Genomic DNA, 144,179 nt, shown 5'->3' with positions numbered 1-144,179 from the left:
AGGACCTTTCCAGGGTCCCCTGCTCCTCACTTCCCAATCCTGCTTTGGAAATGCTAAGTTTGGAATGAACCAGCTTTCTCAGGCCTTTCTCCTCACTTGAATGATGTAGCTAGGCACTAAGTATGTTAGCCACTTGGTACCCAATGCATCTTCAACATGAGACATGCATGCCTGCAGACACTAGCTAACCTACATGCTAGAAGGAAACTGGGTTATATGACCATATACATCAGGCTGAGAAACCATAGCTGAGTCTTTCTGTATAGGCTGATTGCACTGCTGAAATCCTAGCAAGGGTGACATCTCCTCTGAGCCTTTTGGGACACCTTGTCTTTGTTGAGGATGTCTTGATGGATTGATGGTGGTGACCAGTTGCAGCCTTGGAACACTTTGGATCTCAGACTCAAGGGCAGCCAGGCACAGGCATGGTCTGTATGGGTGTCCAAGAACTTTGCTGGAACCTGAACTGGTCCAAGGTCCTGGGATGCAGAGCATGGAGACAGGCCTAGTGGAAGGGCTCTCCCTGCATCTGTGATCCTTCCCCGGCTCTTCACGCTGGATTATTGCATGGTCATAGATCTGCTGAGTGCTTTGGTTCAGAATTTAACACTGATGGTTTTCAGAACTGGGTAAAAACAGGGGCTCATGGCAATTCAGCCACTGTCACCAGATACGTAATCTTGGTCTGTATCAATTATTATTGCCTTCCCCTTGCTTTTTATTTTACTAGATTTTACTATGTACTTGGAGCAAAGGCTTCATGTGACTGTGTGATTGTAAACATTGCAATATGCTCTCATCTAAACTCAGGAAATCTTACTTAAGTCAGAATACTGTTAGAGGTTACCTTTATGGCCTCATTTCCACATTTGTTCCCGTCTTTCCCATATATCTTGGCCGGGGGCGGGGGTATTCTTCTGTCTGTGACATTCTTCAAAATTATACAGCACTAGGTTCTAGACCCTTAGTTCAGAATATGTGAAAATATGATCCAGGGAAAGAGAAAGAGTGATTGTTCCTGGGTGTGTACTAGGAACTACATACACCCTCAAAACCAAATCAGATCTTCTCTTGACAGAGAGGGAAGCCAAGGCTTGTAATAATATGGTGGCTTTGCTGTCTAGAGGGTGGAAGAGCTGGCATCAGGACCTAGTTCCAGCTGCTCTGCATCAGACCGTCCCTGTATTCATTCCTTCGTTAGCCATGCTTGCTCATTGCATTCACACACATTATGAGCAAGGTCGAGGTGAGGGTCTCCTGACAGCAGACCTGAGTGAGCTCAGTGCTGAGAAGCTGGTCGGGCACAGGTTCTCTTGGTCTATGCACAGTGCATGGGAGCATAAGCAGGTGTGGTCACCTGTGCCCAGACTTGCTCTTGCATTGAAGATGCAGGCATTCTTTGCAGGTAGCCAAAATGGTTGTCAGCAGAGGCAACTGAGGTGACTCAGCGACTCAACCAGGTCCTGAGATGCAGTGGAGGCCCAGCCCTCAGCCTTCTCCACTGGCACAGCATTAACATACCTTCCTACACGCTTACTTCTCTCAGAAGCCTTGTGCTGGTGCTACCCAAGGAGTCACCAGCATCTCCTTTTGCCTGCACACAGCCACCTCTGTACTGGGTGTTGGCTAGAGTGCTGGTCTACTTCTTCATGGTTCTCTCTGATTCTGACTTGGCCCTGGGGCCCTCAGTGGAATTCTCACAAAACTCCCATTTAGACTAGCTTTATCATGAGGTCATGTGCATTTCACATATGCACACACACAGATCCAGGTATCTACATGCAGAATCCAGGCTAGTTTTATTACTTGGGATGTGGCATAGCAAGTGCCTCCAATCTTCTTTTAAAGTGTGAGGTTGCCTTGATCTCTCTCTTTTGCACAATCAGCTGCATGCTTGTCACAAGGCCAGGTGTGCTATGGTGGGGACGTGAGCTGAAGGATTGGCTCACAGTTGCACACCCAGAGGGTTTATTGACCTCCGCCTCCAGGCAGAAGTGAAACACACCCACCAGCCTGCTGAGGGAGCATAGCTTTTACCATCACAGCTGCACCAGTGGTTACACTAGAGTGTCCATCGCTGGCCTCAGGATGCTGTTTTGAAAGAACAAAGCCAGGCTTCAGACATCCTCTGGTTTCCCCACTGAGTCGGCAGCCTCATGGCAGACTGAATAATTCACAAGCCGAATTTAATATGGTAGCTGCTGGGCATCACTTAAAAAATAGATGAGATGTTGCTTAGATCTCCCCCATCCCTCCATTTGGAAGCATTTGCTTTCTCATACCAATTTTTTAAAATTAAGAAGTAATTTTCTGTATTCATCATATTAGGACTAGCAGCCTAGCCTTCTCTAGGTTGGGTCTCCTGGTAGACAGGATGTTTACTCCTCTCTCTGGCTGGGACTTTGGTTTAGTGTATATAATGGGGGAGGAGAGTCTTGTAATTATTCACAGGTCCTGAGGGGACTTCCCAAAGGAGGTGTCTGATACCAGCCAAGCTGCTGCATTCTGTGAGGGTGCTAGCCTGGGAGTCCCTTCTGGCCTGGGTAAGATGGATCAGTGGGTTAAGGTGTTTGCTGCCAAATTACTCTAGCAAAAACAATTCAGTCCTTGAGACAATTTAGTTTCACAAGCCCATGGTGGGTCTGCCCCCATGTGCATGCACACACTTAATAAATGAAGTGCAAACCAAAATAATCTTTGCAAAGGCTCCTACAAACACTGACCTCCCATGCTCTTTGCTTATTTTTATTTCTGTATGGCTCTCCAGGATGTAAACTCTGTGTGAACACTGGCACAGGTGAATCACACCTCTAGGGTTTGCGTGGTGCTTCCATTTGGCTGAGAATTTGTTGGGGGCTTGCCTCGGGAGTTTCCTGCCTTTTAGCCTAACTCTCGGGAAAAGACAGATCCTCACAGATGGCCTTAGATTGTTCCTGGAGGGGAAGTTTGAAACTGCCCAAGCAGCATTCTCTAATAACCAGGCATAGTCATTTTAAATATAAGTAGAAAAATGGATTCTATGGCCAAATGTCTTTTTTTTTTTTTTTTTTTTTTTTTGGTGTGTATCATTTTGGGGTTTTGGTGCTGGGATGGAGCCCATGACTGCACAAAGCTCTCCCCAGCCCATGGTGATTGTTTTGCATCATGCATTCTACTACCTCCCTGCAGGGGTCATGGGGATCAGCTCCTGATGCCTGCAGTTCAAATGCTGTGCTGGGAGATTATGACTGTTAACTTGACACAACCTACAATCACGCTGGAAGAGAGTTTTAATGGGAAATATCTCTTTATTATCCATTGGTGTAGGAAGACTCAGCCCACTGTGGGTGACACTGTTCCCTAGGCAGGGTGTCCTGAGAAGTATGAGAGGAGGAAGCCAGCTGAGGGCAAGCAAGGATCCATGTGTTTTCCTCTCTCTGTTGGGACCATGGATGCACCCTACTGCTTTAAGTTCCTGCCTCGACTTCCCTGCAATAACAGACCACACCTGGAGTGGTGAGCCAATGAAACCCTTCTTCCCTGAGCTGCTTTTAGTCAGGGTGTCTATCATAGTAACAGAAATGAAGCTAAAACAGATGCTCAGGGCATTACCCACACGAGGTCTCAGACCCTTCTCACCCCACCACGCTCCTGGATGTCATCGCCAGTGCTACCCCTCTGTCCCGAACAGAGGTGAGTCCAGAGAGCTGTGATACACTTCTTACATTCTGCTTCGGGAAATATCATGGGGGGAGGTGGGAGCGGACTCATTTCACCTGGCCACGTAAGACAAGAAATACCCTCCATGACTGGAAGCCACTCCTCTGAAACTGAGGACAAAGATCTGTGGCCAAATCTGATTTTCTAAAGGATAAAAATGTAAATGTCTGTGTCATTGAATGGTGTTTGAAATTGTCATTTGCCTGTACATACAGGCTGACACTGTGTGTTTGGGAGCAGATGTATCTATTTATGATTTGTTATAATGATATTTATCTTTAATAAAAGTTAAATTATAAGCAACATAATGCATGTGGGTGGTTCTAACTTACAGTTCCTCTGAAGTTATCCATATCTGTATGGTCTAAATTTGGCTATCTTTTTTGTTTCATTGATGTTTGTGTCTGGAATTTTTTAATTTGGCTTTGATTTGTATGCTTAAGTAAGTATTGCTGAACAGTCTGGTTTATGTTTGAAATATAGGAGGACTCCTTGTTTCAATCAGATTTTGGAGGCAAAGTCACAGAACTCTACAGTTTGAAAGGTTTTCAGGGGCAGCGAGCCTTGGGTAGGCGGTGTGGCGTTCTTGGTAATTATAAATCCAGACAGTAGGCAATCATCCTTTGGAATTCTTTTCTCTCTGGAGTACTTTTCTTAAGCCTAAGGAATTAACCTTATGAGTTTACTGGCTGTGCCTTTGGCCTCTTTGATCATTATTTGTTTTTAGGTGCAGCTTGGATCCTCGATCTCTCATGTGTCACTTAAATGGAAATAAAGTGGATGAACCAGAAGTGTCTCCTTTTGACTCTACCATGATTGCCACTAATCTTATGTGCAACCCTAAAAATCTCTGCACCCATGCTCCATACTACTCATCTCCTCTGCCAGCCTCAGAAACCAAGTTGTAAGCAGCAGGGAAGGCCACAGGGCTGTGCACACAAGTGCACAGATGTCCGGAGATGGGCAGCTTCCGATGGCTCTACTCATTCTCATCCCCACCAGCAACCTTGCCTCTCCATGAAAATGTGGAGACTGTCAGTGGTCCCGTTGAAGCCTGGCCCATTATATCTAGACTCTTTTTTGGCTAACTCTCACATCTTAATTATCCCATTTCTATTCAATCTGTGTATCACTACGTGACTGTGGCTTACTGGGATGAGTCTAACCTATGTCCGTCACAGAGAGGAGAACCATGGCATCTGCCACACTCCCTTCTACGCAGCATCCTGTTCTGTCTACTCTGCCTCCCTAATTTTCTGCCCTATCAAAAAGCCAAGGCAGTTTATTTATTTAACCAATGAAATCAGCACAAAACAGAAGACCCTCCTACATCATTTCCCCTTTTTCTGTTTAAACAAAAAGGAAGGCTTTAACTTTAACATAGCAAAATTTCATATAACAAAACAGTTATCAAACAAGAATTATAGTTACAATATTTATATCTATTTTATCTTTTATCATAACAATGGAAAACTATAACTATCTATCCACTCTTTAATTCCATCAAAGACTCCAGAAGGATATAATATTACCTAAGTAAACAAGAAGTAAACAACTTCCAAAACTCTAGAAAATGACAGAGACATCCCATTGTCTGGACAGTCACCCAAAGCTTTTTTGTACCGTTGGGGCATCCATCTTTAGCCTACAGGCCCATAGTGTCCAGCAGACTTTTTCATGAAGCAGAAAATTTCAAAGACAGTTCAGTCACTTTCTGCTGTGTCCTGCAGAATGTCTCGCAGACTCTTTCATGAATCAGGAACCCCGAAAGATCATCTTACCTTTAGGCAAGTTCAGCAGTCCTCTCTCTGCAGGTTCTTCATGTCCACTTTATGCAACAGTCCAGGCAAGAGCAGTTTCTTGCCCAAATGGCTATCAAACTCCATAAGGAGCCTCTTCAATGCCCATCCTCCTCTTGAAGTAGCTGGTGCTGCCAGGAGCAGACATGTCTCATTGTCATGAAAAGCCCTACATTATTAAAACATTAAATTCCAAATTCTGTAGTGTTTGAAAGAAATGAAGAATGCCTATCTAACTGAAATATATCTCTATATATCTAGAAAATCTAACTAACATGACTACAAGCTTGACAATTATAGATGATTATCTATTAACACATATTTCTTAATTACACATTACATGTTTAAATGAGCTACACTAACACAATATCTTAATCAAGAACAAAAATATACATATAAAAAATTGACCTAAAACTTGTATCAATAAACCAAGATCCATACAATGCAAATCTCTATGGCATATCCCTCTTTAAATGTAAACAAACATTTATAAACAATATTTTGGAATTTGGGCATAGTTCTTTCCAAACTGCTTCCTACTTTTAGTTGGGTAAAGTAATTTTGGGGGGTGTTCATGATGACATTTTGGGTAGGGTCTTGGTCCATCAAACCACATTAGTCTGGAAGAAATCCACAGGTCCTCATCTTCTGTGGAAACAAAATAAGAACCTCTTTTCTAAAACAACTTATTCTTTGACCCAAGTTCTGAAGTCAAGATACCTTTATGTTTATTTAACTAAGCAGTTCATAGAATGAAATGTCTCTTGGTATTTAGCTCCTTCACAGTCAAAAACTTCAAAAATAACACAATAATATACATAATCCAGAATCTTTGTGTATATTCATTCTTTATGTGGCTTATTTTTCTTTATTCTATTACTTTTTTTAAAAGTTTAATACATGATCAACAAGACAAAATGGCAGCCTACAGAATGGGAAAAAATTTTCACCAACCCCACTTCAGACAGAAGGCTGATCTTCAAAATATACAATGAACTCAAGAAAATGGTCATCAAAAGAACAAATAATCCAACAAAAAATGAGGTACAGACCTAAACAGAGAAATCTCAACAAAGGAATTTAAAATGGCTGAAAGATACTTAAGGAAATGCTCAACATACTTAGCCATCAGAGAAATGCAAATCAAAATAACTCTGAGATTTCCACCTGTAAGACTGGCCAATATAAAAAACATTGATGTCAACTAATGCTGGAGAGGTTGTGGGGTAAAGGGAACACTCCTGCATTGCTGGTGGGAGTACAGGCTGGTATAGTCCCTTTGGATATCAGTATAATGATTTCTCAGAAAATTAGGAAACAACCTTCCTTAAGACCCAGCAATATCACTTTTGGGTATATATCCAAAGGATGGTCGATCATGCCACAAGAACATGTACTCAGCTTTATTTATAGCAACATTATTTGTCATAGCCAGAACCTGGAAACAACCTAAATGCCCCTCCACCAAAGAATGGATAAGGAAAACATGATACATTTACACAATTGAGTACTACACAGCAGAAAAAAATGACATCTTGAAATTTACAGTCAAATGGATGGATCTAGAAAACATCATATTGAATGAGGTAACCCAGACCCAGAAAGGCAATTATATATGTTCACTCATAAGTGGTTTTTAAACATAAAGAAAAGCAGCCTAGAAATCACAATCCTAGAGAACCTAGATAAGAATGAGGACCCTAAGAGAGACATACATGGATCTAATTTACATGGGAAGTAGAAAAAGGTAGTATCTCATGAGTAAATTGGGAGCATGGGGAAATGGGAGAGGGTTGAAAGGGAGGGAATAGTTTGGGAGGCGAGTAGAAAAATGTAGATAGATCTCAATAAAATCAATAAAAAAGAAAGAAAAAACAAGAAGTTCACTGAAAATAGGAAGAGACAAATAGGGAAGAGAAAGGAGAGGGGAGAGAGACAATGAAAGAGAGAGTTCCCACAGGAACCATAAGCACAGAGAACACACTTCCATCCGATGGATTCACTTGTGGGGTGAGAGCTTATTTTTCAACCCTCCAACAAATTAAGAAAGAAGTCCTGGGTCTTCCTTTGGCTGAAGACCACCACATTCTGAGACACACATTATAATCCGTTGAGGATTTCATTGCTAAATAAAAAGGAGACCGATTGTTCTCAGCATCTAGGGGATTCTTGGCAGCTTGGCATTCACAAAACATCTCTTTCGTGTGCTCCTGGGAGCGTTGCCATGACGTTCAAGCCAGGTTCCTCCAAGGAGTCACATGGGGATGCAGAGACACAGGTGTGGGTGCTCTAAGATCCAGAGCCATCCCACATGGTGTGGAGGCCCAAAAATGTGAGCCTATTTCTACATTTACCAAAGGTCAGAGAGTTGGAACTTACCTCTATTCCTTCAAGGTTATTGTGTTTCTACCTCAAATGAAGGTTCTACCTAGATTTAGATCAGAGAGTTCTGCTCTCTCAAGATTATTGTCAACAGGTGTGGCTAATAGTCAGGCCTTGTATTTCAGGAATAGAGAAGTAGATATGTTTCTACCTCCAACAAAAGTCTAAGGATTCAACTAAGGTCCAAGATCCTTAAAGGAGATAACATTGGGTTCCACCCAGGGAGTGTTTTGCCTACAGAATTTTATGGTCTAGGATGCATTTTGACTTGTTTTATTCTAGCAACAGAATGTTTAAGTATGGATGTAGTCCATGACCTTCAATTGGTATGTTCATTTTCTTGTATCATGTTAAAGCAGTTTTTGTCTTACTCCTACCTTTTGGGGCCTGCAGTAATTTAACAATTGGAAATTAAACACAGGTGAGTTCAGTATTCACTGGAACTCCCTCGCAATACAGAAAAAAGAAGCTTTTTTTTTTAAAGAGAGAGAGATATTTTTAACGAGTCATTTCTCTTTTTACTGGTTAGAATTAAGTCATGTGTCTACACAAAGGTAGCTAAGATTAGCATATGACCTCTTTGTCCAAAAAGAAGTAATAGATAAATTCTGTACGCTATGGGTTTTTTGTTGGTTTTTTTTTTGTTTTTGTTTTTGTTTTTCGAGACAAGTTTTCTCTGTAGCTTTGAAATCAATCCTGGAACTAACACTTGTAAACCAAGTTGGCTTTGAACTCATAAAGATCTGCCTGACTCTGCCTCCTGAGTTCTGGGATTAAAGGCATGCAGTACCACTGATTGACTTGGTACATTATATTTTATATTGTATTATTCACAAGAGATCTTGGAGATAAATCAAAAAGAAAGGCTATGGCTTAAGAGGGATGTATTGGTGTGTTGAGTTGACAAAGGGTTAATTGTGCCGCTGAGTTTTTTGTCAACCTGGCACAAGTTAGGTCATCTAGGAAGAGGGACCTGGGGAATTAACTCCATCAGATTTGCTTGTGGGAAAATCGTTGGGACCTTTTCTTTATTAATAATTGACATGGGAGGGTTCAGCTCACTGTGGGCAGGGCCAACCCTGGAAAGATCTGGAGAGTGGGTGTGGAGGACGTGTTTAAGACCAAGAATTAGGGCTGGCAACGTGGCCCAGGGATAAGGGTGCTTGTTACATAAGCCTGACCCTTGAGTTTGATTCCTGGGACCCTACAATGTTAGGAGGGGAAGTGAGTAATGATGTGTGATTCCCTTCTGTATGCTATGATTACCACTGACTAATAAAAAAACTGCTTTGGATCTATAGCAGGGCAGAACATAACGAGGCAGAGAAAACTAAACTGAATGCTGGAAGAAGGAAGGTGGAGTCAGGGAGAGGCCATGTAGCCCCGCCAGAGATAGATGCTGGATGAAACTTTAGCCAGTAAGCCACAGCAATGTGGTGATACGCAGATTAATAGAAATTGGTTAAATTAATATGTAAAGGTTAGCTAATAAGAAGCTAGAGCTAATGGACCAAGCAGTGATTTAAATAATACAGTTCTGTATGATTATTTTGGGTCTGAGCTGCCAGGCTCAGAGTGGCCTTAATGCAACAAGTTGGTTGCCCACATTGCCAACTAAACTCCACTTAAAACCTGAGAAAGTTTGGGAAGGAATTCTAGACACAAGAAAAAAAAAAAAACAAAAAGAAAACAGAGTTAAGCAAGTCTTAACACCACAGCTAAGAGAGTTTTTCCTGATTCAGCTGTAGCAGAAAAAAAAAAAAGGCCGCAGTTTTGAAATGCCGGCTTTCTGGGCCATGCTGACAGTGTGAACTCTGACTCTTTCTGAAGATTCAGCTATGGGGCATTTAAAGGTGTTTGTGAACTGAGTACTACAGCTTGCTTAATGGCTTGACATAGAACCGCTGCATACTTGGAACTGGGGCAGTGTGCACGGCTCAGAGGCAGTGAACATACATCTTCCACCATGTTGGACTGGGCAGAGTAAGCAGACAAGGCCGTAACTGCTCTAACAATGCTGCAGTTTAAGTATTTAAGAAGTGCTTAGCATTTTAATAAGCAGCCCTGGTGAGAGAGAATTTCAGATACACAATAAGATAAATAAATTCAGATGAAAAAGACCTCTAAATCAGACACAGTGTGTTTTTAAAAAATGTCCTCTGACTACCAAACGTGTGCTGTGGCACACCTGTCCTCACACTCTCATACGTCAAACACACACAACGAGAATAAATAAAACACTAAAACCCCAGAAAATATGAGTTAATACTCTTAGAGACAGAAGAAGCTACACAAAGCGAATAATAATTTTAAAAAAAGCAGAACTCAGAAAGAGAACCTAGAAATCAAGAAAATGGCAAAAGAAAAAGAAACTTCATGATTTGTTTCTATAAGCCAGAGAGACAAACTGATCAGGGGAACCACCTGCTGCTCTCTCCAAGCATAGTTATCTGAACTTTGTCACCTACTTGGTTTATCTAGGGGCAAGGGTTTCTAGGAGATATCCTTAGTCCTCTAGTCCTCTTGTGTTGCTATAACAGAATACCCGAGGCTGAGCCATTTTTAAAGAACAGATATGTGTTTCTCATAGTTGTAAATGCTGAGGAGCCCAAGAGCAAGGACCTGTCAGGCTTCTGGTCAACCAGTGACCTGAGCCTCATCAACCTGGTGCTAACCTTGCTCTCTGAATGTGAGCTGGTGGGCTACATGAGGTAACAGTTGGGTCTGGGGCTATCTCTGACTGCATCTTCTAGTGTTTTTCCTAGCATGTTCTGGAATGTTCCTTGTTCTCTGGGCTTAGTTGTGGCCTCTGCTGACTCAGGTCCACTCTGAGCCATTCTGTCAGGCTGTGCATTGATTCTCTGCCACCGGATACTACTCTGCTGCGGTGGGGAGGTTGTGAGTGTAATGGGAGTCGATTTCTGTTGACTGTAACTGGAAACCCTAATTAGTGTGTACAGAAAGCCTACAACAAATATCAGACCTCATGGGGAAAGGTCAGAATCCCACCTTTAAAAGGGGTCACTGACCTCGACTACTGAGGAACCCAAGCAAGGCCTGAGCCACTGTCCTTTGCACCCTGTATCTCTAAAGTGACAACTGTCATGTTGGGATTCTGCTCAGCAGCAAACCATAGATAGAGCCACTATTCAGGGAGGGGAATCACTCAAGAGCCAGGAGCATAGGTATGAACCCACAGAGAAAGTAGCTTAGATCAGTGAGATAACTGTGTGTACCAGTGTGTGTGTTAGCTGGACCCACAGGACACATTGGTGGCCAGAGTTCCCCTTTGCACCTACCAAGACACCTTAGCTAATGTAAGTGGTTGTCATCAAACAGAGGATTGATAGGGGAAGGAATGAGTTTCAATTTGGTAGGGGCAGATGTGTGGAAGCTAAGATAGATGGTAGCTAAAGCTGGAAGAAGCAGAGGGAGGAACGGTGGCATTAATGGTTCCAGATTTACTTTGTCTCATAACTCTGTCTGTCATATATATTTTTAAAATTTTAGTATAATTCTATTATATCTCCCTTCTTTCTCCTCTCTGCTTGTTTTTAAAATTACAGCTTCTTTTTCTTCAGTTGTGTGTGTATGTATATACATACATACATATTATTCCTAAAAACAAAAAATAAAACCAGCTCAGTCCACATAATATGACTTGTATTTTTAAATTTTCAGGGCTGACAATTTTGTATTGGATAGTCAATTGGTGCTCTCTTCCTTGTAGAAGATTATCTCTCCAGCTCTTAATATACTTTAGTTGCTGGTGGTTCTTTGCTTGTGGTTGAGGACTTTATTGTGGGCTTTATTGCATACAATGTTAGGTGTTAGATTGTCCTAGATATCACAGGTTTTGTTTGAGCATCTTAAAAATATGGCCCAAAGTGTTTATAGACACTGTGTTTGTACCTTCAGAAATGAGTTTGTTTGATTTGAGAAGAAAGAAAGAAAGAAAGAAAGAAAGAAAGAAAGAAAGACAAGCAAACAAAAAAAAAAAAAAAAAAAAAACAGGAAAAGCAACCAAACTACTTCCCACCCTGAAGCTAATCATGGAAACAGCTGTTGCCACAGCCTTCTGGAGTAGACAGACAAGACAGCCGTTCCTGCTTTGTGTGGGTGATTTCTCACAGAATGCCTTGTCTACTAACCAGAAGGCAAGTGCTGGCTGATACACAAGCAATGAGGGGGTTAAGGCCAGCTGAGCTTGCCTTGTCAGAGGTCACGGTTTGACACGGTGTCTTATTCCCAAGCTTAAATGAACCTGCCCGGCCTCCTGCAGCTGAGAGCTGAGATGTTTTTCATAACACACTTCTCTTTTCTGGGGAGAGACAAACCCAAGGTGGGTGAAGAGGTCCTCTCCCACCTTGTAGGAGCAGAGGAGACAGAACTAGTGGATCCGAGGTGATCAGCATTCACCAGGCTGAGGAGCCATGTGGTCCAGCTGCAAGGGGGAGTCAGGGCCGTGGTGGAGGTGCCATTTCATTGCAGCTATGGAGCTCTATGTGGGGCTGAGGCAGTGGGTTTAACAATGGGAGAGAAGAAGGAAGTGGGGAGAAGCTGGGGCGGGAACCTACTGTCTGGTCTATGGTTGTGCTGCCTCTGGTGGCCATGGCAACCTGCAGGGAGTCAAATGTCCTGTTTGTTCTTCCAATTTTGTGCAAATTTCGGATTTGCCACCTCTTCTTTGGAATCATACAGAGAAAGAAATTATAGGAAAAATGGATCTTATTTGATCAACTTGGTGTAATGGAAACCACTCTAGGTGTTCTTCTACGAAGGCTGTGTAGGGCATTAGCAACAGTCAGCAAAAGTCTTACACACACTTGTCATCCTTTCAGCTAAAGACCCCAGTGTGGTGTCCCACAAACCAATCAGTTCATGCAAAACGTCTGTTAATGGGAACCCTGCTTACCTTAGCAAAATATTGGAAACAAAGCTTATATTCAAGGAAAAATATGCAATAAATAATGGAAATTGTGCACTGGTCCAGGAATAACATGCATGACCGTGGAGTACAAGACATGTGTAGACCAGGATGTACTGCTCAGCAGAAGCCTGCTGTGCATGGACCAAGCAGAGGGCAGGCAGAGAGTTCAAGTCTCAGCTTCACCCAAAGCCCTTGGGTCTGAATTTGACTTTGTAGTGAATGAATAGGTTTCATGGTCACATACGAAAATTAACTTTAAAAGGTATTTCCATGAAAATAAATCCATATCTATCACCATGTACAATTCTCCTGCACCAGGAGACGAGACGCAGGGTCTGTTGGTCATCTGGATGCTTTGTCCAGAATTGGACATGTGGGAGACTAGGTTCAATGCGTGGCACATTCTCTCTTTAAAACATTCTCTCACTTTCATCTAGGCTACAAAGCCTAGACACCACAAATGATCCTTCAGCAGTGTAGACCTTCCTGCCCCTTCCATGGTCACTCAAACCAAAGGAACTAGAGTTCTCTGGAGAGGCGCCTCATTTCGGATATGAGACCAGACATAGAGCACGAGAACAGATAGCAGGCCGACTGGAACTGTGGCAAAAGGACTCAGGCCAACAGCAAGGAGCTGCTCTGGAGATGGGGAAGTCTCAAATGGGACCACCAGCACCTACTGAAGACCTTCAGGCTGTGTTAGTACCTAGCAGAAACCAGATGGCATGGATTGAAACCTCTGAAGCTAGAAGCCCCAAATAAATCCCTTTTCCCCTTGATGTTGGAGCCCATAGGGACACTTTTGCATCTGCAGTTTAGAAAGGATGCAGCATGAATAGATTATCAATAGCCTAGCATATAGCTAATGGCTTCTTTATTGTCATTGACTTCAATGTCCAGGTGGTAACTGGAGTAACAGGGTTAATGTAGGCAACCGCTAACTAGACCTAGATATCTGGAGAACAGGGAAGAGTACAAGGAAGGAGAGAGAGAGAGAAGCAGAGTCTCAGAATGGGGCTGCTACCACCTGGGCAGAGGGACAAGACTGAGCCCCAGAAGGACTGACTGCCCTTGTTCCAGTCCTGTCAGTCTGGATGTATGGAGTTAGGATGCCAAGGCAGTGTTTTCCTGTGGTGGTAACCTGCTTTCTCAGGTGTCTGTTATGGCTGCGGTGGCATAGGACAGCAGCAGGAAGTCTGTGAGTCAGCTCTGCCTTAAGCTGCCTTGCTTGGTGCTTTGTGACAGTGAAGAGAAGTATGGAGCCCATGGTCGATGAGCTCCCAGAAGCCCTTGCGCTGTGGACAACAAAGCCATTTCTACTTCTGTAATGAGGGTCAGAGTCTGTTTTAAGGTTTCCAAGTTTATTGGCATAATGGGGAATGATGCCCACCTCCTCTGAGCCCATGGAGCCTTTTGCAAACTGCAGGGAAAAGAGAAACCGGGCTCAGGAGACTGATTGAAATGTGGGCATGGGTCCTCACAAGAAGTATCTTTACGGCATGACACACTCAGGGTAGTGCAAGCTGTCTGCTTTACAGTCTTGGCTCTGGAGTTCCCCAGGAAATTCTCCTAATAACCCTCCCCATCTGCCTAGGACCCCTGGCTGCCAGTTCCTAGGTGGTTCTGTATTACGTAATAACAACAGATGGCATCACAAGAGCTGGGGAGGTGACTCAGTCAGAAAAGTGCCTGTTGTGCAAGCATGAGGACATGCGTGTGAACCCAGCATCTCCATAACACAGCTGGCTTTGGTGGCATGAGCTTGGAATCCCAGCCCTGGGGAAGCAGAGGCAGGAGGATACCTAAGGCTTGCTGGCTGGCCAGTCTGGCTGAATCAATGATTGACAGGTTCAAAAATAAGGTGAAGAGTGATGGAGTTATACACCTGGCATCGTCCTCTGACTTCTGCATGTGTGTGCATATATGTGCACAGGTGTCAGCATGCATACATATTCATGTATGAACACACAAACACAAGTAAATAGCATCACCTAACTCCTGTGTAGCTGACATCTCCCAGCCTTCTTCACATCAGGATTAAGATCATGTGATCAGTTATAGCCAAATAGGCCATATCCCAATATGTCTTCTGGGCACAACACACAGAATATGTGAGCTCCCCAAGTTTTTTCTTCATATCCTTGGTGGTGATTTCTGAGACCCTTGCTGATACGTTACAGCTTCAGTTGGACATGGCTTGGTCTCAGAGGACTATGGAATGCTGCCCACTGAGAGAGCAAAAGCCACCAGTCCCTGCACATGAGAACCTGTGCAGTTCCTGTGTAACGTCCTGACAGTCAGAGAAGAGTGTGTGTGCTTCCAGCCTGGCGTTTCCTCCCTTAGAGCTATTAAATACAAATACCACGACTTAAACACGAATGTCTTCAAAGATGAGCATGAATGAAAGTGGATCTACACCTGTAGCTCTGGAGAATTGTAAAGATGGGGATGACATTTGCCTCAGGGAAACTGGAGTCCTTCCTCTAGTGAGGGTAATGACAGGTGGGTCCCCTCTGTGGTGATTACCTTCTGATACTGCCACTCCAGAGCTATCTTTACAGTAGTAAGTCACTCGGTTTACAACCTTCAGGTTAATACCTTTGAAAACAAGTTAAATGATAAGGAAGATTTCTCCAGGCAATAAGGCAGTATACAGGCAATACAGGGTGAGTTTCGGTCAGAGACACAGCTCTCTCTTCAGATGATATACCATAATACATGTGCGTACTATCAATGATTAACGTTAATCATTGTTAAATATTGTGCCCTTTGTACCTCATGGTGTCTCAGATGAGGCATAAGGTTAGGATCCCTATGTTCTCAGGTAATGGGTATGATTTCCTATGAGTCCTTCCTTTCTTCCCTCAGATTTTTCTCCCTGGTGGCTGTTGACCAGCTATAAGCAGTGCCATGACAGCGTGTGCCACTGACTGACTGCCCAAAGATCCCTGCATTCCTGTGGATACCCTTCAATTAGTCCAGGAGCAAATCCTTCTGGCCTGTGACCCAAGGCAGAGGCAACTGAGAGCCAGTGGAGCCTCTTCTTTCTTTTTCTCTGCTGAGGTGACATTGGGGGCCATGAGTCCCCAACTGTGGCATGGTCTACTTTCTGTCAGACTTACCATTAGTGAAAACGAGTCCAACTGTGTCAGGCTACTGTGGTACCAGGCCTTCATTTCCCTGTACTCAGAAAATGTCCCAGCTTTGTCATAACATTACTTATTATCCAGGGATTATAACTGCATCCTAAGGAGGCATCTGCCGAGGTTTCCGGAAATGATTAGCACTGAAATTGGGTTGCAAAACACCCTTGAAGACTTTGAGTATGAAATGTTTAGATGCCCACAGGTGGGGTTGTGGATTTTTAGGCTTATATCCATTTTCTTATAGGAATAATGTTTAAAGATTATTAGCAAATATTACCCATACACAGATTCAATGCCTCTGGGCCATAAGACCCACAGGGAATGTCCACAGTAGCCTTTCCCTCTCTTTCCTGCTGCTGCTGGGGTTCTGCCTGCGGCTGCTGGAATTTACGACATTCACACTAATGTCCCCAACAAGGAATTTGCTCCGAGATGTGTGCTGTCATGAGATCTTACCATGGTGGGGTTGGTCAGCTTCTTCATACTTTTCTGTGGTGGGGAAATGTGGCTCACGCTGGATGCATTACATGTTATAGCATGTTAAGGCATAGCTTTTGATGGTGCTCATCTTCTCTAAGAAGGAGTAGGCTCTAAGATGAGGACAGTGACAGTGTAGGCAGTAGGGACATGGAAGAATCATGTTTATGGATGATTGATGTTAGGTATCATGAACTATTCATGTACCTTAACCGAGAGAGAGAGAGAGAGAGAGAGAGAGAGAGAGAGAGAGAGAGAGAGAGAGAGAGAGAGAGAGAGAGAGAGCATTTTAGGTTTGTGAACCTTGTGTGGGCTGTGGTGTTGGTGCGGTGTCTCTGGGAAATACATTTTCAGCATCATTACAGTCTTACTGGGATATTCTGTCCGTGACTGAAATGTCATTTCATTACGTTGGGGCATTTCTGATAAAGACATCTTGATTACTAGCCCAGCATCTTAGCCATTCTCTCCTGGCATTCTTCTTACACAGTCGGAGGTTTAGCTACTGTATTTGTTATTTTTGCATCTGGTGAAAAGTCCCAGAGTGAACAACTCAAGGGAGGAAAGACCAATTTTAGTTGGTTTCTTTCTTTTACTAGTGCTAAAGAGTATTCTGTTGTCTAGATTATTTTATTCATCTATTAGAGGATATACCATTCATCCCAGTTTTTACAAAATGTAGGGTTGTTATAAACTCATATGCATTTGTGTTGTATGAGGTTAAATCCTTTGTGTCAATGCTGAAGAGCACAGCTGACTGCTGGACTGTAAGGGAAGGTACATCAGCTCTGAGAATGGTCTGTAGATTGCCTTCCAAAGTGGCCATGCTGTTTGCCTTCCCACCAGCTACAGAGGAACAGTTGTGTTGCCAATGAGTCTCCAGCACTCGATGTTGGTGTTCCAGATATGCCGTTCTAAAAGGTGGATTGACTATTCCTGAACTGTTATTTGTTGGATTTTATTTCTATTGACTAAATTAATGTGTGCTAAAATATCCTCAAACTGACTTCTGCAGCATGCTTTTTGATCTATGTTTGCACATAAAAAAGTGAAATATTCAGGAAACGTGAAGAGTATGTAGTTTGTAGAATAGTTATGAGGAAACTCGGGATGTACATCTGACAATCAGTGCCTTGTCTTGTTTTGAAGTTGTATGGGCTGGACTGAGCTTCCAAGCAGAACAGCTGGTTTGTCTGGTTTTCTTTTTAGCTTAATAGCCACAGAGAACATGGAGATAGTTTATTTTTCTCTGGCTCTACCAAAATGAGACCTCCCCATTGCTGATAGAGCAGCTCTTTGTGCCTCTGTGCACTGAACTCTCCTTGCTGTGTCTCCGGTGACTTGTTTCTTTAAAAATTACTGATTTTTTCATGCATTATGTTTTGATCAGATTATTTTCTTCCTTCCAACTCTTCCCAATTCCTCCCTACCTCTCTTGCTACCCATTTTATCTTTTCTCTCTTTACACACACACACACACACACACACACACACACACACACACACACACACACCAAATAAGAAAACAAACAAGCAAGAATCCCAGTAAGACCAAACAAGCAACCACAAACACCACGGGATCTGTTTTGTGTTGACCAGCTTCTTCTTTGTATGGGGCCTGCCCTGTAGTGAGCTAATATCCCCAGTGACAGTCTGATGGAGGACTCTCATTGGTTAATAAAGAAATTGCCTTGGCTTTTTGATAGGGCAGGATTTAGATAGGTGGAGCAGACAGAACAGAATGCTGGGAAGAAGGGAAGTGAGTCAGAGGTGATAAAGCTCCGGCCCAAGATGGATGTACGCTAGAATCTTCCCGGTAAGGCACCACTTCGTGGTGCTACACAGATTATTAGAAATGGGTTAAGGAAGATGTGAGAATTAGATAATAAGAGGCTGAAACTAATGGGCTATGCAGTGTTTAAATGAATACAGTTTGTGAGTTGTTATTTCGGGTGTAAATCTAGCCATGTGGGATCCAGGCAGGATGAAAAGCAGGCCTGCCCGCAGCTCCTTCTGCAACAGTCCACTAAAGAAAACAGGTTTCCCCTTTCTCAGCAGCTATCAGTGGCAAATACCTTCCTAGTTAGGAGTGGGACTTTATGTTTACTTCTCCTTTGGGTGCTGCCATTTTGCCTGGTTTGAACTTGCCCGGGTCTTGTGTGTACAGTCGCAGTCTCTTGAGTTTATTAGCATGAGTACTAATGCATCTGGAAGACACTGGTGCCTTAGTCAACTCCTTTGTTTGCACTTGTATTCCTAGTACAGGGATGCTGGGAGAAGCACACTTTCAATGCCAACATAAGGCTTCAGCTTGGTTTCTAGCTGAGTTACACTAATTCAGGTCCAAATAAGAAGCTGAGAGGTCTCCCTACTGAATAACCCCTCTTCACCTGGTATTACCAGCAATTCAGGGTCTGCCAGTGTGGCAGATGGATAGTAGTACCCGTGAGACTGTGGGGCTGAAACAGGGCTGAGGTTATAATGGACTGAGAATTGGATCTTTGGATGTGGTGACAACTTTGTACATAGACTGTATATGAATTATTAGGAGAATGGGCTACAGTAGATTGAACACAAGCTCCCCAAAGATACCCATAGCCACCCACAGCAGCCACAGTTCCACTCAGACACTGGGGATAAGAGCAAGCTTTTTCTATAGATTTGTGTAGACACGGTCATCTTTTAATTTTAAATTTGTAATTATTTTTTTGTGTCTTTCTCATCATGCATCTCAGTCTCTTCCATCTCCCCATTCCTATGTATCTGCCCTTGGCCTTGCACCCATAATAGTGGCTGACTTCCTGGGACCCCAAGGTGCTGGGTGGGCCTGTGTTTTCTCCCTGGCACCGAAGTGCTCCAAGTATGTGACAGGGTCATATTTGGTGAGCGCTTTGTGCCTGTGTTTAGAATAATGATCTGAGAGTTCGTTCTCTGTCTGTGTATAACATATTTTATTCTTTTCCTGCTGTTAAATAGTGCTACATGGTATGAAAATGTCCAAAAGTGTTAATTTGTTCTCCACGGTGTAGTCATTAAAATATTTTCTGGCTTAAGCTGTTTTAAATAAAAACTGCCGTGACTCATTCAGGTCCTCATCCAGTGTGGGTGGATATTTACGGTTCAGAAAACCAAACCACATAGAAACAGGTTTTCCACTTTACTTTGTTTCCTTGTTGGAATTGTGTACAAAGATTACGAACCCTTGAGATTAAATTAATATAACCTTATAAAATATAATTGGTGTTTTTGTAAATATTCTTAAAGTATCTGCAAAGCTCTCATTCACATGTCTCAAACGAGCTGCATCAGCCTGGAGTGAAGTGTGATGCATGAGGGAACACATTTTCTGATTTCTAGGTACATCAGATGGCAACTTGTTTGCCTAAGGTGTTTCTAGGCAGAAGTCCTTGGCATTTGTTTGAGTACACCATTATACTTTGCTATAATTTACTGCAAGCTCTAATCCTTAAGCATCCTCCATTGGATCTTGGCCAACCACTAAATTGCTTACCAAACATTTCTTTGCAGGAAGTGTAAGCTAAACAATGGAGATATAAGATTCCTGGCTGATGAGGCCAATTAATGAAGCTGTGACTCTATGTGAGTAGAATTCAGATCCCAGTAGCTCAGCCCATGAGGACCAGCAAGTCCCTAAGATGCTAAGTGAGCCCATGGGAGCAGAGGCTGATGTTCAGCATCACAGCACTGAGTGACAGGATCCTTCTAAGCACACGGCCCCTGGTAAGAGAGTTTTAAAGACAAACTTCATAGAAAGGATTGGTGTACAATAAAAGCAGAAATCCTAGTTCTGATCACCAGTTGAGACTGGTGTTCAAACTTAACTACCTGAGAATTGGTCTCAGGAGAGAGGGAAGCGGGGATGCTGTTGAATTTGCCCTCCCAGATAAATCCAGTGGAAATGGTGTGCTTTAGAATCTGCACCAAAGACAGAAAATGGGAAGACTGCAGAGCCTTAGCAAGGACTTTGTGAGAGTTTGGAGGTTGGAGGCATCATTTCCAGGTGTCTCAGCTGGTCTGAGCCTCTTTCAGGCATCTCACCTGGAGCTTGCTTTTTCCAGGCTGCTTGGCTAGTCTGAGAGTGATTCTTGGCACTCTTTACTGTTCATAGTCTTAGGGAAGGAGAGGCCTCGGGATCAGGTCAGTTACAGGGACTTCCTGAAGCATTTTGAGGTGATCAATTCCTGTGTTATTGAGCTTCTCTGTAAGATGGAGTGTTTCCACCCTGGAGGGAACTGATACACAGCACAAATGTATACTTCAATAAAGTTTGGTTTTTGAGGAGAAAGAAGTAGGGTGATTATTCCTTGCCATAGGGTCAGTAAGATTTTTTTAAAAGAACTAAATGGTTTAAATCTTAGAAGAAAATTGCCATAAATTATGAGAAATCTTGGGGGCTGGGCACAGGGAGGTTGGGTAGATCTGGAAGGAGTTAAAGTTAGGGGGACTATGGTCAAATACATTGTATAAAATTCCCAGACAATTAAAAAATATTTTTAAAAGAGATTATGAGAAAACAGTTACTCTAATCCTCATTGTTTTCAGTAAGTTTCATCAACTTTATATCAAAACCTCTTCAACTCCGAAGCTCCACCTCACCCTCACCACCGTAGGTCCTCACCCAGGGGTAAGAAAATAATGACAGTTTCAAAGGGAGGGTTATTGGCTAGGAAGCTGGTTTCACTCTTGCCTATGGCTGTGGCCACCAAGGGCATAAAGCCTACAGAGTACTCGACATGGCTCTTACCCTGTCCCACTTGGATTCTTGGATGGACAATGAATGCTAGGGATGCAGATGAGATGACCTCTCTTGCTCATATACATGAGATCTAAAGGGGAAGGGAACAGTGCTCACTGGGCTGGGTCCCAGTGCTCATGCCTGCTGGTGAGCTGAGTTCAGTATGGGAGCAGCAATCTCTACTGAGTCACATGCCACACTCTACTTGGGATCCACATTTGGTCTGGTGTCCCGCTTAAACATTTTATGGTTTACAACCCATGGCAGAATCATCTGCTTCTGCACAGGATTTCTCCTGAGCTTGTTAAAACACACATATATTCCCACCAAGACCTGATAAATTGCAGTTTCTACAGAGTAGAGGCCTGGGGTCTGTGCTTCTTAAGACCCCTGGTGACTTTGTGCTCCCCAAACCCGAGAACCACTGGGTAGGAGAGACTCTAAGGATGTTTGTCAGCATTCAGGGGGAGCAGAAAGCTGCACTGTCCTGGAAGCCGATGGCAGAGCATGAAGGATGACGTGGCTTTCACTGAGTCACAGGGTATGAGAGAAGAGAGTAGAATGTCACTGATATCCAACCAGGAGGCCACTGCTGCCTTAGCAGTGAGGGGAGGGGTAAAAGACCCAACACTGCTAAGTGATGGAAATGTCTGAACTAAGGGTAGCCCCGCAGTGCCACCTGCTGGTGTGTACCCAGATAGCACATAGAGCCCCGCAGTGCCACCTGCTGGTGTGTACCCAGATAGCACACAAAGAGCCCTGCAGTAGCAAGCTATCTACTGGGTCTTAGTTCTCAGGGTATACCAGTTGACAAAGACTGAATGCACCAGTGCTACTGCTTATAGTGTTTCCAATGAATGAGTTGGAATGTCCTTAAAAGAAAAACGTTGTAATAAACACAATATTATCACAGGCACTCCTAAGTATGTCTCAGTGTGGCAGAATGGGTCTGAAGAGACACATGCTGAGTGATTGATTACTAAGTGGCAAGCGAAGGAAGATATCGAATGTGAAAAGGTCAAACATCCTCTGCTGGTACACGACATCTAGAAAAAAAATCTACCGTGACTCAAATGCAAGCTTTGTTTTGTATTAGCTTAGGACTTTGGGCAGATTACCTGATGTCTCTGGGCCTTGAGCTTCTCATCTGTTTTATAAGGATACAATGAATTCACTGCTGTGCTCTGCAGCCACCGAAGGAAGCAAATGTGTGCAATATGCATGAAGTTCTGGGTACAGTAGAAACTTTACAAGTGTTGGTCAACGAAGTGCTGGGGTAGTGTGAAGAGCCGTGTCAGTGTGATCGGAAGTGGAGACTTTAAATTGTAAGATCACAATCGGTGTGCCTGTGACTGGGATACAGCATCCTGGCCAAACGTGACTCAGGGAGGAAAAGGCTCATGCAGCCTTTAACCACTGCATGTTACAGTCCATTATTGTGGGGACGTCAAATCAGGGGCTTCAAATACAATGCCCACAGTCAAGAACCGAGAGAACACACACACACACACACACACACACACACACAGATCCCTGATTGCTCGTTCTGCTAGGCTCAACTCGATTTATGCGCTCTTAAAATGTTCAGGACCCTCTGCCTAGGGAATGGGGCACCCAGAATGGCCTGGGTCAACGGACAATCAAGTATCTCCCTTTCCAGGCGATTCTAGTCTGTGTCAGGCTGATAGTTAAAATTATTCAATAAACTAATAATAATATGTATAATAATATTTAAAAGAAAAATGGCAAATAAAATACCAGAGGCAGAAACATAGAAGTTTGTCAGGGAACTTAAGGCTGGAAGGAGAAGGAAATCTTTCATGGAAGAGAAGCAGTGTTTTTATTGATGTGCAGGGCGCTTATTCAAATCCTGTGCTGTTTGCATGCATTTGAGTTCCTGACACACGTTGCTGTGTGGTTAAGTCAAAGCACTGCTCAGAACTTAGGTCTGCAGACTCTGCCAGCTCCTGGAGAGATGGTGGAGGCTGACTTTTGAGGCCTGAGTGTTGCTGACTTAAGAGAAGTTTTACAAAGAGAGTACAAAGATGATAGAACCCCAGGTATTCATGGCTTTTTAATAGAGGATTTGGAAGCACTGTCAAGAGGAACGGTAACATCAGACAACATTCTTGGTGGGCACTAAAGGAACAACTGGCTGACTTTGTGTTAATGATGCAAACATTTCATTGAGAAATTTTGCATCATGAATATTTCGGCATGGATGTGTGGGTTCATGCAGGTCGGCGAAATGAAGACTCAGAGACACATGAGAATGAACTTCACCTCTGCGGCTGCAGGGGGCTCAGTCTCAGAGAACTGCAGCGCCTTGCCTTTGACTCCCAGCATCTTTATTTTTTCCTGTATTTACACTTTAGCTAGTAGATTTCCATATCCCAGGACAAACTGATAGAAGTTCCTAATAATACAACGCCAGGTGCAAATACCTGATTCATGAGGTACCAAGGTTTTCTGGGTTTCCTCTAAACTAAGTTTTGCATAGGCTTTGTGTTCATGGAAAACTCTCTGTCAAGATTCACACAGGGCAGCTGGTGGTGGTGGCACATGCCTTTAATCCCAGCACTCTGGAGGCAGAGTGAGTTCGAGGTCAACCTGGTCTACAAGAGTTAGTACGGGGACAGGCTCCAAAGCTACAGAGAAACCTTGTCTTAAAAGCCACACACACACACACACACACACACACACACACACACACACACACACACACAAAGATTCACTTAGGAAAACAAAAGGTAACACAAAGGAAGGCCTAGGGGCTGTATGAAAAGTCTGGGCCAGGTATAACCCAGCAGGCTTTCATGGCTAGCAGAACTTGCTTGCTACCCCTTTGGTGCCAGGTCAACAGGGACATTATACCACAGTATCGTAACAGAATAAAAATGTGGCTCACTCAACGGACCTGTAGGCCAGTTTCTAACTCACGTTCTTCTGAAGTTTCAGCCAAGGACACCGGACTTCAGCTGGTGGCTTAGCTAACAGTGAAATGTGCGACACTTAGGGCATCCTCCCAAGTAGCCTGTACCACTGCCATCTCCGCATGTTTACAACTGTGAAATATGCCAAGATGAGGTGGTATACACCTATAAGCCCAGCACATGGGAGACTAAGGTGATGTAGGTGTGTCTTCTATCTATCTGATGATTTCATTGGATAATTAATAAAGAAACTGCCTGGCCCATCTGATAGATGGCCCCTTAGGTGGGTGGAGTAGACAGAACAGGAAGAGGAAGTGAGGTAGAAGGATCAGTAAGATGCCACGCCTCTCCTAAGTTAGTCAGACCACTGTGCCTCTCCTCAGAGAGAGATGCCAGATGCGATGAAGCTCCAGCCCAAGATGGACGTATGCTAGAAACTAAACGGTAAGGCACCACTTCATGGTGCTACACAGATTATTAGATATGGGTTAATCAAGATGTGAGTAAGAGGCTGAAAATAATGGGCCAGGCAGTGTTTAAAAGAATACAGTTTCTATGTAATTATTTTGGGTAAAGCTAGCCAGTGGCCGAGAGCCGGGCAGGACGAGAAGCAGGCCTGCCCACAGCTCCTCACTACAATACGGTGGTATGCTTACATTTGCCCTTACACTTGTACATGCACATGCAAAGATAAAAATTAAAATAATAAAAAATATGGGGTGTTCATTCCTGAGTTCTAGCAGGGAAGATTCATTTCCTTGGTGCCTGTGGCTAGATGGAGATTAAGGGTCTTAGAAATGGGATATGAAACTTAAGCACATATCTATATTGATAAATAAATAATATCAATGATTCGTACTGACATGTACTGAGCCTGCCATTCCCATGCTGGCTGATATCCTTGTGGTCTCTTTATAGACTTTGTTTTTTGTTTCATTTTTATTTCCTTTTATAACTCTATAAACTTTTTCTTCTCCCTTCCATTTATCCACCACTGTGACTTATTTAGAGGTCTTTTATGTCTGAATCTGTCCTATTGTGTATCTATAATTCTTTACTGACCAGGAGCACGTCTTAAAATGCTAAGCACTTCTTAAAAACTTAAGCTGCACCATTACTAGGGTATATATGGTCTTCCTGCTTGTTCGGCCCAGTCCGACATGGCGGAGGAGGTCCGTTCACTGCCACTGAGCCATGCACACTACCCCAGTCCCAAGTATGCAGTGAGTCTGTCGAGCCATTAAGGAGTTTGTAACACGCCACTTACAAACCCCATTTAAATGCTTGGCCTTCTGAAAGAGGCAGAGGTTGCACCGGCAGCGTGGCCAGAAAGCCAGCATTTCAAAACTACATGGATTTTTTTCCTGCTACTGTTAAATCAGGAAAGCCTCTCTTAAAGGAGCCATGCCTCTGCTTGTTTCTAGCAAACAGAAGCCACCCAAGAAAATGCTGGTACCAAACTATGCTTAACTCTGTCCTTTGGTGTCTATGATTCCTTTTAAAGCTTTCTCAAGTTTTACATGGATTTAGTCCACCACGTTGGCATGTCAATTTGTTGGAGGGGGGCTGCTTGGTCATTCTGGCTGTTCAGCCCCAAAATAATCATACAGAAACCATATCATTTAAATCACCGCTTGGCCTTTTAGCTCTAGCTGCTTATTGGCTAACTCTTACCTATTAATTTGACCAATTTCTATTAATCTGTGTATCGTCACATGGCTGTGGCTTATTAGCTAAAGTTCTGGCATCCATCTCTGGTGGCATTTGGCTACCTTAAGAGAGTCATAGTTATTCCCACTGTTTACCTGTGCTTCATTGAATTTCTTCACTTTGACATTCAGAGCACTGGGCAGAAATCACATTGTGTCAACTCCTGCTGTGGACCTTCGTGATGTTTTGTTTTAATTAAACAGTCAGATTCCCCTGGTCCGCACTAGTTCTAAGTCAGCTGTTAGCAACAGCCGAGGCTTCTCTCTGACTCTGCCTTCTTCCTCCCAGCATTCAGTTTAGTTTTCCCCTCCTATAGCTCTGCTATAGGCCCAAGGCAGTTCCTTTTTTAACCAATGGTATTCACAGCGTACAGAGGGGAATCCCACATCAATTTACTTTAAAGCTAGAAATTTGAAGAGGACACAGTGCAGTCATTAGCAAGAACATTATTCTAACTACCAAGTATTGCCATTCCTCTATCTGTGGCAGTTTATTAAATGCCTTCCTAGGTGACTCTGTGATGTGGGATGTCCTTCTGTATATGTGCTGCTTTTATTGGTTGATGAATAAATTTTCTTTGGCCTGTGTCAGGGCAGAATATAGCCAGGCTGAAAGAGATATATATAGAGAGAGTAAGCAGAGTCTAGAAGATTCCCAAGAAGCAAGAGGTAACAATGAACTTCATGTTAATAAATAAAATAATAGAAATTGTTTAATTTAAGATGTAAGAGCTGGCTAGAAATGTGTTAAAGTCATTGGTTTTATTCATCAACCAATAAAAGCAACACATATACAGAAGGACATCCCACATCAACTCTGTGGACCTAACAGATCTGAGTAATAGTCTATTCTTCAGTCCAATGTATACCCCCCTGAAACTGCTTCCTCTGCAGGTCTGGGTTTGTTTTGTCCACTTCTGATGTGTAGAGTCTCAATGTACTGACCTAAGATGGTGTGAGAAAAAAATCACTGGGAATGATATATAGTGATATTTTGTTTATGTTCTAACAAATAAACCTTGCATGAAAATCACACTAGTCACATACAAGCCAGGCAGTGGTGGCACACACCTTTAATCCCAGCAGACACACTAGGAGCCACAGATGCCGGGCAGTGGTGTTGCATGCCTTTAACACCAGCACTAGGTAGGAATATAAGGTGGGATGAAAAAGGAACTCTCTCTCTCTCTCTTCAGTCTGAAGTATTCTAGAGGTAAGACCTCTCCAGTGACTTGGATGCTTTGCTTCTCTTATCTCTTGGCTTGAACCCCAATATCTGTCTCTGAATTTTTATTAGTTGTTCTACAGTGATGGGAGTGCACATGACAGGTTTTCTCAACAGAGACAGATCCAGATGTCAGGCGAGTATTATGGCTCAGTCATCTTTCCTCACAAACGGCTTCACATCACTATCTGTTATTGGTTCCCCGAAATGTCATTTTCACAGACAAACATGTAACATCTATCCCTGACAATCACTCGGTCACTCATTTTCTAAGCATTTATCCATGACACATGCTAGGAATGTCAGTATGCTAACCAGCTTGTGTCACTACAGTGAAACCCAGGATGTGTGCTTCCTGTGGAGCTGAGAAGAGCCTTAGGTTCTATGGGATTCAAATGCAAGTTCAGGTGGCCTCATTAGCTTGGTCTTCTGGCAAATGTTGCATGTGGCAAGTACTGGGGCAGGAAGAGAAGCGTGTGGAAACCGGGGTGACTGCGGGACTTCCCACAGCACCTGCTGGTACCAGCCCTGGGACCCTGGGCTGCTACTGATGGTGCATTTAACCAGATGCTAATAGTACAACACACACAATCAATGAAACAGGCACCTGCTATAGAAGAGTACAAACAGTGGCCCAGCTAATCTTAGACTAGACCATGAAAGAAAGGAGAATCACACTTCTTCATATTCAAAAATAAAACACAGCTGGTGGATAGTCATTCATGTTTTTTTTCTATAGAAGAGGAATCTACAGACTGTATTTTTAGGGTAAGTGTTCACAGAACATCTGACTCACCCATTCACAGAGTAAAACAGAATGTGACATGTGTTTGTATCATGGGCAGGGAGGGAAACAGCCTGGGGAGGTTAGTAAATTAAAATTTAAGTGCTTGGGAGATGGCTTGGGTTAGTAAAGTGCTTGTCTTGTAAGCATGAGGAGTCAAGTGTGACCTCCCACCCCCAGGAGTCACACACACACACACACACACACACACACACACACACACGGAGATTATATATATGTATATATATATGTATATACATATATATTAAGTGTATATGTATCTATAGATTGTGTAATTTTAATGTAGTTTCTCACCCTGCAGTGCCATCTGGTGGTAGAAGTAAAGTACTACATGTGAACCTATGCCTGTTTATGCTTGTCTGTGGTAGCGTCATAATTTATCAAGATAACTTGAAGAGTTTTGAATGTAAAATAGGCAATAATTAATAATTCCCTTGAGTGCCAAGCGTGGATGAATCTTGTAGGGAACAAATGCTCTCTGGAGGAAAAAGCGGCCATTACACTGGATCAGTGAATACACACCTCATCTCAGATGTTGGAAATGGCTTGACTCTCAGGTTTACATCACTAATTACCAAGTGTGGATTGTGGTATTAGCAGGTAAACTGTATAGCATCAAATTACAGGTCATCAAGGACTACCTAACAGTGTCTCAAATGAACAGATAAGCAGCAAATAGTTTTAGGGAAAATAGGTCCCACACAACGTATGGAATGTATTTGTACTAAAAAGTTTGCTGCTTATTTGGAATTGGAACATTCCTGCTGGATCTGTTTTTCCTTCTCCCAAGTGTAGGAGCTTAGGTTAGAAAAGTCCAGTAACTTACTTAAGACTAGAGTGTTTTGAAAGACAGTTCTGGGGTTTGAAACCATCTCTTGCTTAGAATAATGCAGTGTGTTTCACCTGCCTGGTCTCAGAATGATACAGTGTGTAGGGTCTTACCTGCCTTGTTGTCTCAGGAGTTGGGACACTGTGTAGTAGGAGAGAAGGCTACAGTGACACATAGTGCTCAAAGACTTGAGGATGGTCACTTGGGACTCTTGGGTGGGGGTTATTCCTGTGTTCATGTGCCAAGACAGTGCCAAAGAGGCACAATGCAGTCCAAGAGGGGACAGAGCCTCTGAGAGGTGTTCAGACAGTAGTCTGGGCTCTTGGTATAAGTCCTGGGTTTGAACAGGAGCCACCAGCTTCTAGAATTTTCAACTTAGGGACTTTGCAGGATCAAACTTTTTTCTGACACCCTTCTTCCCACATAGGAGACTCTGAAATCCATTTCTGAAACATTGGCTTATCCTCATGACCACAACAGCAGTCAGTCTTGGGGCCACCCAACTAAGGTGGAACAGATGTACCAGACGCCAGGAATTCAAAAACTGAGAACTAAGGTGTTAGACACAGGTGGAATCCTGGTATCTGGAATAATCTTACCAACAGGAAGGTGGAAAGGAGAGAGGAGGAGAAGGAAGATGGCATGAGGAGAAAAGGAGAGAGGAGCAGAAGTCTGAGGAAGGGGTGTGTGAGAGAGCATGAAGGAGTCACAAGGAAATGCAGAGATCCCATGGCCCCAGAGAAATGTTAATCCCAGAGCTCCCATCCCTGTGTTATAGATCCTGCTGTCCATCACTGAATCTAGTTTTGGAGGCTCCTGAAACCTCTGAATGGCTTGTTGCCCCATAGACCCAAATCCCCATAGAGTGCATGGCTCAGCAGCCCCACATCCCCACAATTCTACAGTCCTATAGCCTACATGACTCCACAACCCTACAACCCCACAGTCCTACAGTTCCATAGCCTGCATGTCTCCGTAGCCCCACAGGCTTACAGCCCCACAACCCCATAGTCTGCACAGCCCCACAGCCCTACAGCCTTCCAGCATCCACAGCCCAACTGGACCTGTAATCCTCTATCAGTCAGATCTAGTGCTATGAAGAGAGACCATGACCAACTCATGAAAGGAAGCATTTAACTGGGGGCTGGCCTACAGTTTCAGAGGATTAGCCCATTTTCATCATGGTGGGGAACACGGCAGTGTGTGGGCAAGTGCTGGAGAGGTAGCTGAGAGCTACAACCTGATCCTTAGGCAGAGAGCCTGGGCCTGCCATGAGCTTTCTGAGATCTCAAGGCACAGCCCTGATTGCATAGTAACTCCAATAAGACTACATTTCTGTGGAGAACATCATGTTGGGGTGATATGTCTCCATTGCATGGCTGCTTTGGTATTCCCCATGTCCTGTAAGTCACCTCTAGCACATGCTATATAAGTAAGTCCAATAAACTCATGGGCTCCCCGAGTTGGCCTTTGGTGAAATGGCACTTTGGCCTGTTGCTGCCTTGTCATACAACACCCTAAATATGCTTTCTTAAGACTTCTTTCCAAGCACGAGTCTCCCCACAAATGAAGTCCTCATGTAAATGTTCTCCAAAGGCAAGCCAAGCCCACCCTCCCTGAGGCTGCAGGTCCCCTGCCATCGCCCCAGGTCTTCCTTTTCTGTCATTGGTTGTCTTTTAACCCCCAGAAGTACTTGTAGCTTCCTGCCTTGCATGCACCAGCAGTCTTAGGTATCTGTGTCTGGACACGCAGGCTGGTGACTTAGAGCTCTGGTTGATGAGGTCTGTCACCACCTAGTGGCCAGCTAGGGCAAGAGGAGAAATCCATCCAGAATAGAGGTGGTCTGTGGCATTTTCCTGGGGACTGGGGAAGAAGCAGCATCACTCACAGGAACACCAGGCGGCTCAGAAGATCTTGAGATATGTGGGATTTGATGCCAGGTGTGGACGAACCTGAAGCTCACGTCTGCAGGTCGACAAGCAAGCGACTGTGTACACGCCTACCAAGTGACAGAGGACTGCTTACCTCACGAGTTCTTTCCCTGACTGTGGGAGACTTCCCATCTACTGCTCCACTTGTACTTGATTCTATACCTTAGCTATTATGAGTAATGCCATAATAGATATGGGGTGCAGCCAAAAAATTAATTCTTATGATTAATTATGTGTTTATGTCTGTGCAACTCTGTGTAGGTATGCACACTGTGTGAAGGAGCTCATGGAAGCCAGAAGAGGGGGCCAAATCTCTGGGAAATGAAATAACAGGTGGCTGTGAGCCACTGATGTGGATGTTGGGAACTGAATTCAAGTCCTCTGCAAGAACAGTGAAGATTTCCTTATGTCTGAATTGCACATGGCTGAGGCTAATCCTGAGTCCCAGGTGACATTTGCACATGAAACATGGGTTCTACCTGACATCTTCAGACATTACTCTTTTCTCTGCTCCAAACAACTTTTGTTCTTCTGACATGCCATGATTTTAAAGAGAGCCGAGGAGTCACTGCCTTGGGATCCAGGGCACTGGGTTCTACTTCTGCATGTGAAACCCTGAAATATTAACCCCTTGCCCCTGTAAACATGCCAATGTGTTTAAACCTGCTTGTAGGAATCAATAAAACACAGCTACTATAGGAAATGGTGACAGTTCCTAAACACTGCTCAGTGTTAAAGACTTCAGATGCCACTAGCCCTACTTTAATGGAGCCAAAATAGTTTCTCTTGTTCTGTGTGGGATCAAAATGGATTGTTTTTCTAACATCACAGGTGCCTCACAGTAGGGTTTCAACATTTGAGAGCAGCAGGACCATTTTCTTCCCTGATGTGGCTAAGATAAAAAGGATGCTAGCAGCTTCAAGTGGAAGGACAAATCTAGGTGTTTATGCCTATCCACAGATCTGGAAGTGGACAGGTCTCCTCAGCAGGTAGACCAGGTCTCTGTCCCTAGGACTTGACTAGAGAAAGGGTCACTATTTTCCCAAGTGGACCACAAGTCACTCTCTGGAACACAGACATACAATCTCAGTCTCAGTCACACTTAGTGTAACGTGTGAAGGAGAGCCACAGCCACCCCATTCATGACTTCACAGATCTCACTGTAAGCAAGAACACAGTGGAACCACTCCATCGATGGAAGAAGAGTTCATTTGGCTAAACTGAAAGATGCTGTGTTTACCCTTTGGAGGCAGAGAGAACAGAAAAGGGTGTGAGAAGGACTTTCTGGCTCTAAGGAAGCAGCCTGGATAGAGGGAGCCTGTAAACTAAGATAAGGAAGCAATGGAGGAGGTCTGTGGACCAGAAGACCCCCAGAAGCTCGTGTGGGGGCTTTGATATGTTATAGGTTCATGCTAATGGAGAACTAGGTGCCCCATTGCCAGACATAAGGAACGTAGTGGCTCTCACTGACAGGTAAACCCGCTTCACGGGTTTCTGAGGAATGTTGAGCATGAGCTTTTATTCATCTGCTAACAATCTTTCTGTTTACCTGGTGAGAGCGAAGCCTGAGCCAACTGCAGCCAGCTTGTCAGTGTTGGGAGTTACCTAACACATACCACTTTGAATAAGGCTGAAGCTGGCAACTGTGTTTTGAAAGGGAAATCAAGTTAATGAATAATTAGAGAATACCAGTCATGGGGGGAACTACAGAAGACTCAAGTGGATAAAAGGTGAGTTTGTAATGTGAATGACCTTATCCTCAGTCCTCCAACTGCTCATGCAATGCTAGGGAAGGGATGGCCGTGATGGCACAAGGAAGTGAGGGTACTATGTGATTCCTCTTCATGGCTGCCATACCTCCTGCATCTACTGGATATCTGTCAGGTTCATCCTGTGCTGCCAGCCTGGGGAACCAGCAGCTGCTTCACTGAAAGCTGATGACATGAGAGTTCTTCCCCTTAAGGGAGGAATTTATTTCCAGCCAGTCATATGGTGTGAGTGCCTCCAAGATGGATGCTTCACAGAACAGAAAGCTTGTTGATAAAACTTGGCAGGACCTAGAGTCACCTGTGTGACAAACCCTTGGGCATATCTGTGAGAAACTTTCTAGATTTGGTTTCAGATGTGGGTGACAGCATGGGTTGGGATACCATGTGAAGGAGAAGGTGAGCTGAGCATCAGAATTCATCTCTTTCTGCTTCCTAAGGGGACCGCTACCTCACACTCTTGCCGCTGTAACTTCCTATGGTAGATGGCGTTAAGTTGAAATCCTGGTTAATGGGAATCAGCTGCCACTGATGTAATAAGCCAGCCAAACCGAATAAATAAACAGAATAAATGGAATCCAGGTTTATTCTGAGCATAGCATTCCTGGGTGGCCCCAGAGGAAGTTGAGGGGACCACAAGGGGAAACCACGAGATGGGGGCTTTTAATACCCTCAGAGGTAGAGCCACCAATGGTGGACTTTTTCAGGCACAGAACAATGCCCCTTAGGGGTGGAGCCTTTGATGGCAGTCTTTCTCAGGGGCAGAGGCTTGAGCTGAAACCCCTACCCAAACACTCCAGACTCTGGACATATGGATGTCAGGGGCTGGAGTGAAACCTTCACTGAAACATCCCAGACTCTTTGGGTATAGGGGCACTGATTCAAGTCTGGCTACTTCCTTCAGGCATGGGGCAATGTGGCAGGGAGGGGAGTTGGGAGTTGGTGGGCTCACGCTCAGCAGGAAAGGGGCTGGAGAGGCATCCAGTTGACTGCAGGTTTCTAGGAGAAAAAAAAACAGTTATTATCAGCCCTATGTACAGGGCTAGTCATGGAAAGGTTGACAACAGCCAGAAAGAACTGGACTGAGAAGTACCCCAGGTGAATGACTGAGGCATGAGAGCAGATGTGCCCTTTAAAACCAGTTTTTATTTGCTGGGTAGGTGCCCATTTGAGCCTGGAGCTGGTACAGGTGCTGTTGTTATCTGGAGAACCCTCTGTAAATTGGTCTTGGCCCAGGCAGCAGGAGCAACCTGTAAACTCTGCTCAAAAATGGGTGGGGTCAAAACAGGTTCTGGAGACTGTTTTCCCCAGACCAGATTTCTTGATAGAGCAGCAGAACTTCTCCCAGGAACCTGCAGGTATCTAGCTGTAAGACAGCTGGAACAGATTTACATCTTTATGTCATAACAAAAGGCAATGGCTTTAGGTTAAAAAGCATGAGGATTTTAGAAGACAATGAGAGGAAATTTAAAACTCCGAACCTCTAAAGTTATATTTGAAAAGAAACTTGTGAAAGAGAAGCACCTGTCTGTACTTTTAGCAGGAAACTTAACTAATGTAGTAATGAGCTACCAATACCCTAAGTCATCAAATGCTGTTAGACAGATCTGAGAGGGATAAATAAATGAACAGAAGTGAGACAGCTTTTCCAGCTACCCAGGCAGTCCTCAGTCACTCCGTGGCCTTTAGCTAACACCAGTCTTAGAAGCAGTGCTTGCCTCTAGCTGACAGACGTTCCTGTGGGGTTCGGGTTCAGTCTACTGTCTCGGCAGAATGAGATGATCCATTCCCCGGTGTAGGGTTGTCCATTTTAGGCAGGGTCCAGGCAGCTGATGAGGTGAAAGGCAGCTTTTTGCTGTGTGGGTGGCTTTGCTATATCCAAACGCAAGCCTCCCGGAGGAAGTTCTGCAGCCACACATCTTCTTGGAGATATAGGATGCTGCAGGAGTTGCACGTCTAACATAAGAAGATCTTTTTTTTTTTTTTTTAAATGTCATACTCTCAGATCCGTAAAGGCACTTAAGAATCAGGGTACCATTACCTGTCAGGAATATCTAAATTAGACATATAAGTTAATCTTGGACATATAGTTTACTCAATCAGTTACAGGGCAGGAATTATATGACCTCTGTATCTGACCTTAGCCAAAAGGTGCCTGCCCACGGGTTCTAAGTTATTGACAGACCATGTGACGTTTTTAGAGCAGACATAATCTGGAACTATAAGTCTTATAGATTTTAAAACAAGCATACCTACACATACAAGCATAAACATGTATACTGTGGTCACTTTATTTGCACATTTTTATCCATATGTAAAGAACAGACAAGACTTTTTTTTCATGGTTTTTTTTTTTTTTTATTAAAAATTTCCATCTCCTCCCCTCCTCCTCCCCCTTCCCTCCCTTCCCCTCCACCCATACCCCCACTCCCTCCCTCTCCAGGCCAAGGAGCCATCAGGGTTCCCTGCTCTATGTTAAGTCCAAGGTCCTCCCAACTCCCCCCAGGTCCAGGAAGGTGAGCGAGAAGCCAAGGAAAATGGCATTGGGCTTGGATTCTATGGCGTGGACGGGCTCTGTGTGGGCCTTGTCAGCTTGGTTGATCACCTTCCAGACAAGACTTTTAACAGAAACAAAACTTTAATAAAAAGGACGAACAAAACTCTTCCTTGGAAATTGTGTCAGATGACCAACTTTAAAATTCTCAAATAAGAAAGAAACCGTAAGAATGAAAGGCATTTTATGGTGTTAAGGCAGCTCCTTTCAGGTCGGGACAGCTCACTGCCCTGAGCGCGGAGAAGGCACAGCGGGAAGAAACAAACAGAGGCTGAGGGGCAGGAGTCACGTGGCGCCCCTTCGTGGCTTAAACTGCGGATCTCCTAGGCTGTTGGGGGAGGAGACAAACAGCCGTGTACTGGGCATGAATCCCAGCCTGGCTGGAAAGCCCGGGCAAAGTTGGTGTGAGTGTTCAAGAAAGGAACAAGCTGGGAAATAGGAAGAGCAATCAGACGGAAGCATGAAATACAGACAGCAAGAGAAGCAAGGAGATTGCCTGCAGGCAAAACCCGGGAGCAGAGAGAAAGGGTAGGGACCGCGGGAAGGTGAAGGAGGCAGGAATGCAGCTCTCAGGATCCTGGCCAGGGTAGTTAGGGCCGAGTTTAGACAAATGTGTAAGGTGTCTGGGGAGCAAGCTTGGACCCTAAGACACAGGCTCACTAATGAGTTTATTGAGACTACCTACAAGAATATGTGTAAGAGATTACTTACAGGGGCAGCAATGACTCCAAAGTAGCCGCCTCACTGAAAACCCACAGGTGATGACTCAGGAGATTTGCATTCCTGGAGCTCTCTTCAGGGCTTGCAGGCTGCTCCACAGATCTGCCATTCTCCTTCCAGGAACTCAGCTGGGCATTCTCTAACCTTGGGGAGGGGCTCCCGTGAAATGCACAAAGCTGGCTTTCCTAGTCACAAGAGGTTTGTTTAATCTACTTACTACTGCCCACTCTCATGAGCATCCCACCTCCTTAGTGAAGGGAATGCTTCAATTTAATGACCATGTAATATCTTACTGTCCCCCTTCTCAACTTCCTGCTGCCACACCTTGAAAGGGCTGCTGTGCAGGGCTCTCCCCTCTACAGTGGACTGACACCTCCAGAATCACAAGTCCAATTAAGTCCCTTGAGTTGTTGTCCTGGTGATGAGAGTAGGAACTGCCACACACATGTTCACCCCCCTGCCCTTGTTTGTAGGTTGTGTCCGGGCATGGCCGTGTAGTCATGGTAACAGAGCAAAACTAATGTGCAGTTGGGATGATCCAGGAGGGGTAAGGGGCAGCCTCTGTGTTTCATGGTGGGTCACTCAACCCTGACAGCTGCTTGCTGCAAACCTGGGCTGCAGGACCTTGCTTTTTTTCTGTAGACTTCACGCAAGCCATGCACGAAGCAGACTTAAAACTGTGGGTGGATTACACCATCGGGAAGGAGTGATGCTGAATGAGTGAGCGCTCTCTCATCTTTCAGGGGGCAGGGTCTAGAGTATCTTGTATGCTTCCCAGGAGGCCTGAATGTTAAGTCTCACCCTCCGTGGCAGTTTCCTTGGCAACACTGGCTCTTCTTCATTTTCTGCCTTACTGGTAGTGGTTGGTTGCACCTGTGAATGTGACCTCGTTTGGAAACAAGAACTTTGCAGATTCAGGCTAGTGAAGATGAGGCTGTGCTAGAGGAGGGATGGCTGGCTTTTAATCCTATGGACCTGGCATCATAAGAAGAAAGTGGGAAGATCCACGTGGAGAAGCCGGGTGATTGCAGAGGCAGAAACTGGAGTGAGGTAGCGACAAGCCCAGATACACTAATTATGGCGGTTTGGATGAGAGATGCTCTCCACACCCTCATTTGAATTCATGGCTCCTGGTTGGCTGTTTTAGGGGTTATAGAACCTTTAGAAGGTGAAGCCTCTCTGAAGGACTTACGTCACTGGGAGTGGGCTTTGGGAGTTCATAGGCTCACCCAGAGGCTGTTTCCAGTTCGATCTCTGTGCTATGCATTTGCGATTGGTCTCTCAGTTTCTGATTCTGGCCATCTGCTGCAGTGCCTCCCACCAAGGAATCTCCCTCTGGAACCACAATCCAAAATAAACTCTGTCCTCTATAAGTTGCTTTTAATTGTGGTGTTTATTTGCAGCAGCAAAAAGCATATAATCCATTAGGTGTGGGCCTACTTGTCAGCCTGGTGGGGTTTGGAGTCATCCAGGAGGCATACCTTGAGGTGTGGGTCTGAGGATATTTACAGAGAGGATGTGTTGAGGTGGGAAGGCTACCCTCAGAATGCACAGCACTGTCTAGCCAGCAGCCCAGTTATAAAGAGGGTGCTGTAACCGAGAGACCTAACCCAGTGGTTTGCACAGAAGCAATGCCTTGTGAGGAGGCTGCTACTCAGGAATCTGGGTGTCAGCAGCCACACACCCTCCAGAGCTGCAGAGGAAGGGTTATTCTGAGCTTCTTCAGGCTTCTGGTGACCACAGACCTTCTCTTGGGAATGGCATCTTCTTTCTAGTCTCTATCTGCCACTGCCTGGCATTCCTGGGCTCTTCCCACATGGTCTTTCCTACTCCTGTCCCTAAGGCTTACTCTACTAACCCTGTTTGAACTCAGCTAGTAAGGAACGGTTCCATTCCCAAATAAGGAGACAACCACAGGTACTGGAGGTTAAGATTGAGTCTGTTTTGAGGAATTGTATTTCAACCCATAATAGCTCGTCTGATGGATGTTCCTATCTGAAGCCAACGTAAATTCAATTCTCCTCCCCAGAAACAAGGAGAGTCCCTCTGAAGCTAACGAAAACATCTGGGGAGTTTTGTTTCCTCAGCAACTAGCGGCTCTGGTGCAAGTACCCATGGCCATAAAAGGATGTCATGTTTATTTCTCAGCATGCATACCTGAGCAGTGGCAGGCATCAAGTCACGGCTGAGGCAGGATTCATCAGTAAAAATAGAACAGAATAAACTAGACTACTCGTCCCAAAGGCAGTCTATGCTTCTCTCTCCTTTGTTTTCAAAACACATTTTGCCTTTGAAAACCTAAGATTTCTCTCAAAGCCAACACTCATTTTACCTTTTGACAATTTTTAGTGTATGGACTATGTGACTTTAAGGATAACTGCCCAATGGGGAAACTCCTGGTGTAGGTCTGGGGAACAGTAGAAGTCCTCAGATGTCATACATTCCCTTGGAAGACTTGGGACAAAACACCACTGTTGTTTGAACTTTTTCCTGGGGTGACAAGAAACACCTCTTCCCACCTCACCAGTGAGGAAGGAGGTATGATTGTGCCAAGTACAACCTGGGGGAGCCAATGAGTTTGCTGCTTACAGAGCATGGACGAAGGATCATCTTCATATGGGGTGACTTACTCCAAAACAATCTCATAGAAATTCTCACCAGAAGGGATGATGGCTTCCTCACAGCTGCTTAGGTGGGGCCCTACCATTTAACTGTCCTCAGCCTGAATATTCTACCTTGTGATACCACAAGGTTACATCTGATTAGGGTGGAATTCTGAACAAGTGGGGGTGGGGTACAGGAGGGAGTGCCTGAGATCTTAGAACAGTTTCTGATGACCCTTTTTCTTGTTACTCTTAGAGGGCCTACCACCCAGCTCCCAAATAAATACACAAAGATTTATTCTTACTTATGAATGTCCAAACTTAGCCTGGCTTATTTCTAACCAGTTTTTGCTAACTTAAATTATCCTGCCTCTGGACTTTTACCTTTTTAAAATCTATATACCTTTCTTTCCTTCTTACTCGGTGGGTGGCTGTGTTGCTGGGTGCCTGGCTCCTGTCATCTTCCTCCCTCTTCTCTTTCCTTCTTTTTATTCTTTCTACCTGCCAGACCTGCCTATCTTTTCTCCTGCCTAGCTACTGGTCACTCAGCTCTTTAATAGACCAATCAGGTGATCTAGGCAGGCAAATAACACAGCGTCACAGAGTTCAACAAATGCAACATAAAAGAATGCAGCACATCTTTGCATCATTCAATACATCTACAGCATAAACAATGTAACACATCTTCCACTAATATTCCACAACACTTCCTTTGTGTGGGGGAATGTCAACAGGTCCTATTTGCAGTTACAGTCACTGCTGTTGAAGATGCCAAAAAAAATCTGTTATGTTTGGAGGACGCCACTATGCAACACTCACAGAAGCTTGTCAACAAGTTGGGTTGTCCCAACAGGCTTCTTGTCACCAGGGAGATACATGGGTCTTGTGGATTCAGGTCCAGGTCTGGGAATCCACCTGCCCAGGGCTATGGTTCTGATGTGATCTTTTGCCCAAGGGCCTGTATTTATAGATGTGGAGGTGTGGGATACTAGGAGGACCTGGTGAGGTACTTAGGTCAGTTAGGTACATGTTCTCACGAGGGATTGTCTATCTGGCAGCTGGTTTTAAGATATTTCACTCACGTGACATCTTTTGAGTACCCTGTTTTCATGAAGCCACACTGAGGCTAGTCAGGCCCTTGGACCTTGCTGTGGTTTGGATCTGAAGCACCCCCCACCCCAAGGGTCATAAAGCAGAGGTGTGATGATCAGTAGCCTGTGCAGATATTAGGAGGTGAGAAGGAAGTTAAGCCATTGCAGACATTGCCCTGGGAGCATATTGGAACCCCAGTCCCTCCCCTTTCTCTCTTTGCTTCGCAGCTTGGCAAACAGGCCACACCTATCCACCATACGCTTCCAGCCATGACTCTCAGCTTCATCACACAACCGAAGCCATGGAGCCAAGTGACCAAGGACGGAAACTTCTGGGCCAAAACAAACCGTTCCTCCTTTCTAGCTGATTTCCTCAAATGCTTTGCCTCTTGGTGGGGTGTCCTTCTGTATATGTGATGCTTTTATTGGTTGATGAATAAAGGCGTTTGGGCCAACAGTTTGGCAGACAGAATAAAGCCAGGCAGGAAATCCTAACATATATATATGAGAGAGAGAGAGAGAGAGAGAGAGAGAGAGAGAGAGAGAGTAGGCAGAGTCAAGGAAACTCCCTGTAGCTGCTGAAGGAGAAAGACACCCAGAACTTTAGCAGGTAAGCCACAACCTTTGGGCCATACACAGATTAATAGAAATAGGTTCGTTTAAGCTATAGGAGCTAGCTAGAAATATGCTTGAGTCATTGGCCAAACAGTGTTGTAATTAATATAGATTTTTGTGTGATTATTTGGGTCAGGGTGGCTGGGGAACCAAAAATCAATATCTGTTTACAAAAGGGTGCCCACCACCTGGGGCATGGACCCACATAGGACCTAAAAAATTAATAAATAAAAGAGAACTTCTAGACCTACAAAAATGGAAGCCAAGCGCAGATTCTTGGTAGCCACAATTTTTTTTTTTTTTTCAGATAGGCTCCACTTGCTGGAAAGACTTCCTGACTCAGCATTAGCAGCAAAACCTGCAGGTCTTTAAGAAATGGCAGCTTCCTCCTGGTTTGTGTTGTAACTTAAATGGGGTTTGTGAGCAGCATGCTACCAGTTGCTTAGTGACAACAAAGACCTGCTCGGGCTCTGGAGCTGGGGCAGTGAGCATGGCTCACAGAGGCAGTGAATGTATCTATGCCATACTGAAAGGCCAAGAGAGGTGAAGCTAGCATTAGGGCTGCCACAACCACATTGCTTACCATTACAAAATGTTCCTTGTAAAGGATTTCAGCTAAACAATAGGACACATTCAGACATAAAAGAACTTGAAATGAGATGCAGTGTGTTTAAAAGATGTACATAGGCGTGGGAAGGAGAAGAAAAAGAATATAGACAGTTATAAAAAGAAGTAATTGGTTTTTTTAAAAAATAAAGTCTTTAAAGAGATAGTAAATGTAATATAAAAGAGTACAGGCAGTCATAGATTAAAGGACACAGAAGATAAGAACCTGTGGATTCCTTTTAGACGAATGTGTTTTGATGGAACAAGACCACCCTAAAGGGCTCCATAAACCCTAAAAATACTTCACCCAACAGACAGCAGAAAGCAGTTGAAGAAAAAAAATGCCCATATTCCCAAAATGATTGTTTATAAATGTTTGTTTTCATTTAAAAGGGGATATAATACAGAGATGAATACTTTACATTGGTATAGATCTTGGTCTATTGATACAAATTTAAGGTTGATTTTGATACACTGTGATTCTGTATCTCTGCTTTTGTTCAAGTTATGGTATTTGTGCAGCTCATTTAAAAATGCAATGTGTAATTCAGAAATACAGATTAATATATAGTCATCTATAATAGTCAAACTGTGGTCATATTAGATTTTCTAGATGTACAGAGATATATTTCAGATGGATAGGTATTCTTCAAACCTTTCAAAGACTATATAATATGGCATTTAAAATGCTTTAAGAACTTCGACTTTTCTGGACAGTGAGACACATCTGCTCTTGGCAGTACCAATCTACTTCAAGAGGATGATGGGCATCAAAGAGACTCCTTATGGTGTTTGCTAGCCATTTGGGTAAGAAACAGCTCTTGCTTATGATGGAGGAGTGTTTATGTGTTACTTTCATTATTAATAAAGAAAACTGCCTTGGCCCTTTAAGAGAAAATTAGGTAGGTGGAGTAGACAGAACAGAATTGTGGGAACAAGGAAGTAGAGTTAGGAAGACGCTTCAGGCAGTCGCGTGGTGAGTCTCCATGCTGTTCCTCTCCGAGATGGACGCAGGTTAAGATCTCTCCTGGTAAGCCACAACTCGTGGTGCTACCCAAATTACTAAATATGGGTTAAAGGAAGATGTGAGAATTAACCAATAAGAGGCTACAGATAATGGGCCAGGCAGTATTTAAAAGAATACAGTTTCCGTGTAATTATTTCGGGTGCAAAGCTAGCCGGCGGCGGGTGGCGGGACGAAGCCCCGCCGCTTCACACTACAGATTGGCGCTCCAACGTGGTGACTAAATCCACGTAAAAACCTGAAAAAGCTTTAAATAAAGGAGAGAGAGAGTTTAACACAGCTTTTTGCTGTTTGCCTGGACGTGCCGTAGAGAGCTTTCCTGTTTCGGCAATAGCGGCAGAGAAAAAGCTGAGTCATTTTAAAACGCAGCTTCCTGGTGCTGTGCTGCCAAGTGCGAACTCTGGCTTTAAAGCATTTCAGTGGCTTTTATGGACTGGATGTTTGTGTGCCTACTTGGGATCGGAAAGAAAGTGCTCTGAGACCATGCCGATGGCTCACTGCTCCCTGCCTGAACCTGGGCAGATGGCGGAATCAGGCTTAGGCGAGCAGGAGAACATGGCGGATTTCTGCCGCCATAGAGAGATGTTTCCAGTCTGCGCAGTGCTCTGCGCATCTGATTTGGCTGTAACTTGGATGAAAAGAGTTTCTGTGCTGCATGCTCAGTCTTGGAATTAAACTGCTGAGTGCGGCTCCAATGTGGACTGCTGTGTGCCTGGAACTGTGTGCGGCTCAGGGGCACCAAATGACTGAGGCAGGAGCGGCTTTGGCTCTGCTCCGCCATGCTGAACTGTACTGATCTCAGGCAGGATCTATCGTAATTACCATGATAACAGCGCAGTTAAGGTTTGGACTTGGCTGTAAACAGGCGGTACCGTATTACCCCTACCTGGCGCAACTTAAGTTTTTAAGAAGTGGTTAACCTTTTAAGAAGTGCTCCTGGATAGTAAAAAATTACAGATTCACAATAGAAAAGATTCAGACATAGAAGGCCTTTAAATGGCTCACGTAGGCTTAAAAGAGAGAAAAAGAAAATATAGAGAATAAAGTTAATGCCTTAAAAAAAAAAAAGGTTAAAGTCTTTAAAGAGACAGAGTACAGATAGTTATAGATTAAAAGAAGTAAAGTGATAGAGTAAAAATAAGCCACGTAAAAATGGAAAATTCACAGAGAGTCTGGATTATGTATTTTGTTGTGTTTTCTTTGATTTTTTTGACTGTAAAGGAGCTAAGTACAGAGAGACATTTCATTATATGGGCTGCCAGGCTAGACCAGAATGGACATCTTAACGGTATGACTTCAGGATTTGGATCTAAGAACATGATGCTTTGGAAAAGAGTTTCTTCTTTTGTTTTCACAGAGGACGAGACTCTGTGGATTGCTTCTATCCCAATATGGTATGATAGACCACGCCCTCCTGAAAGGTTGCTGTGAACATCTTCAAAAAATTACTTCACTCAACTGCCAACTGGGATGAACCTAGCACACAGGTTACACCATAAAAGACCTAAATAACAGCGCCCCCATTCAGCAGGAAGCAGTTTGGAGAGAAAAAACTGCGCCCATTTTCCCAAATATTGCTTATAAATGTTCTTTTACATTTAAAGGGGGAGATGATATAGATATGAATTTGCATTGGTATAGATTTTAAGGTCAATTTTGTTATATGTATATGTATTTCTGATCTTGATTAAGCTATTGTGATTGTAGTTCATTTTAAAAACTGTAATGTATAATTAGGAAATATAGGTTGTTAATGGATAATCATTGATAATAGTTAAGCTTGTAGTCATGTTATTAGATTTTCTAGATATGTAGAGATATATTTCAGTTAGATAGACATTCTTCATATCTTTCAAGGACTGCAGAATATGGCATTTAATGTTTTAATAATTTAGGGTTTTTCATGACAATGAGACACGTCTGCTCCTGGCAGCACCAATCTACTTCGAGAGGAAGATGGGCATCGAAGAGGCTACTTATGGAGAACTGCTCTTGCCTGGACTGTTGCATAAACTGGACACAGGAACCCACAGAAAGAGGACTGCTGAACTTGCCTAAAGGTGAGATGGCCTTTTGGGGTTCCTGATTCATGAAAGAGCCTGCGAGACGTTCTGCAGGACACAGCAGAAAGTGACTGAACTGTCTTTGGAATTTCCTGCTTCATGAAAAAGTCTGCTGGACACTATGGGCCTGAAGGCTGAAGATGGATGCCTCAACGGTACAGAGGAACTTTGGGTGACTGTCCAGGCAGCGAGTTGTCTCTGTCATTTCTAGAGTTTTATAAGTTACTTATTTCTTGTTTACTTAGGTAGCATTATATCCTTCTGGAGTCTTTGATGGAGTTGAAGAATAAATAGATAGTTATAGCTTTCCTTAGTTATGATAAAAGATAAAATAGATTTAAATATTGTAACTGTAATACTTGCTTGATAACTGTTTTGTTACATGTAATTTTACTATGTTAAAGTTAAAGCCTTTCTTTTTTGTTTAAACAGAAAAAGGGGAAATGATGGAGGAGTGTTTATGTGTTACTTTCATTATTAATAAAGAAAACTGCCTTGGCCCTTTAAGAGAAAATTAGGTAGGTGGAGTAGACAGAACAGAATTGTGGGAACAAGGAAGTAGAGTTAGGAAGACGCTTCAGGCAGTCGCGTGGTGAGTCTCCATGCTGCTCCTCTCCGAGATGGACGCAGGTTAAGATCTCTCCTGGTAAGCCACAACTCGTGGTGCTACCCAAATTACTAAATATGGGTTAAAGGAAGATGTGAGAATTAACCAATAAGAGGCTACAGATAATGGGCCAGGCAGTATTTAAAAGAATACAGTTTCCGTGTAATTATTTCGGGTGCAAAGCTAGCCGGCGGCGGGTGGCGGGACGAAGCCCCGCCGCTTCACACTACATGCTTAGACTGCTTGATGGTATGCTGTATAAACTGGACATAGAGCAAGCACAGAAAAGTGACTGCTGAACTTGCATAAAGAAGGTGAGACAGTCCTGCAGTATTTCTGCTTCATGACAGAGTCTGCCAGACATTTTGCAGGACAATGAAGAAAGTGACTGACAAACTGCCAATATAGGCAAAATAGTCTTTCAGATTTCCTGCTTCACAGAAAAGTCTGCCAAATACTATGGACCTGTAGGCTAAAGATGGATGTCCCAGCATTACAGAAAAACATTTGGTAACTGTCCAGGCAGTGAGCGGTCTCTGTCAATTCCAACACTTTGGAAGTTGCTTACAATGCACTTCCTGTTTTCTTAGATAATAGTATATCTTTCTGGGGTCTTTGAAGAATTGAAGACAGATAGTTATAGTTATGGCTTCCCTTAGTTATGATAAAAGTTAAATTAGATATGAAACTTTCCATATACAAATAGATTAAATATTGTAAATGTAGTTCTTGCTTGATACCTGTTTTGTTATATGTAATTTTACTATGTTAAAGTTAAAACTGTTCTTTTTAATTAGACAGAAAAGAGGAGCTGATGTGGGATATCCTTCTGTATGTATGATGCTTTTATTAGTTGATAAGAGAGAGAGAGAGAGAGAGAGAGAGAGAGAGAGAGAGAGAGAGAGAGAGAAAGAGAAAGAGAGAGAGAGAGTAGGCAGAATCAAGCATGGATAAGAAAAATGCGGTACATTTAAACAATGGAGTACTACATAGCAGGAAAAAAATAATGACATCTTGAAATTTGCAGGCAAATGGATGGATCTAGAAAACATCATATTGAGGTAACCCAAACTCAGAAAGACAAACAAAATATGCACTCACTCATAAGTGGCTTAAAAGACATAAAGCAAAGAAAAACTAGCCCACAATTCACAATCCCAGAGAACCTAGACAACAAAGAAGACCCTAAGAGAGACATACATGGATCTAATCTGTATGGGAAGTAGAAAAAGACAAGATCTCCTGAGTAAATTGGGAGCATGGGGATCACGGAAGAGGGTAGAAGGGGAGGGGAGAGAAAGAGAAGGGAGCAAAGAAAAATATATTGCTCAATAAAAAACAATAAAAAAAAAACACAAACAAATGGCCCCAACTGACAAAAGGACATCAACGAGTATGGGATGGTTGGTTTTGATTGCCAACTTGGGAGAATTTAGAGTTACTCTGAACTTCTTCCTCACCCTCTGTAGGCATTTTTCTGTAAAAGCCTTTTAAGAGATTAACGGATTAGACCCTCCCTCTAAGCAGGCGCCTTCGAACAGCCGAAAGTGGTCCAGTTAGAGAGCACCGTGGTCTAACTGTCTGCGTTTCCTCTTGAACTTGTTGCTGACCTCCCTGCTGCCATCAGCGATCATGGGCTTTGGCCTTCCAAAGGGACTGAAGACTAGAGACTCCCCAGGGCATTCCAGGTCTTCACTGCTGGATTGGGACTATGGAGGCAAATCTTCCTGAACTGAGCAACTACAGGGTGCTCAGCCTCCTCAGGGTGCAAATGGCATGGTGGTACTACCTGCCCCCTGTTGTGTGCTCCAGGGTAATGCCCCACGCATATGCATTTTGTCAGTCTGCTCCTCTAGCGAACTTTGCTTACTGCACCTTCCTGGGCTACAGAGTTATCAGACTGTTCTTACTGCACCTTCCTGGGCTACAGAGTTAACAGACGGTTCTTAATACACCTTCCTGGGCTACAAAGTTAACAGACTGTTCTTACTGCACCTTCCTGAGCTACAGAGTTATCAGACTGTTCTTTTCTGCACCTTCCTGGGCTACAGAGTTAACAGACTGTTCTTAATACACCTTCCTGGGCTACAGAGTCATTAGACTGTTCTTACTGCACCTTCCTGGGCTACAGAGTTAACAGACGGTTCTTTTCTGCACCTTCCTGGGCTACAGAGTTAACAGACTGTTCTTAATACACCTTCCTGGGCTACAGAGTCATCAAACTATTCTTACTGCACCTTCCTGAGCTACAGAGTTAACAGACTGTTCTTTTCTGCACCTTCCTGGGCTACAGAGTTAACAGACTGTTCTTAATACACCTTCCTGGGCTACAGAGTCATCAGACTGTTCTTACTGCACCTTCCTGGGCTACACAGTGAACAGACTGTTTTTTTTTTTTTTCTGCAGTCATTAACGTTTGTGGTAGTGGCGTGGATGGAAATTTCTGGGCTTGCCACCAACAATGCTGATGGTGACTTGGTTGCCACCAACAATTCTCTGGTGACCTGGTTGAGGCTGAAGATGGTTGCATCCATTAAAGACCAGTTTCCCAGGACAAGATGCAGTTTTTGCAATCCCACAGCCACATGGCCCTGGTCCATAGACCTCTTAGGCATGGACAGAGGCCATTTTTTCAAACTTTTCGCTATAGGAGGATTTAGGGGCCTGGTACCTAGTGTGCCACACTCAGAAAAAAAAAGCCAATAGTTCTGCCAAGGGTGCAGTGTGATGAACCATCTCAAACCACTCAGGTGGGTCTGAAATTGGGCATGGTGCTGGGATCAAAATGGCCTCTATCCTCAGTTTTAAAGTGATCGATGTTTTAACATATGATTCTAATTAAAAGTACCAAATGTAAAATAAAAGAAAAAACAAAGCCCCCCCCCCTTGTGCATATGTGCATTCATCTCAGTAGTATTTGCAGTTTTGGGAAACTGGGCCAAGCATAATGCTTAACAAGATGGGTGTTCTTAAAGTTGCTGTGATATATTATAATGATATTGTGATCATAATGTAACATATTATTATGGAGCCATTAAAACAGCATTTGTGAGTAGCTTTTAATGATATGGAACCATGGTTTTAATAGCCTTAAATTAAAAAGGCTATAAAGCTGTATATACAACCGCTATATCCTCCTACATAATATGTGGAAATGTATAGTTGTTGAATTAAAATATTTCTAATAGTTAAGCTGTAGGCACAATTGAACGCTTTAGAATAAGTGATTTTTTAAATAACTATGGGTATAGCTATAAAAAAAATGCTGCTTAGCTACTCAAGAAAACAGCATCATGAGGAAACAAAAGCCTCTGCATAACTTGGGGCTACCTGGGTATGTTAGCAGCCCTGGACTGCCAGTGGAAAACACCTCTAGTGTTGCATCTTCAGCCAGCAGTGATGTGTCGGGCAGTGTCTGCTGAGGACCAAGCCATCTGCTGACACTGCAGACCTCAACAGTGACTTATGCTTTAGGGGTTGTGACTGTAGCTCAGTTGGTACAGCAAGTGTGAAGCTTGTGCTCAAAACACATAAAAACCGAGTGGGGCGATGGAGGAGGAAGGTCAGAAGTTCAGGGTTATTTTTGGCTACTAAGATAGTTTGAGACTAGCTTAGGATACTAGATGGCACCCTATCTAAGAAAACCAGAATAATAATAGTAGTAGTAGTAGTAGTAATAATAATAATAATAATAATAATAATAATAATAATAATAAGCTTTACGTTTTAGTGCGGCTTTAGGGTCACAGTCAAATCGAGCGGATGACGCTGAGAGTCATTTATCTTGGTCCCCTCCGTGTGCAGTTCCCCATCACTGCCCTCTGGGCAGTGGGTCTGTGTGTGAATGGTGAGTTGACCCTGCATTGACTCTCGTACCTACCTGATTTACTTCAGGGCTCTCTCTGCCTGTAGCACACTCTGGGTTTGGGCAAACACCTGTACTGTGACAAGCACTGACACGCATTCCAATTGCACCCTCACATGGAGGAGGAAGCCCCAGTCCCCAAACCCTCCTCCATGCTGTGTAAGCTCAGCCCTTGCCCATCCGGCTCCTGCCAACCACTGAGCTGTCTATCAACCTTATACCGTCAATTGCATTTTCCCCAAAACTGACCCTGCAGAAACCACTCCATGCACCTTCCTCTCCGATTCACTCCTTACAGTGTTCATCACTTACACAGATAAACCTGCACGCAAGCTGGGTGTGGTGGGTGTGCCGAGTGGTAGAACTCTGCTATGACGTCAGCACGCAGAGGATGCTGGGAGAAAGGCCAGCAGCTGGAACCTATTCCACACAGATCAGCCTTGCTGCCTCTAGAGGGCAGAGTGTACTTAACCACTAAGAATGACACATTTGAGCCTAGCTGGTACAGGCCCATAATTTCAGTTATTCAGCTGACTGAGGCAGGAAGAATCCAAGTCCAAGGCCTGACCTGAACTACAGGATGTGTTTAAACCAGCCTGGGCAACTAAGTAGAATCTATTTAAAAATAAAATTGAAGTGTGACGTTAGATCCCCTTGTGACTAGATGGTTGTGAGCTGCCAAGAATTGAACCTGGGTACCTGGGTCCTCTGGAAGAGCATCCAGTGCTAACCGCTGAACCATCTCTCCTGCTCACGGATTATAATATATAAAGGATTAGAATCTGGTTATTAAGTCACTACACCAATACATTTTAAAACATTACATATTAAAAAAATATGTCAGGGTATTCATAGTGCTTGTCATGGTGTGGTGGTCTCAGCCCCTTTCTGTTTAAAATTTTTTTTCTCCTTTTTGGGCCAGCGATATGGCTCAGTGGGTAAAGGGGCTTTTGTTGAACCCAAGGACTTGAGTTCAAGCCCCAGAACCATATAGTAGAAGCAAAGAAGCAACTCCTGCAAATTGTCTTCTGACCTACAGAGAGAGTGAGAGGGGGTGTCTTCTGACCTACACACACACACACACACACACACACACACAGAGAGAGAGAGAGAGAGAGAGAGAATAAATATTAAAAAAATAAAGTTTTCTCCTTTTTACTTTCCTGTATTTTCTTATTTTCTTTTGGTTTTTCGAGACAGGGTTTCTCTGTGTGGCCCTGACTGTCCTGGAGCTCTCTATAAATTAGGCTGGCTTGAACTCTGCGATTCCCCTGCCTCTGCCTCCTGAGTGCTGGGATCAAGGGTGTGCACCACCACTGTCTGCTATTTTCTTACATTCTATAGTAAATATGTATCATCTCTTTAACAAGGAAAAAGATTAAAGCTTCTCATTAAAATTTCATAATGCTTATTTATGCAGGATAGTGAAATTATCTTGTGTTTTTACTTCTTTATGTGAAGTTGAATCTGATATAAAATTGCTATTTCTGGGTACTGCAGAGATAACTCAGTGGTTAAGAGCTCATGCTGCTCTAGTAAAGGACCTGGGTTTGGTTCCCAACTTAAAACCACATATAATTCCAGTGCAGGGGATCTGGCTCCTTCTCTGTCCTCTGTGGGTGCTGCAGGCGTACAATGCACATACAAACATGTTGGCAAACACTCATGTACATACATGTTGGCAAACACTCATATACATAAATTAAAAAAATATTAAAAATTATATTCTTGGTGAGATAGCATAAAGTTGAATATTGGCTCACTTATTTCAGTTTTCTAAAATCTCTCCATATATGTGCATTCCTCAAAAAAATATAAAATGGTTTTCTTAAAAATCTAGAGTGTAACACGTGCTGAAGATTTTATTTAATGCATCAGTTAATGAGGGACCAGCATGATGCTGGAGCAGAATCACCAGAGAGCTCAAAGAATGCTTCTTGCTCATGCCATGCTAGATACAGCGGCTGCCCGCAGGTGAGGCATCTTCCTAAGAACTCAGACCTCTACAATCCTTCCCCAGTCTCAAGTTCTCACAACTTTGCCCCCTGTGCCTTTGTATAATGCCCAATATAGAAACCAAGCCTGGCCAGACCTTCTGGAACCTTCTCTGGGTGCATCTAAGACCACTCCAGTTCTGCCTCTTCGCATTCAGAGCGTTCTAACCTCTTCAGGGTCCACAGAGTCCCTGCTGTCCGACTACATTGTTCCCTCTGCCTGAGTACCGACTGGTTGTCTCCTCAGTCCAGCTTCCTTCCCACGACCATCTATCTACACGTCTGTATTCATCTGAACTCAGACCTGGCTTACTGGGGCGTCCCAGGGCCTCCTCCTCCTCCTCCTCCTCCTTCTCCTCCTCCTCCTCCTCCTCCTTCTCTTTGTCCTCCTCCTCCTCATTTTCCTTCAAAACCTCCCTGCCATCTGAATTGCCTTATGAATATGTGTTATGCAGATTTGAACTTTGCGAATTTAAAATAGCAAGGGCTAAAATTATCACTAAAGTTTCTCCTTATGGCTCACCCTTAAGACAAGATGCAAATCTCCCAAACACACACAGTGCCTCAGGACAGCAGACCGTCAGAGACATGTGTTTATAGATGAGAGGGGGTATATCTGAGAGAGAAGAAAATGGTCATGTGGGGGCTGTAGGAATGGGGATCACAGTCCACATTCAGTCTTCCGGGGGCTGGCAGGAGTGGGGGGCCCTGAGTCCAAGCTCAGTCCTCTAGGGGCTGAAAGGAATTGGAGCAGCAGTCCATGCTCCTTCCCCCGGGAGCTGCTGAGGAATCCGCAGGCAGTGTTCTTCTGTACTTGGTTCTCAGACAAACGCTTTGCAGGAACATGAGATAAACAGAGGAACCATCTCTAGTTCCAAAGGGAGTAAGGGACAATTCATTCTGAGCCAAAGTGAGTGACCCTGGCCGAGGAAACCAGACTCAGCTTTCCTTGGATGGCAGGTCTAGGTCCAACTGGCTACACGAACTTTTCGTCACAGAACTAAAGACAATTACGGGTCAGACCCATTGGTGGGACATTGGGTAAGTGTGTTCCTGAGACTCAAGTCTCTGTTACAGGTTTCAGGTCCTATCTGACACATTCCCAGATCTTAGTTTGGTGGATGCAGTGGTTTGCTAAGTTAATAATTCCAAAGGTTTTACTTGATAAACCGAAAGGATGCCACAGACACAGAGATGGGGACTAAAGGTAGCCCAAGATAAGCTGGGTTTTGATCTACAACATCCTCACTTCCTACAATCAGGGATTCCTACTCTGCCGGTCAGTCTGCAGAGTCTTCAAGGGGAAGCTTTCTCCAGGAACTTCAGCTCACACTGCTAAGGACTGTCAGGCCCAGCTCACCCCCTCAGAGGGCTTTGTCTTTCTCCAAGGCTTAGCTCCTCTGGCTGTCCTGTTTGCTTGGGGAGGAAACCGGTTTCACCAGACCTTGGGCCTCTGCTGAAGGCAGGTGGATGGCCAGGCCAAAGTGTTTTGGCTCAGCCTTTGGGGCTGACTGAGCCAGCCAGTCTCCATAGCAAAGAAGTACTGAGCAGACCCCGAAGGACTGGAAAAGGCTCCAGGAGGAAGAGTGGAGACTCCGCCTCTGTTTCTTAGCCTGGATCTGGACTTCCTGTGTTTGGACTGGCTAATGGTTAACTGGGAATGTCCCTGCAGCTAGGGGCACCCACACCGTTCTGCACCTCCATGTTTATAGTCTAGGTCACAGACGGGATAGGGCCACCTTACGAGAAACTTCCTGTTACCGGGTAAAGAGTGTCCAGTCAGAAGTGTTCCTGTGTTTGTGTGGAGTGCGGACAACAACCAGGAAGCCCTGCGTGAACGGAATACAAGAGATTTACCTGTCTGAGGTAAGGGAGGGAAGGCCCGTGTGGCAATCCTGTAACGAGCGTTTTTCCGGTGTGTTTCTTCTCGGGGCTCTGCAGGTGCCTGGTAGGCCATTGTTAGGGCTCCCCACAAAAATGCCCAGAGTGTTTACTTTCCAGCTTCCACACGGTTGAAAATTAAACAGGGAGGCTGCTCTCAGGGCTCAAAAATCCCAGTGATTTATCAGTGAGCCTCCCCTTCATACAGAGCTGTTCTGTGGATAGGCTAGGGCTCTGGCGGAATTCGGAGGAACGTCTCAGATTCACAAGCAGAGAAAGCAGTCTCATTCCTGGGCAAACTTGTGAACTGCCATCTCCCTGATGAGTAGCTTCATGGGTCGCTGCTGTTGCCACTGGGGGTTCAGCGAGGGCAGACTGCAAGGGAAGGCAGGGTCCCAGTGAAGAGACCGGCCCCAGTCAGTGAGGTAGCAGGATCCTAGGGAGGTGAAAGGCCTCCGGTCCGGAGAGACACTGCGGTAAAGAAGCAGTTCTGAAGGTGGGAGCTCAGTTCCAGGCTCCAGAGTGAGGCAGGAATGCTGGGATCTTGTGCCCGAGGCCAGTCAGAGAGAGCCCCTTGCTCAGCTTTATTCCGACTGAATCTACTGTCCCCGAGAAGCCTTGGTCCTCTGCTCTGCCTGAAACACCGTGTTTCCACCCTTTCCAGTATGAAATATTTTCAGCAGTTTAGAAACAAGGAGCGAGCCTTCTGAGGCAGCAGATTCATGGTCTTTCAAGATGCTGGGAAACCTGTAAAGTTTTCCTCCCTTGTCAGGCCAGTGAGGAAGGGGTAGGATGTTCACAAAACTTAAGAAGACTTAAGTTTTTGAAAAGATGACAGGTGTGTTTTTTTTCAACTAAAAGGAGGTCATTCAGAGCTTTTTGTAGCAAAATAAATGAGAAGTTGAGTCTCAGGTTTGGGTGTAATTGGGTTTTTTTTTGTTGTTTTGTTTTGTTTTGTTTTCTTTTTTACTCTTTGCTCTTTGGGGGCCCACCACCCAGCTTTCCAAATAAATACATGGATACTTAATCTTACTTATAAATGCCAGGCCTTAGCCCGTCTTGTTTCTAGCCAGCTTTTCTTAAATTATCCCATCTACCTTTAGCCTCTGGGCTTTTATGTTTCTCTATTTTATATACCTTTCTTTACTTCTTACTCTGTAGCTGGCTGGTATCCTCTTCTCCTCTTTTTCTCATTCCTTCCTCAGTTCTCATTCCCCTGCTTTATTCTCTGCTTGATAGCCCTGCCTCTCTCTCTCCTGCCTAGTATTGGCATTCAGTTCTTTGTTAGACCAATCAGGTGTTTTAGACAGGCAAAGTAGCACAGCTTCACAGAGTTAAATAAATACAACATGAAAGAATGCAACACATCTTTGCATCATTAAACAAACATTACACAGTATAAACAAATGTAATGCATCCCAAAATAATATTCCACATTTGGGTCAACCACCCACAGAGGTATTAGCTAAAGATTTCTGGCCTAGATCCATATTTAAGTAAAGTCATACACGTCATTTTGGATATCCTGTAAATGTCCATTTTTTCGATGATGTTAGCGGCTGCACACACTGTCAAGGGCTATGTCCGTATACATCACATCCTGGTGCAGTGGCCTCACTGCTGACTCCTGGATTCTGCTGCTGGCCTGGGACAGCAATGAGGCAGCTGAGATAGGTCTATGGGACAGACACAGTGACACTGGCAGGAAGGAAGCTCCCAAGGGGAGCTCTTTCTGGGTTGTGACGACTGTGTCCTTATTCTATAACTCATTTGTCAGTGGCTGAAGCATTTCCTGATGACCTTTGCACGTCCTTTATTGCAGTTTCGGTAATGATCAGTAACTATCTCTAAAACATGCAACTTTCAGGCTGGGCCTAGTGGCACACACCGGTCATCTGAGGAGACATCCTTTGCTCTATAGTATCTTTGAGTCCAACCTGTGCTACACAAGACCCTATCCTAAAATAAACAAAACAAGTCAACCAAGCAGAACATCAACAACAAAACGTGTTTAGTTTTCAGAACTGAGCAGTTCAATCCCCCTCCTCTCCTGCTGACCGATAGAGCCATTCCTTTGCGAGCTTGTGTTAATTAAGCTTCAAAATTAGCAAATGATTTATTCCCTACTTTGTAAGACTGGTTCTGGGCTCAGGGCTCAGTCTCAAAAAGTTGTGACTTCAGCAGCAGTGTGGCTGCCAGGTGACCCCTGTGGAGAGGCATATTCTCCAGTTCTGCCCAGTACTTCATGCCCACAGGGGGGCAGTACCTTAGTGGAGGTGTTTCAGCCCTCAGGTCGGGATGTGGGTAAAGATGCACATGCTGAGGCTTGGCCTCAGAGAATCAAAGGGGTAAAACCCCACCTTAATCTCCCCCGCCCCCCAGTGGGTGTACCTGGGGATGAGTTTAGGTGTAAAGGGAGAGTCACAGGGAATGGAAACTCCCACTCTCGTTTCGGGGATACGCACAGCCCCGAGAGGTGGTAGTCATTTCCCCTGCCAGTGTGGGCATCGCACTGGCTGTGGTGCTTCAGGGCCCGGCAGAGAAGAAGGGAGAGCAGAGAACTGAACAGGTGTGTCTTCACGTGACAAAATCCCACCGCCAGAGTCCCGCGGGAACCCAGCATTGCTCAGCTTGGAGGGACCAGGGTCCCACAGGCAGTGGTGTCCGTGGAGGCCTCCCTCGCTGGAAACTCCCTGTGTCTCTGCTCTGTAACTGAGTATGTGTGTGTGGAGGGGGAGGGAGGAATTTGGTAAACAGGCCCTGTCCCGAGGGCAGGAACAATACTTTTGCAAATGGCTTAAGATGGTTTACTGTGCAGCTAGTTAGTGCCAGACTCTCCAGTGGCACTGTGAGAAGGGAAAACGAAAGGAAAAGAAACCTGAAGGATGGGCGGGTCATCAAAGAAGCAGGCCTCAGAAGGAGGGTGAGCCCCAGGGGAAGCTCTGGTGCTGCCAAACGGCCAGCAGAGCTCACTTCATCTGCCTCAAGCTTCATGAGTATGGCCTCACTCTTCCCACTAACCCCTCACTCCGCACAGGATCCTCTCTGTAGCACCTCAACGGTGCCCAGCATGGCCCCACTTCGGGCCCTTTCTTCTGTTTCTCCACTAGCGCGACGTGGGTGCTGCCAGGAGCCTGTCCGTGAGCACCTACTTGAAGTGACCGCCAATACCTGGTTCTGTTTCCCTTCCCCTGCCTCACTGCCTTCAAATTGCCGCTACAATTGTCTGTTCACCAAGCCCCCCCTTCCCTTGAGCTCATGATGGACAGGGGATTGATTGCCTTGGAGGTGGAAATGAAGAACAGGCAACCACACTGTACTTCCTGGTCAGGAATTCTGAGTCAAGCTGTCCTGCTGAGTCTTGCCAGTTATACATGGGCTTAAGGTCGGGTCTTGTCCTTCACTCTGTAAGGTGAGCCACAGCAGAGTTCTTGGAGGTCTGTGTAAACTCGGTGATGGTTCTCTGGTGAGCCCCAAATGCATCTTCTGAGAGAATACTGCCCTGCCTTGTGGGCAAGGCCCCAAGAGGTATCCAAAGGGTCTGGTAGATCCCTTTGCTCTAAACATCACCTCCTCCCTTCATTTTTCAGGGAAGAAGGATCATGCTGAGATGGAGGGCAGGTGGAGAGGAGTCCTGGCTGTGCTGGTCATCTTGGCTGGGCTGACAGGTAGGTGGAATAGGTGGGTGATCTGTTTACAGACTTCAAAAGCAGGGTGGGAGGCAGGGTGAGCAGAAGATGCAGCAGGACTGGCTATAGTTGGTTCTCCTCAGGTGGCCCTCCTCAGGCACTCCCCCCAGGTGGTCCTCCTCAGCCACTCCCTCCAGGTGGTCCTCCTCAGCTACACCCTCCAGGTGGTCCTCCTTAGCCACTCCCTCCAGGTGGTCCTCCTCAGCCACTTTCCCCAAGTGGTCCTCCTCAGGTACCCCCTCCAGGTGGTCTTCCTCAGGCACTCCCCCCAGGTGGTCCTCCTTAGCCACTCCTCCCCTCTCCCCTGTATGTCTGTCTTGGCAAAGGCCCTCAGGAGCTCTCATTCCTGTTATTGAAACTCTACCCCAAGAAGATCCCCTTGGTGTCTCTGATACCCAACCTGGGCCCCATTAGGATTTTTCCTTATGGCATTAGATATGAATTGTTTTACTTTTTGAGATACTGTTCCTACTTGCTTCTCGCCTCTTCAATCTCTTTGTAACTTTCAAGGGAAGGCTGGCTCAAGTCTCCCCTGTCTGTGTCTTCTTGGCTTCTGTGATATCTGGGGTGGGATCTCCAAGTCTCATAATATGGCAGGCACTTCTCTGACCCCTCATCACAGCCATGCTGACCAGAGTTCTCTGGGGCATCAGCTGGAGTGCACTCCTGAGGATCCAAGGCCCATAAAGAGTAGGCTGGGCTGACTCTGAAGGTCTCAAAACCTTTAGAGTCTGTGCACCCTGCTTTGGGCTGGTTAGGTCTTGACTCCTTGTCTACTGCCTCTAGGATCTGGCTTCTCATTTCTCGGTGTCTCCTATTATGGCAACTTGATGGCTTGCTGTAAAAGAAGATGATGCAGGGACATTTGCAGGCCAAGGGACCCCGGATGATGTGTCACAAGCCAAATCATCCTTGTGATCAACCTGGAGACAAGAACACTCAATGAACAGCTGCCCCTTCCCTCCCCAAACGCCCCCAGTCCTACTAACCGTGTGGGCAGCCATGCTCGTTTGTGCTTCAGAAGCTCGTGTGCTCCGTTCTGGATGGGCAGACACTGGGCTTTCAAAGGCTGGCTGTGGCCGTGGAAAGGGAAGTAACACAGAGCGAAACTAAGTAGGAAACTGGGCAGGTTTGTGAAATTCCACTTTGGGGTGTTTCTGCATGTGAAGTCTAGGAGCAGCTAGCTGGCTGAGCAGTCCAGAGGCAAAGGTGTGGTAATTCCCCATCTAACAGCTCACAGTGAGAAACAGCCTGTAGGGCCTGCTGGACATTTTCAGTAGAGTGGAGAAGACAGCCAGGTCTCGGAACAGTTTAGGGGCTGAGCCTGGGGCTAACGGGCCACCTTTCATCCACATCTTAGGGACATTTTGAGGTTACAAAGGTCCTTTAAAGATTCGAGAGAATTGGATAAACTGTGGGCTTAGTTTTTCTGATACATATTTTTCAGAATAAATATCATATGTATATATATGTATATATGTATATATATATGTATACATATGTATATATGTATACATATATATATATATAATCAGAAATATGTATAATCACCCCAGAAGCTCAGCAGACAGTGTAGCCCTGCCTGGGGCTCTTCTCAGAATCCCCTCCTTCTCATTCTGCTCTTCCTCAGTGGGGCCCAGCATAGAGTGTGGTTAGCTCTTCTTCTGAAGGCCTATCACCGAAGTTGTTCTCTCTGCCCTCTGCCCTCCATCCCTCATTTCTTCCCAGCTGTTAGCCACACCGCCAGCCTGCTTCCCCATTTACTGCAAAGGTCGGGTAAGAAGGGGGCAGCATGGGGTGTGCGGATGTATCATGCGGGTGTAGCAGGATGTGAAGGTAGACTGTGAAGCCGATCTGGACTAGGAAAATGGACATGGGGTCAGGACAGACTGTGAAGTTTCTTATGTCAAGAAGATCATCCCCATCGTGTGTGTTTGCGTAGGTGTACATGTAGGTGCATGCATGCGACTGTCAGAGGTCATGCTGGGGCATCATTCTTCAGGTTGCTGTGCACCTTGTTTTTATCTGGACCTTGCTGCTTTGGCCAGGCTGCCTGGCCAGTGAGCCCCAGGGACACCTGCTGTCTCCACCTCCTCAATGCAGAAAGTACAAACATGCACCACCACACCCAGCTTTTCTGCATGGGTTTTTGGTGTTAAACTCAAATCCTCATGCAGTGTCCTTACTGAGCCACGATCTCGGCTCAGGAGTCAGTTTCGGAGAATCAGCAAGAGGTGCAGGGGTTGGCTAACCCCTGTTCCACGGGAGCAATTTAAACTGTATTAATGTCAGGATGGGCAGTGGGAAGAAAGAGGGCCCTGCTCAAGTTTAAGGATGGCAGGGCAGTTACAGACATACTCATAGGGCATGAGAGAAGCCCAGCTCCGCCAACAGAAAAGTGTGGATCCCACAAACCTTCTGGGAAAAGAAACTCCCCAAGGAATCCTGCAGACAGCAGACACCAGACACCAGAGGTGTGTTGAGTGATTCCTGCAGAAAGCTCTCAGGCAGGGGAGACCCTGACCTTTCTCAGCATCCTGATCCGTTGTCCAGCTTTGCTCTCCAAGAAGAGAGAGAGTGGAGGAGGGGAAAGCCAGAGCTGAGGTCTCACGTCTGCTTTGTGTGGGGCAAGGTCACCTGTGGCCTCAACAGGGTGAATTACTGTTTTCTTTCTTCTTTCTGTCATAACCAGGGCATGGTGGCGTGCACTCAACCACTGACTTGGTTCAGGGGCCTTTCTCGCCTTCACTTAGCTCTGTCCCATCTAGGCCAGCTGACCTCTCCCAGCCTTGTCTTCCCAGAACCCTCCCCTCTGCTGCTCCTCCTGTGCGTGTAATCCTTCTCTCCATTTGTGAGTTCCTGAAGAAGGAAACTCTGCCCCATGGTACATTCTGGGTGATCATGAAGTGCTAATGTGTGGCTGTCTGTCATGCCCGGGGATGTTCAGGGCCCTTCTTAGTTTCCTTCAGGGACTGCCTCACGCTTGCCCTTCAAGGTGAGAGAAGGGCTAGCTTGTCGACCCACAGGGATTATATACCAAGGTACCCCATTCTTGACTAATGGGTTGGCCTGCAGAGAAATCAGGGTGTATGTTGTTTCAGTGGGTCTCCTGAGAGACAGGAGTCAGGGAAGAGTCTGTGATTCAGGGTGGCAAAGCCTGAACTCGGGTTCCAGTTCTACTGATGTGACTGTAAGTCCCAGGTGTCCTGTGAATAGGACTAGTCCCCTTTGGAGGCCGTAGAGGAGAATCTGGTTCCCCATCTCCGCTTGCTGGTTATTGCAACCCTGGGCATTCCTGCTCCATGTGTAATACATCACTTGAGTCAGTTCCCATCTTCACATGGAGTTCCTCTCTGTATGTTCCTGTATCTTAGACTCCTCTGCCTTTCTCTTACAGAGAACCTAGGCTTGAACCTGAGGTCCATCCTACATCCAGGATGATTTCATATCAGGATCCTTGGCAAAGTATATCTACAAAAACTCTTAAATTTTGTGGCGTTAGTGACTGAGAGCTTCTAGGGAATGGTGGTGAAGCCAAGGCTGCCTGTCTAGGGAAGTGCAGTGGGAGGCTCATATTGGCCATGGGTCTACCAGCAGTCCTGGTCCTTGGCCTCAGGACCAATAAGGCAGAGAGGCTGAGCCTTCAGATCGACACTCAAAGCATGACAGCGGACAAACAGGTTAAATGACATCATTGACTTATGTCAGATAATTCATTTTACTGCCCTGAAAACCTGATTTCCTCCTAGCTTCTGGATCCAGTTATCAGATCATCGAAGGTCCTCAGAACGTAACAGCCCTAAAGGGATCAGAGGCGCGCTTCAACTGCACTGTGACCCACGGCTGGAAGCTCATCATGTGGACTCTCAAAAACGTTGTGATGCTGAGTATCACTTCCCAGGAAACCATCATCACCAACGACCGCTTCACCTCCGCCAGTTACAACGGGAGCGACAGCTTCATTTCGGAGATGATCATCCACGATGTGCAGCCCAGCGACTCGGGGCGTGTGCAGTGCAGCCTGCAGAACAGTGACGTGGTTGGAACGGCCTTCCTCTCCGTGGAAGGTGAGTAAGCTGGCGGGCCTTCTGAGGCTCACAGTCAGGACATGTCGGGATGCGTGGGGTCCACACTCAGTATGGTGGTGCATATTGTAATTCTGAACTGATGACTGCTTTGTGCGTATTCCTTACCTCCCTCCATCCCTGCATCCTCTCATGCATAGCGTGACTTCATTGTTTTGAATATTCTGAGCGAATGCTTGCTGAGCTTAGGTCTCCATCCTTCCCTCCTGCTCTCCCTGCCTCCCTCCCTCTCTCCTTCCCTGCTTCCCTCCTTCCCTCCCTTCTTTCCTTTTCTCATTCCCCCTTTCTTTTCCTCTATTCTCCCTCCCTCCTTTCCTATTTGACTCCCTTTCTTTGTTTAACCCTTTCCTCTCCCTGCCCCCATGAGATGGTTTTATCACTTCCCCATCTAATCTACTCCAGTGTCTAACTGCTTTTCTGAAACCATCTTCTGGAGTTCTTCTTCATGTAGCTGCAGCTCCCCTGATTTGGACAGTCGGGGGTCATGGCCCCTTCTCTAGCTTTTTGTCTACCAGCGTATACTTTGTTATATACATTATCAAGGTGGAAGAATGCTTTAACTGCTTTATGACTTTGAATTTCTCTGATCTACTTTTTTCTTGCCCCAGTGACTATAGCTGTTAAAGTCAAAGGTGTGTGTTTTCCAAATACGCCATGTATTTGAGAGAAAAGGGTAGACACTAGTCTATACTACCATAACTTATTTTCATATGTAAAGGTAATTTGGTCTCCTGAAGATCATTATGCAATGATAAAGGTAAAAGGATGTGTTTTATGGGGATTTAGATAGTTTTACCCAAATCAAGACTCTTTGACACTTTTTGAAAGTAAGTTTACATATTATTGACAGAGATTGTAATTAGTGGATTACAAATTCCTATCAGATATTTTTTGGCAGTGTTGACCAAACTCAGGTCCTTGTGGTCTCTCTCCAGGGCTCTCCCATTGAGTTGAGCTTTGTCTCCAGTTTTCTAGAGTTTTGATTTCTATGACAGCATTTCTTATGAGAACAAGCGATGTCTTTGAGTTTTTTTTATATCCACTTATTCCCCTACCCCAATGAAATCCCAGATTCTGTCTGTTGTCAAATCAAATGTGATAATATTTGGTGAAAAAGCATGTAAAAATATATAATTTGTATTTGCATTTTACAATAATTTTTCTTTAGAAATTGAATTAAATTCGGGATTCTTTACTTTGGGGTGTCTTTAATTTGTTCAATTAATGGTATAGTGATATTTTCTGAGTAGTGATTTTTGCGGGGTTACCTAGGACTCTCAGTCTAGTTTGCTTGCTGAGGTTCTCTGATAGTAATTCGGTTATAATGAAAAGAACACAGGACATGAGTCCTGCTTTTGCCTTTCTCAGTTGTCAACCAATGAGACCCCTGCACTGTAAGGTGGAATGAGGCTCCTCTGCTTAGCTCACACATTTGCTGTGAGGACCAGAAGATAAAACCACCAAAGACTCCATCATTTTGTCCCATGTAGCTTGATGCTCATCCAGCTGGGCATCCAGAGTGGCCTAGTGGTTAGAAATGCAGGCTTGGGAACCTGGCTGCCTGGGTTCTCATTCTGTCTTTGTTGCTTAGAGCTGTATGGTCTTAACAAAGCACACAGTGACTTTGGCTCTGGGTTGCTCATGATCAAACTGTTGTAGCATGGGGTGGGTGGGTTGATAGAAAGCCTTTGCCATAGTGTCTGACTCACAGAACATTTTTTTTTATTCCTGGAAAAGAGAATACTAATCTAGAGGGCCGACTCAGTCGGTAAAGTGCTCGCTATGCAAACACGAGAGCCTGAGTTTGATTCCCTCAGAACCCACGTGGGAAAGCTGGGTGTGGTAGTGCATACCCGCAATTTGCAGCTGGTGGAGACAGAAGTGTCCTTGGGGCTTGCTGGACAGTCAGACTATTCAAATTCGTGAGGTCTAAGTGCAGTGGGAAGGGAGGCTCTGTCTCAAGAAACAAGATGCAGAATGACTAAGGAAGACACCTAATGTTGGCCTCTGACCTACACACACACACTCACACACACACACACACACATACACTCTCACACAGAGAGAGAGAGAGACAGAGACAGAGACAGAGACAGACAGAAAGACAGAGAGACAAAGAGAGAGAGTGCTTCAGGACAGCAGACCTTCAGAGACATTTTAAAGAACCACAGATAGTGTTTTCTTGAAGTGGGAGTATCTCTGAAAGAGTAGAAATACATCATATGGGGGCTGTAGGAGTGGGTCCCCAGTCCATGCTCAATCCTCTGAGGGCTGATGGGAATGGGGACCACAGTTTACACTTAGTCCTCTGGGGACTGAGAGATGTGAGGATCCCAGCCCACACCTAGGAAGTAGGTAGTCATGCATCAAGGGAGTACAGACTGGAAGGTGGGGCTCCTTACTGCTGTGCTCATGACATGTACTTCTGAGAAAATGCACACAGTTCTGAAGTGGTCCCCAAGGCGCTCAGCCTGTACATCTGCCTGAAAACTTCTGGCACATACCTTAGGCATTGGTTATTGAAGCTTTTGGTTTTAATATGGGGAGAAAAACAAGTGTCTAGAGCACTGGAGCTTTCTCCGAGGTCCAGCACGGGCATGGCAGTGGGGCAGAGCTGCTCTGTTGTCTCAGGAACACTAAGCAACAGGCTTTCTCCAGGAACACAATCGTGGAGAAAGAGGGAATGCCCATGAAACACCCAAGACCCATTTACTTTTCCTTCCCATGTTTCAGTAGAGCAGACGCAACTCCAGCTTGAGCCCTCTCACATCTCGAGACTGTTTTTGAATAATGTGTTTGTCATGTTCGTGGATAACCCCGTGAAAGCCTCCTCCAATGGGGAAGGAGGAGCTGGGGGAAGCTGGAGCCCAGCTGCATACACAGAAAAACCCTTCACATGACTGCTTTGGTCCAGTTATTGCCCAACCTGCCATTGACTCAGATATATGCATTCTTTTGCTTTCCAAGGGTCAGAAGGACCTGAGTTCATGTCCTTCTGTCATTATCTGAGGCAGTTCCATCCCTTCTAGGGCCTCTCATCATACTTTTTTTTGATATTTATTTATTGTCTACACATGTGCCACAGTGTGTTTGTGGGAGCTGGTTCTCTCCTTCCACCATGGGAGTCTTGGGGCTCAAACTCATGTTATAAGTTTTGGCAGCAAGGGACTATCTGCTGAGGTGTCTGGAGGGCCTCTGTTATCTGCTATCTTAAGTCTCCTTCCCATCAAACAAGACAAAACAAAATTACATGACAAAATAAAGACCATGTAAAACCTAAGCCCTTCAGATTTAGGTCACCTGCCTCTCGTTCGCTCATTCACAGGAGTGCTTAAGGTTAGCACAGACATCTTGCTTATTCTAAGGGAGCATCCAGGAAGTATAGCCTTCCAGAGCAAAGAGATATCCAGAGCCTCTCTGGTCCTCTCCAACTCCAGGGCCTGACTTCTTGTAATGACCTAAGACGAAGCTAATATGCTAGTGACTCTTCCAGTTCCATTCTCCGGAATGCTCAGGGGAGCTTCATGCTGCACATTGGAAAGGTCTTCTCAACCATAGCCCAGCATTGTCCACATGCCTGAGTATAATGATAAAAACAAACCACACAAGGGCAAAATCTAGTCAACCAGCTGATAGGGTCGTGGTCCAGAGGGAGAGAGAGGAAAAGAGAGGGAAAGCCCTCCTTGTGGTTTCAGGTTCTATAATGAGTTCACCTTCGAGAAAACACTCCTGTTTGAGTTTTGGCATGATATCAAAGGATAGCCATGGTTATTTTAAAAAGGATACGCAACACTGTGCTCATCTGTGAAAGTCAGATTTCCTTCTGCACTTTTCAAACAAAGCAGTCTTCTAACCTATGAATGAAGCCACCAGCTAACCTAGATGAACATAACAGAGATTTGCATAGACCAACATTGCCACTTGGTTTATTAATTTTTTTATTAGTTTAAAAATGCAGTTTAGCAGGAATGTGTTCATTTCCATCAACATGTAATGAATTACGTTTGTTACTTCTAAGTAAATATTTTAGAATAATTTATGGAGGAACTCTCCACACAAAGGAAGTTCTGTGGAGTCTCTTGTGGCTTTTAAAAAGGAACTGAAAGCAATGTGTTTGAAGATCATATATTCTGGCCAAACTATCCCCTTTAGGGATAGAAAATGCAGAGGTGGGGGCTTGAAGACCCCAAATTTCAGTGGTTGCTCTGAGTGATGGAGTCGTGTTGTGCAGCAGAACCTTGAATGAGAGCAGAGTTTTCCATTCCTGGTCCAGTGTTCTTTTCATTATATCAACAGCTGGGGTGGTGCCTGGTAGCACATTTAAATTTGAACATTTGAATGCATATGTATGTCAGTAAGGCTGTGTCTTTGCTGGGGCCATCCTTCAGGCTAGTTCAGTAACATCCGCACAAGTAAACATCGTTTTCAGTTGGATTCCTCGCAACATGAATGCTGCCACTGGCAAGTGGGTTCTTGGAGAAAACATTAATCTAAGTCAAGAATTCTTAATTGGGTTAATTCATTTTATAATAGATTTGATTTTGATATAATTTAAAAACTTATTTTTAAAGGAATATGCCAAGCAGTTCTTTTTTGAAGTTTACTGCTGAGTAAGGTGGCACTTGCCTGTCTTGCCTGCTCCTGGGAAGTAGAGGCAAGAAGATCTCAAGTCCAAAGCCAACTTTGAGTGATGCTTGGAGCCAGCTTGGGCTACATGAGACTCTGTCTCAAAACAAAACAAAACAAGACAAAAAAAGTTTATGACCCCAAATTATAAAATGAAGGTGATTTAACATAAGAGATTTGCTGTTTATGAGAATCTGGGAAAAGAAATATAGATTATTCCCCTCCCCGCTTCTGTTTCCAGGAGTGCCTAAGAGAATCCTGTAGCTCCACGCCAGTGCTCCTTGATTTGTATTACTCATTATTCTCAGGACACACTTCACCTTCTCGTAAGAGCTCAGCAGGTACATATAGACATGGCATATGAGACCTGAACCGTGGTTTCCTGGGCCAGACACAGCCTTCCTGGGGCCTGATATGTAATTTGAAGCTAAAATTGGGAAAATCTGAATGCTGTTATTCCTTGGCTTGTTTCTTTCTTCTCTTTAGTTATGGGGACCCTGAACATTCCCAACAGCAGCCTTGTAGTCACGGAGGGTGAACCCTGTAACGTGACTTGCTCTGCCCTGGGATGGACCCCACTCCCAGACATTTCCTGGGAGCTTGAGGTCCCAGTAAGCCAGTCCAGCTACTATTCCGTTCTGGAACCGGGTGACTTTACAAGGACCTTGAGTGTCCTGGCTCTCACACCACTGGGCAATGGGACCTTGACATGTGTGGCAGAGCTGAAGAATCTGCAGGCCAGCAAATCTTTAACTGTCAACCTAACTGTGGTTCAGCCCCCGCCTGGTAAGTGAGCCTCGCCAGCCAGAAAGCAATGGAGTGACCATTTCCAGTTCATGGGAGGGTCAGGCTCTTGGTCACTGTACATGGCCAACCTGGACTATGACCTTGACGTTGGGTGGAGATAGTGATGTTGTCAATCCAGTGGCACGGGCTCAGTCTATGATCTCACCTGTTCTGACGATTCTTTCTTTAAAGTTTTTCTTTTTCCTAGCTGCAAACGAACCACTGTAAAATCCTGTCCACTACTTAGATAAGAAGACAGCAGGTTCAGGGACAAATACTTGACTTAATGTTTTTCAAAACTGAAGCTGGTGGCTAATATTTATAATTCTAGCACTCGAGAGCTGAGGTAGTAAGATAGATAAGAGTTTGAGGCCAACCTGGGCTATGTAGCGAGTTCCAGGGAAGCCTGGTTTATAAAGTGAGATTCTGTCTTGAAAAACCAAAACAGTGTCTCATTGTCTAACTTGACTAGGTGACAAAACTTTAAAGTTTTTGTCTTCCAGAGGAATACACTGTCACATAGCAGAAACTCTAACCTTGTTCATTAAAGGACCCTGTGGAACCTGTGTGTTCTGAGCTGGCATGGGCAGGGGCTCACGGCTACAGGGGTGATGTGGCAGGACTTGAAGTTATTTGGAGGAAGAGATGCTGCTGGGCATAAACCCAGGGTTTCATATGTGCCAGGTAAGGGATCTACCTCTGACTTCAACTCCAGTCACATGATCCCTGGAGACTCACAGTAAACCCCTTAATCTTACAGAAGAGGAAGGGGGTCCTGGAGAAAGCAGGAAGAATCTCTTCATTCTCTTTTCCTGTTTCAGTATTTCTTGGCTTGTCAAAGTAGCCCTCTGACCCCCAGCCTTCATTTTCACATGGCTTCTGTGAGGATGTGTCTGTATATATTTTTGTCTCTCTATCTCTATCTCTGTCAGCCTTTCTCTCTCATAAAAATTCAGTTTTATTCTGTCCTTATTCTTCTTGGTGTTCAGCTTGGTCTCAGGTTGCCCACCCCCTCAGGTGATTTTCTGACATTTTCTTATTAGCTTTTGGGCTCTTGCTCAACCAGGTGCTCCTTATTCACTTTGCTTTGCCCATGTCCAACCCAGCTCTCCCACAAGCTACTTAGAGACAATGAAGTCTGGTCCAGGCTTTGACAGGGAAGACTGAAAGACAAAATTCTGTTGGCACCAAACAGACAAGAACTGACTGTTGAAAACCCACATTTCACCAAGATAATGAGGCAGCACAGAGCTCTGGTTGATGGATGGCCCCTTCTAGAAATGAATCTTATGGATTAGCTCTCTGCCATCCTTTTCTTCTGAAGGAGAGGACACTTCGTTCCCATCAATGGAACTCTTCCTTAACTGGGACTGCACCTTAATTACAGCAGCTGTGGGCCAGAGGGCTGGAAAGGAAGGCTCTGCGGGTGGGCAGCAATGAGCCTTGCTTTATTGGACTCATTTGCAAAAGGGTAATTCGTTTCTAAATTATTCATCAAGATCAGAGCAGCTGGTATCTGGCTCCGTGTTGTGTGTTTTATGCAAGTTTTATTAGCTGCAGACCTCATTCAACCTTGCCTGTGGAGCTATAGGAGCTGGGATCAAGTTCGTGGAGCATAGAGAGGTGAGGTACCTGTGATAGTTGCCAGACTTCCTCAGAGGTGGGGAACCCCAGTTCTGTACCCCTATCTGTACCATAATGCTGGAGGGTTATCTTCATTCCTTAGGTGAGCTCAGAAAGTCTAATGGACTTGGGTCACAGAGTATGTGCTGCCCCAGAGATCAAACACTCACCTGAAGAAGGTGCATGGGAAGCCAATGCTTGTCTTCAGAGCTGGTTTCTCAGTTCTAGAAAAACCAGTTTTCTTAGTTACTGAAACCACAAACCTGTGGGGCAGCAGACAGCCGCATTAGAAAGCAAAGACCCTTGGTTATGTGTTGGGGAGAGATGTGAATGAGTGCTTACTTGTTCCAGATAGGAGACTGGAGATGCAACCAAAGAAATCGTGTTACCCAAGAAGTTTATTGGGGTCACTTACAAAAGTATGAATGACTCAAATACATCACCAGATTGATGATTCAGGACCACTGTATTCATGGAACACCCTGCACGACTTGCAGGCAGTTCCATTGAAGGGTCTTCCAGCAATTATTATAGCTTGTATAGCTTTTGGGAAGAACCTGTGAGTCTAGCAACTTTCGTTACCTTCCTGAATGTTTTGATCCTCTTCCATTTTGGACTCTTCCATTGGGAGGAAGGAGCTACACAACAACCCAACAAAGAAATATCCTGGTGAACAGCATGGCCCCAGATGTGCCTCTTTGGGTGTCCCCTTAGTACTGGTTCTGCTCGTGTGTAGGTTGTGAAGTGATGGCCAGGAGGCAGCATTCTAGGGCACATGAGCATCTTCTCAGATGTAACGATCTAGTTTGATTTCAATTCATTTTCATGAGAAGTGACAAAGTCAGACAGAAAATGTGGTAGGCATGATCCTGTTTCCCCCCTGAGGTCACGGTAGACAGGGTGGCTTCCTCCTGGGGTCTGCACGGCAGGAGTGATACTGCACCTCTCTGTTCTTTCCAGTGACTGCTGGCAATTTTTGATGTTCCTTGGGTTGGAGAAGCAGCCCTCTGACCTAGACTTTCTTTTCTGCATGGCCTCCCTGATGACATGACTCTGGGCATATCACGTGGAGATCTGAGGCTCAGTTTTCCTGCATGTGAGATGGGCAGGCAAGCTGTTTTGTCTCCTGGCTATGGATCAGTCACTGGAGGAGCCTGGATGCCTGTGCTGAAGCTCAGCCCTTTTTAAAAGCTCTCATTTAATTTGTTTTTATGGAATATGATATCTTTGATATTAAGTTCCCAAATAACTGGTTCGATAGTAATTAGCCTAAAATCTAAAGCCCTACTTTCTACTTTAGCTAGTCAGGTTCCACAATCTATACAGACCATAGATGGAATAGCTCCCCTATGCTCTATCTAGCCCATGTGACTTGGGAGGAAGTTAATTCACCTTTCTGAGCCCCAGTTCTGTCGTCTGCGAAGCTGAAATAATTGTAGCACTTGCCTTGGGAGAAATAAGTATACTGGAATGTCCAAGACAATTTCTCAATGTGATTCCTGCTCCAGAGCAGGAAGGACAGAAGGACAAGCAGTTTTCACAAACATTAACGCCTCACACACCCATGTCTTCTCTGGTCAGCACAGGTTTTGCATGCCGTGATGACATTTTATGGCAATGCAGCTTATGTTGAGTAATTTTACGCAACTGCTTTAAGGTTGTGTTAACTCTTTCCAGACAGAACATTTGGGGAAATGAGTCTTTCTTTCACAGATTGGGAAAGGATGGTCCCCAAGAACACAATAAAGTCAGTTATGTGTTCCTGAGGAAAACACAGAGATGGGAGGAGCTTAGGGAACAGGGATTGAAGTTGAAACGTGAAGATAACCTTAGTAGTCACTGTGGGTTGCTCAGATAAAGTGTATCTACCCTCTCCAGGGGCTCTGTCACTCACCTGAGTCATATATTCACTGCCCTGAGCAAAGCCGCAGCCCTACCTTTCCAGCTGAAAAGGTAAGACCTGGGTGGCGCTCCCTGGAGGGATTGTTCCACAATGACAGGGTCTGTGACAGAGTAGGAAGTGTGTTAAGAACCTGGCTTTCTTGTGCTGTCTTATCTACACTGTGAACAGATTGGATCACGAATCATTCCAGGAACCTGTTTTTCTATCTATTATCATTTTTTGGCTTAACAATAAGACTGTTGTTTTCAATGGGCTGTGAATGATTCATTCCAAAATGTCTTTCTACTAAACAAGATTATCCATGTTTTATACACACACACACACACACACACACACACACACACACACACACACACAAACACATGTAACAGGTGGTAAATGAAAAACATTATTAAAATAAGACACCTGAACAGTTCCAGTAGTGTCTTATGTTTCCTAATGACTCCAAACATAATAGACTGGAGTAGAGGAGACTTGAGTAGGTATGTCTCAGGGGAGAGACTCAGAGGAAGACTGGATTTTCAGGGAGCGGTGAATACCCAGACGGTGTCAGTGTGGGGCTGTTGCATGAGGCTGGGTATGGTGGCTGAAGTAAGATCACAGTGACTAATACCATGAGTCTCCCATTCCCTTCTAGACTCAGTCATCAGCCCCAAGAGGTGGACTTTCCGCTGTACACATGAACACTCAATGAGAAAGCAGTCACTCTCTACTCAGCCGAGGAAGGTTGTGGAATCCAGCCTGGTTCGACAGAAGATTGGAATGTTAAGTAGGAGAAGAGGCCATGGGCAGGGAATGTTTGAGTAGTTAATAAACATGCTGTCATAAGTAGGGAGAATTCAAGCCTATCTCTTACATCAGGAGCCAGGACTTGTGTCTAGCCCCAATCAGTTCCCTTATCGTGAAAACATGTGACATTTGCAAACTTGGGTTAGAGAAAGGCAGTCCATCTAACTTGATATAGGGTGTCCATGGTGACTGTAAACACAGGAGTTCTATCTCAGAATCTTTCACACAAATTTTTTGAGTCTAAACAACCTGGTAGAGCAAGACTTGTGACTGGCAAGTGAATCAGAGGCCAAAGGCAACCCAGAAAGTAAACAGGGGCCACAAGAGGGATTAGGTTCTCTGGTGGGAAGCCCAACATGGCTGAGAGTTAAGAGGCTTCCGCACAGATAGATTTCTGCTTTTATTCTGAACTGTGAGAATCAAGAACATAGCTCAGACCTTAATGATATCATTGTATTCATGGTAAGGGAAGCATGGGCATATCCTATAATGGGGCAGAGTAGCCTCTAAACAGATTGTGCTTGCATTTCCTGGCCACCCAGACCCAAAATAATCACACAAAAACTGTATGAATTGCAATACTGTTTAGTCAAGGGCTCAGGCATATTCCTAGCTAGCACTTACATCTTAAATTAACCCACTTCTATTATTTTATACTTTATCATGAAGCTCATGGTTTGTTACCTCACATTTTACTTCTTGGGTGACTACATAGCGTCTGCTTGACACTATTTTCTTTCTCTCTGCATTCAGTTTAGTTTTCCAGCCTAGCTATAGTCTGCCCTGCCACAGGCCAAAACAGCTTCTTTACTAATGGATGGTAGCACACAGAGGGAAATCCCACTACAGTGGCCTGAGTAATATTCCCCAAGTGTGTGCCACCAACCTCTTGCATGTGAAGCATTTGCAGTGCCTTTGCAGTCCTCTTGACTGCCACTGGAGCGGGATCTGATTGCTCAGTGGACATTACAAGTGATTTCCAGTGTTGTGCTCTCTGACTATGGAACTTCTTTGTGACAGCACCCCAGTTTTGGGAGTTGGGGAGGTATGATAAGGAAAAGGCATAATCCTATCCTCTCCATAATCTCTTTTTAAAACACATTTAAACATTTCTGAGATTATTATGTTATTTCCCCTCCTTTTCCTTCCCTCCGAATCCTCTTATATACTCCCTCTTGTTCTTTTTTAAAATTCATGCCCCCTTTTCCCCTTTTCTTTAATTGTCATTACACACACACACACACACACACACACACACACACACACACACACACACACATATATATGAATCTCTAGATATATAAATACAACCTGCTCAGTTTGAATAATGCAACTTTTATTTACATGTTCTCAGGGCTGACTATATGGTTGTGGACATACAATCTTCATGTTCTTCCCTGGAGAAGAGTATTTCTTCTGCTCTCAGTATTTCCCAGTTGCCTATAGTTCTTTGTGTAGGGTAAGGCTTCTCTTTCCTATCTTATTTCAGGGATATATTGGGGGAAGTGGCAACAGATGACATTAGAAAAGTAGTTTGGACTTCCTACATCCTTCAATTCTTCTCTGGATATCTTATATGGGGAGAGAGGAGAGGTCTAGACCTGTCTCAGTGTATCTGACTGCCCAGTGCAGGAGGCAGATAAGAACTAAGTTCTTTAATCCATCCACCCATCATCCATCCATCATCCATCCATCACCCATCCATCTACCATCTATCATCCATCCACCCATTCGTCCATTCATCTACTTATCCATCTTTCTGTATTTCCATTTAATCATCTACCTACCTACCCAACCCCCTCTCTCTGTTATGGATCTACTCATCCATCCCCTGACCCATCTGTCATTTATCTATCCATTGTTTGTCATAATCCATTCATTATGACTAGTATATTCCAAAGATGTGGGGTATAAGGAATATAATACACAACACGTGAGCTCAAAGGAGTTAGGACCAGTTTACATCGTAGAAGATAAATAAGAAGAAATGAAAAAAAAAACACAGTTTGAAGTGACAGTAAATATAAGCCGTTAAAAATAAAAATAAAGCCACCATCAAAATTGTCCAACACATTCTTTTTTCAAAAAAAATTGTTTACTTATTATGGATACAATATTCTGTTTGCATATATGCCTGCAGGCTAGAAGAGGACACCAGATCTCATTACAGATGGTTGTGAGCCACTATGTGGTTGCTGGGAATCAAACTTGGGTCCTTTGGAAGAGCACGCAATGCTCTTAACCACTGAGCCATCTCTCCAGCCCCTGTCCAACACTTTCTAATTCTCTGGAAGGAAATAAAGAAATATGAGCAATTCATGAAGAGCAAAACCAAGTATCTTTAAAAATAACATATAATTCTTCAAAGCATAGAAGTTACATGGTTTGTTTTCAGACAAATCTTTACTTTAAAAAAAAAATTCTGAGACATGGTTTCACTGTATAGCCCTGGGTCTCCTGGAACTCACTGTTTACATCAGGCTGGCCTGGAACTCACAGAGATTCACCTGCCTTTGTCCCAGTTGCAGCAATTAAAGGCATGTGCTGCCAAAAGGTTATTTCTTTGTGTGTGTGTGTATGTGTGTGTGTGTGTGTGTGTGTGTATACTCACATGAATGCAATGCCCCCAGAGGCCAGAAGAGGGCCTGAGATCCCACTGGATCTGGAGTTGCACACATTTATGAGCTGCCCTATGAGGGAGAGAACTCTGGTCCTTTGCAAGAGTAGCAGGCCCTGTTAGTTGCTGAGCCACTTCTCTAGGCTTGCCTGTGGTTTGTTGTGCAGTTAAATTCTTGCTTACCTGTGGCTTCTTATACAATTAAGTTTTTGCTTGCCTATGGCTTTTCATGTACCTAGATTCTTGTTTGCCTGTGGCTTTTCATGTATCTGGATTCTCGCTTGCCTGTGGCTTCTTATGCCTGGACTCTTGCTTACCCTTGATTGAGAACTAAGGCAAAAGTGATCCTCTCTAAACATGCTACTCATATTCTGATCGTTTAACATTGACAGAGGAACAGCAAGCTACAGCTGCAGGATCAATTTTAAGCAAAACTCTATATGGGGAGAGCTCCCAAGAGAGATGTTCACCATTAGCCTCCCTGGCCAATGGTTCCAAAGCAAGCCCCGTGTTCCTTCAGAGGAAGCCTGTTTTACATTTCTAGGGGACTAGTCTTTCTTCATATCAGTGAGGCAGGAAGACTGACCTTGTAGAGTCCAACGCACAATTTCACAGATCAATGTGGTTGTCTGTATTTTGACTTCTGTGTGGTTTCTGTTTGGGCACAGAGGAATGAAATGCTGGTTAAGGCTCCCTCAGGATCACCCACGTACTTTCCAAGAGCCAGGACTTTCAAGGATTGTGGAAATGCTCCATCTGGGCTGATTTAGCACTTGAGATGTAGGTAGTATAACTTAGGAAGTGTATATTTAATCTTAATGAAAAAGGAATTTACATGACTGCCCAAAGCCAGCATGTCAGCTCTAAGACATGGTTATAAGAAAACCAACCAACCAAACAAACAAAACAACAGAAATACCTAGGTCATTCCTTTCCCTTTTTATTTCCTTCCATATTTTCCCTTCATTCCCTGCTTTTTCTGTCTCTCTTACCTTTGCCTTACTCTGTGCCTGCTGGATACAGTAAGAGGGCAAAGTAAGATACGGATCGTATCGGCTCCACAAGTTAGGAAATTTACACAACTGCAGGAGAAATGCATTTAGTGGTGGACTCTGCTGGGTCCCTGAGGAGAGCTGTGTGCCCACGGTCTTTTGCCCTCCCATAGGGTGCTCCTATTACCTTTGGTCTGTGGGATCACAGAGCTGGGAACATGGATGCCAGAACCCACCATTCTTAGCTAACCCACAGTTTGGCTAACCAAGGGCTTTCCCAGCGTGCTTATCAGAATGCGAACCTTTGGGAGTAGCCTTGCTGGCCCACCCTTGTGCAGCTCTCAGGAATGCGGGAGGTTCGAACAACTAATAGTTGGACCTGGTTACAAAGTTGTTAAATACTGGGATGAAAGATACTGTTGGGGTCTGAGTCACTGAACAAAGAGGAGGGCGGTTAGCCAAGAATGCTCTGCTGCATTATTAATGTATTACATTGCTGAATATTATGACGCTGAAGCATTATGCTATTATTCAATACACAGCATAGTGATATTTTATTTATGGTTTTCTTTTTTCTTTTTTGAGACAAGATTTCTCTGTAGCTTTTGGAGCCTGTCCTAGAACTAGCTCTTGTAGACCAGGGTGGCCTTGAACTCACAGAGATCTGCCTGCCTCTGCCTCCCGTGTACTGGGATTAAAAGTGTGCACCACCACTGCCCGGCATAATATTTTATTTGTGTTTTAAAAAATAATGCTTGCCTGATGATCGGAGGGTAAAGCTAAGCCACTAGAGGCCAGGCAGTGGTGTGAGTTCAGGGCCAACCTGGGCTACACAAGATCAATGCAGAAACAGATCCAGGTGATGCTGGCTCACAGAGATCCATCTGCCTGTATCTCCCAAATCCCAGGATTAAAGGTGTGTGACACCACTGCCTGGCCTCTAGTGGCTTAGTTTTACCCTCTGATCTGCAGACAAGCATTATTTATTAAAACATAAATAAAGTATCACTATAACACAAGATAATTTAGATCCCCACTCTAGTCACTGGGCCTACAAGGTACAGATGGTGCTAAGCTCTTTTTTTCCTCTTGCCGTTGTAGATAGTATTGGTGAGGAAGGCTCATCACTGCCGACCTGGGCGATTGTACTGCTGGCAGTGGGCTTTTCCTTGCTCCTGATCCTGATCATCGTTCTGATTGTAGTATTCTGCTGCTGTGGTATCTCCAGGAGAGAAAAAGAAGGTATTGTTTTCATGTAAATTTCTATGGGGTTTTGAATTTGTGGTAAAAATCAGTTGAAGTGAGTGAGCTTATCATTCAAAAGATGAGTTTCACCACATTGAGATGTCACAGCAACCTGGCAGATGGCTGTCATCACATAGGCAATGGGCAAGAGCTGACAGGGAAACATACACAAACAGGTATGGCTACCATGAAGAATGGTACAGAGGTTCTTCAGAGACTGAAAATGGAATTACCTGTGATCCAGCTCTCCCACTGCAGGATGAATATCCGTAGGAAATGAAACACATGTTTCAGACACACATATGCCTTCCCATGTTTATTGCAGAGCAGTTCATGATAGATAAGATATCAAAACAGGTTGAGTGTCCATCAACAGATGACTGTGTAAAGGCAGTGCTACATACATGCACCCACATATGAGTGCACATACACACATGTATATAAGTACACATACATGCATCATATACACATACACACACGAACACATCTGGATATGCACAATTAACACACACATGCTACATTTATATATGCATACATACATGAACACACACATACCTATACATGCACACAGATGTATTCACACAATCATATAGTACACATACACACATAAACACACATATGTATACATATACACGCATGCATACATGCATTCATACATACATGAACATGCACATACACACAAAGACATACGTATGTAACATGTGGGTTTGCTAGTTGGGGTTTCTGTCCTGCCTGGTTCCCACAGTCATTATGTCCCAAAGAAAAATCACACAGATATCTACATAATTTATAAACTGATTGGCCCATTAGCTCAGGCTTCTTATTAGCTCTTATAATTTATATTAGCCCATTATTCTTATATATATTAGCCACATGGCTCAGCACCTTTTTTGGCAGGGCAGATCACATCTTGCTTCTTCCATAGTCTGGGCAGAACTGGGGAGAAATGGGTTTCCTCCTTCCCAGCATTCTCCTGTTCTCATTGCCCTACCTTTACTTCCTGTCTGGTTGTCCCACATATAGTTCCTGCCTGGCCAATCAGTGTTTATTTAAAACATGATTGACAGAATACAGACAATTCTCCCGCACCATACATAGGTGCTCATGAGCACACGTACAAGCATGTATATAAACATATGCATATATACATACATACTTACATTTATTCACACAAGGGGATACCATTTAGCCTTTAAAAATGTAGAAATACTGTTATTTAGGACAACACGAAATTGAAGACATTAAGAGAAATGAGTCAGTTATAGAAAGACAAGTGCGGTTTGATGCTGCTTGTTTGTGGCATACTCAACAACAGAAGCGAAGTGGAATGGTGGTCTCCAGAGTTAGGGATGAGGGACTGGGACATGCTGGATAAAGGATGCAAGGCTTTGTTTAGAGCCAACGTGTTCTGTAGACCTGTATCAGTCATAATAAATCATGGCTTGAAAATAGATCTTAAATATTTTTCCTTTAAAGGTGATTCATGTATGGATATATGGGTGTATGGATTGGCTCCATCTAGTAATTTCCCAATGCCTACTCACATCAATTGATCACAGTGCCTGCCAATTTACGTATTATATTTTCACTCCTGTGCTGCCTTAATGAGGTGGGACACAGGTAATAGGGACGCTGAGCAAAGCAAAACTGCAACTAAGAGGCAAGGTCTTCAGTCTTTGATAGGAACCAGGGGAAGGGTACAGGGAAGAGAGAGCTGTTCCTCTAGGGCCCAGGAAACCCTATCCGGAGACTGGGCTTTTCCCACATCTGAGAAGGTGACTGATGAGATCTTGCTAGAGACCTGGATTATTTGACTTCTGTACTGATTTTCAAGGATAGACAGCTACAGTGATATGTCCTATAATATACAATTGCTTTCTAGAATAGCATTGGTTAGGACGTGCCTTTCCCCATTCTGTGGGGTTTAAAATGTCCCAGTGCAGGTGAGGGTGGCTGCAGAGGCAAAAAGAAAAACACGGCACATGCTAAGTCAATGGAAAAGTCACACACGTCTCGTGAATGAGTGTGCCGGGACACTCCCAGCGATGTGGAAGCTGCTGCTGGTCTGGGGATGGGGTCTAGCATGAGGGCCTTGTTACAGAGTTTGACAGTCTGGAACTTGAGTGCGGAAGGATGATTTGACATGTGACAGCCCAGACTTTCAAGTGCCGAATCTTTGTCTTTTCTCTGATTTGAACACTTTCTACATTTAAATTATTTTTTTTTTTTGTAAGAGCTGAGGTGCGATGTTTGGGTGCCTGTCACTTGATTTGCGTTGTTAAATTTGCGAACACTTTGTGTGTGCGCCAGGTGGATCTACTGACTCTTTTCCATTGATCTCTCAGCAAGACATGTCTGGTAAATCTCATGATCTAGCGTAAGGATGGGGTCTGGATGTAGCTCCTTCATGGATCAGGCTTTGATTTGGGGGTTCATTTTATTCCTTGGCAAGGGGAAGTTGGAGAGCAGTTAAAGTCTGTGAACTCACGATGAGAGTTTGATTTGACCAAGGATTTGCTCACGTGCTGCAGACCCGTTCCTCGCTCACTGTAATTCTAATACTCTGGAAGCTGAGGCTGCAGGATTGTCACAATTTGAGGCTAGCCTGGCCTACACAGTGAATTGCAGGCCCGTGTGTTTACATAGTCAGACCCTGTCTTAAAAAATATTTCTGAGATGTGTATCTTAAATTTTGTCCTGTAAATGGAGACTGCACTTTAGTTCCCCAAACCTGAATAATCACACAAGAACTATATTCATTACAAAATTGCTTGACCAGTGGTTCAGGCATATTTCTATCTAGTTCTTATATCTTAAATGAACCCATTTCTATTAATCTGTTTATCCCTATGAAGCTGTGGCCTACTGTTAAATTTCCAGTGTCTTTGTTTTTCAGCAACTACATGATGTCCCTGACCCTGCCTTCTTTCTCCCTGTATTCAGTTTAGTTTTCCCTGCTTAGCTCTATTCTTCCCTGCCACAGGCCAAAATAACTTCTTTATTAACCAATGGTAATAAAATATATTCACAGCATACAGAGGGGAATCCCATGTCTTTGTCCTTTATGTAATTTCAAAAAGCCCATGCCAGTGTCGGGGGGGGGGGGGGGGATTTCTTTCCCTCTCTTGCTGCTAAAAGTCTAGGGCTGTAAACAGAGACCTGCCACAACCCAGTTACAATGTTTTGCCCTCTGCCGCCAGATCAGATGTGGCTGCAGTGAAATTATAATGCATACTAACATGATTGTAAAACTCAGTGACCTTCTGGGTCTTCCTAATATGATCATAAAATGCATTAAACATTTTCCCCCAGGAGTGTTTTCTGGTGCTTTGCTGGCATCTGGGGAAGTCTCCATGTGCCTCTGGCTAATTGAGAGCTGACTGAGGGTGTCTGAGGGTCCTGCTGCCTCTGCTCAGAGGCCTTGGGATGGCAGTGTGGAGAGAATGGCCCCCAATCCTGCACCCATCCCCACCTGAGTGGGACATGTGGCTTGTCCCACCCATGGAGCGTATTGATGGAGGGAGACTGGAGTTCCTTGCAATGCATATAAAAGCATTTCAGAGTTTATTTGGAAACATGAATCAGATGATGGTTTTAGATCTGAAAATAGGTTGAGACTATTACCACCCCCTAAAATAATAATAGTAGGGGAAATGGATATTTTCCAGTCCTCAGCAGGCTTGGTAAGGTGAGTGAGGTTGTGAAGAACATGGGCCCTGCACACAGACTGAGGAGACTTGGCATGTGACTTAGAATCTGTATTCTGGAATCCCTCTTGTCCCAAAATCCATTGGTTGGTACCATTGGCTAGGGAAGGAATGGCAGGTTTGTTGTTGCTCTGTGTGTCCTGACACTGTTGGTACATATGACATTGATTAAAAATGGACCTTCGTGTTGAGAAACTAAGTTCTATCAACATAGTGGTGTCTTTCTTGTTAGAATTCGGCAACACCAGCGGCTCTATCCTAGACGGTTGCAATAGTCAAATGAGGAAATACTTTCTGGTGGGCTGGCACACAGTAGGCAGCCGACTCCTGTGGCAGGCTTGGCTACTTAGAGCCCTTCCTGCACAACACTGGGTATCAAATTCAATCAGTACTCATGGGTTCACAGGGGGCATCCATTCTCTTTCAGGTTCCCACAGAGTATTTACTTTTCTGACACTGAGTCTGTTTTCCTTGGGCTTTAGTTGTCTACTAATTCAGTGCAGGGTTTACTTTGAATACGGGCTGGGTCAAAGTGAAGTTTATCGTGTCAGAGGGTCAACAAAAATTAGAGTTGTGTTTAGAACCACTGTCTTCGTTTTGCTAATGGGATTTTCTTTCTCCCACACCCTCTTATTTTCAGAATCTAGCTATCAAATGAAATAAGGTAAGTTGGAAACCTCTTCAGTTTTTGCCAAAACAAAGCCAAGTAACCATGGCAACACTCATGCACGAACATATCCAATCACAGACTCATAAAGCAACCTTAGGCCATCTATAGAGGACTTGCTTAGGCTCTCTAAGAGATGGAGGTTGACTGAGCAGCTGACATTTGCAGCTCTCTCCACAAGAGGGCGCTGTTCCCTGTGACTGTTGGTGGCTGTTGTCCTGCCTGCTTTGAGCCAATGCACTGCACAGATTGCACCAGGACTTGAGGCATGTTGCAGGACAGAAAGCTGTGCCAGACAGACACCTATAAGGCATGTGGCAGTAGACAAATTAGACACTGTCTGCAGCTTGTCTCGACACTAAGAAGACAGGAGTGAAAAATTCCTCTGTTTCATACACCATCCAGAGTGTCCGCAGATACTTCACTATTTATTTATTCATTCATTTATTTATTCATTTATTTATTCATTTATTTATTTATTTATTTATTTATCTATTTATCTATTTATTTATTTACTTATTTATTTATTTTCAAAACAGGGTTTCTCTGTAACAGCTCTGGCTGTCCTGGAACTAGCTCTGTATACCAGGTTGGCCTCAAACTCACAGAGATTCACCTGCCTTTGCCTCCTGGGTGCTGGAATTAAAGGTTGCCACCACCCCTCTACTGCAAACACTTTGAGGGAGATAATTCCAGATTCAAAGGAATACATGCTAGCTGGTATTTTCACACAAATACATAGTAGACAGTGTATTCTTAGGAATACATGGTATCTGGTGTGTTCACAGAATGCGTGATAGCCAGTGTGCTCACAGGAATACATGGTATCTGGTATGTTCACAGGAATACATGGTAGCTGGTATGTTAACAGGAATACATGGTAGCTGGTATGTTAACAGGAATACATGGTATCTTGTATGTTCACAAGAATACATGGTAGCTGGTATGTTCACAAGAATACATGGTAGCTGGTATGTTCACAGGAATACACAGTATCTTGTATGTTCACAGGAATACACAGTAGCTGGTATGTTAACAGGGATACATGGTAGCTGGTATGTTCACAGGAATGCATGGTAGCCAGTGTGAATGTCTCTACTTTCAGAGTAACAGAGTCACCCAGAGTGTTTCAGACACAGCAGTTTTGTTGAAGGTTTTTGCAGCCACATCCAGCAGTCAGTGTTTATTAGATAATATAGTTTCTAGGCTCTGAATTTGAAAACCTCTTTGGTTATGTAGAGTACCATGAATGAATGTATAATGGTTACCAAGCGACAGGTTCTTTCCATTCATCTTCCGGCCCTGGTAATAAAACAGGTTCTGAGAGAGGCAGCCTACATTCTGAGACATCATGCAGCAATAGTCTCAAAACTGTTCTTTGGGGCCTGATGTGAGATGAGGGAGAGAAAACAGATCCTGGTGCATATTTTAGCATTTCTCTTGACCTTGGTTACCAGGGGGGTCATAGCCTGAATTCCTCCTTGGCTGAGCAGGGTGATGGTTGCCACAGCCTTTGGTTTCTGTTCTCAGGATCTTAGAGGATTTCAAGGCTCAGTAGGGAATCCATAGTTACTCAGCAAAATGCTGGAGAATAACAATAGGCACATACAACCACATGGGTAGCCATGACAACAGCTAAGACCCCCTCCCTCTGTTACACTCATACCCCGCTCTGAGCTCTGCACAGGCTTCAATCTTGCTGGTTTCTTACCATGGTTGTATAGACCTTTTCCATTTTGTGGCTGAGGGTACTGAGGCAGAGAGATGATATTTCTAACATTCTGCTTTATGGATTCAGGGTTGTAAAGAGGGTAGCTACACCCAGAGCCAGGTCCCTCATCTATGTGCAGGTCCTGGTATAGAACAGATTGCCTCGTCCTGGGGGCATGGTGGGACTTACTGCCTGTCCACATCTCCCGGCTTTTCCTTCCCATTTGTCCACACTGCTGTCTCCAGCCACTTACATTTTTTATGTTAAATAACCATACATATTTTTCTTAAAGATTCAGTACATATTTAGTGTAGAAAAGAAATTAAACATGAATAGATCTGAGAAACAATATTAATGCTACCTGTAGATCCATTGTCTAGAGGTAATTACTGTTACATATGCTAATGTATGCATGTTTGTGTGTGAGATCATGTATACAAGCAGAGATATGTATGCAGGCATTTTGTACAATCTGGGGCCCTCACAACTGTTATCTAATAGCATGTTCTTTTTATCTGACACCATTCTGAAGGGTTTTTTTCCTGCTAACAAATAGTACTTTGGTCTGAAAGTTTTTTTTTCAGATGGTTGTAATTTCGTTGCTTCATGAAAGGCATGTATGTAGTTTTAGTATCTGCCTTTTCTGCTTGGGAAACACAAGCAACTGTCTATGTCAGCAAACACTATAGACATTTTTATAAATAAAGCAATTTTATTAGCAGGACTGGAGAGACGGCTCCGAGGTTAAGAGCATTTTCTGCTCTTGCGGGACCTGAATTCAGTGCTCATGCCAGGCAGCTCATGCCAGCTTTAATTCCAGCTCCGGGGTGTTGGACACCCCGCCTTAACTCCTATGGGAAGCTCCAGTCACATGTTCATACCACACAAGACATTTACATATATGTTTAATTTAAAACATCTTCAAACATTTTTCATCAGTATAGATTTGTTTTACAAGGTGATGGTTTGTGACGTTTTTGTTCTCAAATGTAAGTGGAGGAAGGTGTACACAGCATGAAGTTCTTAGATACCTGTGCTGTGGCCTTGGCCAAAATTCACTAGCGAGTCGGTAGCCCCACTCAGGGAGCTCCTCTCAGACCTCCCTGAGATCATTGTCTCCTTTCCTCCAATGGTAACATACTTCTGACATCTTTTCCCACATTGTAAGCTTAGATCTATGTGAATGAATCGTCACACATTCTCATACAAACATGTCTGCTCTCCAGGGCTTCCTACAGTGAGGCCCATGCACACTGTGCCATGTCTGCTCTCCAGGGCTTCCTACAGTGAGGCCCATGCACACTGTGCCATGTCTGCTCTCCAGGGCTTCCTACAGTGAGGCCCACGCACACTGTGCCATGTGGGTGGAGATATTTTCTGATGACAAAATGCTGTGCTCTAGCTGTATGTGGGATTTATTCTCCCCGGCTTCATGTGGGACTTCAACAGTTTCCAGGTTGTTCCAGTAGGAAGGGAATATCATTCTCCGAGTGTTCTCTTGTGTCCCTGTGGAGAACTTGAGTGCCCACCTTGTTCAGAGTTCTGTGTCATCCCCATTGCAGTGAGGGCCTGGACACACTGTTGTCCAAGAGCAGTCCTGTGTCCACTGTCCCCTGTAGTATGTGGCAGCTCTTGTCTATCATGTTTTTGTGGGCAGCACAGACGTCTATCGCTCGCTTATATTGGCCCCTTGGGTCCTCTGTAGCTTGTGTATAACCCATCTTCAGGGCATATATCACAGTTTTTCCCTAGCAGATGCTCTTGGGAGTTGAGTATAAATGGTTTTCATTCTCTGGCTATCCATCATCCAACTTTGCTCCCTGGGGACCTGCACCCATCTCTGCTCTGTTTTGGGGATCAAACCCACTGTTTTGTACAAAGGGATACACAGTAATACTTTGGTTTTGTTCAACCATGAAGTCTTTTCCACAACCCCCAAGCTCTGCTGTGGACATGAAGGCAGCCCCAGAAACTGTGATGACAAGCGGATGTGCCCAGATTTCAGCAACAGAGGGTGGGATAGTTGGGCTCAGGGGTCATAGGTTACTGACCCCTGTATTTACTTAGGGGCATTTTGGGAGTAGAGTCCACAGACCTTCCATGATGAGCCCCATCCCTCCCTCTCACTGGTATGCATAGGCTGTCTACCGTTGCTGAGCAGAAGCTGTAACCAAAATGCTCTAATTTCAGAAAAACGGCAAGCGTGAAGACAATCAAAGCAGAGCCTGAGACAAGGTTAAAAAGTGGAAAGGAAAACTATGGGTACAGTTCGGAAGAAGCAAGGAGAGCACGTGAGTATCAGGCAGGCATGGAAAGACCTCCAGAGGGAGATGTGTGGGTTGCCTGGACACCAGCTTCTCCAGTAGAAAAAATCTAAGCACAGAACCAGCAGTATTTGGATAACATTTTAGGAGAATTTTTAGAGTTAGGAGTAGATTTAGCAATCAAGCTTTCTCTCTTTCTGCTGAAAGCATACATAATGTTAATAACTTTCAAGGATTTCATTCCCCTTTAAAGCTATGAGATGACCCCTTTAGTGTACTGCAGGCAGTTTCTTCCAAATGTAACCCGATTCCAGTTCAACCGACACACAGAACTCTGCTCCTGATCAGTCAGGCAGGACGGTTTGTTAGAAGGCTAAACTACTTGAGAAGTCGTCCGCAGAGTCTCATCTTCTGTAGTCACACAGGTAGGGACTCTCTGTAGGCAAGGCCGCAGCAGTAGGATTTGAAAGGTTGATGCCAAAGGTAAGGCAGCACACACCATTCCTTAGCACTAGAAAGGGTTGTCAGCCATATGGGTTGGCCAAAAAAAAAAAAAAAAAAAAAAAAAAAAAATTCCAGGGACAGACCCCCAGCCAGTTGACCTTGCTAAGACTGGGGTTCTAGCCTTCAGTATCCCCATCCTTTGACTTCACCCAGGCTGCCTCCCTGTGCATCCCAAATTCTATGCATCACATTAAAAAGTTCCACAAAGCATGGGCTGCCGGAATTGGAGAACCCCAGCCTCTTTCTGCGTTTCTTGCTTTTGTGTATTATTCATTAGTATTTTGAGCATTTTTCAAGTAGCTTGACCGAAACTCACGGCCTTAGACCCACCTCTCTGCCCTACCCTCAGTGTGCCCTATGTCTATTTTCCATGGTCAGCTACTGAAGCCGTGGGTCATCTTGTGTCTAGATGAGACCATGGTGTGAAGAAGGGAATTGATTTTTACATAAAGCATGAAGTTCTAAGTTTATGTGAAGGAAAGAGAAAAACAGCTGTGCGCTCAGAGTGCTGTTAGCTTCCCACCACCCATGGAGTACTGAGCTCAACAGCGAAGAATGGCAAGAAAGGCCCATTTTAGCTCATCGTTCCAGAGACCTGGACCTGGGCGGACAGAGCATCATCAGGGAGTGGAGTATTCACTTCATGGTGCTAAGAAGTAAAGAGGGAGACAGGAAGAGGCAAGGGTCCTAATGTTCTCCCTAAGGACATCTTCCTTATGACCCAACTTTTTCCCACTGGGCTCCACTCCTTAAAGGAACCCATCATTTCCAATAGAACCCGTCTTTAGTACATGGACCTCGAGGTCTGTATTAAAGATCTGATCTGCAGAGATTATTTTAAGCCAGAACTACATAGGAGCAAATATGTTTATGTAGAAATACTAATTAATTATTGGAATATGCACCCAGTTTCTTAAAAAAATCATATATTGCACTGAAAATATTCTTCTATTGCAGAGATTGCTTCTCTTCCTCCGAAACCTGGTGAAGTCAGCCTTCCAAAACAAAACATTTACAGCTCTACTTATCAGGTAATGTAGAACATTTTGGAATTTTTAAAAATAATTTCAAAATGCATACCTTGTGAAGGCCATACATTGAATATTCATGATGGAAGAAGGGCTTTCTTCCCCACCTCTGTTTTTAAGCAGACAGCCATTCTGGAATGGGGGCAGAGAGAGGAAGTATCCCTTGCTTTCCTATAGCACTGGCTGAAAGTCCAGTTGATAATTTGGAAATAGTCACCTGAACAAACAAAGTCATAAACAACATGCAACTTGTTTGTTCTCTTTGATGGAAGGTCTCTAGCACCTTTGCTGTTCTGGCTTCCTGGATCTGTAGAATTCACATCTATACTAGTACTTTTTGGGCTGTTTGTCTCATGGAAGGATTGCTGGGTGCTGGGTTTGAAAAGCAGGAGAATAATGTGGTTTGCCCTGCATGTGAGTTCTATGGCCATGAGGTTGACATTGAGGAAGATCCTGTTGGGACTGGAGTTTGGGTGGAGGTGGGAAGAGTCCTTGGTCAGAATATGGCCAGAACTGTTTGGAGGTTAGAGCTGCCATTGACAGAGATTGCTGAGGGATGAGAGGGTTTGGGTACAAAGAGCATTTCTGAGGTCTCCATTGGATGTCATCAGAGACTCAGTGTGCAATTGAATGTGTAAGTCTGTAGCGTCTGATGGACAAGACAGTTAAAACTGTCACCTGTGAACACAGCATGTTCATTTTCTAACACGCAGTCAACACTGGTTATCATACATGTAGGAGTTGGGGTTAATGTCACAGAAAACAGTTTGTATCTGAAATCGTAGCCAAAGCATTGACAGCAACCCTCTCTGACCTGTACAAGTGAAACTCCTAGAGAGACCCCTTCAGGGGATTCTGCTCTGGGGCCCCTAATTAAGGGGGGACAACCTTCTCATCTCTTTTGGAGAAGCAGTCTCTAGATTTCTAATCACTCACTGGGTAATTTGATCTGTGCCAATGATTGCTCTTGGCTGTGGTGATGGGCACCTAGCACATGCACCTTTGTGGTCCCTGATCGTTCTTTTTGAACACATGGATTGACTTAAATTTCCAGGGAGCTCTGCTCTGTGGTTTCCTCCCTCTCTCTGGGATTCAGCTGCCTGCATGCATTCTGCCAGTGACACGGAGCTTTTAGGCTTTCAGTGGGCTGGAGACTGCCTGATGCTAGGTTAGGCAACTTGGGTACTCAAGTGGTGTTAGGGGAACGCAGGGAGCCAGCTGAGGAGATACATGGGGGAACTGGGCACGCATGAAGGCTACTAGCTCTTAGTACACATTGTTACACATTGTAGTACCTTCTCAATTCAAGTGGCAGGGGAACAGAGAGGTCAGTGTTTCTCGGTAAAGCAGATCCTTGGCTTGTGTGCCTTGGGATGGATCTGGAGCTTTTGAAGCAGGGGAAAGGAGACAGGCTTTCTTTAGAAGCACTGGTCTGGTGACCAAGAAGTAGCGATTAAAGGGAGCAATGGCAGACTATGTGTGTATGTATTGTATATTCAGTTTTGATAGCTCTACTGGGTGGAATCACAGGTTGATAAAGACACAGGTGGCCAAGGAGTTCACTCCCACACAGCTCTCAGCATTGTGACTAAGTCACACTTCTTGTTACAGTGACAAGATACCTGGCAAAGGCAACATAAAGAAGGAATGGTTTCTTTTGGCTCACAGTTTGGAGACACAGTCCCATTATGGGTCCCACAAAATAGAGAAAGATGGGCACTTCTGGTTCAGTATGGGACCCCAGACCACAGGGTGGTGCTCTTACGCCCAGGATGGGTCTCCCTCCCCTTAGACCTCCTTGGAAACACCCTCATAGATAAGCTCAGAAGTGTGTCTTTTAGGTGATTTCAGGTTTAGCTGTGTTGACAGTGAAGGAAAAGCTATCCCACATGGATACCCCAAGAACACATTTCAGAAGCCCCCATCTCCCCAACACCTTTCTGGCTGCCTTTTTTCTGTCAAGAGTTTCCTGTAGACAAGCCCACGTGTTTTGCCTAGGAAGAGATCCAAATAGGGTTCACTAGATAATTTCATCTGGAATGTATCTGCTGTGAGTGAGGAATGGGAATGAAGGTGCTTGAACACAAGAAGGAAGATGACATCTCAGAACTCCAAGAGGATGCTTCTCAAAGCTGTTCTGAAAATATCCAGGAGAGGAATTTGATGGTTTTAAGCTACTGACATGCATAGCCAGTTAAGTGATCAGTTGGCGGGAAAAAAGAAGATAGCAAGCCCTGGTGCTGAACCTGACGCTAACGGTTTATGTTGTGTTTCCTGGGGGGGGGGGGAGCGTTGCAAAGCTTCAAGGCGACCTTAGCATCAGCAGAGAGTGTTGAGGTCCGTGCAACACCATTCAGACCCTAGAGAGAACTGTCTTTCCCTAGCTAGAAACTTAGTGGAGTTATTGACATGGCTGGTTCTTTCCATTCCCAGTGGGGGATTTTAGGGAAAGCATGCCTTGAACAGGGCGGGTCACGTTCAGCCAAAGGATGAGTATGCGGATGTGGGTCCCAACACTGTCCTCTAGGTAGCCCCATTTGGAGTGTGAATGTGCCATGGGCTGTGCTTTCTGGGAGTCGCACTGAGTAGCCGATGAGCTGGAGGGATTCTGGAGGGAAGGGCTGTAGTCAGGTGCACAGCCATCTGCTGCGTTTGGCTTGAAGAGGACCTAGGATTTTGTGAGGTCACCTGGACACGTGAAGGTTTCCAGTGTGGACACAACCGTTTCTTACGGTGATGGTTGAGGTGATCCTTAAGACCAGAGGTTCATCTGTAGAGCTTTCTGAAGGCCAGATCCCACATCGCAGTCTAGTCTGGGAGTCTTAAGGGTGTGATGGGCACTGTTCTCAGAACTCTCACTCCTGTAAGGATGTTACTGTCTGTGTACCCCTCGTCCTCCAGTTCTCTTCACCCCGCTCTGATCCTGCTCCTGGAAAGGCTAAGACAGGTGTCTGAGAGCGCATCCTTTGTCTTTTATCCTCCGTTTTTGCTGTGTCCGTGTGGCTCCAATTTGTCAATGCCCACCTCACATTAACATGGAGGCATCTCTGTACACACATGCCCCTTAGGGTCAGTGCTGGCTCCCAGCTCTTCCCCAGCTCCAGCTGGCCAGTTAGAGTTCAGGGCTGTTGACTACATCTGTGCTGCTCTGCAGACACCCCCCACTCCCACCCTGCAGTCTAAACCTAGATCTCTAGCTGTGACCCAGCCTGCCGCCAGTACCGTTCCTAGTCTGGACTTCTGGGGTGCTCAATGGGCCAGATAAATGGTCTATCCATAGAAACACAGGGTGCCACAGCAACAGAGGCTCCTGCTTGGCACTAATAGGCCTTGGAACGGGCAAAGCTTAATTCTGTAAATAGCGCAGCATCTGCCAACCAGGAGCTCAGGGCTATGTAAAGCTCAGGAAGCAGTAGTGTCTGGGGCTATTCAGAGGTTTCCTGTCTTTGCCCCATGTCTAGTACCTCTGCGATCTACACCATGAGTCTGCATCTCCAGGCTGGTGAAAGCTGCTGCCTATGCAATCTTCATCCCAGGCCGTGTGGCATGACTCTAGTTACGACCTAGCTCTAGTAGTTACCCTGCAGGAAAGCTCAGTTTGGGAAGGCTAGGAGACCCCCATCTCCTAGAATTCTTTCTGTTCCATGTCTTTCCAGGGTGCTGGTGTCCATGCTGCCATAGTGATGTCTTGTGAGGGCAGGGGTGATGCTCTTGGGTCAGACCCTTCTTCATCTTCTGATAGTTTCAGTATGGACTTGTAAAACTTCAGAAAGGTGAGGGATTGTCACAGGGACCGGTGGTTCTAGGTGTGCCCACAGAATACCAGGCATTGTGACTAGAAGCTGTGGGAGGATAGGGGCTGCTGTGGGTCAGTCACTACGGAAGATGGTGAGCTCTATCCATGGGGTAAGATGCAGGCTTCCAGAACCACTTAACCCTCCAATGCCTGGAGCTCTTTTTTGCTCAATCCCGTTTCAGCCTTTCCCCTCATGCGGTCTTCCCTGAGCACTAGAGTATTAAAGCTTCGCTTATTTCAAGGGTATGAGTGATTTGCCCACATGTATAGATATGCTCTTGTATGTTCAGTGCCATGCGAGACCAGAGAAGGAGTCGGGCACTCTGGAAGTGAAGCTATGGATGAATGGTTCTGAGCCGCTGTGTGGTTGCTAGGAAGAGGACTTGGGTCTGCTATGAGAGCAGCCACACGCCTCAGGGGGCTCTTGACTTAGGAATGTATAGGCCTGATTCATGCCACACCCTGATAGACACTTGGGGGTACGGTTCCAGATGCTGGATTCCTGGGTTCTAAAGAATGCATGCTCAGTATGTGTGGAGCCGATAGAAAACTATGTCTGGGACCCTGGTATCTCAGTGCAGCACACCCCAGAAGCACTTGGTGCACTTGTGCAAGTTCCTGGGGGCTCTTCCAGGCCATCTACACAAAATCAGGCCTAAGAACCAGTCTTTTCAAACATTCTCAAGTGGTATGCATGGGGACAAAGTTTTTGTAGACACAGGCCTGTTTCTAAGGCAGTGCCCTCTCTGAGTTCCAGGAGGCTTCCTAAACTGTGCCTGGTGCCACTGTGGTGAGCTTCTTACATCATAGGAAGAGCTTGAGATGTTATCTGGGGTGCCGTGATCAGCACCAAGTGTAAGGTTACGAGGCTCACACACCCCGCCATCTGTGGCAGCATTTTTTTTTCAGTCTCCAGTGTTTAGATGCATCCTAAGGCAGACCACATTCAATGTAGGTGGAGGACTAAGATTTTAGGCTGCAGACCTCAGCTCAGGCATTAAATGTCTAGGGAAGTTAGCAGGAAAAAAGACAGATTGTCAAAATGGGCACATGCCAGTGTGACCGCTCTTCATTGCTGGCTTCCGTCTCAATAGGGTGTGCGATTAGGGTACGGAAAAGGCCCATGATTACTAGAAAAGAGCATGCTGGGTAATAGGGAGAGCTCAGGTGTAACGTGGTCGGCCACATCTGAGGACAGAACTCACAAGGATTTATTTATTTATTTATTTATTTATTTATTTATTGCTATGAATCACAATCAACTTATGGGACAGGTGAATTCCTTCCATTTTGGTCTAAAACCATGGACTTTAAGAATGTTTGTACCTAGATGAATATTTAACACAAATGGCCATTTTTCCTTTTTCTCTTCTGGGACCTTCAACTTGCTGTCAGTCAATTTTTCTGGTTGTTTTTAGCAATTCCATCTCTTTACTATCAGTTTTCGAGGGCATATGAATGTTTCATAACCCGGCTTGTGCCTTGCCCGCTAATCCATTCCTCCTGTTGAGATAAACAGAAATAAACCGGTGATAAATTTAGAAAGCGGCAGTACATTTGTGCAACCCAGCAGCGCAAACAGAAGCAAACAACTGCAAAAAACCCCAGCTACTCCCAGAAGAAGGTGTTCTCCAGAGAGACCCTGGCGTAGACAGCCCCATCCGCCAGCAGGCTTCCTTTCCTTATTGGAAGCCTGTAACCGAAAGCCGCAAGACTTTTCCCACAGACCCACAATGTTCCACTGCAGCTGAATAATTCATCCTGCCCCCCTGCATTATTTAAGATATTCGATATGCTTACCGTGCCCTGCAGTCTGAACTGTGGCTCCCCGACCTGGCAGGGAAAATGGGTGCATGCAACTTCTTTGCTTTTGAGACGGGTCTCCCCGTGTGGCTCAGGCTAATTTGAATTCATGTCTAAGTCTCCCTGGGGCTAGGCTTACCAGCACACGATAAGCTTGTGTCACTCGGGCTTGTAGAGGAGCCCAGGTTAATCTGGAAAGTTTTCTGAATGAGAAACCAGCACCACACGATACCACAGGAGACATGGAGTGGCAAATTTCCAGTCAGGGCTTCTGTTTTGCTTTTGCTCTTTTAGAAGAAATGTGTGTTATTTGAAGATGTCCACAAATATCTTATCTTTTAAAAGGAGAAAAAAAAAACCCTACCAGGTAAAGCAAGAACTTTCCACAGGAGAATTAGCACACAAAACAAAACAGGGAATCTTTGCATCGTAATATCATTTGTTAAAAGTGGGTCTTGGTTTCTGGGAATGAGCTTGGCTCTTGGACTTGGAAAGCACCCAGTGCATGTGTTCCTGAAGGAAAAGGAGGCGAGGGTGTGTCTCTATACAGTTGTTCATCTCTGCTCCTCGTGCTGCTCAGGGGAGCACTGAGCTGCAGGACCAGCCAGCGAGCACACTCACCTTTCTGTCTTTGTTACCCAGGAACCAAAAACATGCCAGCCCAGCCCAGCGAATCATCCACGGGTTGCTTTGACGTCGCCCAGTCCTCGGAAGGTCAGAAATGCGACGCTGGTGTAGTAAAGACTCCCCATGGCTGTGGCTCTGTGTACACCCACCAAGATTGATACCATCTTCCTCTCATCCTGAGACTGGCCTGCAGCTTGGCCAAAGAGGCCCACCTTGGAGTCACGGAAGCTGATGCTTTATGGTGACGGGGGAGTCCGTTTTCCTCATACCAAGAAGAATTTGATTTTGAAATGTTCATGGTTTTGGATGAATTCCTTAAAGTGGGACTGAGCAAAACCTGACGGTCTGCCATGGAGATTGTTCCTCGTGGATTGACGCTCCTGCTTGGTAACCCAACAAAAGGCAGACAGGACTGGATTCTGCCTTTCGAAATGTTTTTGTTTGTCCTATATCATGGTAATATGCTATTTTATGTGTTTTTATAGCTCGGGGCAATTGCTGTATATTGTCACTGAACGAGAGCATAACAATTAGAATCAACTGGATCTTTCTAGGTGGACTGGCCTTCAGAGCTCAGCGGGTTAAATTAAAGGAGGAGCAATGCCAGGTGCAATGTGCAGACGACAGTCAGTCCCGGCTGCTCTCTTATCCTTGCCCCATGTCTGTGGGTGAGTTAGGGGTGGACTCTGCCTGACAGGGCACAACGCTTGCATTATTCAAGCATCATGGAAGAACTGGAAAGAGATATCTATTTAATAAACAAAGAGAAAACAAAACACCTTATACTATCTTTTTCTATTGTTGTATTTTTAATTTATTCTTTGAGAATTTCATAGAAGAAAACAACGTATTTTGATCCATTCTGTGATCTCAACACCTCCTCCATCTTCTCCCAGACCCCAACACCTACCACCCCCCAGCTTCATGTCCTCTTCATTTTCAATCAGTGCTACCACAGATGGATGGGAGTGGGGCTCTCCCCTGGAGCATGAGCAACCTACCAGGGGCCACAGCACATAAGAAAAAAAAGATTGTCCCCTTCCCCTGTAAATGGAGATTGCTAGTTTGTTCCCAGCTGCCCAGACTTGAATCACACAGGAACTATTTTAATTAAACACTGCTTGGCCAATAGCTTAAGAGTATTTCTAGGTAGTTCTTACACCTTAGATTAAGCCATTTCGATTAATCTGTGTACGACCACAAGGCTGTGGTTTACTGGAAAGTTTCTGGTTGTATCGTTCTCCTTCAGCAGCTACATGGCTTTCTCTCTGACTCTGCCTACTCTCTCTATATATCTCTGTTCAGATTTCCCACCTGGCTTTACTCTGCTCAACCTTGGCTGAAACAGCTTCTTTATTAATCAATGGCAATAAAACATATTCACAGCATACAGAGGGGAATTCCACATCACTCCCCCAGCAGCTATCCGCTGCTCCTCAGTTTATGGGTGGGGACTTGTGAGCCCCTCCCCCTCTGCCCTAGTTACGATTGCTACTGCTGGGATGGAACACCATGACCAAAGCAAGTTGGGGAGGAAAGGGTTTATTTTGCTTACACTTCCATATCACAGTTCTTCATCAAAGGAGTCAAGATAGGAACTCAAACAGGTCAGGAACCTGGAGGCAGAAGCTGATGCAGAGTCATGGAATGGTGTTGCTTATCGGCTTGCTTTTGCTCATCCTGCTTTCTAACGGAACCCAGGACCACCAGCCCAGGGATGGCACCACCTGCAGTGGGCTGGGCCCTCCCACATCAATCATCAATTAAGAAAATTGCCCTACAGGCTTGTCTACAGTCTGACCTTATGGAGGCGCTTTTGAAGGCGTAAGTCGCAAAAACAATCCCACACCAGTTTGGAATTATGATTAACAAAAGGGTTATTTATTTAAAGGGAAAAACTTACAGATCACCATCCTAGATAACAGCCCTCTGTGTGCGGTGGGGAGGAAGGAGTCTAGTAGCCAGAAGCGGAGACAGAAGCAAGAGAGAGAGAGAGCTCATGGCTACCACTGCTTTTTAAAGCAAAAGAGACCACGCCCCAGTGGGCTGGTATCTTAAAGGCTATTGGCTGAAGGAGGGGAAGGAGCTCCCGCAGCACACTTTCTTAACTGAGATTTCTTTCTCTCGAAAATGACTATGGTTTGTGTTAAGCTGACAAGAAACTGTCCAGCACACTCCATGCTGGGATGACTTGGTCTTGCACAGGCAGCCATGGCTGCTATGACTTCTTGAGTGCAGTGGTCCTGTGGTGTCCAGAAGGCATTGCTTTTTACAGTCCTCCCTGACCTCTGGCTCCTACAGGCTCTGCCCCCTTTTCTGTAATGGTTCCTGAGCCTTGGTAGGAGAGAGGCTGATACAAATGTCCATTTAGGGCTGAGCCCTCCACAGTCTCTTATTCCCTGCACTTTGACCCATTGTCCACTGTGTCCACTGCATGAGGAAGTATCTCTCATGGGCTGAGCATTGGTGCTGCCTTTATTCTTTATTGTTATTATTATTATATGTGTATTCTGCCTGCATTAATGTATGTGCACCAATGTTCACAGTGCCCAATATGCCAGAAGAGGACATTGGATCCTCTGGAACTGGAGTTAAAGATGGCTGTTAGCTACCATGTGGATGCTAGGAATTGAACATGGGTCCTCTGGAACAACAGTCAGTGCTTTTGAACTACTAGGCCATCTGCATTCCTGGTGCTGTCTTTCTTCATGCTAAAATTTGGGTGGTAATCCAACAATTTGTAGTACTTAAAAATGAAGTTGTTTCTAAGAAGGAGTCAGGAGACTTTCACCCATGAGCGGCTCAACGTCTCCTGGATCTTCTCATCCTGTGTAAAAACAACTTGGCTGTTGGAATCCAGGATGAAATTTCTTCTGCCTTTCCAAATCCCTTCTTACACCTAGGTTTGCTCAGTGAAATTTCCACTTCCTGAACCTGGTGCACTCACATTTAACCTAGAAGCATGGCCGTTATTATCTCGAGCTGCAGACTGGTTAGTCCAGATTTCTCTGTGATTAACAGTTAATTAATCTCATGTTTAACTATGCTACTGCTAGGGTAGAGTTTGACTTTTTACATATGTCAAGGCTATTCCTGTGAAGACCGAACAAATGCTTATTCACCCCAGATAGCAAGCCTATGACAGCCCAAGGTACGGATACCATTAAAGTCCAACTTGTTGAACCATGAGTTTTACTGGGGATACTGACAGGAGCAGAAACCACTCAAAGACAGCTACACCACAAAAGCCCACTCAGTGTGGGTGACAGGCCATCTGGAAACCTGGGACACACTGTACAACCTGCAGGCAGCTCAACAGGTTGTAAAGTGTCCCTTCCATGTCTCTCAGTTGGTCTTGTCTGAGAGGGCCTGGTGGAAGTCTTTATTGCTTATATACTCCTGGGAAGGAGGGACCTAGTGAGTCTGGTTGATTTCAGGGACTCCTTGGAACTGTTTTGTGTTATTTACTGCCTGTCTTAGAAGCTTCCCTGCAGGATGGAATGCTTCACCCTTAATTGCTACCCAACCTTAGGTTCCAGCGAATTCTGTGGAATTGTTAAACGAAAGATCAAGATGCATTCCTTGTCACTCAGAACTCCTACAGACTCACATAGCACTACTTAAACTTCAGTTATTTAAACTAAATAGAATTCGAGATCTTTCCCCTCAAGTGTACAACACATCCCAGATGCCCAGTAGTCACTCATGCCCAAGGGCTACTGTATGTAGACAGTCAGATGACAGGTTTTCACCGATGAAGAGAACTCTGTTGGACAGTACCAATCTACAGAGAGCTACTTGGGGATGACCTTGACGTGTCATGGGCTCTTTCACACAAACACAATCTGTGTTTTCCTCCGTGTGAAAGCCTGCAGTCGACTGGTTTCTATTTATGGATTCCACAAACCCCAAGGCAGCTCTCAGCTCAACATGGTGTTTTGCTGATGTGGTAAAAGTGTCTTTCACTTTGCAGTGCAGACAGCTGAGGCAGGCTCAGGAGGCTGGGGTGTGAGGAGGCGGTCAGCAAATGACACGGACAAGGTTGCTTATCCAGAATATAGATGAGGGTCTCCGGTGAGGAATGCCTGATGAGGTTGCAAATATAGATAAACACGTACCCCTCAAAATCTTGAGCCATCAACTCCTGTTGACAGAAATGCCCCCCGTTTGACTTCCTGACTGATTTTGAACTTGACTGAGCATGCCTGATCTTTTCAGGGCCTTCTCTCATGGACTTAGATAAGCAGGACAGAACTGGTGGTGATAATACCCTGAGGATAACTGGAAACATTTCCTCTTCTCTGTGTGGCTCTGACCTCAGCAAATCATTAGAGAGGTGATGGTTGCCTTGCATGTTCCTAGCAATCAGAGGGCATCAAAAGTGAAGGGGGCCATGACCAATAAGAGTCACATCAATATCTTGCCCTTGGCACTGAAGTGTTTAGGGCACCTTGGAGAGTAACTGTCTGTCCTGTTTGGAGATGGAAATTCTGAAGAGCTCAGGGAGAAAAGAAAGGGGAAGATGGTGAGGGGAAGATGGCGAGCAAAGGCTCAGGAAGATGGAGCAAGCCAAGGCCCTTGCTTGGGAAGGGGCACCAGTGGCCTTGGAGCACACACAGAGACTGAGAAGGCCTGAGAGGACTAGCGGTGGTAGAGTTGGCTAGACCCGTATAGAGCAGATCCCATGTTTTTGTGGCCTTAAGTGGAGGAACACAGCCAAGCCTAGGAACCAGCACTGGACTAGCCTTGGCCAGAAGCCAGATGCCCTGTGAACTCATTGATAAGTTAGTCTCTGGGGGGGGGGACTGAGCTGGGTAAGGTAGTGTATGAAGGGTGTGGATGGACAGGAGGGATGTTCAAGAAGCAGAATCAAGGAACAGTGAATGCATTTGTGAAGTCAGAAGGAAATACAGTCTTCCCAGCAGCTCCATGGCTCACTCCCCATTCCCCACCAAGGCTAGGACACTTACCCAAAGTGTACATGACCAGGATGTTCCAGGCATGCACCTTCCTTGGCTGAGTAGTTCAGGCCCTTTGGTACCCATGTCCACATCAACAGGACAAGGAGACAGAGTGAGGAGCCTCTGAGGTTCCTCCTCACTGGCATAGGATGCAGGAATTTTGTCATTGGTCCGTGAGTCATCCTCTTGGATGGTCTGCTGCTGTCCTGAGTCATGGAGATCCTGCAGGCATGGTTCCGCAGGACGGACCCCTTTACGTCAGCAGTTCATAGGTGGAGTAGTTATCAGGGTGGGTCAATTTCATTTCCTGGATCTGGGTCTGGGTTTCCTCTGTGCCCCACCCCCAGCCACGAGGGGTAAGGGGTAGGGCCAGCTGGCCCATGGGCACGTCACTACTGGCACTGCAGGTCAGAGAGGGGTAAGAAGCCAGCTCTCCCAGGCGCAGTGGCCAGAGAGGGGCAGGGTGCTACTCAGCGTGGCCCTCAGACTTCAACAGGGCTTCAGGCGACCACCCAGTATATGGACATCTGCATGACCTTTGGTGGTAGCCATGAGCATCAACACAGACCCTGGCTGCAATAGGACACAACCATGGCCCTCAGCAGCAGCCATGGCCCAGATGATGAAGATTTTCATTCCCTTCCAAAAGCACAAGTTAGACAGGAGCAGCATAGCCGCTAAACGCTCCTATCACAGGAGTAGCAAGGATGGAAAGTTTGTTTCCTTCCTGCTTCCTCCCAGCTTCATGGTATGTTTGCATGCATGCAGTTCTGTACGCTGCATGCATGTGTGCATATGTGAGTGCCTATACATGAGTACATATTTGATAGATGTGTTAATTGCATGGATATGTATTGTATGTATTTGTGTCTACATACATGGCATGTATGTTTGTACTTTTGTGAATATAAGACTGTACACATATATGATATGTGTGTACTTTTGTGTGTTAGTGTATGTGTTATATAATTTTGTGTACATGTGGGCTCCGGTTTAACACCCCAGCTTCAAATTCTTTCTGTCCAACAGTGATAAGAGGCCCCTCTCTACATACAGGGATGGCAGCTGGCCAGGGACTTTTTCTTTGCTTCCATTGTAGTTCTTGGTCAGTGACATTTTTCCTGTTCCTCTGACATACTTCTTCCATAGTTACTCCCGAAGTACACCCTCCACCCAGTGGCCTTTAATTCCTCTGATGATTAAAAAATACTTTTACTTTTTGTGTATGAGTGTTTTGCCTGAATGTATGTATATGCCACCACATGGAAACCTGGTACCCTTGGAAGTCTGAGGAGGGTGTTGGATTCCCTGCCACTGAGGTATAGAAGGTTGTGAGCCCACTGTGTGGGTGCAGGAAACTGAGTTAACGCAAAAGCTAGGAGGTAGGTGAACATGTGTTTTCTTTGTAGCTTTTGCATTAACTCGCAGAAGGTGCCTGCCCCCAATGCAACCAGCATCAGAACAGGCAAGGACAGGCAGATGAGGAGTCTATCTACCCGCAGGGAATTGGTTAGGAAAACAGACATTGAACACATTACAAATGCAATAAGCCTATTTATAGGTATAAATACCTCACTGTGTATACAAGTGTAGAATGTCACAGTGTAAGAGACGCTGGATTGCCTATGAATGCAATTACATTAAAAAAAACTTTGGGGTTGGGAATTGAGTTTGGCTTGTTAGGAGCTCAGCAAGAGCTGTTGGGCCCTTTCGGTAAACTGCAGCTAACAGCCCTGCCATGGAAGTCATGCTGAGCTTCTCTGGGGTCTCCTTGAGATATCTGCTGACTCGCCTCTATTCCCTGCCCTTTCACTAGATAGACAGCTTTTTTCATAAATCATATACAAACTTCGCTGTGTCTTTCCTATAAATCACTTCTCTGTCATCTGTGGACATGGGGGATTTGTCTCTCTTCTGTTCATTGAAATACTTATGAAGCTATCTGCCACAGCTCAACAACTAGCATCCATCCGATGACTCAGAATCAAGAATTTGTATCTGTAAACCTATCAGGGATTCTGAGTACTCGCCCTTGCTCCTGTCATGCGTCAGGAAACACAGAAGTGATTAAAGAAAAACAAATGAAACCCTAACCCAAACCAGAAATACTTTCAAAAGTTACAGAAATTCACAACCAAATCCTATAAATATTTTCCAAGCGTTGAATATGTGTCTTACGATCCAAGACACGTGACGTTAAGTGTCTGCTGGTGAGATGATCCACACTATTTTAGAAAGCAGCAGAAATTGTCAATAAAAGTTTCTGTAGTACAAGTCCACAAATATATTAAAATTAAAATTAATAGCAGAGGAGCGAGGAATAGCATGCTCTACAAAATGCTCCTTAAACCACCCTGCCTGTGACATTGTGTACAGCATCCTGAATGCACTGTGCTCAGAAAAGCCAACCATAGGTATCCACAATCAGGTGATTGGCTCTTTGACATAGACTCTGGCTTGCATAACTCTTGACTCTTGGGGTACAGTCTCTCTGGCCACCTCAGAAGCATCACCCTGATAAAACTGACATGTTTCAGTACCATGTTCGTGAACTTCCATGGAAGCTTCAAGGCTGCCAAAAGCCCTCTTGTCAGAGCTTCCTTTGGGACATAAAGAATATTCCTTCTGTGTATAATTTTCAACTTGTTGGTTTTGTTGGTGTTTAAGCTTGGCTGTAGTTTATAGTCACATCTCATTGGACTTACATTTGTAATGGTCTCTCCTGTCTCTTTAAGAGACAAGCCATGCCCACTCTCTCTCCATTGTCTGAGACAAGCTGATTTTCAGCTTTTCCATCTCCCTCTCCAAGAGGCAGCTTCTGCCTCTCTCCATTTCTCTATTCCCCTTCTGGTTTATCTCTTCTCAATATCTCTCTACTCGTATCATATAATCCCTCTCCACTGCTCCCGCTCCCCTCTCCCTCTCCCTCTCCCTCTGCCCCTCTCCCTCTCCTCTCTCTCTATCTCTCTCTCTCCTCTCCTTCTCCTCCTCTTCCCTTCCATAACCTACTAAATAAATATCCAGCCTCACTCTGTATGGCATGGCATTGCCTATCCATGTCTCTGTCTCTCACCCACCGCTGTGTGTCTCCCTGCTCAGGAACAGCCACGTTGGAGACCTGAGGTGTGGTCTTGTGGCATTCCCATCTTTCTGTCTCTCCTTGTGGGCCTCGTGCACTGTCCCTACCTGGCACTGGCTGCTACATGGCCTGCCACCGCTCAGGGACCTGCAGCGTTTTCTGCCCCCGCAGCCACAGGGGATCCTGCAGCATATTTTAATTTGTTCATTTCAGCATTTAGGGGCCAGATTGACCTGTAGCTTCTCTGGTCTGTGGACTATAGACTTTTCAAATAATTAGCCTGTGTGCAGGCTGGGACTTTTAAAGATATTAGTGAAATTTATTAGAAAATTCAGAATTATCACTTGAAGTTAGTTACCTCATCATTACCCAGTGTCCTGATTATGTGACCCAGTGTGGTAGCAAAATTGATGGGGTAACGGTGTGAGTTTCTTCTCCTCACAAAAGGTTAATCCAGGAAGTAAGAGCTCAGGGTAGGGAACGTGAGGCAGGAAAGGTGGCATAGTGTGTGAGAGTTATTAATAAAATACACAGTGTTAGGAAGAGCTGTTGCTGTAGGTGGCCTGAGTCCAAGTCCAATGGTTTCTTAAAATAAAAATGTGGGGTGTTTTTTTTCATTTACCTCCTTCAGGACACATAGGAGCAGGCACAGCGGAGACCTGAAAAAATACAAAATCTCATTCTCTGCCCTGGAAAATAGACAACTCCTAACTTGAAAGTCCCCAAGAACAGGATGATAAGAGCATGAACTAGAGTGGCCATGGTGTAGACCCCCGAGGTTTCATTTTATCATTAAATAAACCCAATGGCAGCTGTCTGGGTAGGATCTTGAAATAAATCTGGAATTTATGTCATAAAAAGTCTAAAGTGCAGAACAGATTAGCGGCAGGACCCTGAATGATGGAGAGCCAACCATGCACACATTTAAGTGGCTGTTTTAGAAGGAGGCCCTAGTAGCAAGGTTGTGGGTAGGGCAATGAGACTGATTGTTCTGGAGAGGTGTGGTGCTTTGAATAAGAATGTCCTCCATAGGCTCATGTATTTGAATCTTAGTCATCAGGAACTGACACTACTTAGAAGGATTAGGAGGTGTGACCATGTTGGAGAAAGTGTGTCACTAGGGGTGGGCTTTGTGGTTTCCAGGGCCCAAGCCCGGTTCCGTGGCTCTTTCTCCCTGCTGCCTGTGGGTCTGGATGTAGACCACTCTCAGCTACTGATCCAGCCAATGACTGCCAGCATACCACCATGTGTTCCTGCCATAGCAGTAATGGACTTAAATATTAAATATTGTAAGCAAAACCCCCAATTAAATGTTTTCCTTTATAGGAGTGTTGTGTGGTCAAGGTGTTTCTTCCACAGTATAGACACTGACTAAGACAGAGGGATGGGGGGATTTGCTATTATTTCTATAGGGCACTAAGCTCTTTGGACCATTGTCTCTTTCCTTTCAGGATTGCTTAAATCTAGGACAAAATCATGGTAAGACTGGAATTTGGGGACAGGTATCCTGGAATGCCAAGGCTAACTCAGAGAGGAAGCTGTGGGCAAGAGTAGACTAAGGATATTTATCAGGAAGAACACATTTTTCTAGCAGTCTAGAAGGACTAGCCATTGGATTCTCTATAGTGCCTAATTCATGAGTGAAGAGAGATGATGTGTGCAATGAAGAATCCAGAGAATACTGGAGAAATACTTTCTGGTGCTGGCTCTACCCTGGTTCACTATGGGAAGACAAGGGTTCTGGAGATCATCAAGAAAAATGACATGAAAAGAAGAGAAAGGGAAAACCCTACACTGGGAAAAGAGCGGCCCCAAGAAGGCCAATGGTGGATGAGTGATCTAGCAAGGAGCAGGTGTGTTGGGCACCATGTCCTAAAAAAAGATAGCAGGGGTCATTGCCCTAAGGATGTTTGCGGAGAACCCACCCCACATCCCAAACTATCTTGAGAACTATTTGTTTACGGAACCCGCCCCACATTCCAACTGTCTTAAAAAATGTTAATGGAATCACATGTTTCGGCTTACACTAGGGGTGCTGACTGATGACCTTCGCTACCCTGGCAAAATTCCTTCCTACCCTATCCCCACCCCAAGCCAAGTTCCTTATTCAAGGCTGTATAAGCCCACAACCATTACCCCCAATAAAGGGAGGAGACCTTGACAAGAGAATCTTGCTTGATCTCGTTTCTCTCTCCAGCCCATGTTCTTTCAGGTAGTGCCTCTTCAGGAACCCTGAATAGCTGACCCACTGGCGGGGTACACAGGTAAAGCAGAATGGAGGTAGAAGTAATATCACGAGAGTTCCTACCCTGGCATCAAATCTTCCTCAGGTCATGGATGATGGTCCTAAAAACCAGCCAAGGTTTTTTTCTTTTTGTTTTATTTTTGTTTGTTTGTTTGCTTTTTGTGGAAATGGATGTGCAGATGTGGTTTGACGGGTTGTTTCCCAAAACTCCTGCAGGGCTTTAATACTTTCAAACTATATGTTAATGGTAGCAAGAGGGTAGAAGATTAATTTCAGTGTGGTGGCTAACACCAGAGATTTGGAAAATTATTAGATTAGGCAAATTCATCAGATTGAAGCCCTTTACAATCCTTGTTTTTCACTTTATAAGAAGAAGGAGAGAGCCCACACAGAAAAGAAAGAGAAGACAAGAGAAGAGAAGCAAAGAGAAGAGAGAAGAAGGAATGAAGGAAGGAAGGAAGGAAGGAAAGAAGGAAGGAAGGAAAGAAGGAAGGAAGGAAAGAAGAAAGGAAGAGGAAGTCAACTGGGGAATGATGAATGCTGAGAAGCCCAAGGTCCACAGTCATCTGTTGATGACATGGCTATTGCCTGTCGTGGTTAATCTTGATTGCCAAATAGATTGGAATCACCTAGGAGACACTCTGAAGGGCATTTCCAAGCAGGTGTAACTGAGGTAGGAAGATTCACCCCAGACATGGGCAGCACCATCCTATAGGTGAGTGAGGGTCCAGGACCAAATAAAAGAGAGAAAGTATGAACACCAGCATTCATCTCTCTCTGATCCCTGACTGCAGATGCAGTGTGTCCAGCTGCCTCATGTTCTGGTCATCACTGCCTTCCTGCCCATGGTGACCTGTATTCCCAGAAACAATATAAAATTTGGACTAGTTCTGGGAAGGGGAAACCCTCGAACTCACTGGCTAGCCAGTGTATCCAACTGATGAGCTTTAGGTTCAAGGAAAGACCTTGTCTCAAAAATTAAGGTAGAGAGTAATGGAAAAAGGCACCTAATGTCACCTCCTGACATGTATGTATACAGGAACACATACCCAAAGAGATGTTTGACATGTAAACTAGCTCTACATTTAATTGAACTGGTTCTTACTTTTCACACAGGAAAACATGTGTCTGGCTTCCTAAGACTTAGGAAGTTTATTTTTTTCCTCAAAGTTTTATGAATGATTGAAGAGGGGGCTGTCCCTGGAAAGAAGTCTACTGAAGACCTGGCAGCTTGGTCGCTATGGGAACAAACAAAGCCAGCTTTTATGTTGGTGATTTTTGGGGAGTATAAGCCATCTGTTGGTTGGTTATAGTGTGGAGATATGGTTGGTGGGTCCCTTCTGGTTGGTCCTGATGCCTTATCTTCATCCGGTCTCCTATCTCTTCTGATGCCACCATGGTGATTCCTTATGGTGCTGTTCTTGAAAATGAGGCTCTTCTGGGGAGAAACCAAACATGACTTTGTTAGTGTGGGGAGGGCTTCTGAGGCTCTCTTGGAGGCTACCGGCTCAGTTTAAAGATGTCACTTTGAGGACCAAGGCAGAAGTGGAGGGTCTTCTTATGAATTAAGTCATTGCAGCAAAGCTTTTATAGTGTGCCCTCAGTTGAGCTGCTGAGGCAGGGTGTTTGCTGACCTTCAGAAACAGCCACGACCTACAGTGTGAGAAGTTACAGAGTATAGCAGGGTGCAGGATCATATAGTCTAGTCACTTACGCTGGTCCAGTGTGTGCTGAACCCCAACCATTCTGGAAAGCTTGACATTCTGGGTTTCCTTCAGGTAGATTATCCAGAAGACCAATAGGAGGACAGCAAGCAGCAGGACACCCACTGCAATGCCCAGCACAATGGTGATGACACTGGGACACTCTAAGGAAAAAGCACAAGCCATGAATTATGTGAGTCTTTACCACAAGTCTTACAGCCTCGCATGTTACCCACTCTCCCAGAGGGTCCCGCTCCAGAGACTTGCTGTCCTGCCACACAACATAGGTAGACAAGAGAACACAGCCTCAGTCAGCATCAGAAAGCAAGGCTAGTCTCTGTGGTCCCAAATGATACTTAAAGGTCACTAGGCCTGGCCTTTTATTCACAGAGGTTTGGGGACATGCCTGAGGGACCCTAAGCCATCTTACTGCACAGTGGGAATGGGGACCCCATGATCATGGCCTGAGGACAGGTCTGTGCCCCTCCTACTCTCATGGGTTTCCAACTTGAGAAGGACTCGGGGACAGTAGGCTCAGGTTTCTGTCCTGTAGGAGCTCCAGTGTGCTGCTGGCCGGCATTTCTTGTGGTTGCTCAAGCGATCTCTCTGCCTTTGTTCTTTCAGCTAAGTAGGAACAGGATGAGGAACTGGAATTCTGGAAGCTGCATGCCTAAGGACTTGTAAGGACATCTTTGCCTTCTGCTCAAATCTGCCATCTTCCACATCTTTGGGCCATTGTCACTCATCACTTCTCCAAACCGCTCTAAACCCCTGTGTCTCATCCATCTGTTGGGAACCCTGGACCTTCAAACTATCACTCAGTCCTCTATCTCTTCTGCCATCTCCATCCAAGGGTAGTATCTGTCCATACTACTTCTGGACTCAGCCCAGCTCAACCTGTTCCACCTCCAGTCTTAGTCCTGACCAGACAGCAGTATTTGGCAGGACCATGTCTATCTCAGCTCAAGACAGGACCACATCCACTTGGTCCCATGCAGTATAGACACACCTTGTACTGATGACTGGACAGTGTCCACCTGACAAGGGAGCAACCACTTTATACACCAAGATGATTATTTCCTGGTCCCTGACAGGACCATACCACTACTACCGAGAACCATGAAGACATCTTCACCCTTTCTCTTACAGTACTGTGTCCAATATGACCCTCAACAGTTCTGTGTGGTCACCAGGAGTCCTCCTGGTTGCCAGATGAGATTTTAAAAAAAATGACAATGTGAGTATTGCCATTTTTCTTCTGGGAACTTCTAATAGCTTTTTGGCATGCTCAGGAACAAACTTGTACCCGTAGAGGATGTGTGGTGCCTGTGGGCTGATGACTGTCATGACCACTGACCTACTGGGTCTCCTTGTCTCAGTGATCTTATTTTTCCTTCCAGGAGAATGGGCCCCTCACCACATGGTCTTTGTGTCATTTTAACTGTAGTTGCAGCCTCACACTGTGCTGGACGTTGTCTGACAGGACCATGCCATGGACCCCACAAAGACTACGTCAGAATCTTCCATTCACAGATATTACTGTCCAGGACTTGAGCTGCATGGGGGCAAAGAGTGCTTGAGGGGCAGCAGAACCTCCATTCCTTTGAGACTCATGATAGGTGTCCCGAAACAACTAACCGGTACCAGTCCTTGGGGCCTCCCATCAAACGGGAGACGCTCCCACTGTAAGGTGTGGTGCTTCCATGGTTCCATGCTCAACACGGACTGGAGCTACCACCAAAGGTACCTGTCTGTCAACCATCTCTTGGTGCCGGGCCAGATGAGGGTACTGCTTACCTGCCCAGGTATCCTGGAATGTTCTCCTTCTGCTACTGGGTATCCTTGCCCACTGGAGAGAGATCTTTCATTTTGCAGCCCTCTTGCTATCTGCAGAGGCTCCTGGGCTACAGTTCTTGTCACTGTGTCCTACCTCACCAGATCTGGGCACTGTCCAGCCTTACCTCGGGTCTCCTCTACATAGATGGAATAGATGCTTCTCCGGTCTCGCTGGCGCACAGTGTAGGTCGTCCAGCAGCCCTCTGCATCCTGTTCACTGCAGTTCTTGCGATGAAATTCTGAACTCAACAGATTCATACACTCCCAGAAGCAACGTGTTCCATTGCTGAGTTTTAAGCACTTGGCACAGGAGCTGAGGAGAAGTTGGGAATGAGTTTGATAGAATGGGATTGTGAGGGGGTGTTCAAGGGCACAAGGATGGGCAAGGTGCACACTGTGTGGGGTACACAGGTGTGTTGGGGTGCAGCACTATGCAAAGATTCATGAGTGTTTCAGGATGTACAAGTGTATGAGACTTCACAGGTGTCAGGCTGCGTGGGTATGTCAGGGTGAGTGGTGAGTGAGTGCATACTGGTGTGTGAGAATGTCCCAGCCAATAAGGGTGTACTGGTGTGTAAGGCTGTGTGTGTGTGGTGTGTGTGTCAGGGTGCACGAAGTGTCTCTGTGTACTTGTATGTTCAGGAGCATTGTTGAATGAGAGAGTACTGTGTGCAAGGCTGTGGTGAGTTTGTCAAGTTGCATGTTATGTGAGTTCGTACTGGTGTGTCAGGGTGCACTGGTGGATCAGGTTTCACAGGGATGCCAAGGTGTATTACCGTGTGAGCGTAGACTGCCGTGTAAGGGTGCCCTGATAATTTAGGGTGTACAGATACACAAGGATGAGCAGGTGTCTCAGGGATCATGGGAGTGTCAAGGTTCACAGAGCGTAATATGTGAGGGTATACCACATACAAGCTGGTCCTGTAGTGAGAATCCCAGGCGCCCTGAGAGGTCAGCACAGTGGTGTAAGTGAGGGTGGAGCAGGACTGTGATCCTGGGAGGAGACCAAAGGGCAGTGGAAATTGGATCCAAGGGAGGTACAGACCCCCTCAAAATGACCACCTCCTGCTGGGTCTGCTGGATCTTGCTGAGAACTATGGTGTAGTGGCAACCCCTGGGGACTCTCTGGTAGCCGAGCTGTGAGGGCAGTGTGGGTGGTTGGGGACACTCACATGTACTGGTGGCAGCGCGAGAAAGCAGCTGAGATCTCCTCACACAGCGGTGGTTGGTAGCCGGGGTCACACTCACAACTGTTGCAGCGGCATTGACCATGGCCTTGCATACCACCAGGTTTCTGCTCAGACAGCCCTCAGTGGATTTCCGACACTGGCAGGCTGAGCCCTCATAGCCTTTCCTTGCAAACACACTGGCCACAGGAGCAGGAGCCCCTCTCTGGAAAACAGCTGAGGTCACACAACTCACCTTCCTGGAGGTGGGTGGGAACTAGGAACCACTCTCCCATCACCCTGGGCCCTTGCCCGATAGTGCCTGCCAGGGAGAACTGTACTTACAGCCTCCTTGCTGCCTGCTTCTACCAGTACCTTCTCACATCAGGGAAGGACAGCTGGGCAAAAACACAGGGACCAGGGAGGGTCCCCCGCCCCTCCAGCAACACAGCCGCCTTTCAGCAGACTGGGGCTCCACATAATGTTTGGATAGCTCTTGGGTCAGGGCTGTTACTTCTGCTGTCCTCCAGGGACAATGGCTGACCCTCACAGACATGGAAGGCCTGCCCCACGGAAGAAGCCTTGCTGCTGCTGTATAGCTCGGCAGGACTAGCAACCATCTGTCCTGTCCGTCGGTCCCAGAGTCCCACTCAACGTCTTCTGGTGCAAACTGACAAGAAAGTCCACCCCCCCAGTTCCAGTGGCCCTTGTCACTCACCTGGACCACCGCAGACTCGGCCATCGTATCTTTCACAGTGGACACTGTCACACTCGCAGTACTGCCCAAAGATCCATTTGTTTGGGGATGTCACTGGTGTGGCACTCACACCGCCCACAGATGCAGTCTCCCAGTCCTGAGCACACGAGGGAGCTGTTGTCTTTCTGGCAGCTTCTCTGCAGTTCCTGGCTGCTCTGGCCCTGTGTCTGGCACTCACAGTTTTTCCCTATGTAGCCAGAGTTGCACCTGTGGCCACATAGGAAAGGCAGTGATCAGGTTTCTCTTCCCTGAGGTGGACACACCTTCAGCCCTTGGGCCCAGCGCACACATCCAAACACCTGTAAAGTATGACATACCACGGCCACTCTTTCTCAGTGATGTTTCTTAGCGTGTACCTGAGATAGACTCTGAGAGCCCTCCCAAGGCCGCCCTGGGTAGAGTGGTCAAGATTAAGCTTCTCGTTGGCCCATGAACAGTCTCTCTGACAGGCTACTATGGAATCGCGCAGACAGTGGGGCAAATGGTACACTACTTGAGGCTTCTGAATGTCCCTGGATCTCTGGTAGCGGATGGACCAGACCTAAGCTTTGATCTCTCAGTCCTTGCCTGCTACTAGATCTGTCTTCTGGTAAGGGGAGTTTCCTGTGAGCCAGTTCTCTGCCTGGGACCCTTCGTGGCCAGAGAGTGGAGAGTGAAGTCAGATATGCTGAGGAATACCCTGGTTTGGGGAGTGTGAACCCCAGGCTCCCCACCAGCTCCTCTCACACCACACAGCCTAGGAAGCTATCTAGGGGAAGAAGTGTTGTGGGCGTCCGTGATCACCTCATCCGTAGATACCCTTCCCATGGGTTGGACTGCCAAGGGCGGCATGTCCCTGCCTCACCTGCAGACGCCACACTCCATGACACCCTTGCCTCCACAGAGGCCGTTCTCTTGACTCGGGTCCTGGCACTGGCATTCACACTGGGGAAGGACCAGTACGGTCACCATATCAGTGAAGCTCAGGGCCTGGATGACAAAGGACTCCTTCTGAATGCACTCTGAAGCCATGACATTGACCTGGAAGGTGACCTGGAGGAGGATAATGGGGCTTAGACAGGGACCATGGTGGACCAGGGTCATGGTCCTACTCTTTCCCCTCAGGGGTGCTGGGAGGGATCAGAGTGATGTCTGGGAAGGGGTGGCATGGGTTCTTTCTGAAGCAGAGGATCTTGGGACAGACTATGGATCAAGCTATAGGGAGTCGAGACCCCCGCTCCACACCACCCCCAGCCCTTACTAACCAGCATTCAAGCCCTGTTGTGAATCAGACTAGGGAGGTAACGTTCATTATCCATACAGTAGATTTTTACACTGAACATGTGGGACACAGTTTTCCCTTGTGTCCAGAGTGCTAAGATAAGAGAACACCACAGGGAGTGTGGTGTTCTTTATCCAACCCAGAATAGAGGTGAGGGTCCCAGGCTGTGACAGCACATGCAGGTGGCACAAGGATGGCAGGGGCTGATGGCAGAGGGTGCTGGTTTGCAAAATCAAGCTACATCTGAAATCAGTTTAAGCCAATGGTACTTATAGAGAAGAAATGTCAGTAAAAATAAGTAATGCACAATCTAAAATTTAGAATAAAATTTGTCAATTTCCCATGTAAATCACCGAGCCTGAGGGGACGGTATTCTGTTTGGGATGTGTGTAGGTGTGTGTGTGTGTGTGTGTGTGTGTGTGTGTGTGTGTGTGTGTGTGTGTGTGTGTGGTTAGTTCATGAGCTAAAAGAAAGATTAAAACTTGGGTAACAAATTTATATTTGTTAGGGAAAGAACTCAGTTTGCTTTTCTGCTCACCTGTGTGGCTTGAGACTTGATGTTTCCATCAAAAGGTAAAATGAAACAAAAGTCAGAAAAACTGACCCAATCCACCTTGCTTTTTAATCTCTCTTCATGTCTAGCAATTGCCCCCTAGGGGGTGCTGTTATTGCATGACTGGTTAGTGTCCTGGGCTATTCCAGGAGGGGTGTGGGGTTTCCTGGTCTGCCCATTTAGTGCCTTCCTGCTCCTTAACATTACCATATAGACAGCACCAGTCTGCCAAGTGATATTTAAAGGGAGAAGCTTCTGGCCGCTGGCCACCAATTGCTTTCCCGCTTGCTTGCTCCAGGTGAGCCTCTGTTTCCTCCTAAATGTCCCTGAGATGAGTTATTGAAATACTGGTAGGCCCTCTAGCATGCTGGGTTGGGAACCCCCAGGCTCACCTGGTCGTTGATCTGCACACCATCACACTCCCCTCTGGATTTGCCTGTACTTGATGCCCGGTTACTGCAGAAGGAGTCGTAGGTGACTTTCAGGGTGTTGGGGATGGTGGTGTGGTCTAGGAAGACCCTGGAGGTGAGTCTCTGTGGGCAGAGAACAGCCATGCTCAGGGGTGACAGGTTCAGCTGTCCCTGCCCCTCAGTATTGTGGCACTGTTGCACTTTTCATGCTCCCCCTGCACACCAGTTGATGACACAAACACCTATTGGTAGCTCAGTGAGTATGTCAGGGCAGGCCAGCAGGTCAACGCCATGGCTTATTCTGAGAAAAGCCACTGGTAGGAGACCAGCATAGACACAGCTGTGAGCCCTTTGAGGACAGTCCCCTCACTTCTGAATGCCAGGGTCAGCAGAGGAGGAACCACACACTTTTGAAGATGTGAGAGACGGAGCACAGATGGAAGGAGAAAGGGAACAGGTGGCATCTGGTGAGCAGGCAAGGATGACATCGCCTGAGTCATCCCTAGAAAGGCAGAGCTAGACATGACTGGGGCAGCAGCCTGGCACAGAGTCTTCTTGGGGGCATCTGGGGTTCACAAGGCTAGAGAAGGAAATGAAACCTCTCCATGGTCAGTGACGGCAGTGTTACAGGGGCCCCCACACACTGTGCTGGTAGATCCTAGAATGTTTGGTCACAGAAGGCTAGGTCAGAATTTAAAGATACCTGTCACTTGTAGATTTCTGTATCTGTAGGACCCGAGCAATGAAGTATTTGGTGCATGCTGGTGTCTACCGGAACCCTGGGACCCCGAGGGTGTGGCCTTGGATGCAGCTGAATAAACCACACACCAGTGGGGAGGATGAAGGAATGAAGGTCTGCAGCATTTGCCTGGATAGGAGTGGGACCAGTATACAGGAGGAGGTGCTGCGTTGGTTGGTTTCTGTCAACTTAATACAAACCAGAGTCCCTTTGGAAGAGGCAACCTCGGTTGAGGAATTGTCTTATCAGACTGGCCTGTGGGCACGTCTCTGGGCATTTTCTTAATTGGTAACTGATACAGGAGGGCCTAGTTCACTGTGGGTGCTGTCTCTTTAACACAATAACAGAAAGTGAACTAGGACAGGCCCTTCTTCCCAAGACTGTCTACACAGCATCTGAATTTATTAAGGCGATGTCTGCGGTCTCCCCAGCCTGTGAGACAGTATGTGTTCTTCCATGGCCACTTGCCCTCTTATATCACCATGGCGGTAGGCAGGGGAGAGTTCCATCTGGGTAGGAGTTGGAACTCACGTTTTAGGGAGAGCCAGATGAGATCTGTGAGCCACACACTCATTCACCAGTAAGAGGAACTACCCTGTGCTCTGTGTCTGTCCAAAAGACTGTAGGGTGCCTGTTGGGGCTGCAGGAGGCTACATCAGGGTTCTGTAAGTCAGGGCTCTGCTAACTGTGAAGTTCAGACCATCTCACGCAGCTACTCCAGGGGACTCACCCTGTAGGTATCTTTAATGAACTGTACCACATTGCTGGAGTCACCTGAAAGTTCCCTGATGGCCAACGTGGAGATGAACGTGGTGAGTCTCTGTTGGGAGAGAAGATCAAGCTGGCTGGCACCTGGGACCACCAACTCCTCCATGCTCATGAGGGCTTGTGACACCCAGGGGGTCCCTCATGCTCTCCACGTAGCTAGGATGATGCTCAACTGAGTCTCCACTTCACAGACTCACAGAAGGAGCATCAGTGGCATGCTGCCAAGTGCTGACACCTGGATCTTAGTACTCTCATGTCTGTGGTGTAAGTGCCCCTGGCAGTCAGTTCCATTTTCAAGCTGTTGATGTCACTGACTGGGGAACACGCACCTGTCTTATCATGGGACAATATTTTCACCATATCATCATGGTGGACAGGAATCATACCCATGACACACAAGGGCACAGATGGCAATAGAAAGTGGCAAAATCACAGGAAGAAGTAAGCCATGAGCATTACTGAGTTTGAGCAATCTGATTTTAATGGAGACCACGTTACACAACCCTGTGACAATCAGCTCTGGCAGAACTGATCTGCTTCCCAGAGTTTCCCTGGCAGTGGCTCAGCCTGAATCCTGGACAGCTGACAGACCATCATCCTCCCCACAACTGGCTACTGTCATTCAAGGACTGTGTCACATGTCATGAAAAGGGAATGTTGGTACCCTCTCCAGACAAATCCTACTGACAGTCAGGATAGACACTTCTCTATGCATCATTGTCCCTAGAATGGAGTCTGCCTTCTCTGTGAGCACAGTAGGCTTTTTATATTCAGGCCACCAAACCTCTTTGAGCTCGTCAACTCAAACATTGTCATTTCTCTTGGCTACGGGACCAGTAAAACCAGAAAATTCGGGCTCTGCCTTGTCCAGTTTATGAAAGTTGCTTTCTTCTAAGTCCAGAAGCATCAGCAGAGAAGGGCCTTGTGTATAACATTCTCATGTGCTCCCTGTGGCATTGACCAACCTCCCAAGAACAGAGATTTGTGGAGGTCTATGTCTTCTCAGGGTAAAGGAAGTGGCGGGTCTCCGTGGCTTCCTCCCTTGTCACCATGCTCTCTGTGGGACTATGACTCCTGACACACTACAGCTCTGTGAGGAGGGACTGTCATAGCCCAGTCACAGATGGACATAGGGGGCTGTGACATCCTGACAATGGAATGTTCTCTTTGTTCTGCTAGCTGGCAACCTGTGCAGAGCCAAGCCACTGTTTCTTTGTGGCTCTGTGATGGTGGGTATTCCGGACTGCCACCTCTCCTCTTACTGTCTCTGCAGGGTAGCTTCCCTTCTCTGGAGCCTGGGAACCTACAGCAAGAAGTGTGGTTTGCCTGTTGTCCTGACAACCAAGGCTTGCCTGAGTCCTGTGTGATGTGATCCAACCCTGCGTCCTCATTCAGCAATGCACACCCATCAACAGTCAACTCCCCAGCCATTATAGGGTTTTCCTTCCCCCAAGATTCACAGTTCATACTCAACCCAGCCCTGCGCCTGGCTGTTGTGCAAGGCCACACAGCTTCAGAAGGGTTCAGGCACAGGGGAGTCAACCTGAATACTCATGTGTCACATGAATGTGCCTATGAGGATGGATGATGTCAGGGGGACACTGAGATGTCACTCTCAGATGGGGAGAATTTGTTACTGGGGCAGCTGCTTTCTGAATTAACTGGATGGATCAGCTCAGGGGTCCCTAGAGCAGTCCTCATAGAGGAGGAGGTCCCAAGTGCAGGACCGTAGCTCTGAGGTTCTCCTGTAGGCATCCTGCTGACCCAGAAGAACTAGTCCATCAGACAATGTAGTGATGAGCTGCGGGCAGGGCCTGCTTTTCGTCCCGCCTGGCTCCCAGCTGCCTGGCTAGCTCATGCCCCCGAAATAACAACACACAAACTATATTCATTTAAACACTGCCTAGGCCCATTAGTTTCAGCCTCATATTAGCTAATTCTCACATATCTTGCTTTAAACACATATCGAATAATCTATGTAGCACCACTGAAGTGGTGGCTTAGCTGGGAAGATTCTAAGCGTACGTCCATCTTGGGCCAGAGCTTCATTGCATCTGACCCAGAGAGCAGAGGCATGGCAATTGACTAACTTCCCTTCCCAGCATTCTGTTCGGTCTAACTACTCCACCCACCTATCTAAATCCTGCCCTATCAAAAAGCCAAGGGAGTTTCTTTATTAACCAATGAGAATCCTCCAGTCAAGACAAGTAGATCATGGCCATCTTCCCTCGTCTCAGACTGCTGGACCTGTGTCTCATTCTGGCCCTTACTCTGTAAGTAGAAGCAGGACTCCAGTGATCCTGTGAGAATGCTGGGCTTACTCAGCGTGCAACTGAATGCCGCTCTTGGTCAAGACCCACCTCTCTTACCTCATGTGTTTTCACCATTCCTTGAGGGCAACCATGACAATGGGCTGGATGTTGTTTTCAGCCAGGTTTCCTTGCCAGCTGGAGCACTGAATGGTCAGTCCTGGGGAGAAGGGGCATCCCATCAGGCCACCCAGTGGCCTGTGTCTCTGAGGAATGTGATACCAGCTCAAGTTAGAAACTCCAGGACACCCTTGTCCCTGTGTCAGCACCTTATCTGAACAAGGTGTGCAAGTATGTAAAGCAGAATTCAGCAGAAATGAATGATATTGAAAGACAGTTAAGAAATACGTAAGTTGCAGTGTGCTTGGTCTCTTGGTGCAGACCCAGGTCCCTCTAATCTTGGCAACTTCTCAGCCTTCCTTCTAACACACATCCAGTCATTTGTGGCTCTGTTAGACTCACTCTAATGGGACCCTTGGCTGCTGCCATGCTAGGTTGGGACTCAGGGAGGGGGTCTTCATTGTCCTTCCTTCCAGACTATTCAAAGTTACCATTAGTCCTGCTGCAGCTTGCCTGCAGGGTCCTTCCTCTTAGCCCACTCCATCCCCTAGGGACTGATTTTCTCAGTGACTCCTTTTAGCCCCCCCCAGGCCCATCTCATATTCCTTTGTGACTTCCCCCCGACTTGACTTGCAGAATAGGGGAGACTCTCTTCAGTATGTCTTGGTGTCCTGCCGCTGTGCTCTGGCCTGAGGCTGATACCTGAGACCTAATAGGACCAGCCACAGCTTCTGAGTTTTTCTTGAATTTGTTTCTTAGGTTGGAAAGAGGTATTTAAGGCTCTGAAGAGGTGACTCTGACCTGGCTGTTATGAGGGGGCAAGTTTATAAGAGTCCTATTTTCCCCCATTTGGGTTCCTGTCTTGTGTCATGCAGGGCTAAGCCTCAGATGACGCCAGGGAAGGAAGGGGCTCACAGGCTCTCTTCTGCTCTTGAACATGCCATCTTCCAAGTGACAGTGACTATCACTGGGATTCAGTCCTGGTACCCGGACTCTTGTTTTTAGTCAAGTGGAAGTCGTTGTCCGTGACCAGCACCAGAAACCGTGTCCCATTGCGCCAACCGATTTCTCCCTGAGAAACAAATGGCCTGGAGTTACCCGCTGTATTTTTTCTGCTGGCTGCCTCAGGAGCCAGGTGTGGCAGCCTGGAGCCTGCCTCTCCTGCTTTGGGGTTTCACAGCAGCCAGACAACAGAAAAGAGGGAGTCAAGAATGGAGTCTGGGGTGTGTCTGCTAAGATGCCTGAAGTGTGAGGTGAGGGGACATGAAATGTATATCTGCTTCCCAATAGGCAAAGCTCTACAGCTTATCCCTTGATACCTGGGACTGGATTCCCAAAAACAATCCCCCAAAATCTGTGGGTGTCTATCATGACTAGGCAAATCCCAAGTGTGAATACAGGGACCACAGGGGAACTGCATCTTCCTGGAGAATTCCCGGAAAGGAGTGTGTGCTTGCAGCATGCTGTAGTCTGACACCCAGGAAGGTTTGTGTCCAGGGTTCCAGGGAGACCAGAGAACTGACAGAAAAAAGCTGAGCTAGGGCAGAATTAGCTTGCTGCACAATGACATAAAGAGAGAGCCTGGGACAGGTGTGGGGATGGTGTGTTGGTTGAGAGAAGCATCATGGGAGCGAACTCTGGCCAGGGATTGTTGTCTTGCCTTGGAGGTGAGAGTGGGCCCCTGACTCAGGACATGAAGGATGAGGCCCAGGTTACCATGATCGCTTGACAAGTTCTAAGCTTCAGGAGGGTTAGTGGCATCACAGATAATAGTGAATCTGCAGATAATCTTCCAGGTTCCTTTGCCCTCTTCCTTGTCTCCCTCCCAGCAACCTCCTGTGGCTCTCTAGAAGGCTAGTGAGGGTTATTCCTCTCGGGCTGACAGCCAGCAAAGGGGCCATTGACTTGACCCTTTGAGAGAACATGGCTAGTACAATAGCTTGCAGCACCACGGAAGTCTTCAGGCGACAGTAGGGCTTGGTAGGCTCACCAGGCACGTGGCGACTTGCATCATGGCATCCAGCTGTCCCTTGGGAGTACCCAGGTTTCCAGAAACCAGTTGCTTCGCCAATTCCTTCTGAAACTGACCGGAGTCATTGGTCAGCTTCAGGATGTGCTGGAAGGTCATGTTTCTGATGAATCCGAAGCCTGAGGAGGACAGGTGAGGCTGGGAGGCTGTGGTGGTAGGAGGTGAAAGGCTGGGTCTAAGATAGGGAGGTGAGCCTGGGAGATAGCTGGACACAACCTCAGTTTCCCTGCCTTATAGTAAAACAAGGGAGAAAACAGGATGGTGGATGTGTGTGTGTTTGTGCATGTTGTGGGAGTTTCTGTGCATACATGTGAGCATTCAAAACCGTGTGTACGCCTGGATACAGTTTACATATGTGTGTTCCTATATGAATGTGAGCATGTCCAGGTGTGGAAATAAATTGTTCACCTGTGTCAGTGTATGTATTTGAGAATGTGTATGCACATGTGGTCTTATCCATATGTGAGCATGTGTATGGGTGTGCATGTGGCTATGCACACACATACGAGTGCATGAATGTGAACACAGATGTCCAAGTGTGAGGGAGTACATGGCTCTTCAGGGAGGAGAGTGCTGTTTGGGGGAAGCCAGACCAGGTGGAACTATGCACAGATCACACATGCAAGCACACAAGCCTTATTCTCTGTGAGCCTGTTGGTGTTTGTGGAGCTTTGACCCTTTGACCTGCCACTCATTGTGATCACTGCCTTTATGCTACAATTGCTACTTTGTCGACCTAATCTGATGTTTACTTGTTTCTAGAAATTATCACTTCTGTCTTTTGAGCTTACCGAGAGATGAGTGACAGAGGATAGAAGAACCAGTGGAGGGCTGAATCTTGTGGTCAGTGACTGCATATGGTCCCTGGAGAGGATGCAGGCCCACTCCACCCACAGTGCTGTCCTGAGAACTCCCCAGCAGCAGCTCTCAGGTCACCGCCTCTGGTGTGTGGGGGAGGGGTTGCCCAGTATACGGGAAATGCTGAATCAGATCCCTGTGGTGGCTGTGAACCTCACCAATATGGCCTGATCTGGTGATCTCATTGAGGGCTTGGAGCAGGTCACTGCCCAGTGTCTGGACATTGGAAAGATGGTCTTGCGTGGAGTCAGAGATGGCCATCAAGAGGTACAGGTCAACGGAGTTGTCCTGGGTCCGCTGTACACTCACATTGAATGCTGCTGCTTGACCTGTGAAAGGAGAAGGGTGTCACTGCTGGGTTGTGTTGTCTTAGGACACTGGTACTGAGCTGCGGGTTGCACATGGACTGTTCTCTCCAGTAGCACCTCAGTCCTCTCAGTTTCTTCCGTCATTGCTGCCTGGGATAGCATCCTTAAAAAGGGACCAATAGCTATGCCTCGTGGTACACACCTTTAACCTCAGCATTTAGGAGGCAAAGCAGAAAAATTTCTGTGAATTTGAAGTCAGTCTGTGCTACATAGTAAGACCCTGTATAAAAGGGGAAGGGCACCAAAAGCTCTCCTGCTTCTTCCTGCCATGTGGGGACACCAAACAGATAGCTGAAGTGGCTTCTGAGGAACACATCAACCCCCAGAACCCTGATTTTGGGCTTCCATTCTCCAGATCCATGAGCAGGATGTCTTGTGGGTGAGTTAATCAGCTTGTGGAGCCAGCCTACAGAAGCCCTTTGCTCCTGCCCAAGGCTGGATCTACTACCCTGGCTCTCTGGGGCCAAGCCTCATATCAACACTGGGGCCTGTGCTCTGAAACACTTTCTGTGGCCACGGTCACATCATCTGTTGGGCAGACTGGTTTAGAGTTTCTCAGTTGCAGGGCTCATCAGTGCCCTTATTCTGTAAAGAATACTTGGCCTTCTGAGATTGAATGCAACAGTATTTTCCAAATGGTTTGTTCTCCCTTCTCAACACCAAAGCAAAGCAGAACAAAAACATAGCACAGGGTTAAAAAAGAGACCAGGCATCCAGTGTAGACAGCAGACAATGGAAGCTGGGGGAGATTTGTTTGCTTAGGGTTACCGAGAGGCAGTTGTACGTATGGAGAACCTCAACCTTTTAAATTAAAAATGCACGTATGATGCGCATGATGTGTGGTGTGTATGTGTGCGCACGTATGAGTATGTGTGTGTGGTCTGTGTGTGTGTCTGCCCTTGAATCAACCCCTGAATTCAAGTGCGTCTCCTGCCTCAGTCTCCTGAGGGTATTTGGGAGCTCAGGTGTCTGGAGAGTGGACATCAGTCATGAGGTTCCCAGCAGCCTTCAGGCCAACCTGGACACACACACTGCAATGGCAAGTGTTAACTGTCCACCTTACACAATCTAGAATCACCTGGGAGAAAGGCCTCAGGGCCAGCCTGTGCGTGAATGTTCTGAGTCTGCCGGTTGAGGTGGGAAGACCTGCCCACTGCGGGCGGCACCACTCCCTGGCTGGGATCCTGTGATCTATGAGTTGCACTTGCAATGGCATGCGTCCATCACCCTCTGCTGCCTGCCTGTGGATGTCCTGTTCCCAGCTGCTTCAAGCTCCCGCTGTTGTGGCACCCCCACCTTGATGGGCTGTACCCCTAAACTGTGAGTCAAACCCTCTCCCATTTGAGCTGCCTCTGTCAGGAATCTCAACACTGTCAGGAGAAGAAACTGAACCACAGTCTACCTGTCCACAGTGACACCGGGGATGCTGGCCGAGCTCCTGTAAACACCATGTGCCTGGTCCACCCCAGACAACTTCAAGCCTACCTGGTCTCAAGTAAAGCGTCACATTTTGCGGGGACAGCTGCTTCTGGTCCCTGTCCTTGTCCTCCTGGGGTTCAGCAAGGCTCTTGGGGTACACATGGTACTCAGATGTGCAGCCCCTTAACGACAGTTGCTCTGGAGTGTCACAGCGGACTGACTCTGGCTGCCCTTGGCCTGTGAAGTTCTGGGGAAAGGGCCAGGTTAGTGTCACAGGAAGCTGACGGGCCATGAGGCACTAAAGATCCCAGCCTATCTCCTCTTCACTTGCCATTACAATTTGGCATAGAAATCTCTGTAGATGGGGATCGCCTACCAAGGAATATCTGGCCTTGAGGCAATCCTGGTCTCCTTGAGGGCTCCAAATCAGGCAGAGTTATGAGCTAGAGGCCCTTTTCTGCCCTTGAACTACTCCCTCCAGCAATGAGGACTTGAGTTCAAATCCCCAGCATCTACATGCGAATAAATGCCACATGTGCCTGTAACCCAGCCTAAGCACTTCTGGCCACCAGGTTGGCTCTAGGAATTGAGAAGGAATAGGTGGAGATGATGTCGTCTTCTGTACTCTATTTGTGTGTACCTACATCACACACACATATACAGGCACACAGACACACATACAGAGACACAAACGTATAGATAGAGAAACGCAGACAGACAGACAGACACACACATCACCCTCAATGTGTTCAAAACAAATGGGGAGAGTCATTCTGAGGGAATCCAGAACATCCAGAGGGGCCCATGGGCAGGCTTGAGACACCAAAACATCATTGGGCAAATGATAGTCACAGAATATTGATCAAGATAGAAATGCATATATGCATTGGGGGGAGGAAAGGAAGGAGAGACAGACAGACAGAGAGGGGAGCGACAGACAAAGCAGACAGTCGTGGGGGAGGGTGGAGACCAGACACACACACACACACACACACACACAAAGAGAGAGAGAGAGAGAGAGAGAGAGAGAGAGAGAGAGAAATAGAGAGAGACAGAGAGAATGAATGGATGTTATACTCTGCCCATGAACCCATGGGGTTCTTACCAGCTTCTGGCACCAGGCGCAGCCAGGCCCTGATCTGATGCAGTCCTGACAGGTGCTCACTTTGTCCTTGGTACACAGCTGGGACAGGCCTGGGGAGACAGTTGGGTGAGTAGGTTCTGCCCATCCCAGCTGCTCCAGAGTCAATAGGGGTGTGGGAGGAAGGGGCCCAGGAGAGGTCAGGTCAGTACTGGAAGCCCCGTGTGGCTCTGTGAGTTGAGCCATGCCAACAGGGTGTGCCTGTTCTTCCCAGAACACCTCATTGGAGGTGATTTCATAGAACTCACCAGATCCCAGGGAGAGTAGTCCAGTTAGGATGAGTAGCAGGGGGTGCCGGCCCAGCATGTCCTGTGGAAGGAAGGACCTGGTGAGTCAAGGCTGACCGCTGACAGAGCCCCTTCTGGATAGCCTGAAATGCAGGGCTGCTGAGGGTGGAGAGGATCTAGTCCCTGATACCTCAGGGTGTAAGAGTCAGGTTCCCTGCAAGTCAGTCACCAGTGTCGCCAGGCTCAGGGAAGGAGGAAGTGGGGAGCCACAGACCTATTGAAGTGGCTGGAACACCAAGCACAGAAGAGAGGGCACTCACTGTAGGTGATATATACAGACATATGCAACACACACACACACATGTGCAATATGTCAACACAGACACTGCACACCCACCACATGTTACAAATGCTATGTGTGTTTCATGCTGCTGAAGCCGAGCCTTCAAGGATGGAACCTGGGCTGAAAGCTGAGGCTCTGTTTGTCCTGGTAGTGCTGGGAATTACTCATGTGTGGCTGTAGGCCACTGCTTGTTCTCTATCCCAGTCTCCAACCTGTCCTTAAGGTGTCTGAAAGTAGAGAGTTTCAGGGTTGACTAGTTGTCTCTGGTCAGACTTAGTAACTGAGTAGATCACACCAGCTCCGGGTGAATACCTCCTAACTTAGATTTGTTCTCTTTCCAAGGATTCTGACTGGACTCCCCCTTCCCGCTACAAACACCAAACCAAACCAAACCAAACCAAACCAAACCAAACAACACCAGTGGCAGCATGAAAATTCTTGTATCCTTTGATCGGGAAATTTGAACAGGATGGATATAGACCTCGGTGTACCCTACACTCTCCAGAGAACAGGAAGGGGCCTGGGTTACAGCAATACTAACCCACAGATGCAGTGTCCCAATGACCTGATGACAGGTAGCCTGCCAGGGTGGCGGTGGTGCCACCTCCCATCCCCCACATCACTCCTTGCTTATGTGAATGCTGGGGTTATTACAAAGAATGACCTGGGAGGCTTGTCTTGCAGGCTGATGACAGGTAGGCACTCTAAACAACCCTGAAAGTGACCACACTAAGAAATGCAGGACCCACCAACTCACCAGAAGTCTGCAGCAAAGCCAGCTTTCTCCCTGGGGAAGTGATGGCTCAGCCCAGCACTCTCTCAGGAAGTGGTGAAGCTTACCACAGCCCCTGTTTTGGGCTTTGGTAAGTTTCCTTTTGTGGAGATTCTGTTGAGGACCCGGCTGCCCTCCCCCCGGGAACCAAACACGGGCATCGAATGAAGACCTTATTTTAGGTTAAATCAAGCTGCAAACACCTGGGCTATGGAACCTGAGGGATGCGTTGGAGGGGAAATGGATCCTATCTACGTCACATGTTCCCATGAAAGACAGATATCAGTGAGGGCAGGTGGCTGAGACCAGCAAGAAGAGGTGGGTGACTTCCTGTTGTGAAGTTCTCCCAGTTGCAGAACCCTCCACCCAGCCCCGAGAAGCCCCAGGCTCCCTGGGAGAGATGCCTGTGTCAAGATGTTATAGGAGTGAGCAGGGGAAAATTGGCAGAGCCCCATGGTGGGTTTGGAGGGAGAACAAACAGCAACCCACGGCCACCTTATCTTAGGGAAACCAAAATTAAAGGCTTGTAATGATCACAGCCCACTCAATAGTTTACACGGAAGCCCAGTGCCAAGGTGGAATCACTTCTTCTGGCTTTTCACTCACAGAAGACCAGGGGTGGGGGGCAGATGAGAACCAGGGCATCGGGACACTGTTCCGAGACCCAGTGCTCCAGGTAGGGACAAGCTACTCCATCACCAGTATCCTCGGTTTCTCCACTAATCCTGTCTATGTCTTCCAGTTCTCCATATAAATGTATATAGTGACATCTTTTAAGGATAAGGCTTTTTCTTTGAGAATTTCATAATGTATGCAATGTGACTTAATCACATCCACCTCTGCTTCTCAGCCCCAACTATACGTCCTTCATTATTTAGTATTTACTTAATTTTTAAGTGCATGTGTCTGTGCTTATCTATCTATCTATCTATCTATCTATCTATCTATCTATCTATCTACTATCTATCATCTATCTATCTATCATCTACCTATCATCTGTCTGTCTATCTATCTATCTATCTATCTATCTATCTATCTATTATCTACTATCTATTATCTCCCTATCTATTATCTATCTATCTACTATCTATTATCTATCTATTATCTACTATCTATCTATTATCTATTATCTACTATCTATCTATTATCTATATCTATCTACTATCTATTATCTATCTATCTATTTATCTATTATCTCTCTATTATCTATCTCTCTATTATCTATCTATCTATCTATCTATCTATCTATCTATCTATCTATCTATCTATCTATCATCTATCCATCTATCTATTCCACATGTGTATGGGTCCTCAAGGTAGCCAGAAGTGGATGTCTGCTCCCCTGGAGCTGGTATTACAGAAATTGTCTGTCTCGTGTGTGCCCTGGAGACTGAACTGGAGTTTCTGGAAGAGCAGCAAGCATTCTTAACTGCTGTTAAGAGTTATTAAATAATTCTTAAATAATTAAATAATCATTAAATAAATAAATAACAAATTATTTAAAATTAAAATAATTATTAAAAATTAAAATTAAATATTATTTTGAGCCTGCTGAATTCAGCTTGTGCTTCTCACATGCATGAGGCCTTGCTGTCATCTATTGGAACAGGGCTCCCCCCCAAAGAAGAATGACTCTCCCTCCCATGACAGCCATCAACTGCCAATAGTACAGTGCGAGGCCTTGGAAGCCCCTCCCCCTTCCACACTGGAGTCTTTCATTGTCTCGATCCATGGCTGGTCTCAGAAGAGCTCTCAGTTCTGTAGTGGCTAATGCACTGCCCGAGACTGCGGATTCCACGACCCACTGGCTCTGTTGTTCCCACCACATACAATCCTGAGGAGAATTAGACCATGGCCCCAGCCGTGCTCCGTCTATCATTGGATGGCTCTTGTTCGCTCTTTCACCCACTCTTCCCTCTAGCAAGTGTTTTTCGGTCTCTCCTGGTATAAGACTAGATGCATCTAGGCTATCCTTAAGGATTACTGGATTCTGCCTCTTACCGGCCCCTTCAGCGTCTACATTGCCCCCACTTCTACTGAATTTCCACTCCAAATGTTCCAGACATAATGGATGCCACTTAAAAGCCAGCTGGGAAGAACTACTTTCCCGGAACTGACTGTACTCTCAGACTCTAGAACACCAAGAGACCCCTGCCTAGGGCTGGGACAAAAGAACCCCATACCTGGAAGCTCTATAACAGCAGCATCGTGCCTCTCCGGCTCAGAGGTCTCTGCATCTCATACCGGCCAGATCTGAGCATCCCAGAGGCCTGTCCCCAGCCCATGTCTACATCTCTTGCCCACAGGAAATGATAAGACCTATGGTACCAAGTTATGAGCAGGAGTGAGGCTATGGAAGGCCCACTGGGGTCAGGGACAGCCCAGGGTATTGGTCACGGGTCCAGTAGAAACAGGGCTCCCCGTTTCCACGGTGTTCCCTCTGCCAGCTGGCCAGTCTCTCCTACACAGCCTCAGTTTGCACTGCATCCTTTCTGGGAGGTGACCTGATGACAGCATCCCAGAGTCCTCAGCAGCTCTTCTTTCCCAATCTGGTGCTGGCCTCCATGTCACACGCGTGGAGTCACTGTTCCAGGAAGGTGGTTGGTGCTATGGCTTCCCTGCTGCTCTCACCATTCACCCCAGTCCTCTCCTGTCACGACTGCTACCTCAGGTGCTACAGGAAGCAGAGGCTGTGGATGCTGCCCTTCTACTTATCAAAGGACAGCAGTGCAGGGACCCAGCCCTACAGTCGGTAAGCTCTGGGTGGTGATGGTGGCTGGGAAAGGGGCAGGCCACAGCGCTCAGATCCTAGAAGATCCAAGGGGAGCCCTGGGATCCAGAGGCATGACTTCAGCTGCCCTCTTCGTCTGCCAGAGGCCTTGAGAACAGCTCTTATGAATGAACCTGACCGTGGTGGAGAGATTAGGGTTACCTGAACCAGAATCCCACACCAGTATTGTTCCCTTAAGCACAATGCTTACCTAATGTGACGTCTACCAGGCCAGGCCTTTTAAAGCCTGAGCACCAGGGATTCACATGATACCACTGGGGAAGACACATGCACACACACACACACACACACGCACACGCACACACGCATGTATCACACTGACATAATTGTACATACTTACAGGCATGCATGTCCATGCCAGCACACTCCACACAGACCTGTGTGCATGTGAACAGACACACACATCACACAAACAGACCCACCGTCCCTCACACAGGTGAGTCTGGAAGTAGATTTATCACGGCTAGAGGTGAGAAGAGAGGAGGACCAGCTGAGACCGGAAGAGGCAGACATAGCTGGCTTTTGCACATAGCCCTGGGAACTTCCCCCACAGCTCCAGTCCTTCTTGGACCCTCCACTTCCAGCCTGGGGTTAGGAAGCCCTCCCCACAAGAGGATCAACCCGTCTCTCCTGGGTCTGACAGCCCCCATGTCTCTGGAGGTCCAGATAGTGTATGAGATCCTAGAACCAAAGCAGGAGGCCGGTGTATCTGTGCTTATTCTTCACCAGCCTGACCTCATGTTCTCAGCTCTAGGTGTTCCTAGCCTTCTTCGTGGTTCTTCCTGGAGGTTTCAAAGAGCCTCTCCTTAATGGGCATTAATACAACAGGACCTTGACTGAGTACTCTTGAAACAGTTTTCTTTCAGACTCCCTGGACTGGGGTCATAGAGAGGCCACAGGATCCTCACCAGAGCTGGAGTCAGGTCTCCTGCTGCTTAGAAAAGACTAACACTGAGGTATCCTCTGTAAGAGCCACAGGGACAGGGCCCACACTCACCGCTTGGCTCCTTGGAGGCCTCGGCTCAGGTGGGGGTTCTTCAGCTCCTAATCAGCTGGTTCTGGGGACTTCTCTGGCAGACTCGCTTTAGCTTGGTGCTTCCTCATCAGACTTAGTTCCTGGGAGGAAGCGGTGTGATCTGTGGCTGGTTTCCCCACGCATGGCCCTTACTCAGTCCTCCATGCTGTGTCACATACCCTCAGCAGCTACAAGGCAGTGGGGGACCTGGCAGTGATGAAGTGATCTCATGAAGGGAAGTAGACCAGGGGAGGAAGGGGAGTTGCTTGGGACAGCTCTCTGGAGACACTGGAAGATTCCCCAACATGCCAAGGATGGGTCGGGACCCAAGGGCCAGTGGCCATGGGCTGGTTCTGGGAGATTTGTGCTCCAGATGTGAGGAGGTATGGCTTAGGTATGAGCACCAGGCAGAGAGCCACAACTCAGGCAGGAAGCAGCACGGCACAGCTGGTTCCCTCCTTGCTTCCCACCTCCACCCTCCTCCGACATCAGATTGCAGTTTACCCTTTCAGTGTGGATGAAAGACCAGCAACTTCCTAGGAATCCTCCAAGCCTTCAGGCCTGATGAGAACTGCCGAGCACCCACCCTCATGGACTGAGCAGCTCCTGGCCCCTCAGGTTCTTCATTGTGTAGATGGTGATCAAGCCCCCACTGTGTAAATTGATCTAATAAATTCCTTTTTATAGCAAAGATTCATCCCTTTGGTTATTCTCCGCTCCAGAGCTATGGCGGACACAACAGAGTATATGGTGTCCCGGGGTACTCTTTAAGACATCATTACATTTCTTGCTACTGAGGCATTGGTCCCAAATTATCAATAAACACAGTATTTAAGAGATCCCCAGAATTAAAACTGATGATCTGACCCAAAGGAGTCAGTTTCTTGCAGTTATAAAAATAATCTCAGTTTCCATTTTGTAACATATGCGCTTATAAGATTTATGTGTTTCCTCTTTCTTGTTTCTAGATTTATATGAATTAACTCAGCCTGAATTCTTGGAGCTTTGATTCTTATAAATACCATAAACAGTAACTTGGTTAAGTTTTTTCAAAACTTTTAATTTCTCTTCCATGCTTCATGAAATGATGGGGCAAAGCCCAAATCCTGTTACATTTCTGGAACTTCTATGCTAATACCATTTCATTGTTGTTGTTGAAGGTGCACGCTCACATAGGAAATTTAAATTCTAAAATTAGGACATTAAAATTAAACCTTTAAAGGAAGCTGTCTGCCTATCTATCATCTATTTGTCCATCTCTCACTCTCATCTCTATCATCTATCTGCCTATCTGTCTGTCTATCTGTCTGTCTGTCTGTCTGTCCATCCGTCCATCCATCCATCCATCTATCTATCATCTATCTATCTGTCTGTCCGTCCGTCCGTCCGTCCATCATCCATCCATCCATCTATCTATCTATCTATCTATCTATCTATCTATCTATCTATCTATCTACCTATCTATCTTCTATCCTTTCTTTGCTAACCCAGCCCTCCATGCACTCTGGACTTGTGTAGCTATGGTAACGGAGCCTGCTCTCTACCTTTCTGCTAGTAAGGGTATTACAGAAAGAAGAGTGTGTGGTTCATTGCAGTTCTTTTCACATGGTTATAAAGTTGACTTCTGTTAGTCAGCTGTGCTATTTAGGGTCTTTCTTTCTTTCCTTTTTTCTTTCTTTCTTTTTTGTAAACTTGAGACAAACTAGAGTCAGGGGGAAGAGGGAATCTCAACTGAGAAAATGCTCCCATGGGAATGCCCATAGACAAGTTTGTAGAGGCATATTCTTGATTATGATTGATGTGGATGGGCCAACCCACTATGGCTGGTACCACCTGTAGGCAGGTGGTCCTGAGTGGCAAAAGAAAGGCTGAGCAAGCCCTAAGCAGCGCTCCTCCATGGCCTCTATCTCTGTTCCTGCTTTCAGATTCCTGTCATCTGTTCTCGCCCTGACCTTCCTCGGTGATGGAGTGTGACCTGAGAGTTGTAGGCTGAAACAAACCTTTCCTCCCAAAGCTGCCTTTGGCCAGTGTCTTATCACAGAAATAGAGAACAAAGTAGAATAAAAATTGGTGCCAGAGAGTGGACTATAGCTGTGATATCCCTGCCCTTGTTGTTTTGCAGATAATTCCGGAAATATTTGGAGTTTTGGAACTGGAAAATTCATTACCACTCAAAGCTTAATGGGCTACTCTGTTGGAGCCTGGACAGGAATGCTGGGAGCAGTCCAGATAGTGGAGGCCTGGACGGTAATGCTGGGAGCAGTCCAGACAGTGGAGACCTGGACGGTAATATTGTGAGCATTCTGGACAGTGGAGACCTGGCTCGGGAAGTCTATGAGAGAAGTTTGCGAGTTCCTTGAAGACTCTATCAGGACCATTCATTTTATATTTCAAATTCAGAATGTGGTTTCTGGTCAGCTGGAGTGAGAGAATCAGCTGGGATCAAGAAGAAACCAGCAATATTTCAAGTGAAACCTTTGTTTTACTGGGACAGTGGATGTTGGTCACCTGGAGCTAATATTGGCAGTGATTAAGAAGGCATCAACCTCACTGTGAAATCTTCTCATGGGCATTTTCTCGGGGTCGGCACACAGAAGCTGTAGTCTGCAGAGGCCACGGCTGTGTCTTGAGCTGGCAGCAAGACTTGGTCATATGCAAGCCTCCCAGGTGGCACTTGCTTTGACGGCATGAAAGGGGCATGGAGAGCATCTTGGCACTGTGTGGCAGAGCTAGAGTCTCTCAGAGTGTCACTGCTTTACAAAGAGTGGGACCTGGGAGAGTGGAGCTGATCAAAGAAAACAACTAGAGTTTCGTGCAATAGTCAACTTTATTCAGAATTCAGACAGTTTATACTCTGAGGGTTAAGAAGGTCATATGAATATAGTTTTCATGAGTTCAAGCTGTATACAATCACAAGGACAAGCCACACATGGCAAAAGCATATTTTTCCGTAGAGGCATATAAAGGCCGGATAAACATTTAACTGAATAACAGCAGCAAGCAATAATAAGTAATAAATACCAAGTAAACGCCCTCTATCCCTACCACTGGCAGGAGCACGGAAGCTCATTATATGAACAGTTCTGTGCTTTGAAGAAGCCGAGATCACAACACTCTTGTTTTCTTGGAGTGTTCTCACAAGCACGCAGAATTCTCCTCGCAGGGCTCCATTCCTGGACCCTGTTCTGACTCCTGAGGACATGCCAGGTGAGGGGAAGATGGTAAAGATGAAGCCTCAGTTGCGACGATGATCTCGGAGATTGGCAGTGCCAGGTCAGTGGGATGAGTGCCAGGAGCAGCAGCCATTGTGGGGTGGATCATCCTGAGCCTGCAAGATGAGACATGTTTGCTGTGGATGGCAGAACCAAAGAGGTGGGATTATCAAAAACCTTCTCACTCGCTGAGGATCTTGAGGAAATACCAGATAGCAAATATGAAGCTATTTGTAACATTGGGTACTGGTTTTGCTTCAGTTTGATCATAACTGTGTCCTGATGCTTCCCTACTAAAATAAGAAGTATGTAAGTTATTTTTAATTTTGCTGGAGTTACAGTTGAGAGTTATTGGATATTTTAAAGATAGTAAACTTTTAAAGTGTTTGAAATTTTAAAAGTGTGGGATTTTCAAATTGACTATGTTTTATATTGTGGTATTAATGTGAGGTCTTTGGGAAATAAAAAATTATGATTTAATAATGATATATTTGTGTTTCATGTTGACAACAGGTCAATTGTTATCTTTTTTTTTGTCAACTTGACACTAGCTAGAGTCATCTGGGAAGAAGAAATCTCAATGAGAAAATACTACCACCAGATTGCCTGTAAGCATTTTCTTGATTAATGATTGACGTGTGAGGACCCAGCCCATTGTGGTTGGTGCCTCTCCTAGTCGAGTGGTACCCGACTGTATACAAAAGCAAGCTGAGTGAACCTTGGTGTGCAATGCTGCATCCTCTGTGGCCTCTGCTTCTGTTCCTTTCCCATGTTTCTGTCCTGCCTTCCCTCAGCGATGGGCTAACATCTGAAGAATATGAGGAAACACCACCCCTCTACCCTAGTTGCTTTCAGTCAGTGTTTTGCCATAGCACTAGAAAGCAAACTAAGTTATCAGCTTTGTCTTGCTATGATAAAAATACTGGGGGAAAACCCAACTTAAGCGAGACAAGATTTACTCTGGCTCACGTTTCCAGAGGTTTCAGTATGTGGTCACCTGGTATGTGGTGTTTTACTCTTTGGCTTTTTGGGGGGCGCACCACCAAAGCTCCCCAATAAGTCACACATGAACGCTTATTCTTAGTTATGAATGCCTGGCTTGTTTCTTGACAGTTTTTCTTGAATTATCCTGACCACCTTTTGCCTCTGGGCTTTTAGCTTTCTCTATTTCTGTATACCTTTCTTTCCTTCTTCCTCTGTGGCTTGCTGTGTAGCTGGGTGGCTGGCCCCTAATGTCCTCCTCTCCTTGTTCTCTTTGCCACCTCAGGTCTCTTATTTATACTCTGCTTGCCAGCCCCACCTATCCTTATTCCTGCCTCGCGATTGGCCGTTCATCTCTTTATTAGACCATCAGGTGTTTTAGACAGGCACAGTAACACAGCTTCATGGAGTTAAACAAATGGAGCGTAAACAAAAGTCACACACCTGAAAACAATATTCCCCTACACCACTTACCTCCTCAGAGTGCTACTAAGAAGGGGGGAGGGAGGAGAAGAAGAGGGGAAGGCTGCCATTGATGAGTTAGCCTACTCAGAGCCCATTCCTTTAAATTAGATCCCATTCCCTTAATTCCCATCAACTTCCCTAGACCCTCCAGAATACAACCCTACCAAGATGCACCCATTGGTGAGGAGAGTTTCCCTAAAGTGCCTCCTTTGAACCCTGTTGCTTTGAGAGACCAAACCTTTGACACTTCTTCAACCCTTTGAGAACAGCTTAGATCTCAACCAAGATTTCGAAGAAGTCAATATCCAGCCACCATCCTCTGGCACCTTTATCATGTGCAGAATTCCCACGGGCTTTGTTTCTTCCGTTACACTGACCTTCATGGACACCCCCAACCCTTGTTAGACATGGGGTGGCATTTCTCTAAAGTTCCTCTCAAGGTTATGTTTAAAGCAGAAGTTGTGTGTCCCTGGAGTGCTGGGTTCTTGTTGATTCGTAGAACGGTGGACCAAGCACACAAAACTTTCATGAAACTGCATATTTTAATTTATTGTTTCATTTGTAATTTGAATTCTAATTATATTCCTAGTTGTTTTGCTATCAAATATTTATTCTTATCCAATTTCCAAGCATTATTGAGGCTCTGGGATTTGCTTGTTTCTGAGAAACGTGGGGATCCTTAGCTTGGGTGGCCAGTACAGTATCAAGAGGAGAGGTCAGCACGGCCTAGTTGAGTGCTCCTCCTGTGAGGGCAAGGACCAGACTCTCCAGAACTGACAGTTTGTTGGGTCATGGATGCAACTCAATCCCAATGGCTCCTTGCAGCACCTCACTACACCCACAGAAATTAGCGGCGGTGACCCCTATGCCTAAGCCTACCCAAGCCTGGCCCTCCATATAGATTTTTTAGGGGGTATTTCCTGATATAAAACATCATATTCAGCTTTGGGTCTCATTTCCCATCTCTAAATGCTGTTTCCTCCCTGCGGTGTCCTTCATGACCTCAGCTAGAGATCATCTCCTTCCTCAGATGCTTGCACAATAAGAAAACAGAGCACAGGGAAGGGAAAGATGGAGTCAGGTGGATGGCGGTAGAACTAGACAATCATTACGGGGGCCGCCATAACTGTTGGGACCGTTTGGAGTCCTGCCCTCCAGCTGCCCTTCCTTGCTAGAGACCTTTCCTTGCCCTTCTAATTTGAGCTTCTGAGAGCTGTGTCGGAGTTGTTTACCAACCCTGCTTCCTGAGCACGTGTTGCCCTGGCCTTGATTAAGGATCAGGCAATGAGGTCTTCACCTGTTGGCCCACCTGACTGTGTTAGGTATAAAAGCCTCTGTGGTGCTGTTCAGTGGAGTACTTTTTTTTTTTTTTTTTTTTTTACCAGCAACTAGAGAGGTGTATGCATGTTTAATCCTGACGTCCTTTGCTCGGTATTGGTTCCTGCCCGTGCAGGCCCCGCACATAACTAAAACAGGTAAAACTTAAGGGACACAAAATTATGGCAGCACACAATAGTCACACAGCCTTAAAGCATCCCTGTCCCACCCATGTTGCTAACAGTTCATGGTATGAACTTTCCTGCATCCGCGGAGAGGTTTGGGTGATAGTCAGTGCAGTCATCAGTGCACGTGACCATCATTGGAGACTCTGACCTCATGGGCTGTCTGCTCTGTTGCACCCAGATGGGCTCAGCATCAAATATTCAGAACTCTGAGCATCATCCAGGCTCAAATCAAGGACGTGTGGTACAGTCGTGGATAACTGGCATTTGAATACAGACTTACAAATGCAACAAGACCATTTATCACCCATGCTAACTTTCTTGGGTAAAATAAAACAAAAATATTTAAAAGTGTCAGTTTTCTTAGAACAGTTCTGGGGTTTTCTTAAAACAGTTTTCTTAAAACAGTATTACTTATATTGATTTCAACCAACTTCCGATGAGTTAGCCAACAAAGGGAAGTGGGGAAAGAGGCTGGGGTGGGGGGGGGCGGGAGACAGTCAACAAGTGAATATAAGATGTTAACAATCAAGGGTCTGAAGGAGATTATTGTCTTAGACAATAATCTGTAGGTCTGATCGTTTTCAGATTTTTTCAGTAAAGAAAATCTACACAGCGGCACACTTATGTACATACATCCTTTGTTCTGAGACTTCAGTCTGCGCCCTCTGTCATGTAAGCTTCAAGCCCAGGCTGGTCTCTGATTCTCTGGCCTCAGGACATGCTTGTTCCTCTGTTGTAGAAGGAACCTTATAGCAGAGTCCTTCAAATGGGAGGAGAAAAGTCTATTATTTTTCCTGTATTTCTTGCCCCAGGTGGTACCTGTTCCTGGGGCCTGTGACCTCACGACATGCCACCCAGTTGCTGTCTCTGAGCGATGTTTAATCTGAGGGGCTAAAAGCTTTTTGATTCTATTCTACTTTCCACATGCAGAGGCTGAATAATTCAAGCAGGCATCATCAAAAAGGAAGGAAGGCAAAGGATTGTTCTGAAAATGAATTTGAAGATATCTCAGAAGGAGGTTTATCTCTTAAAGTGTGTTTACACAGCCCAGTTTTAATTTGCACATTGGTAGGGTTCCTCTTGTTCCCAGGGTGTACCAGGCACTGTGCTGGGTTGTTCCTTGAAACCATGTAAACTGGAAAATGGTCAGATGTCTATCCATAAAAGCAGGGAATAGCCGGAATTCACAATCAAGTCATTGGGGGCAGGGAAACACCAAAGAATTTCTGCCACCGTGACAGTACTTGGAAACTTTTTCTTTGCTCTCTATTGACTTTTCGTTTTATTTTTATTTACTGTTTTTGCTTGACAAAGAGTTATTGCACAGATATCTACAGAGCAATGTCTGCTTTGATTGACACATATAGTGATCCTCCTAGGGATATTTCCATATTCATTTCTTCAAAGTTTTATCTGTATTGTGAATACTTTAAAAATCCTAACTTCTTGCTTGAGATCTCTAATTTATTGTAATCTCAATCTCTCTGCCCCTCCTTCACCTCCTCCCTTTTCCTTCTTTTTCTTCTTTTCTTCCCTTGTCTGTAGTTTCAGAAGCTGGACATGGTCTCCAAGGCCTTGTCTATGTTAGGCAAGTACTCTATTTCTGAGCCAGCCCTTGCTTCACTGGAATGTTGAACATGAGCAAACCAAACTGACTCGGAGGTGAACAGGGAGAGCCACTGCCAGCTGGGTTTAGGAAGTCAGCACTAAGTAAGAGGAAGACAGGGGCAAAATGCAGGAGGGGTCTTGCCAAAGACCAAGCTTACAGGGGAGTCTGACCTCAAGTCAAGCCCCTTGGCTATCGGCCAGGATCAGTGCTTTTGTTTAGTTAGAATGAGGCAAACTGGTACTGAGACATGGCTGTCCTTCCGCCTAGGTCTCCCCAAACAAGAAAGAGTGGAGGGAAGAGGATGCTTTCATCTTCACTTTCTCTCTAAACTTCAAGAAATAATTATTGAGGCCTTTAAAAAACTCATTAATTCTCTCATCTGCATAGAGATTGGGATTTGTTAACTGATCGTTAATGCGTTTCCCATTTTAATTAAAATTCGTTGGAGTATGGGTGTTCTAGGGAGACACATTAAAGGCAGAAAGTTGAGTTAGAGGTAACTGCATTTCCTCCACAATACTTTTCGCCATGTTCTTTCTGCCCACCACGGGCCTAAACACAATCGAGCCAGGTGACCACAGACTTAGGTAGTGAGAGGGTGGAGTAGAAGCCCTAAGCATCCTGCAGTGTGCGGGACATCCCTACTGAGGGGCTGTTGCCTGTTCCCAGTGACTATGGCTGCCTCTCTAGTAAACATCTCCATACACCCAGACCTCCTCAGACAACAGAAAGGAATTGTGATGAGCCTCCGCTAAGCTCCCACAAGGCTTGGGAAGTGATCTCCATGAACTTCTAGGGGCTCAGGACTGACTCCTGAGGCTATAATCCTACTGTATGTCTCTGTGGCTCAGATGGGCAGCTCAGCACACCAGCCCAAGTTCTGGGAAACCTTACCAGATGGTTCTATAGAAACCGTCACCCAAAAGCTCATCAAACCTAAGTGCCATTTTGTTGACATGGGTGCAGACATTTTATAAATTCTCCTGGACACCTAGGCCAAGCCCAGACAGACTAGTGGCCCCCTGCCATTGTCTGCTTGGCTCCCATCCGGCAGACCAGCTTCCTTGTGGCCACTGGACATCTCCCTCTTCTCCTTGGCTTAAGTCAGGTGAATGTTTGCTTGGTTTGAAGTCAGAACAATCCTAGGTGAGGCGACTCCGTGTGCTTTGCTCTTGCCTACATGCAACAGAATGTGGAGCCAGAACCAGGCTTTCAGCTCTTTTTGAAAATAAAGTTAAACTTGACACTTCACACAAATGCGAAGCTGCTCCTCTTAATTTGAAGCCACAGAGTTTTGGGGTATGTGTGTGTATGTGTGTGTTTGAAGCAGGAAAACGTAGCTTTTATTGTTCAAGGTCAATTTTTGATAATTAAAAAGGAAAATTATCAGTGATGCCAAAAGTTGTTGTTAATTAAAATTTTTTCCTCTTCCCACCATCTGTCCCCTCCCTCCTCTTCCCTTTTCCTGCTCACTTCCCCCTCATCTCACCTCCTTCTTTTCTCCCTGCCACCCCCCTAAGTACTGGGAACTGAAGTAGAGACTCAAGCATGCAGGGCAAGCGCTAAGTGAGCTACTGAGCTACAGCCAAAGCAACATTTTATCACCCTTTTTTCTGTTACTACTAATTTTTAAAAAAGTTGAGACAGAGTACCACTAATTTGCTGGGTGGTATAGGAGATCCTTCTGTCTATGTGTTGCTTTCGTTGGTTAATAAAAGAACTGCTTTGGGCCTATAGCAGAGCTATAGGGGAACAGAGCTAGGTGGGGAAAACTAAACAGAATGCTGGGAAGAAGAAGCAGACGGAGATGCCATGGATCTACCACAGGAGGTAGAGGTGCTGAGACTTCACTGGTAGGCCACAACTTCATGGTGATATACAGATTAATAAAAATGGGTTAAATTAAGATGTAATAGTTAGCCAATAATAAGCTAGAGCTAATGGGCCAAGCAGTGATTTAATTAATAGAGTTTCTGTGTGATTATTTTGGTTCTGGGCGGCCAGGATGAACAAGCAGTTCCTTGTAACAGCTGGGGTTGGCTTTGAACTCACTTTGTGGCCCAGGATGGTCCTGATTTTGTCATCTTCTTGCTTCCTAAACAGTGGTGGTTATAGACTTGCATCACCAGACTCTGATAGCCTAATTTATAATTTTTCTTCTTCACTCCTACTTTGAAACTGGTCTTATCGTTTTCCTGGAAACATCACCAGGATCTACTTATTTATTGAGCATCTGAGTTTAATACGCTGAAATAACCTCATCATTATCTTTTAAAGTTAGAACATGGTGGTTGTTGTCCCAAATTCCCATCCTTGTGAATGCTTTTACCCTGTATCTTGTTCATGGGTGACGAGGATAGCTGTTTTCCTTGTGTTTGAATTGCCAAGCTGAACTATTTCAGATGAATTCTTGTCAACGTTTTATCTTCATCAGAGATAAAATTGCTTCAGCCTAGACTACCAGGGAGTCCCAGCTCCTAAAGCTGAAAGGAACCACGGCAGCAACAGACATCCAGCTGCCGTCCTTTTGTTTTTGTAAGTGTTAGATATCATCATTATCATTTAACTTATTAGAAAGAAAATGCATTATGTCTGTTACACAATGAGGATCAGATTCTCAACTCATCAGACACTTGGGGGAAATTCTTTGAGATGAAGGACAATTTCCCAGAAATTTCAAACTAGAATTGACTTCAAGCTCTTTGGAGCTATAACCTGCTCCTGGGTAGCCTTGGTCTTACATTGGCCTTGGACCATACAAATTTATTCATAGCCAACACTCTTCTGTTTTTAGTTTCTTTTTTTTAATGTTATATACTTGACACAAGCTAGAGTCATTTGGGAGAAAATTCCTCCATCAGATTGGTCTGTAAGCAAGACTGTCAGGGGTATTTTCTGAACTAATGCTTACTGTGGGAGAGCCCAGTTCCCTGTGGGATGGCACCGCTGGTCCTGGGAGGTGTAAAAAGGCTGCTGAATGTGAGCCTGGAGAGCAAGCCCGCAAGCATCTTTCCTCCATCGTCTCTGCTCCAGTTTCTCTCTCCAGGTTTCATCTCGACCTCCCTTCATGATGGACTGTAAACTGTTGGATGACAACAATAAATCCTTTCTTCCTAGGTTGCTTTAGGTCATGTTGTTTATCACACAAACAGAAAGAACATTTTGCCTTGTGCTTCTTTGGCCAAGAGGAGTCCAGTTCAATAACATTGTAGCCTAAAGCTTATGAGTCGGTCTGCGCTCCTTCTCTCTCTCTCTCTCTCTCTCTCTCTCTCTCTCTCTCTCTCTCTCTCTCTCTCTCTCTCTCTCTCTTTAGATACACAACCCCCCCAGGTCACCTGCAAATAAAAGATCTTCTTTTGTAATCTCTGTTGCTTTGACAGGACAAATAATCTCTAAATATTACTGGGAAAGTTGGTACCTATCCCACTGGGGATAAGCCTATTAGATTCACAAGACAGTGTTCGTGGCAGAGGCTCAGAGGTGATGTCTGTGGCGTTTGCCTTTGTCCATCCAGGCTTCTCCATCCTGGAGCCAGGGCCACCCTCTAGCTGTCTGGTGTGCTATGCTGGTGTATCCTCTCTCATCATATCTCGGTCCACCCGCCCATCAGTCTCCGCTGGTTCTTAGCGCTCCCACCGTAAATACCGCAAAGGTGGTGACTTCAGTATCCCCCTCTCTTCCCACTGCTGGGCCCTCCTTTCCCTGAGATGGAATTTTATCTGGGCATTTCAGGCTCCTACTCTCATACATATCTGGCCCACTCCTAAGTAGTCATAGCTCATTGTAAAGTTTAAGGTTCGTCCATGGTTTTTAGAAACCTGCAGGCACAAAGAATCCTCAACAATTACGTATGCTGGGGTAAGGATATGGCGCAGTGGATAAGGCTCTGGCTATGCGAGCATGAGGCCTGAGTCTGGATCCTCAGCACGCTGTGGATGCTGGGCATTATAATCCTAGCATCGGGGAACAGAGACAGGAGGGTCCAAACCAGCAACGAGAGACTGTTTCCAAAGGTAAGATGGACAAGCAGTTGGGGAAAGACACCTTGTGTCTGGGCAGACATTTCTTCATACATCCATGCACATACATCAGCCATACAAATAAAAGATTAAAAAAGAAATAAACATTCCTGCGGATCTTGTTCCGGCGTCTGTTAGGGAATGCACGTCCCAGGCAGAGTGGGCAGAGGGCTTGACCCTTGACCATTCTCGGAAGAGGTGAAGCCACAGGTGAATTTGGTTCTTCTAGAATGCTCAGGTCAAAATCAGGTGCAGCATAGAACGTCATTACCGCACCTACCCATGGCTGCAATTCCATTCTTAGGAGAGGAAGGAAGAGCTTTGGCTCTGGCTCTTTTCTACATAGGATGAAAACAGCCGTTGGGTTCCAAATATGCAGTGGTGTTTATGCAGGTTTTTAAAAAGATTTTTTTCTGAAATTCTTTTTTAAAATTTTATTTTATTTAACATTTTTTCATGTATTTTACACAGTTTTATACCGAATTTTGCAAGCTATGTGTGAGCTGGAGCTTGTCACAGATGGGACACAGTGTGCTCTTGCTCCGGTGGGACCTTGTCCCCACTTCTTGGCTGCTTAATTAGGAAATAGAATCTTTCTTTTTTATTGATTTTTATTAAGCTCTACATTTTTCTCAGCTCCCCTCCCTGCCTCTCCCTTCCCCTTCAACCCTCTCCCAAAGTCCCCATGCTCCCAATTTAGAATCTTTCTAAAGACTCTTAGTTCACTGAATTTAACTGACTGTTTTTTTCCCTTAATTTTACCATATTGGTGATAATGTTCATTAGCATGATTCAGTAGCTAGAACTGCTTAAAGCAGGTATTCACAGAAAATGGAATAAGCCCATCATTCTTTATGCTAATACTTTTTTATTCTTGAAATAGTGAAGAAGATATGAATTCTTTTTGGGGGATGTAATTTTTAGACATTATGTTTGCTTTTATTGGGGAAGATTTTAGCATAGTTTCCCAGCATTTCATTGGCATACGCAGCAGGGCTGAAGAGTGATAATTCTCTGGCGTTCTTCTCTCGTGTCCCCTTGCACAGGGCAGTATCATCAGACATGTTCCTGCAGACACTCCATGTTCAGTCTCTCTCAACCCCCTCTCTTGTTCTGCTCCTCAGATCCGGAGGCCCACAGACAGGTCCGTGGATCAGACATTATAAACCCTTCCCTAAATCTTTGCCTCTAAATACATCTGCCTGATGTAACCACTAATTCTCTACCACAGCTGTGAGAGACAGTGGCCCTTACAACATAGACTAAGAAAATAAAACAAAATTAAACCTGTGTAACACGAAGGGACAGATTATAGACAATTCTCCTGCACCAAACATGGTTACTTCAAATCATAGAAATTATGTTCCTGGAGGGAAATAGTGGGGTTGATGAATCTAGGGAATGGCATGCTAACATTGTGGGTGTCACGCAAAACCACCTGTTTTCTGGTGTGTTTTCAGTTTGTATGTGTTCATAGCATCAGGAAAGGGACTAATACATTCTGAGTGCCCATGAGTCCAGGTATGCTGTCACCTGGGCTGCTTTACAGCCAAGCACACACAGCTTTCAAAACAAACCTTTTAAGTTCAAGGGGGCAGCAAGAGCTGCCAAACCACCGGAATGTTATATAATGTTTATTTATTAGTTGGGGTACATTACTTTCCAGAGCTGTGCTACCTTCCCCACTCTGGGAGCTCAGGCCATGGGCCACGTGTGGAGGTTCTGCCCCACAGGTGTATTTTCTGGTGAGCTCACTTGTCAGCCCCATGCCAGGACGCCATCTGTATTTGTGTCCTGTGTCCTTTCACCCAAGCCGGAAGGAAGATAATCTGTGCCCCTCTTTGTACCTGAACTCTGGCTGTTCGGCAGTTGTGTTTAAATTGAAACAGTTCCTATGGGAAGGGGGAGGCTCATGACACTCACATGTCTGGAAAAGGATACCTTGGGAGATTCTGGAAGACCCTTCCCCAGTTTTATAGAAGAAGTAAATGACAGTTGGGGAAGAAGACTCTGGTCAGCCTGCATGGAGGGGGCACATTCTTGGGCCTGTTGGTCTACCTTCAAGTAGGGCTGAGAACTGCTCCCAGGGGTGCAGCTTCCATGAGCTGTCACGCATGTTAGGGTGGGCTTCTTAGCGATGTGGCTGCTTTTGAGTCATCTCTGCCACTGTCAGTCACCCCGATGAAAACTCTCTGGCTCACCAGTACTTCAATGACACCATTACAGCTGTCTGTTGTTCCGTTTCGGGGCGAGTGGATATGTGTTGCATGTCCTTGGGAAAAGTCTCTGACACAGCTCTAGAGTTGGAAGCCTTCAAAATATATGGGGGCCAAAACGTCTCTCCTGGTCTGCTGTTACTCCAGTAAATCATGACTATGATCATTTGAGGAATGATTGGAGGCATCAGTGACATGTCCGGTAGTCCGTGTGCTAGTGGATTCTGTTGGATGGGGTTGGCCCAGCTTTCAGTCAACTTCCAACTTCATCAACCTTAAAACTGGACAAGGAAGCTGAAGTCTTCTCTTTCTGTGTTTCCTCAGAAGAATTTATTAATAATGGCACAGAAAAGAAAAACAAAGCAGAAATATGTTGAAAAAGAGTTTTTTTTTTTAAAAAAAAACTTTTACTTATTCTTCTTTCATATAATGTACCCTGAACACAGCTTCCCCTCCCTCCACTCCTTCCAGTTCCCTTGCCCTACCCTCTCCCTCAGATCCACTCCCCACTTCCACCCCCACCCCAGAAAAGAGCAGGTCTCCCAGGAATATCAACCAAACACAACACAGAAGATACAATGAGACCTGGCACAAAGCCTCCCATCAAGGCTGGATGAGGCAATCCAGTAGGAGAAAAAGGGTCTCAAGAGTAGGAATAGAGTCAGAGATACCCCAGTATCCCCATCAGGAATCCCCCCCAAAACACCCAGCCAGGGAGCTGAGCTTGTGATTGCTCTCCCTGGGTCGGTCTCTGTGCCACCCACCTGGGTTGTCTCCTATCATTTCCATCCCATACGGGTTTCTGTATGTGGAGTTTCACAGGTCAGTGTTTCTCAACTGGGCACTGTTGACATTTTGAGCCAGACAGTCTGTCCTTCTCTTATTCATTCTTTCTTTTTGTTTTATGTGTCTGTCTGTCTGTATGTACATCATGTGTGTGCCTGGTGCCTGTTGAGGTCAGAAGAGGGAGTTAGATCCCTTGAAAGTGAGTTGGTTGTAAGTTGTCATATGGGTGCTGAAAATAGAACCCAGATCCTCTCTAGCCCCTCCCCCCAGATAATTCTTCATTGAGAGGCATTGTTGAGACTGCATGATATTTAGTAGCATCCCTGGTCTCTGTGCATTAGATCTATCTAGGACCTGTGATCTGTTTAGGTTGTGACAACTAAAAATATCTCCCCTGATTATGACAACCAGAGTGTCTCCAGATGTGAGGGAGAGGCAGGGGATCACTTTGCCCTTCCTTTGAGACCTAATCGACTCGACTCTGTGCTCTTCCTGGTGGCCACCGTACATCTCTATGAGTTCGGTGCTCTCATCCCAAGCCACTGACTGCCTCCAACCCTTCACTCACTTTGAAGGGCACACTCACCTCGCTTTTGATGGTTGACTATTGATTGGCCTTTTGTATCCCAGCCATGGCTGCAGAAGACAGACACCTGAAAGCTTCTTGAGAATGTGGGTTCCTCTCAACAACACATTCCTACAGCTTCAGGAAGGGCGGAGACCCCTCTGAAGGCTTTTGAGTCTGTTCAACTGTGGATGTTTGCTGATTCTCTAGAACCTCTGGGATTTATTCTGGAGCTCCCCCCTGTCATTTGAGGTTCCCTCTAACTAGGTTTCCAGGAGTTTTCTTGTGTGGGTTGATATGCAGTCAACCACTCCAGGGACCTCTTTGCAAACGTTTGAAACGCTGCAACTGTCTTGCTTCTGGTCTTTAGTCTTCCAAACCTTGGCCTCTCTGGTGACTCCTGGTGAAGGGGATGCCTTCACTGTGTTTTCTACTTATTCACTCCAGCATCATGCCTCTGCCTCTATGTTGATTTGGAAAGGGTCCCTTCGCACTCCCGTTGTTCTCATACTTTCTCTTTCCTCCCTTGAGGGAGACACCTTAACCCTGCTGCCTTCAGTGGTCTGCACACTGTACCTGTGACTACTGAGGGGTCCATGCAGTCTGCACACTGTACCTGCGACTACTGAGGGGTCCATGCAGTCTGCACACTGTACCTGTGACCCCTGAGGGGTCCATGTGTCCTGCACTCTGTACCTGTGGCCACCAAGAGGCCTCTGTGGCTTGCACTGTACCTGTGGCCACCAAGGGCTCCATGTGGCCTGATACTGAGTTGATAACACAGATTTGGCATCTCTCTGCTCTTGATACCCCTGTGTTGGTCAGTTTGCCTGGAAGGCGAGATGAAGTGGATACTAGACAGCAGAACAATATCACAAGGGCCTTGGCTCACAGCCATGGGGAACATAAGGGTGGGATGGAGCATACGAGCTGGCTCTGGGAGAAGAGTTGCTGCATTTCTCGTGGAGGTTTTGGAGCTGAGGTGAATGATAAAGCTGTCTTGAACCGGAACAAGAGAGCCAGGCTTTCAGCGGAGAGACACCTTGCAGGCAGCAACCTGCTGCTGAGCACAATCTTCGGGGACACTGAGCTGAGAACAGAGTCCAGAGAACATGTCTTTGTTACGTGAGCTGGGGATTGGAGTGCCTACTACAGAGTCCACGACAGAAGCCAGCCTTGGCTGTGGGCCAGGTGGCATCGCCAGCTTGGGAGGCTGGAATAGGATTCCACAGAGAGGAGGATAAACAGCTGGCATTTACTGACAGCTGGAAGTCTGCTGTCAAGGAGTCAGCAGGACTGGTTCCTCTAGATGCCCCCTCCTTGGCTTACAGACTGCATTTCTCATGATGGCCTGGTCACTCTGGGCATGTCTACATCCCAGTGTCTTCTCATGTAAAGACACCAGTCATGCTGGATTAGGACCTATATTGCACACGTGTTTGATCTTGCTCATCTCTTTAAAGTCTTGGTTCCAAAAACAGGCTAGGGTCCAGGGCTGTGGCATGTCAAATTTAGAGGAATTCTTATAAGCAGGTTCTTTCCCCAGCCCCAGGCGAGCAGGTTGGGGGCACTGTGAAGAGCAGACCAGAAGGCTCTCCCTGCTCTACAATGGAGACGGGGCAGATAATTAAGAACACAACAAAGCACACTTTCGTTAGCTGCCAGGGATACTGGGGATTGAGAGTCCTGCCAGCAAGCCCATGGTGCAGCCTTCGGCAAATGCCACTGGCTCTGTGTCACAGAGAAAGCTACAGGGGTGACAGGCTGGTTCTGTGAGCTTCGCAGACAGCTCTGGTCCCCAGGACAGGCTTACTCTGTTAATTGGGCTGAAAGAGACTGCAGGTTATAAAATGACCTTTCCCTCTATAAACAGGGATAAAAATAATTCAAAGCTTAGGAAGACAGCGGCTTCAGACAAGTTTGCTGCACTAGAGCTCAGATGAGAAGCACAGTTCCCCCGCCCCCCCGCCTCAGCTGCTCCTCCAGTCCCTTCTCCCCTGAATCTGGTAGCCTGGGGAAAAAAAACAATGACACCATCCAGAGTGGGATGGAAGGCTGGGGGCATAAAACACACATGATTTCAGATAAGAGACAGCTAAAGAGGAGGAAAAGGGGGAGGAAGATAGACGGGGTGGGGGATGGAGGGATGGAGGGAGTGGGGAGATGAGGTAAAGAAGACAGAGGCAGAGGAAGGGAAGCCCAACAAACTCTTAATAACATCAGTAAACAATAAGACATGCACAACCATGATACAGACCAGCTAGGTAAAGGGGACCGATAGCCTGGGGAGATGGAGGGCAGGGCAGGACAGCAGGATGGCTGGACTGCATCGTGTGCTAAACCTCGACAAGGCCACAGCCTTCTATTTTTGCTGATCCATTTCTCCCACAAAGGCAGCAGTGCCCAGTGATCTAGGGTTGGAAGAAGTTCACTATGCTAGAATCAAATAAGTTTTAGAAAGCAGGCTTGAAACTGGCAGCGTAGAGACTTTTGAAAGACTCTTTACCACTTGCAAAAGAGAGAATTCTTATATGTCTTTGGGAAGCACGTCTAGAGTTTTCTTTCTTGTATAGCCTTCACACTTGGTGGCTGCTGGAAGGTTTGTGTATAGTTTTGATGTCCATTCCTTGCTGGGCTATATGACTCCTAAGAGCAGCAGAAGCATGAGCAGGGTGGGAGGGCCTGGCCTTTCCCCCCTTCAAAGGGTGCCAAACTCAGATGGAAAGACAAAACTCATAGGTAGTGGCACCCTTTGGTATGCCAAGACCATAGCCACATGCTTGTAGGAGAACACCACAGAGTCATCAGAACCAGAGAGTTCCCTGACTCAGAGTTCAGTGACATCTAGCAGGTTGGTAATGTTCAAAGCAGCAGAAAGATGAGAAACCAGGTAGGAGCCATGGGCCTCTGTTAGGGTGGGGTTGGTGGGGTCCAGGGATGGCAGAGGTGCACAGGGCTGTCCTGGATGCTGACTGGGAGCAGCTGAAGTAGGAAAAGGAGGGATATCATGGGAGCTGGAAGCTATAGTCAAGCCCTGCTGCAGTGCCTTTGAGGGATGGACTGTATTTTTTGGCAGTGCCAAAGCTTCCTGTACAGAGATTGTATGTTCTGCGTGGGAACATAGCAGCATCTGGACCATAAAGCATCAAGATGCCAGGCATCAGACTCAGAAGAAGCAGGAAGGAGCTGGGGTGGCTCCTTCTTCCCTCCTTCCTTCCTCCCCTCCCTCCCTCCCTCCCTCCCTCCCTCCCTCCCTCCCTCCCTTTCATTCTTTTTTCCTCCCTGGGAATCTTACCTGGAGTCCTGCAATGCCAGGCTAGGTGTCTACTGCTGAGCAATGTCCTGCCTCCCTTTCACCCTTTTTATTTTGAGACAGAGGCTCACTAAGTTGTCCAGGTTGGCTTTGATACTGATGTTCTCCTGCCTCAGCCTCCCAAGTAGCTGGGATTACAGTGGGTCTTCAGGTAGCTGGTATTACATGAGTCTGGTTTAAAATTCCGTGTCTGAAGAATGATGCATTTGACATAAAAGTCTGATTAAAAGCCCCAATCAAAAATAGAGTGTGCCTATGTTTTCATCAATTTCTGGCCCACCTCTGCCCCCTAGGCAAGAGCATGTCTCTACTGCCTGAGTACACACACACACACACACACACACACACTCTACACGGTTCCATAAATTACAAAAGCTGCCTATATTTTAATGTGGCAAAGTGAAACATGAACTGAGATGTAATACACGAAGCCATAATTTCACTCTCCTCAGGTTCATTTCAGCATTTATTTACCAGTTCAACTCAATGTACTCAGTAGACACAGACCACAGACAGACAGACAGACAGACAGACACACACACACACACACACACACACAAAGTCTTCAGAGACAAAGTCTTAATTCTTGTAACCAGTGGAGGAGAGTGGACACTGATGATCAGACAGACTTTTGATAAAGTTGTGTACAAAGCTATTTGACACCCTGGATTCAGGTTCCAAGTCCACGTGGCATCTCCCGTGTGCCGTGCTGTTGTGGGAAGTCTCTGGTTGACTGTCCATGGGCTCCCCATCGGCAGAGTCGCCATATGGTGCCCGGGGTTCAGATTTCCAAGTCTGGTATCTCCTGGCAGGGAGGGAGTGCTTTGCATTTCTGGTTCCCGTCTGAGGATGGGTGAGCTTCCTTTTATCTGGGCTGTTTGCAGCCTTTTATCTGAGCAGATAGCACTATGGTCCCAGGTCTACTTCCAAGATCTGGGGATACCTAAGGATATCATTATACTGAGCCTTTATAAGGAGGTGGGAATGTGAAGGAGAGGATGAAGACAATCCTGTCTTACTAGTTTATATGGTTAGGATACATGACTAATTTGTATATAATATATACAGTAGCATATGTGTACACACATGCTGTGCACCGTGTTGTCCATAGCTTTCACTCTGTGAAGTATGTACCCTGGTGAACAACCAATGCTTCCACTTGGAAGACGTGATGCCCATGGCAATGACTCTGACTTAGGCTGGGCAACAGTTGGAACTCTGTTCCTGCTGCCCTCGGATCCCATTCCCACCCATATGCATGGACTAGAGCTCTTTTAAGACAGAGCGCCTGGCTTTGCTCCTTTGTGACTGGGGACTCATGGAAGATGATCATGGGAACATAAGGCAGACAACTTGGGGAGGACACAGCTGAGTTGAGAAGAAGCAATCAGTAGACAGGGGTGCAATGTGGGCCCTTCTGGGTGCAGGGAGGCACTAGGGAAGGTATTGGGGATGCTAGGAAAGGTTTTGGGGGCTCTTGACCTGGTCTTTCTAGTCATGTTGCTGCTCACTAGGATTAGCTAGAATGTAGCCTGCAGCTGCTACTCATCTGGCAGACATCACACCTCCAGTGTGGATATTAAGACTCCCAAGGTCAGGACTGAAGAGCTTCTAACCCATGAGGCTAGACAAGATCAGGGCGAGGAGCCCTTTCAGGGGGGTCCTATTTGCTAGGTGGGGCTATGAGAACCCTCAGGGAAAGAAGCTGCCCCCACTCCACCACTGCCAAGTGGGATTCAGGATTGTTAACTCCAAAGGTCACAACGCACACCTGTTCATGTCCTTCTACCCTAGGGTCCAAGCAGGCAGACTAGGGACAGGGGACAGAAATGGTAAACTCTAAAGCCTGAGCCTGGTGCCCCCACAGGGAGGTAGGACACAGTTGCTGCAAGCTCAGGAGGATTTTCTAATGCTCTTCATTGGAAAAACCAAACCAGTAAATTACGTGTGAGAGCTATTCCCTGAGAGTGTGATTCTCATACCTCCCAATACATCGATAACAGTGGGATCCTGTGGCCAGCTGTGTAGCCGTGACTCTGATGCTTATTCTTTTAAACAAAACAAAACAAAACAAAACAAAAAAAAAACCCTTTCAAAGCAACAGTATTCCTTACGACCTTTTCATAATCCTTAGTTTTGGTTGGCCTTCCCCTCCTCTCTTCTCTCCCATTTCCTTGCTCTTTTTCCTCATTTATGCTCCCCTACCTACCAATATTCCCCATCCAC

General features: G+C 45.8%; 2 protein-coding genes across 2 annotated transcripts; one reads left to right on the top strand and one right to left on the bottom strand.

Moving 5' to 3' along the window:
- Nucleotides 1-51,771: 51,771 nt before the first annotated feature.
- Nucleotides 51,772-91,255, top strand: Igsf5 (immunoglobulin superfamily member 5). The gene is made up of 15 exons (XM_042055903.1): nt 51,772-51,995; nt 55,601-55,678; nt 59,449-59,766; nt 64,897-65,196; nt 74,222-74,362; nt 78,713-78,732; nt 79,583-79,766; nt 81,677-81,785; nt 82,641-82,741; nt 84,176-84,249; nt 84,519-84,769; nt 85,858-85,976; nt 87,315-87,502; nt 87,903-87,993; nt 90,444-91,255. Exons 2-15 carry the CDS (start codon nt 55,621-55,623, stop codon nt 90,581-90,583), a joined length of 2,094 nt encoding a protein of 697 aa, XP_041911837.1. The 5' UTR covers nt 51,772-51,995; nt 55,601-55,620; the 3' UTR covers nt 90,584-91,255.
- Nucleotides 91,256-102,133: 10,878 nt separating this feature from the next.
- On the bottom strand, nt 102,134-118,440 carry LOC119824975 (integrin beta-2-like protein). The gene is given in 21 exon segments (XM_042055902.1): nt 102,134-102,192; nt 102,472-102,624; nt 104,422-104,609; nt 105,469-105,574; nt 105,577-105,652; nt 105,654-105,688; nt 106,181-106,265; nt 106,267-106,426; nt 107,064-107,251; nt 108,426-108,566; nt 109,913-110,002; nt 112,320-112,346; nt 112,349-112,533; nt 112,691-112,796; nt 113,235-113,294; nt 113,296-113,391; nt 114,310-114,467; nt 115,365-115,535; nt 117,060-117,240; nt 118,099-118,187; nt 118,383-118,440. Coding segments are annotated over 21 exon segments (2,412 nt in total).
- Between the last annotated feature and the right edge of the window lie 25,739 nt (nt 118,441-144,179).

Source organism: Arvicola amphibius, chromosome 10 (assembly GCF_903992535.2).
Source record: "Arvicola amphibius chromosome 10, mArvAmp1.2, whole genome shotgun sequence".
Taxonomy (NCBI): domain Eukaryota; kingdom Metazoa; phylum Chordata; class Mammalia; order Rodentia; family Cricetidae; genus Arvicola; species Arvicola amphibius.
This window is presented reverse-complemented; position numbering and strand designations above follow the sequence as displayed.

What these genes read in the sequence shown, in the direction of transcription:
- Igsf5 (XM_042055903.1), top strand. Translation starts at nt 55,621, where the DNA reads ATGGAGGGCAGGTGGAGAGGAGTCCTGGCTGTGCTGGTCATCTTGGCT. An exon ending in ACAGGAATACACAGTAGCTG is followed by an intron (nt 79,767 to 81,676) that starts GTATGTTAACAG and finishes TCTGCTCTCCAG; the next exon opens with GGCTTCCTACAGTGAGGCCC. An exon ending in TTTACAGCTCTACTTATCAG is followed by an intron (nt 84,250 to 84,518) that starts GTAATGTAGAAC and finishes CTTTGATGGAAG; the next exon opens with GTCTCTAGCACCTTTGCTGT.